This window comes from Anabrus simplex, chromosome 10, assembly GCF_040414725.1.
Source record: "Anabrus simplex isolate iqAnaSimp1 chromosome 10, ASM4041472v1, whole genome shotgun sequence".
In the NCBI taxonomy this organism is placed as follows: domain Eukaryota; kingdom Metazoa; phylum Arthropoda; class Insecta; order Orthoptera; family Tettigoniidae; genus Anabrus; species Anabrus simplex.
The window spans coordinates 30,599,171-30,707,811 of record NC_090274.1 but is presented as its reverse complement, the minus strand read 5'-3'; the positions used below and the strand labels follow the sequence as shown (position 1 = coordinate 30,707,811).

The 108,641-nt window shown below is 38.2% G+C and overlaps 2 protein-coding genes across 2 annotated transcripts; one reads left to right on the top strand and one right to left on the bottom strand.

Annotated features, from left to right (window-relative positions):
- Window positions 1-38,471: 38,471 nt before the first annotated feature.
- On the bottom strand, window positions 38,472-46,317 carry RpS27A (ribosomal protein S27A). The gene is made up of 2 exons (XM_067154427.2): window positions 46,188-46,317; window positions 38,472-38,998 (listed from the first exon to the last, which is right to left on the bottom strand). The coding sequence occupies exon 2, from the start codon at window positions 38,980-38,982 to the stop codon at window positions 38,515-38,517; it is 468 nt and encodes a 155-aa protein (XP_067010528.1). The 5' UTR covers window positions 38,983-38,998; window positions 46,188-46,317; the 3' UTR covers window positions 38,472-38,514.
- Window positions 46,318-47,051: 734 nt separating this feature from the next.
- On the top strand, window positions 47,052-104,677 carry LOC136881913 (copine-8). Its single transcript, XM_067154358.2, has 10 exons — window positions 47,052-47,263; window positions 60,109-60,208; window positions 63,396-63,537; window positions 71,652-71,777; window positions 72,175-72,329; window positions 74,671-74,962; window positions 77,646-77,778; window positions 96,300-96,530; window positions 100,306-100,484; window positions 102,434-104,677. The coding sequence occupies exons 2-10, from the start codon at window positions 60,141-60,143 to the stop codon at window positions 102,767-102,769; spliced, it is 1,662 nt and encodes a 553-aa protein (XP_067010459.1). The 5' UTR covers window positions 47,052-47,263; window positions 60,109-60,140; the 3' UTR covers window positions 102,770-104,677.
- The last annotated feature ends 3,964 nt before the right edge of the window (window positions 104,678-108,641 follow it).

The window sequence follows — 108,641 nt, the reverse complement described above, 5'->3', positions numbered from 1 at the left end:
ATACAAATTCACAGAAAACTTAAATATTCCAATTAAGTGGTTGAATATGAGTTATGACTATGTGGAAAAGTATTAAGTCAAGTAATTTTTAAGTACAAATTTTTTGTATAATGTTTTTCTAGCCTTTGTGGGATGTTGATGTTAATAATCCTTTTGAGTCCGTTTGTTTAATGTTGCTTTAATCCAATGACCATTTTCAATCAGACTAGTATGTTTTGAAATTTCTACTTGCCACTGCTTGCTATGTTTCGAGCCAGTTTATATAAAGCGGGTGATATAATGTAAATTTTATAGATTATTTTTCTGTGTATTTCTTGTATCTTGTTAAATGTTGCTGCGCTATTTTTAAATGTAAGTACATACTTTTGTATGCTTATATACTGTTAATCAATGTTTGGAGTTTTGATTACACTAAACTGTTCAAGCTGTTAAAAATTATATTGTTGTTATACTTGTCTTTCTAAATAGTAGCTGACTGTTCTGTGTAGCTTAAATTTAAACCAATTGAGAATTATTATCATCTTCATCATCATCATCATTTGACAAATGTACTGTTAAACTTAAGTTCTAGGTTAACAAATACAGGATAATCCAATGAAAAGTGGAATGTGTCCAATAGGTTGTTACTTGTCTGTGTGATCTGTTCGTTGAATGAAATATAACGGAGAGGATCCAGTTAGGAGCAGATCTCTTTCTACAACGTTGTAAGTGTCTTTAGATCATGCCGAGATGAGTAGCTCTGACCTTCTGAGGTGAAATCTTGACAGGTTTGGCTCAGCTCAGTCCAGTGGTATTTGGAAATGCTGAAATACAGGGAGAATAATTTAAGTGTTCAGACTTCTTCTCGCATGCCGCGGGAAGTCCCGAGCAAGCGCCATATGGCTTCTGTCAACACTGGCGAGATAAGAAGTGTTCACTGCCAGTGCGCAGCTGTTTAGCACTCTGTCCCTCAGTTCACTAGAAACTATTGGACTTTTAAGGTGTGTTGTGAGGTTATTATCACGATGGTTAAATACACTTTAGAGCAAAGAATATTTTTGGTCGAGTGTTATTTGCACAAGAAGAAGTAACCAGTTAAAAGGTGCCTTCGAAAATTCCGTAGGCAATTTCCCGATGCAACAGTACCATCAAAACGTTACGTGCATCAGCTTGTTTACAAGTGGTGTAGTACTGGTTCCATAAGCAATAAGAAAAAGAAGTGAAGGAGAACAGCTTTCACACGGGAGAGGTTAGAAGATACACATGCAAGACTCCAGGTCAGTCCACATAAGTCGCTTCGGAGAGTAGCTCAGGAAAGTGGTATTTCACCTTCTTCAGCACGTAATGCAACAAAATTGTTACATTTACAATCTTATCGGACTCATTCAGTCCATAACATACTGCCTACAGATTTCAATGCAAGAATACGATTTTGCAATTGGCTAATGAATAGTGTCCATGACGGTATTGTGGATCTGAACTTTCTTTTTATGAGCGACGAAGCCTGGCTTCATTTCAGTGGATATGTCAATTCACAGAACAGTAGAATCTGGGATACAGACAACCTGCACATTTTACAGCCGAGACCTCTGCACGATGTGAAGGTGGGTGTGTGGTGCACTATCAGTGCCCGACGAATTATTTGTCCGATATTTTTTCAGGACACGATTACTTCTGACCGTTATATTCACAACATTCTGGAACCATTTTTTGCTGAACTGACTGAAGAAGAGAAAAGGTGCGGCCGTTTCCAGCAGGATAGTGCAGTGGCCCATATGGCGCGTAGCTCTATGCAGTGGTTACGGGAAATGTTCGAAGATGATCAGATCATCAGTAAAGGCTATGGCCCCCTCGTTCGCCTGATTTAAGCACATGTGATTTTTATCTATGGGGAAATCTTAAAGGAAAAGTTTACAGGAATAATCCTTGAACTGCAGAAGAATTAAAAACTGAAATTAGAAACTTTGTGCATTCTATTGGTGTCCATGAACTACAAAGTGTGTTTCGAAATCTCATTACAAGATGTGAAGCTTGCATTGCAGCTGTAGGAGATCACTTCCAGCATCGTCTGTAAATACTGGTGAGTTCAGTTTAATTTCTTAGTTGATTTATTTATTTATTTGTTTATTTATTTATTACTGGTGAGTTCAGCTAATTTTCTAGTTGATTTATTTATTTGTTTATTCATTTACTTATTTGTCCAGAGCATCTATGTAGCTGGTGAGTTCAGTTTCATTTAGTTTCTATAGGTGTAATCATGCCGCTTCTTTGAGCCGACTATGCCTGCTTTTCATGGCGGGCACTGCGCTTGCTGTCTCTGCTTCCCAGCGCGCCTAATCCTCGGCACTCCGCTCTGAACTTTGAAAATTAATCACCCTGTACATTCACATTGGTAGATTTATCGGCACTTGAAAGAAATCCTGTGGGACAAAATTCTAGCACTTCAGCATCTCCAAAACCTGTAAGGAATTAGTGGTACAGAAAATCAATAACATTATCATATTTTTATTATTTACATCTTCTTCTTCTCCTTATTTTCACTTATTTGGATTCACTGGTACAGAATGAGCCAGGATTAAATCTGCCAAATTGGGCTCAGAAAACCCACTGTCTGGGTCAATCAGCCCAGCTAATTTTTAAATTTAGTAAAATCTGTTCATCATGGATCCTGTAAAAGAAGGAAACCTGTAAATATGGATGTAAAATATCAGAACAGAGCGATTTTATATGTAGAATACCTTGTACAAGCTGGAAACCTCCATAATTTGTTTTAAGGAACCGCCAGGTTTTTTTAGTACGACGGAGATTTACGTTTAAGCTGATGTTATGTACTGCGATTTTATTACGGTTTATAATAAACTAAAATCGCAAGAACATCTGGCTTCATGGCTGAATGGTTAGTGGGCTGGTCTTTGGTTCAGAGGGTCTTGGGTTCGATTCCAGGTTGGGTTGGGGATTTTAACCTTCATTGTTTAATAGCAGTGGCTCAGGGACTGGGTGTATGTGCCATCTTCAGCATCATTTTCATCGTAGGCAAGGCCTCATCCTCACAAACATGCAGGTCCCCTATATGGCATCAATTCCAAAGACCTGCTCCACATGCCATTATTATTGCAAAAATAAAGTACTGTAAAACACACATTTGTTTTTCTGGTATTCATTATTGATATCATTAAGTGCTTTACTCCTCAGTTCAGACCAAGATTACATCATTTTATTATAATTTAGTGTTGTGCTTTGTGATAATGTGTCTTTTGCCGCCTTCTGATCGATGGCAGTGTTGATGTGAAAATAATGCACCACACAGTTTATCATTTATTTGTTAACATAACAATATATATTAGCAACAAGCGGGAACTTCCGTTTGGTCAACGATGGAGTTTTAAATTAGAAATTGTTGCATCACTCAGTTTTACGGTGATTGAGCTAGGAGTTGCAGTTGTGGTGTGTTTTTATTTTATTATTATTTTTTAGTCTTCATTTTCATTTGTATAATTTTGTAGAAGTGTCTTTGAAACATTTCTGTAAAACAAATTTTATTGAAGGAGTAAATGAAAGCGATAGATGATAACAAGAAAAAAATAAGAGAAGGAGAAAGAAAACTGCCTGGACAGAAAGGTTTTAACCTGCGAGTGGTTGCTATATGAGATTATTTTGTATTGTGAGTTTACTTCTCAGTGATGCAAGGTGACTGTTTCCTCTTCTAGCTGAGTTGATAACTGTTGTGAGTAAGGCAATTGACATTTGAAGGGTAAGCATCCCCTCCTCTAGTCGGAACAAAGATTCGTACGAGTTCATGCGCCCTGTGTGAGAGGTTCCCTCATTGCGCAACCAGTAGCGTTGGTGCTATGTTGAAGTCGAGAGGGAAACTTTCTCCTGTTGTAGGCATTAGTATTTGACTTAAGTTGCACGCGAAACATTCTCCATTTGCAGTTACTCATAAATGAGTGTTCAAAAATTATGAGTCGAGGAAGAATGCTGGATAATAAGTGCTGTTACAAACTCCAGTTAACTCAAATGTTAGAGAGAAGACCTATTGTACTTTATTCTTGCATTTGTATTGCGACTGTCAGAAAGTTCTATATTAATAACAACGTTATTGGTTTTTACGTCCCAATAACTACTTTTTACGGTATTCGCAGATGCCGATGTGCCGGAATTTTGTCCTGCGGGAGTTCTTTTACATGCCAGTAAATCTGCAGCTGACATATCTGACCACACCTTCAAATACCACCAGACTGAGCCAGGATCGAACCTGCCAACTTCGGCTCAGAGAGCCAGCACCTTAACCGTCTGGGACATTCAGCCCAGGACTCTTGTGAACATTATGTACTGACATGTGACTGAACTAATGACTAGTTTCCATTAAGTAGTAATTTGTTTCTGTAATATACGGGGCTAATCATTTCATATTTTTAAAATCTAGAAATGTACAACGCAGACTTTGCGTCTCATTTCAGTAATTAATTTCACTCTTACTCCCCGCAAAATTGTGGAAGATATATTTATTTTAAATGAAGTTTAATGTGAGAGAAAGTCTCGCGTGCGACCACTCGTGTTACAATTCGGCTAGCGACCACTCGCGGGTTAAAGGAATTATCTTGTTTTGGGGTAGACAGTTTTTCTGGAATATTGTACACAACTTTGTCACAGTGGACACATTCCATGATCCATACATTTGTATCCCTTCTAATCATAGGACTGCAGAATCCAATGAATAATTTTCCTGTAACTTGTGTAGATTGCAGTTTATTTCCAAACTCCACTGTTCGTTGGATTATTCTGCATAAAAACTGATATATACTCATGCATTTTTTTCTAGATATAGGGCAAGTCTGTGTTAAAATGTAAATTATTTTATTACTATGTATTGTGTGTCTTCCATGTGAAAAGATCTTATTCTCAAGTTGAGAGGCTTTCATGTACTCTGTCTGATTATTGCAGAACTAATCTGCATGTTCCTTTTTATAATGAAAGGTTGCTAAAACGAGTCTTGCCTGTTGTTTTCTCACTCTGTTTTCCAGTGTATGTACTTAACTGTGAGTATGAAGACACCTGACCATTAATTTCTCTTGTAGTGGAGAAAACCTCCTTTTCAAAATACTTTTCACTTCTTTTATATTCTAAGAACTGTGTACTAGAAATGAACAAAAACCCCATCTGCTCCCATTGACTACGGGCTCACACAGCACACTCGCATGGAATGAAACTGGCAGACATGCAGTGTTTAGTTTTGTTTCCATAATGGATTACATCCAACTAACATAGGAGTAATCTGAGAGGGAGGGGTAGATGATGTTATGAAGATAGTCTGAGAGGAATGTATGTGAAGATTAGCGATATGGTTTATAAAGTTTAAAACACAAAATGGTAAATGTTTCTTTTACAAAGGAATAAGTAGCTTTTCAAACAGGAAGCAAGGGATATGGCCACATTTCTAAGTTAACAAATACATCAAAGCCTTCTCTTCAGTCTGATATTTCAATCCAATAAACTCAGGAACAAAGCTAAAATTACTGGAACGGAGCTTGATAGCTGCAGTCGCTTAAGTGCGGCCATTATCCGGTAATCGGGAGATAGTGGGTTCGAATCCCACTGTCGGCAGCCCTGAAGATGGTTTTCCGTGGTTTCCCATTTTCACACCAGGCAAATGCTGGGACTGTACCTTAATTAAGACCACGGCCGCTTCCTTCCCACTCCCAGCCCCTTCCTATCTGTGTCGGTGCGACGTAAAGCAACTAGCAAAATTACTGGAAAAACTCAGATATTGTTAGATGTAACTATCAGAGGAGCCTCATATTACAGGCCCAGAAAATGAATCATTTCTTCCAAAGTCACTTGTTTAAATGTAGTACCTCTTCTTGAGCAATTTCTAGTTAAGACTTGTTTGGATTTTTTCTCATTTTCGTCATACAGCATTGTTGCCACCACTTCCAGATTTTCTTTGACTGATAATGGATATATCAACTGTGAATTGAAGCGAGTTTCAACGTCCTGCAGAAGGGAATGTTCCAATTGCTGGACCGTTCCACTCCTCTTTATATATGTCGCAGTCTATGCAGCGATGGCACTCACCGTATGCATTACATCAGAATAGGCTTATACATCACAGCTCTGAAAGTTGTGATAAAAATTAGGAACAATTATTGCTGTTTACCGAGTGGACTGCCAGCCTGGTGGCCATGATCGTTACGGTGTGAAGTGTATGTGGCCTGAGACCATATTTAGCTGGTTCGAGTCATGTTGGTCGAAACAAATTTCACCATCAGAATGTTGGTCAGCAGGGGAGAAGCGGTGGTGTTATACAGTTTCTAACCACTAAATTGCATGCCAAAAGCCTGGATTCAATTCCAAACCTCTCTGCAGTGTTCGTATAGAGTGAGGCTGTTGATGGAGATGCATCCATCGGATGGAGACGTAAAGCTTTGAGCAGACCCCTTGGTGTTATTCGACAGGAGTAGACACTGGGTTTCACCCTCTCCCTATCTCATCATCATCATCATCTTCCCACATCCAGACATGCAGATCGCCCATGGGTGTCAAATAGGAAGACCTGCATCAGGCGAGCCAATCATGTCCTCGGACACTCCCGGCACAAAAAAAAAAAAAGCCATATGTTAAACAAATGAAAAAATGAAAATCTACAGCTAGTTTCCAGTCATACGACCAGGTCAGGAATGGAGTGAATGAAGTCCCCATCTGGCAACAAGGATAGGAATTGTGCCGGCTGCCGAAGCCTGTCACTTCCCTCTGGGGGCAATGATTAATGATTGACAGAGGAAATGAAATGATATGGACAGTGTTGTTGGAATGAAAGATGACAGGGGAAACCAGAGTACCCGGAGAAAAACCTGTCCCGCCTCCGCTTTGTCCAGCACAAATCTCACATTGAGTGACCGGGAATCGAATCACGGAACCCAGAGTGAGAGACCAGCGCGTTGCCGCCTGAGCCACGGAGGCTTCTATGATAGATAGATAGATAGATAAATGAACCGAGTGGACTGCTCAGATAAGTGTGACACTTGAGAATCATTGATAATCAGCTGGACGTGATGTAAAGTTTAGTATCTGTATTCCCATTAGGCAGCATTGTTAGGCAGATTGATATTATTTCTGATGGTTCTCAGAATGTCATCAAAATTTTCAGAATGAATTCTGAAGCATATGTAGAATCATTTTTCATCCCATGGATCCAGGTACTTATTCCTTTTTGTACGAAATAAGAACATAAATAATAACCACTCAGACATATTTAATTTAAGAAACTCTGTTTGTTTATAAATATTTGTACATACTAATGACGTACTAAATCGATCGAGGAAAGAACATTTCGCAAATTTAGGGTGAGTAAAATGTTTCCTGGGGTTCACCTTCACCTTCATCTTCGTCAAGAGTTACTGTCAAAAATATAACATCTTCCTTCAAAGAAGGATCCATGACTGTTTACTATGGTTAGAGCCCTGCACGGATGTACAAAATATTATCCACATCCGCTCCTCATCCACAGTTCCTTCACCACATCTGCGAATGGTTATCCATGGATATTGCAACTATTTGACAATATTACACCCCAAGTATTGAAACGGATAGATCTGTTAACATAAATCAATAGGCCTGATACATGGCAACATCCTCTTACGGTGACAGGTTTATGAGGGATTTCCTCTTATGACAACTACTGACATATTGAGCAGTTCTCTTTTGGAACCTTCGTTCCTTCCTTCCACTAATTGCGAGCAGGAGCCAGTTAGGCTTAGGTCAGATTTACAGCTTTATGGACTCAAGGCTCTTTATATATCACCATTTTCCCATACCAATGTTAAAGGTCACCTCACCACAAGCAAAAATAACTCCATGAAATGTATGAAAGATTAACTTGTCAAGATTTGTAGAGTATGCCTGAGTGAAAATAAACAAACTTAATTATTTATAAATAATCAGCAGAATTATCCGCACTGCCATACAGTTTGCATCTTCCAAGACACTAACTTTGCGGATATCCATGGATAAATCCACAGATATCCGCATTCGTGCAGAGCTCTAACTATGGTGATATTGCTTTACAAAAAAAAAAAAATATGTATAGGATCCTCCTTTTCAGTGCAAAACTATGGTGATATTGTGCGTTCTACCAAGTGAGCTTAGTAAATCGAAGTACTGCAAATGATACACCGAGTGGGATAATAATGCCCCTGGGAAGACTGTGCCAATATGGGGGCTTCTATTTACCGCAGTGTAACTAGATATCAACCCGAACTGAATACTGCATCTGTGTGTTCTACCCGCCATCAGGGCTGATTACTTGCGAGGGGTTGCACTGTTCATCTCTAATGCATACACAGTGTGGTATTTTCTATCTTTGGACTTACATATTTATCTTAGTGTCAATAGTGCCTTAAAGATGAATAACACTAATATATACACTAGAGGGCATGACAATTTAAAAATGTGATTTTCATTCATATTTAAGGGAGTTTGTACACTAAAAAAATCTTTACTTTTTTTACGCTCATCTGTTACATCAGATCTTCCTTTTTCTGTACTAATTTTCATGCAGAAATTCCCAGTAGTTTTAGATTCTTGCATTTAGTGAAGAGTTAGGCCTGTATTCTCTAGTCAGAATAGTGGGTGTGGCATTTGAGTACAATGCTGCTCTATACCTTGCATGCCATTTGCAGTTTGAGTTGCATTATTTACTCTCTCGGTCAAAGGAAAAGGTTTCCACTTTAACAAAGAAAATAAATCGCAGAAGACAAGCGATAATTGTGGAATAATTTTTCCTTCAGATATTAGAGTTGTTGTCTTATGGATGTTGGACCTCTTTTGGAGAGTCTGCGACAAAGACAATCTTGATAAACTTAACCATAATAGGTATTTTATTTGATCCTGTATTGATTTGTCTAAATCTCTTAAAGAAACTATTTAAAATAGTTTATGTTGTGTCCACCTTGTCAATACACTTTTAAAGATTGAAAATTATTTATTTTATCATACATGTTTCAGGAACAGTATGCATTCCCTTCATCAGTGAAGTCAAATCAAGGAGTAAAAAAAGAAAAAAGGGTCATTTTTTAAAATTCCTTGATTTGATTTCACTGATGAAGGGAATGCATATTGTTCCTGAAACATGTATGATAAAATAAATAATTTTCGATCATTAAAAGTGTATTGACAAGGTGGACCCAACATAAATATTTTAAATAGTTTCTTTAATAGATAGAGATAATCTACTCGGCCCATGCCTATGTTTCTCTTCTAGTTGTAGAAGGCAAGATTTAGTGGTACTGAAATGTTCCCAGTGGTATTAATTTGTAAGGCCTAAGGAATCTTCTGTTGTCTTGCCTCGCCGTATCCTTATCCGTTATCCTCGCTCTTCAAAACTTTCCTTTTTTCAGCCATTAACAAAGGATTGGTAGTCTCATTGTCTTCTGCACGAAACAGCGATTGCCTTTTAATGATCATAATATGTTATGTAGATATTTGTTAATTTTAACTAAGAGCAGCATTGCAACATTTTGTATTGTGCCCTAAAAATGTACTGAATTTTTTCATCAATTTATAAATGTAGCTAAGTAATTCTTTATTTTGTCAGGAGTGTAAGTGTACCATCACATTTGTGGCTTGTGCTTCAGGTGGTGCAAAGTTTGTTGTGTGATATTTGCTAGAGGTTTTTATAACTTTCACTTATTGTTATGAATGTGATGTATAAATATATATTTTCTACAAGCTTTTCCAGCAGAATGTAGTGTTAAGTTTGTGGTAGTGTACAGTTACAAAATAATGGTTTTAATGCAAAGGAGTGACAAAGCCAATAGTTATTTTGTTAAACAGAGAGTAATGCAGGGGAGTTCATCTATGATGTAAAGTTTATATCCTGTTCATAGGAAACAGACAGAAAGCAGCGTGCATCTCTATCTATGCAGACTGCTGCTCTCCAACCATTTCCTAGGCAGTGATACCTCTTATTTACAGACATTAAAAAGATGTAACAACTTGTCTGCATCTGGGAAGTGCCCTTTGTTTGGAGGGAGTTGCCCAATCTTTGTGCCACTGAAAAACCATTCACATACAACACTGTCGACCTTCAGCTTTTGGAAATGTATTTTTCCTCTTGTCAGCACCGTTTCCATGCCACTGCCTTAATACATATACTGTATAGCCTTTCTGTTACAAAACTGTACTTATTTCATCTGAAAGAACATGAACACTGCATTTAGTTTCTTCCTAACATTTCTTAACTTCAGTATTTTCACAGATCCCCAAACCTGTATGTTAAGATGCTATAGCAAAGTCAAGTCATCTTCGTATAGGCCTTGAAGGCGCTTGGAGGGGTCGAATACAAAGGCTTCCACCTTATGTAATCTCGGCACTTGGTGTGGTAGAGTGGTTAGCTCTTTGCCTCCAAGAAAACCAGGTACTTATTTGATGGTGTAGGCTGAGAAAAACTCGGGGTCATGTGCACCTCCAGAAGTGGAAATCTCGTTTCGTAAATTTTTCAACTGCCTGACGTGGAGTTGGAACCCACATCTTTCCAGGTGAACTGAGCATGCCTTTACTGCCTTGGCCAGGCAGCCCTTAAGATGCCATGGCATTTGAGACAAAATAGCTGACAAGTGAAGAGAAATAGATCGTGGTAACTGTATTACTTCGGACCCATCAGGCAGGCAACATTTTATGACTTACTTCATTCACCCATTTCCAGCTAACAGAATCCTTACTGACTTCTCACCAACATAGTACAGTTCTGTACAGTCCTTAAAACTGATGTTTCCATTTCTGTAACACACAGTACAGTGTTTTAGGTCTCAAAATCTCAGTTCTGTCCATAGCCAAGAGATATGGGAAGCTTTGTCCGACTCGTTGGCTGAACGGTCAGCTTACTGGCCTGGTTCTTACTGGTTCTTACCTGTGTCCCATCTTACCAAGAGTAATTTAAGAGAATTAGAGAAGACCAAAGACCAAAAGAAGAAAGTTCTAAGCCTATCGAAATTTACTCCCTCATGATTGGTATATGAACTAGTAAGAAAAAGGTTCTTCACAGAGGATCTGTGAGAGGGAATGCTACTACATTCTACACCTACCTATGATAGTGTTCTATTAAGACCTTTTTTTCAAAGAAGGACATTTGGAGCATGTTCTATACCATGGATGCCATGATGACTCTAGATTGGAAGAAACCAAATTATGAGCTCCAACATGTCATGACACAATTTGCAGTGCACGGCTTTCTTCACAGAATATGTGACAATAGGAGACATCCTGATCTGCAGGAGGATTGTATGTGTTGGTTATGCAAGGATCATTGTGATCCTTCAGGAATGTGGAAAAATAGTGATGACTTTGACCAAATTTTGTAGCAATTAGCACACTACATATTGTACACTGAGTGAAAATTTATGTATCTATTTCATAGCCATCGGCTGCATTAAATTATATTATTAATTATCCCATTTATCACGGACTGTTATTGGACGGCATTTTTCATACACCCAATATATATTTCACTCTTGTTGTATTTCTTACCCATGCATTGATGATGGAAAGTTGTATCATGCTATGTTTATTACTGGTTCTGATCCTCAGTCCAGTGAATGCAGACATGGAGTTCTATCATTCTCTTTCAAAACTTTTCTCTCACAGTGTAACAGACACCTGTAAAGATACCTGAAGAAAACTCAGAAATATGATGCAAAAGAAATTAAAATTGTCCAAAAATGTCGTACTAAAGACTTTTTTAATTCATCATTGTAAAAAGGAAATTCTGATGAATAATAATTCCCTATTGGCCGCAGCAGACTGCTTGTCCCATAAAAGCAATTGAACAAACTCAATTAGCTTTTCCTGCAAAAGGCAAGAAATTGTATTTAACTGAATTCACATTTCACTGTAGAGAAGTATGTCAAAGTTTGTCCTATACAGATCCAGTGCTTGCATGTTAAGTCACTGAATGCTCAGAATTACTACCTGGTAACAGGCAGGTTGGAATCACTTAACAGTGAATGCTTGGGGTGGGTGTATGCGAGACAAACCAGCAGTGAACTTGCCTTATTCCTAAACATTCTTTTGTCCTTTCTATTTTAACAACTTACTGCTCGCAAAACCTGTTACCTTCATACTTCATTCAACTGAAAAAATATTTCTAAAGAAAGAAAATCCAAAATAACCATGCACATGCAAAAACAATTATAATACGAGAGGCATTCAATATATACTGCAACACATTTTATTTCTCAGCCAATTTCAGTTTTAAAAAATTGGAATTTTGTTTGGGACATCTTTGAATATTCCCGCTTCGTCTCGTACAATTTCATTAATTTTCGATTGGTGGCAGTGCTGTAACTAGCCTTCAAAACGGCATCTGTAACAGTTTCTTTTGGTGGAAAACCAGGGCATCACCAATATTCATAGGCACTTGCAGAATGTCTACAGAGACCTGGCAGTGGACAATAGCATGGTGAGCCTTCTCCAGGACTACGCAAGACCTCACACAAGTCTGTGCACCCGAAAGGAGTTCACAAAACGTCAGTGACTGTTCTTCTTCTGCCTCATACACCCTACAGCCCGAATCTTGCGCCTTCTGACTTCCATTAATGGTTATGAATTTCATGTTTTTGGTCCGTATTGAACTGAGAATAATATATAAGTAATAATAACAACGTAAACGTTTCCACCTTTTCAATACTAAAATATATTCACAAAATTATAAATTACACGGTACTAGTTTCGACCCATCTAGGGGTCATCATCAGCCGTATTGGAGCAAAGATCACTTTTGGTGAAATCCTAAGAAAATGTTATTTTAAAGAATAACAAGTGAAATGAGATGTTATTATGGTAATAGTTAATAATACAAGGAATATACATACTAAGAGGTTTTTAACAAAGAATAAAGTATAAATGGGGTGTTGTAAAAATTATAATCATGGAAATCAGTAAGTTCTTGTATTGAAATGACATATACAAAATTATATATGGCTTAGGAAGAGGGCTTAAGGTGGGGCTGAAGGGTGCGGGAGAAAGTGTAATTGTCTTGGAAAAGTACCTTTGATTAAATTTAGGATTGAGTTTAGGTTGGCTGCATTATTGTTTCTGAGGAAAGTGAGAAATAGATCGAAGAGTATGTTGGGTTTCTCTGAGATTTCATTGAGATTGTGACTGGCATTAAAGTATTGGTCTAGGTGTATGTAGTAATTTTCCATTATGTTGAGTAAAGGGCCCTTGTTTGCTAATACGAGGATGTCCATGTCTTGTTCAATATTGGTGAAATTATGGTTATAATCTTGCATGTGTTGGCCGATGGCTGAAAACCTGTTGTATTTTATTGCGTTAGTGTGCTCGTGGTATCTGATAATGAAGTTTCTCCCGGTTTTCCCGATGTAGGTTTTTTGACAGCAGTTTTTTAAAATCAGGAGTTTATAGGATCAAATGTACCACCTGTCAAAAAACCTACATCGGGCAAACCGGGAGAAACTTCATTATCAGATACCACGAGCACACTAACGCAATAAAATACAACAGGTTTTCAGCCATCGGCCAACATATGCAAGATTATAACTATAATTTCACCAATATTGAACAAGACATGGACATCCTCGTATTAGCAAACAAGGGCCCTTTACTCAACATAATGGAAAATTACTACATACACCTAGACCAATACTTTAATGCCAGTCACAATCTCAATGAAATCTCAGAGAAACCCAACATACTCTTCGATCTATTTCTCACTTTCCTCAGAAACAATAATGCAGCCAACCTAAACTCAATCCTAAATTTAATCAAAGGTACTTTTCCAAGACAATTACACTTTCTCCCGCACCCTTCAGCCCCACCTTAAGCCCTCTTCCTAAGCCATATATAATTTTATATATGTAATTTCAATACAAGAACTTACTGATTTCCATGATTATAATTTTTACAACACCCCATTTATAATTTATTCTTTGTTAAAAACCTCTTAGTATGTATATTCCTTGTATTATTAACTATTACCATAATAACATCTCATTTCACTTGTTATTCTTTAAAATAACATTTTCTTAGGATTTCACCAAAAGTGATCTTTGCTCCAATACGGCTGATGATGACCCCTAGATGGGTCGAAACTAGTACCGTGTAATTTATAATTTTGTGAATATATTTTAGTATTGAAAAGGTGGAAACGTTTACGTTGTTATTATTACTTATATATTATTCTGACTTCCATCTGTTTGGCCCAATGAAGGATGCACTCCTCATGAAGCACTACGTGGATGATGGAGAAGTTATCGATGCAGCACGACGTTGGCTCCAACATAGAGTGGTACCGTGCAAGCATACAGGCCCTCACATTAAGTTGGCATAAGGCCATAGCATTAAACGGAGATTATGTTGAAGGATTGGGGAATAACATGGCGCATTTGAATCCTCAATAAAACCAACCTGCTTTTAGAAAAAAAAAAGTTGCATTATATATTGAAGTCCCTTAGTATGACCCATAATAAGCATTTATACAATTCTTTTTATCAACTATGACTTAATGATAAAATATTGCAAAATATCCATTTACATGACCAATAAAAAAAGTTATCATGTTCATGGATGTGTTGTAGTACAGCCACTTATGGCTGCGAGCTCTGTACTTGGGAGACAGGTGGGTTCAAAACCCACCTTTGGTCATCCCTGAAATGGTTACCATGATTTCCCCTTTAAGCTCCTGGCAAATGCCAAGATGGTACCTTTCTCAAGGTCACAGCTGTTTCCTTCCCATTCCTAGCCCGTACAATTACACTTACACCCACAGACAATACTCTCACACAGCATGACATGAAGCTCATGGGGTGTACCAGGAAAAGCAGCTACAGAACTCGTGTGCCAAACATGTCTTTAGATACTCCTGGCACTAAAAGCCATACACTATATAAATAGTGTTCATGAAAGCTATAAATATATTTAATAAATAATTTAGGTTTGTAAAAGGAGACCAGGATAAAAACATATCATCATAGAAATCCAAACCGTAATAGTTATTGTCATAACGGTCAAGTAAAACAGCTAAGTTGCTTTTTAGTGTTGACCAGTTAAGGCTGACAACTGCACCATAGTGCTGTACAACAGTATTACTCTCTGTTTCCTTGTAGGGGCCGATGACCTAGATGTTAGGCCCCTTAAAACAACAATCATCATCATCATCAGTTTCCTTATATATTTTCTCTTTTGTTACTTCATAGATTAGATTCTGTTGAAGATGTTGTTTGTCACTACTTTTGCATTATCAGTGATAAATATTTAATGTAAGTTTGTGTGGTTTTTATATAGTATTTCTTGCTGTGTCTTTTATCATGAATAGGCTTGCCATAATTATAAAACCTAAAATCAAGAGGTGCGATACATGTAAAAGTGATCAGCATGTCTGAATATTCCAACAAGACAAAATGAAAATTAAAGGAATAGGAATTTATTGTTCATCATCATCTATTTCCCTCATCCGGCTCCCACCAGGTTGGGATGTTTATGGCACTTTTCCATCTTCCTGTATCCAACCATCATTGTTCATCCTTAACTGTGTTCCAACTTATTGTAGTTACCTTTATTTGATGGAGAAGTGTCTTCCATTATACTAAAGCTACAGTAAACTTTGATAATTTAAACATTGGTCTGAATGTATAAATTTGCAGATTGTTCACAAAATTCAGAATGTTTGGTAGCTATATTTAAAAATTAATCATACCTTGTCCCATAAAAAAAAAAAAAATTCTTTATGCAGTGCTTGAAGTGGGATGAAAAAGAAAGTGGCAGAATGTTTTGATATCTTTTCCAACTGGCACATAATTCACTCAAACTCTCCGTCTCTCTTTCCTTTTTGAGTAACCATTATATTGAATTCTAGTATCATCATCATCATCTTCCTTCCAAGTATTGGGCCATGTGACCCGTTACGGTCTTGCATTTTACTTTTTGCAAGACTTGAAAGCAGTCAAATGTCCTTCCGACGGGTTGCTAGCCTGAAGGAAGAGAATTCTAGTATTAACGTAATATTAATAATTTTCTTGTACAAAATCTGTTTGCAGATGCTGGACAATGATAATAATCTGAATGATAATCTCTTTTAACCATTCCTCCTCATAATATTATACTTCAAAACCAATAAATGGAGGTCCAACTAATGATATAATCGTCAGCAGATTCAGATTGGGTCTCAGCCCACAGGTGGCTGTATTCGGGAGATGGATAGTCCCCATCGTCGGCTGTCCTGAGAATGGTCTTCCGTTGTTTTCGATCCTCCTGCACTAAGGGAATGCCGGGACAGTTCCTAGTATAGGCCACTCACCTTCTCCGAACATCTCCTTCACTGTATCACATCTATCTGGCCTGAGAGACGGCATTACCGTCTAGGAGGCCCACCGTCCCCTTCAGGGATGGAATGAAAACAATTTAATAGTAGTAGTATGATATAAACATAAAACTATCTGCTGTTTTCAGAAGTAGAGGACTTCTAAGAAATGAAATAATTCTATCATTTGCTTTAAATAATCATTCATATGACAGTTTCACTACACTGAAGTCCGGCTCCATAGCTAAAGGGTTAGCGTACTGGCCTTTGGTCCAGAGGGTCCCGGGTTCAATTCCCATCTGGGGGCTGGTTCTACCATCTGCTGGTAAAGTGGCTGGTAGCTGCCCGGGAGGTAAACTACCTGGAGGTGTAAATCGGCTGGTACTTTGGCTTGCATCCAATCACCTCCGCGCAAGCACTAGGTAGCTACCCGGAGCTAGACACCGATATATGAAGTTGGCTAGACCGATTTTCAGAGATTTCTTGCTTTCGAGTGTGGTGCTATCTATCGTCAGATGTATGAAACTCATTTTGATTTTCTTATTTTCCTGTGCTTGCATCTGCTGATTATCACCAAAAAGCCTAATAAGGGGAGTCTTAAGAGTTATGGACAACGATTTATGTCAAGCTTTTGTGATTTTAATCTATGATCTTCAATATCAATACCTAATTGGGATTAAAATCTCGAGATTACATTTTTTTACGCCAGTTATAACCTGTCATGTAAGACAGCGTTTTTTAAAAGTATTCTCGTAGTAGATTGGTCAAGTCGCTCACTCCGTAATAGAAGGTACGCATGTTTTCATCGTATTTCTAATTTACATTTTAAAATGTATTTTCGTTCCCTGCCGTTGTTCTTAACTCTCTTTTACGCGCTTCCATATACGTATATACACACACATCTTCTTTACGGACTTATTGCCTTTGAGCATTCTATCTGCAGGCTTCTGTGAATTGATTAAGTATCTCCATGATGCTCTATTTGCAACTAGTTCTATGACCTCATTTAGTTCCACATGCTTCCATTTATTGATAATGCATTTCATTCTGATGTTTAACTTTATGAAGATAAAGTTGGAAGGTACTGTAAATGTAAAGAACTAATCGGGATAAATATCCATTCATAGGAAGAGGAATTCGGAAATGGAATAGTTTCGAATTTCTTCAAAATAATTTATAAGAAGATTCTGTAAACAATAGAGAATCTTCTACCTGGGCGACAGTCCTATGTGCTATTAATCATAACATCACTTTCTATAAGTAGCATACATGTAAAGCAGTTTCATAGTAGACATAATATTGTGATTAAATATTTCAACGAAATATATTATTAACAAAAGGACATATGAAAAGAAGCATACAGATTAACACAACGCTAATAATGGAAATTAAATAGATTCGTCATAATAAAAACTCGAACCTGCATACCTCGTATTATGAAGTGAGCGTGTTAGCCATTATGCTATGAGAACGCTTGAGCTACTGAAAAAGTAGAAAATTAAAGCCTATCTGAAATGATTTCCAAATAGATTTTGATTTTATATCCTTTTAAAGTTTCTTTACGAAAGCTTGATGTATAAAATGTGTTCCCTAATCTACCGATGCGAGAGGCTGGTGTGACCGTTGCAACTCAAGGGAAGCATTAATGCTCAAGATCCTGCAATACAATATCGACCACTGTTACAGTATCATGCTTTTTTCAGTATGCTAAGCTAATTTAAGTGTATGTCACCAGAAATACAGCTAATAATGTTCAACTCTCGAAATTTGCCCGGCAGGTAAAGTCTTGCAGGTTATAAACTTAATTTTCCTTGTCCGTATTGATGATCTACTTGTGATACAAGTCCTTTAGATTTGCCATTGCCACCTTTTCAATACAATAAAAATATAGTACAAACTTACATATTTATTATGATGTTTATATGGTACATGTTTCGCTCCTTTTCGTTAGCATCATCTATCATTAATCTAAGATTGTATAAGATCATAAAACAATTCTTTTGGTTCAAGATTGCTCCTCTAAAACTAATTGATAATCTTATAACATTATAAAAGTCACACAACAATAAAACTATGTCTTAAGCTAACACTTTTTGTCTAAAATCTTCTTCAGTCTAACATTTTATTGCCGAAACTCATCTGGTGAACATCTTTTAAAATTGTTTAAAAATAAGAATAAAATAAAAAAACTTTTGAGATCTGGCTAGTTGTGTTGGTTGCTGTTGCTTAACTTGTATAATTGTCATTAAAACTTCATAACAGTATTGAATATTTTCTGCAATTGATAATTGTCATTATGGTCGATAGACTTGTTCTCGTTGCTGGAGTAACCTTTATAAAATGTATTGGTATTAATTTATATTATCAATGGGGTAAAATTGTTCGTGAACAAACTTCTTGATGAAACACTTTCTGATGTGATATTGGCAAATCTAAAGGAATTGTGTCACAGGTAAAGTCTTATCGGACCCTCGAAGTGGCCGATAAATTATGCGCCGGGTAACTACGATTTATGCTGCCAATAGCACTACCTGGGGGGGGGGGTCGAACGGAAACATCCTTTTATACGGAGAGCAAGTTACGCGCTACTTTACCAGTAGGTGGTAGAACCGGCCCTGGGTCGGATATTTTAACCTTAAAATGGTTAATTCCCTTGACACGGGGACTGCGTGTTTGTGCTGTGCCCAACATCCCTGCAACTCTCATACCACACATAACAATATCCTCCACCACAATAACACACATTTACCTACACTTTGGCAGATGCCACCCACCCTCATCGGAGGGTCTGCCTTACAAGGACTGCACCCGGCTAGAAATAGCCAAACAAAATTATAATTATTATAGTACACTGAAAAACAGGAGATGATATGATCCACCTTGTCAGTACTATGCAAAAAACTGTTTAATACATATTATCTAGAAAACATCATTCTCTTCTTCAGCAAAATAATATTTACCAAAATCCAATGACTTGATTTGAATGAGAAATTTATTAGGTGTTATGATAATAATTGAACATCTATTTATTTTAATACTTTCGCTGAAGAAGAGAATGATATGTTCTCAAAACATGTACAATTAATATATATTAAATAGTGTTTGATTAGTATTGATAAGGTGGACTCTTTGTCTCCTGTTTTTTGAGTGTAGCAGGTTTATCACTGTAAGTAGTCAATACGGACCAGTATAGACCATTAATATGGCCAAGTTTATAGTATTGACAATGCGAATCATATTATCTCCTGTTCTGCAGTGTAGTGAGATTGTCACTGTAAGTTAACAATACAGACTAATATAAGTCGTTAATATGGTTAAGTTTGTAGATTCAGACACAAGCATGGTCGTGCATATATTGTATTTTGACGTTTTGAATCAGATTTGGCTTGAGCTGGAATTGTATGTACTTTACTTTTCTCCTGACTTCTAAGCATTTCATGGATATAAACAATAATTTCAGTACAAGTTCTTGAATAAACAAATTATGTCGAAGAGCTCTGGGATGGTATTGTTGCTGTCACAAAGTAGGGGGATGGTGTGACTGTTTTAAGAAAATCTGCAACTGGGTAACTATCCTCGGGAATGGTTTGAATCTATTCTGAGAAGTAACAGGATGCCATCCTGCCCCGCCTCAAGCTCTGCATTTATAACCATCTACTTTGTTTACTTACAGATTTTTTTAGTTCTTTGCCCTGTTTATCTTATATGGCATTTTGTTCTGATGGATATATTGCATTCACCACAGTGGTCAATTACTCAAGTCCTATATTTCCTAATTAGTAATATATTTAATCGTAGTCTATCTTAAATCTTCATGTACTAAAAGACTGCATAATACAGATTGATGCTGGTTTCGAATGTAGTACAATAAACGTTCACTATTTTGATCTTCAAGATAATTTGGCATAAACTAGTATGTGCCCGTGGCTTTGCCCACATTTATTAATTCAACCGTTAGGTGTTTCTAAACCATTCATTTAGAAGCAAAATAAAAATATAATTTATTAACTCACATTGTTTTGACATAAAATGATTGAAATACATTATTTTATTTTTATTACATTGTTACTTTCAATGCTTAACATAGCAGGTTGATGGATCAATCAATCAATCAATACTGATCTGCATTTAGGGCAGTCACCCAGGTGGCAGATTCCCTATCTGTTGCTCTCCTAGCCTTTTCCTAAATGATTTCAGAGAAATTGGAAATTTATTGAACATCTCCCTTGGTAAGTTATTCCAATCCCAAACTCCCCTTCCTATAAATGAATATTTGCCCCAGTTTGTCCTCTTGAATTCCAACTTTATCTTCATATTGTGATCTTTCCTACTTTTATAAACGCCATTCCTACTTATTCGTCTACTAATGTCATTCTTCTTTCTCTCAGTTCTTCCCAACCCAAACATTGCAACATTTTTGTAACGCTACTCTTTTGTCGGAAATCACCCAGAACAAATCAAGCTGCTTTTCTTTGGATTTTTTCCAGTTCTTGAATCAGGTAATCCTGGTGAGGGTCCCATACACTGGAACCATACTCTAGTTGGGGTCTTACCAGAGACTTATATGCACTCTCCTTTACATTCTTACTACAACCCCTAAACACCCTCATAACCATGTGCAGAGATCTGTACCCTTTATTTACAATCCCATTTATGTGATTACCCCAATGAAGATCTTTCCTTATATAAACACCTAGATACTTACAAGATACTAGATACCTAGATACTGACTGCCTTAGGAGAAACCAGCATGGCAAGGTTATTTCATTTAGTCTGCAAGATGTATGAGACAGGAGAAGTCCCATCCGATTTTCAGCAGAATGTTGTTATACCTATTCCCAAGAAAGCCGGTGCTGACAGGTGTGAAAACTACCGCACCATTAGTTTAGTATCTCATGCCTGCAAAATTTTAACACGTATTATTTACAGAAGAATGGAAAAACAAGTTGAAGCTGAGTTGGGAGAAGATCAATTTGGCTTCAGAAGAAATGTAGGAACACGTGAAGCTATCCTGACTTTACGTCTGATCTTAGAGGATCGAATCAAGAAGGACAAGCCCACGTACATGGCATTCGTAGATCTAGAAAAGGCATTCGATAATGTTGATTGGACCAAGCTATTTATGATTCTGAAGATGATAGGGATCAGATACCGAGAACGAATTATCTACAATCTGTATAAAAATCAGTCTGCAGTGATAAGAATCGAGGGCTTTGAAAAAGAAGCAGCAATCCAGAAAGGAGTGAGGCAAGGCTGCAGTTTGTCCCCTCTCCTTTTCAATGTTTACATAGAACAGGCAGTAAAGGAAATCAAAGAGAAATTTGGAAAGGGAATCACAGTCCAAGGAGAGGAAATCAAAACCTTGAGATTTGCCGATGATATTGTTATTTTATCTGAGACTGCAGAAGATCTCGAGAAGTTGCTGAATGGTATGGATGAAGTCTTGGGTAAGGAGTACAAGATGAAAATAAATAAGTCCAAAACAAAAGTAATGGAGTGCAGTCGAACGAAGGCAGGTGATGCAGGAAATATTAGATTAGGAAATGAAGTCTTAAAGGAAGTAGATGAATATTGTTACTTGGGTAGTAAAATAACTAACGATGGCAGAAGTAAGGAGGACATAAAATGCAGACTAGCACAAGCAAGGAAGAGCTTTCTTAAGAAAAGAAATTTGCTCACTTCAAACATTGATATCGGAATTAGAAAGATGTTTTTGAAGACTTTCGTGTGGAGCGTGGCATTGTATGGAAGTGAAACATGGACGATAACTGGCTCAGAAAGAAAGAGAATAGAAGCTTTTGAAATGTTGTGTTACAGAAGAATGCTGAAGGTGAGATGGATAGATCGAATCACGAATGAAGATATACTGAATCGAATTGGTGAGAGGAGATCGATTTGTCAATCTTATGTTAATTTTAAGGACACTTCCTCTAAAGCATTACTTTGTCAATTTTATACATTTTTCATCTAAACAGTGTTATGTGGCTGAAGATGTTGATAATATACGAAACATGTACCACTTTTGACCATTAAAAATTGCCTTAAGCAATCATTGTATCGACTAGGTGGAAAATAAATACTTAATTGTGAATCTTTGGCTAAATTTGACGAGAAGAAGAGATAGAATGATAGGACACACCTTAAGACACCCAGGACTTGTTCAGTTGGTTTTTGAAGGAAGTGTAGGGGGTAAGAACGGTAGGGGTAGACCAAGATATGAATATGACAAGCAGATTAGAGCAGATGTAGGATGCAATAGTTACGTAGAAATGAAAAGGTTAGCACAGGATAGGGTGGCATGGAGAGCTGCATCAAACCAGTCTATGGACTGATGACTCAAACAACAACTTACAATGATCCCCAAAAGGAACTTTCACCCCATCAACGCAGTAATTAAAACTGAGAGGACTTTTCCTATTTGTGAAACTCACAACCTGACTTTTAACCCCGTTTATCAACATACCATTGCCTGCTGTCCATCTCACAACATTTTCGAGGTCACGTTGCAGTTGCTCACAATCTTGTAACTTATTTATCACTCTATAGAGAACATCATCATCCGCAAAAAGCCTTACCTCCGATTCCACTCCTTTACTCATATCATTTATATATATAAGAAAACATAACGGTCCGATAATACTGCCTTGAGGAATTCCCCTCTTAATTATTACAGGGTCAGATAAAGCTTCACCTACTCTAATTCTCTGAAATCTATTTTCTAGAAATATAGCAACCCATTCAGTCACTCTTTTGTCTAGTCCAATAGGGAACATGCATGATCCGGTGTTTTAATTAAAAATATGCTAATCTGATTCAAAATTTCATGCAGAATTCAAAAATGTGATCAGAATATACAAATAATAACTCCAAACATGATAAAAATCTACGAAAATGTCACGTCACGCAAGTACGCGATCTCATTGGTCTGACGTCATCGTACAGGTTGACTGAATTAGCAGACGAAATAACACATAGTGTGCTGTGAGAAGCAGGATACACTTCGCGTATTTCTACTTTACGTTAGTGTCTGGTATAGTTAAATTCGAGGTCTATACATTGGATAATAATCTGAGTGGTATATTTTAGACTTAAAATCAATCGTGCGCAGACAGTGAGGCAGAAAACTTATAAATGGTGCAATAGCACATCGCATACCGTACCAAACAAATTGTTTATAAATGTTCCAAAGACGCTAAAACTAGGGAGAAATGGATTTTGGCGAGCCGGAGAAATGCTGGTGATATATCGGAAAAGTCTACAGTTTATTTTTTTGAAGATTTTAACGTAAGATGAATTTGTTTGAATTTTCAAATCACTTTTCCATGTCAGATGTTCTAGTGGTAAAACTTTAAATTTTAATGTATGATGCTTTATTTAAATGCTTCAATTACATCTTGGAATATGAAAGTAATAAACAGTGCATTAAATAATGCTGATTATTAAAGTATTCTCCAAACCTAACCTATGTTTTGGGTGATCCATGTCAAGATAATAAATCAAAGGGGTTATGAACCATTTTGACAGCTCTAATTCTATCTTGGCATGGGACAGTTATGTATGTCTTTATTGAAGAGCTTAATTGGTAAAGAAATTTAGGCTATATCTAAATACTCTATAATGTAACAAAGGATAGGCGTGTACATCATGAAAGGAAACAACGTGAATTTAACAAATGTATAACTCTACACAAAACCAATGCTTGTCTGTTGGGGTCTCATAAGTTAACAATGCTCAATTATAATAATTATCATAATATTAATGAAATAAATAACATAATTGCACACAGGTGAAAATAGTGATGTAGGTGTTTAAAATATTATCCAACTTAGCCTAAGATTTAGGTTATACAAGCCAAGTCAATAAACTGAAGGGTAAAAATACCGCGCGAGTTGGCCGTGCGGTTAGAAGCGCGCAGCTGTGAGCTCGCATCCGGGAGATAGTGAGTTTTGAACCCCACTGCCGGCAGCCCTGAAGATGGTTTTCCGTGGTTTCCCATTTTCACACCAGGCAAATACTGAGGCTGTACCTAGGGCCACGGCCGCTTTGTTCCCATTCCTAGGCCTTTCCTGTCCCATCGTCGCCATAAGACCCATATGTGACGGTGTGACGTAAAGCAAAAAAAAAGTCACAGCACCCAAAGACATTCCTGTATTGAGCGACTAAAATGTCACCAGGACACTTTTCTTTCCTGATATGCTCAGCTTGTTAAAAGCCAAATGTAATTAATGTTATAGGCTTCACGCCCCGCTAACTACTTCTACAATTTTCGGAGACGCCGATGTGCAGGAATTTAGTCCTGCAGGAGTTCTTTTACGTGCCAGTAAATCTACCGACACGAGGCTGACGTACTTGAGCACCTTCAACTACCACCGGACTGAACCAGGATCGAACCTGCCAAGTTGGGGTCAGAAGGCCAGCACCTCAACAGTCTGAACCACTCAGCCCGACTTGTGAAAAGTAGATGAAGTCATATTTATCTTTATCATGTTTAACTTTTTCCCTCCACAAAGATATTTAATTCTCTTTCATGGGCCCCGGAAGTGGGTAGGCCAGTTGTCCCAACCATAAATATATATTTTTTTGGGAATGATAGATTATAGCTCTATAGTACTATGATCTTTCTTTCTTTCTTTCTTTCTTTCCTTCTTTCTTTCTTTCTTAATCAGTTTATCCTTCAGGGTTGGTTTTCTCTCGGACTCAGCGATGGATTTCACCTCTACCACCTCAAGGGCAGTGTCCTGGAACGTGAGACTTTGAGTATGGTGATGCAACTGGTGAGGAGGGCCATTACCTCACCCAGGCGGCCTCACCTGTTATGCTCAACAGGGGCCTTGTTGGAGGATGGGGGGATCGGAAGGGATAGACAAGGAAGAGGGAAGGAAACGGCCGTGGCCTTAGGTGCCTGGAGGAGAAGTAGGAAAATACGAAAAACCACTTCGAGGATGGCTGAGGTGGGATTCGAAACCCTTCTACTCAGTTGACCTCCCGAGGTTGTGTAGACCCCGTTCCAGCTCTCGTACTATTTGTTTTCAACTTTCATGGCAGAGCCGGGAATCGAAACCGGGCCTCCGGGAGTGGCACACATTAACCACTACACCACAGAAGCGGACTAGTACTATAATGCTACCTATATGTTTATGTTAGTGCTGAAATCCGATTTCTTACTTTACTAATGCTGAAAGCCCGAAAATGTAATGTTATTCTTTAATAGGGGAATCAGTCTAGAAGGAAATGTTGAAAGTGATGTGATATCTATCCAGGTTCGTTGTTATCCTAATACTATGGGTTACAGTACATTGCACGTATATAAAAGACGCCACTTACAAACTTGCTTGTTATTCGCGAATTTCTGCGGCCACAAAAGTCACATTTTTCAAGAATGATGACATCTACACATGGTAGATTATCTGACTGTGCTGTTTTGAACCTTTCTTCTGTCATTTCGAAGTTATTCGCGATCATGAATAATAAACAATCGGCTTTTAGCAACGGCTGATGCACAACGGCTGGTAGAGCTCCATGCGGTACTGGATCGTGACGTCACAGCGCGCCGCTTACGTCAGAGGCCGTTTCACTCGCCTTGCGGAAAGGCACTATTACATATTTTTTTAATGGTAGAAAACAAGGCAACATACCACAATGCAACACGTTTACGTACTATTTCATTGGTGTACTTTTCAAAAAAAATATTTTTGAAAATGATGCATGTTCCCAATTGCACTAATTTTTGCCAGTAGTCTCCCATGATCCACCCTATCAAATGCTTTAGACAGGTCAGTCGCGATACAGTCCATTTGACCTCCAGAATCCAAGATATCTGATGTTGCAGATAATATTGACACAATATAAAAGATAAAGTTATATAATAAAAAACTATTTTATCTTATAGAGCTTCCGGATAAACTATATAAAGTGTCCTTCCATTTGGAGTCGAGTTGTTTAGTGTGTTTGCCTTTCCAACTCTTGAACAACCCATGTACAGTCGACCACAAGAGAAGCACAGTTTTCGAAGATGGATTCCTACGACTTTAAACGATAGTCCTTGTGCCTTGTCGCTGCACATAGCGAAACTCAAACAAACAAGGAACTGCAGACATCTAAACTGAAATGGTATAACTGAAAGAATGAATACTAATTCGCTCGCAGCATGTCCAGTCATGAGAGTGGCTTCAATAATATTTGGCATCAGTTTCTTGACTGAGAGTTGTGTTCTGTTGTGGAGGGAATCAGGATTTATATTCCTGAGAAGGATAATCAGTGCCACAACCATCCCTTCATCGAGGGTACTCCAGAATCCACATACAACTAAAATTGAAAAGCTGGAGATTGAGGAATTGCTTATACCACACTTTGCAGTCATTAGTAAAAGAAACACTATTTTAGACAAATTAAAAAAACTGGGTGCAAAATACAGTGTTAATTAATCTTCTCTTTTTCTTCTACCACTGCCTTTCCCACACCTTTGAATTGCGAGTGCAAAATGTGTTGCACATATGGATTTGGCCCTTTTTACGGCTGGATGCCCTTCCTGATGCCAACCCCATCTGGAGGGATGTAATCGCTAATGTGTGTTTCTCTGGTGGTTGGTAGTATAGTATGTATTCTGAATATGAAGAGGAAAGTGGGATAAACAGAAACACCCAGTTCCTGAGCCAGAAAAATTATTCAGACAGGATTCAAATCCCCGACCTGGCCTGGAATCAAACCCGAGACCCTCTGAACCGAAGACCTCAATGCTGAAAATTCAGCCAAGGAGTCGGATTGTTGATTAATAATGTTGCAAAACCGATACATTAAAAGAACCTTCAGTAAAAATAATGTTGTTAACTTATATCTCTGAAATAAAATGCCTTTAATTCCTGAAAATGGAGAAAATATCTAAATAAACGTAATATCCAAACTTGATTTGTAAATAATTCTTAGTTATACGTAAAATCTGCTCTTCTCCTTGATGTACGTATAACTCAGATTCAACTATATAAATATGTCCTCTAAAACAGTACTATGGTGATATGCCATTTTAAGGTTTGACTTTTGGACCACTCAGCACTTAAATATTCATATTCTTGTCTCAATAGAAAAATTTATTTTTGCATTACAGATTTATAGCTTTAAAGGGTGGATTATATAAAATTATTTCTATAATTCAAGTTGAAATAGTGAGGGTTTACTGTACATTGTAACATTAACCTATTGGTAAAGGACCAGTTTGCATGTGCAGTTCAGGTTCCATTACAGTACAATATATGCCTTATATATTTACATTGTATGTATTTTTGTGTGCAAATAAAAGAATATGTTTGTTTTATAAATATTTGTTTACCTTTACTGTCCGCAAGCAGAGAGACGATCCTGTGAGGACAGTAGGTCTGAGTGGAGACGGAATTACCTTATATAGTCGTGGAATGAAAAACATCTGGAAACAAGGATGTCTGATTGTGTCATCAAATACAGTATTTCAGAGTTGAAGTAAACAGTCTGTTGAACCGTGTCGTCAAACTATGTTCGTTATGTACAGGTTGTAGACATTTCAATTAGCATTCTTTTGTCCAGATGACTGATGTAACCCTACTTTATCCAAGTTGATCAGTCTTACCAGGCAGCTAATGTTCAGTATACAGCACCAATCACTCACCAATAGCAACCTTTACATAAAATGACACGGACACAAAGTGTAATTGTAGATACAGTATTTAGCAAACGTTGTTGCATGGAGTATTAAAAAGAACAACTGGTAGTTCCTGTGGCGCTGCCCACATTTAAGTCAGACTTAATTAGATTTGTGTGCTGTTTGTAACAATAGTGAACAGTCCAATATCATCTTACCCCTGATCACACTTCTTATCAAATTTCATCTCTCCCCTCAGCCTCTACGTCAGTTAGCATGCCCAAGGTCATACCCAGGAAATATTACACTTCTTTTTTTCAGAACCTATACTTCTGACAGATTAGGCAGTGTATTTTTTAAAATCTTATTTACATCGCACTGACATTCACTCTCTTTTGGCGACGATGGGATAGGAAATGGTTTGGAGTGGGAACGAAGCAACTGTGACCTTAATTGAGATACCGTCTAAAGATGGGATAATCGAATACTTTTAATAATATTGAATAATCTCCATCCAATTATTTAGTTAATTGAATGAGTTTCAAATATCATTCAGTTCTATCGCACAGAATATTCGGATGCGTCATAAATCAATTTTTCAGTTTAAGGGTGTCGGATGGATAATTGATTGAAATAAGCAAATAGCAGAACTCTTATGAAAAATAGAAGTACACCTTTTTCCAGGCATATCTCCAAATGTTGAAACTAAATGAGTAAATTAACTGTCTTAACATCACTTTTAATTCGATTATTTCAAAAGCATTCATTATTCAGTTGCCTCATTCATTCAAATGCAGTTCCGAATTAATAACTGAATGGAAAAATTCACTATTTGATTGCCTCATTCATTTGAATAAATAATCGAAAAATAATCAGATGGAAAAAATATTCACTATTCGATTGTCTCATTCATTTGAATGAATAATTGACAAATAATCGAATGGGAAATATTACTGAATAATCGAATAAGTGATTATTTTGTATTTGATAATCCCATCACTAATACAGCCCCAGTATTTACCTCGTGTGAAAATGGGAACTATGGAAAACCAAATTCAGGGCTGTTGGCAGTGGGGATGAAACCCACTATCTTTCGAATGCAAGCTGATAGCTGCGTGACCCGAACCACACAGCCACTTGCTTGATAGTGTATTTTTCTTTTAAGGGTCATAGACATAGGGAATCTGCCACCTGACTGACAGTGCTAAATGCATATCAATGGTGACTGATTGATGGTCCATATTTTCTTTCCCTGTCCCTGCCTTCTGCCACAAATTTCCTCTTGCAGAGTGAAAAAGGTGAATGTTTATTCGACTTTAACATCTCGGACACATTCTGAGCCATGACCCTCCTTGTCCTCGGCAACTAGGACTATACAAGCCACCCCTTAAAGGAGAAATCCTCACTGGGTCTATGCGTAAGTAGGGTAGCATCCTGCTTCACAGAATTTACCAAGCTCAGAACATTTTAAGCGAGCCTTGAACCAGTGTGAGTAATGACTTCATTTGACAGGCAAAGGAGTTCTTGGAAACAACTTTGTGAACAAATTGAATTTAATGGGGAGCTGTCAATATTAATGGGGCTTATGGAAGAAAAAATGTAGTACTGCACTTCCTGTTAGGCATGTTAATGAGCGAATGTTGTGGAGTTGGAGGAATTAGGACGAAAATTATTTCAGTCTATTCACCACATGACGGTGCAGATGGTGATGAAGTTGACACATTTTATGAAGCAATGAGAGGCATTGTTGTCAGATTTAACAGCAAGAATAGGATAGTGCTAATGAATTATTTCAATGCAAGAGTTGGAAATAGTACTGAACGATTCAAAAAGATGATGGGTAAATGTGGGGCAGTTTACTGGACGTCTGTGCTAGTATGGAATTAGCCGTTATAAATATATTCTTCAAGTATTTTATTCACCACTACACATGAGAGGGTAGGGGCACAAGATACATAATAGACTGTATTGTAACCAAAGGCCTTTGCTGGCAGGACCTAGTGTTTACAGTGCACTATGTCTTCTGGTATGGGCTAGAGCAATTTTGTTACTTTCATTGATCTGTCTCTGTCTTATCCTTGTCTTTGACTATATGAAAGTGACTGAGGTATGAGCGATGCTAGTAATGCCATTCCATGTGCAGCCTGTCCCTGCTGTTTGGTGTGAAAACGTTGCTCATAGGGTCGGTTGGTGCATGCATTTCAGTGGGCTTGGCAGACTGATATGTAATAGCAACTTCTGGCTCGGTGAGGAAAGCAACGGGAAACTACCTCACTCCTCATTTCCCTAGTACGCCTCTTCAGCAATGCCTAGGCCATCTATGACAGCTGATGGCAGAGCTGTTGAGGATCCAACCAGCCTTAGGGCTGAAGTCTGAACATACATACACATACATTGTAACCAACTTTGAATTTAGGAAATCTGTTAGGAGAGTTTTCAGTGAACTAAGTATCTCTAGGCCTACTAGGATAGAGAAAATGAAATACGTCTGCAGACGAATAAGTGTAGATAGTCTCCAGGATGAAGAAATTAGACAGAAGTACATGGAAATGGTAAGTGAAAAGTTCCAAACAATAGAATGTAAGCAGGTTCAGGATATAGAAATAGAATTGGTGGTATACAGGGATGCTGTATTAGAAACAGGAACGGAATGCCCTGGAACAAGGTGCAATAATGAAAGCAATCTTTTACTGGTTGGGAACTATGGCTGAGTTAGTTTAATTTTGTCATGCAACACAGTGTATCAACAGAGATTTGTAACATATTACGACATGGAATGCCGTGATATTTGACTGCCCTTCAAAAATTAACTACCTCAGCCAGAAAACTTGGGATCATGATTACAAGGAACAAATTTCATCATCAGTTCTGTATTGATCTGACAATTATTATTATTATTATTATTATTGATTTAAGCCCACTAAGGAGCGCTGATGACTAGTTCTTCCTCGTTCCCAATATCTCTTGAGTCCTGTGATTTCTCCTTTCTCTCCTGTGAAAGGGGCTTCTGACTTCTAGGGACTCTAGGTGGTGGGGTCCAAGACTGTACCATAGCATAAAATTTGGAACGATCTTCTATATCAATATCTGAAATCCCAGCCGAATCCAAGTCCTTTTGTACTTCATTAAGCCACAAGCTTCCAGTCTTGTAGCTTTTAACCAAAGAGAAGATCTTCTCGGTAAGCCTGTTGCTGTCCATTCCTTGTAGGTGTCCGCAGAAGCCCCCTACGTCGCATGCTGGTATTTGCTGATTCTGTCGATACAGCTCAGAGCTCGATTTAAGTCTGTAGGTTCCATCTGGGAGCAATCTCGATCCATGAATTTTACTGAGGATACGTCTTTCGACTTTCTCTAGATCATCCATGATGCCTTTTTTGTTCATCAGGAGGGTCTCTGAGGCTTACAAAAACTGTGGCGTTTAGTGTTCACCCCTAGTAAATTTCTTTACTAGTTCGCATACGATGATAAACAACGACGCAGATGTCACTAGCTCAGGGAGTATCCAATCTCCCGTCACCAATGGTGGCGCATTCAGGCCTTCGGATTCTGGGGAGCCTGACCTCATCGGGCGGGGAAAGTCGGAGTTCTCCATTATCACCAACCTGTTGAGACTTGACAATTTTTATTATTAAATCTTTCTTTAACAGTAATCAAATGTATTGAATAGATGCACCAATTAAAATAATTTCTTTTAAAGAAAGATTTAATGTTAAAATTGGGAAAATGATTTAAGACACTCTACAACTGATCCATTGAGGCAGTTACACAAGTACTGACATGGGCTGTTGAGGATATGGATTAATACAGGGCAAAATGAGGTAGAGAGGGAGTCATTCATATGAAAGACATATTAGTATTTTAAAAATCCATTAAATTCCTTCCCTACAAAAACACTGCATTAACTCTCGAGTGTAAGGATGGTAATGTTCAGTGGTGTGGCGTAAAGTCTTTAGATTTGAAGCTCCCACGGTCTGTTGAATTATCTGGTTCTTCTTCCAGGTTGAACCGTGTTGCTTTCAGTATCTTACATACAATTTGCAGTGTTCTTCATCAAGGTGACTCAAATACCCCTTCTCAGTGCAAGGTAATCACCAAGCAGCTAAAATCAACTGCCAAAGTGGTTGTTGTACCTTGCCTTTAAACAGCCTCCTCTTCCTCCAGCTTGATGTAAGCCCACATGGGGTCTCTTGAAACATCTGGAATGTGTGCATCTCGCTTGGCAGGAAGCTGGGAGTTACCACTGCTGTTACATAACCTGAAGGTTCGTCTTGTATGCTCATTCTTCGACTGTATATTGTAATCTGTGCACAACAGGCATCCAAGAGTTGCTTCCTCTAAATTCATATTGTTTGGATGTTTCTTAATTTCAGTAGCTTCTCCAATTTTCATTTAGAGATTCCAGGGAATAGATGCTGAAATCCTTGTTTTGTCAAATGAAATTTTGTGCCTTGTTCGACAAGAATGCTTGGCTACAGCTGAAATTTCTGTGCCTTGATTCTTGGTGATGGATATGTTCTTTATGCAGGTAGAAATCAGGTGCTTTGTTTTGTCTACATAGCAGATAATGCAGCTTCGTAGAATCCAGGGGCTTTAAATTTTTGTTACGTATTTGACTCTTGGCAGATAACAGGTTAACTTCTGGTGTGTTCAGTAAATGGTCTATGTCATATTTGTTTTGTATCTTAGCAATCCTATTTGCTTTCCCAACTTCTGTAAGAGGTACCTTAAATTTGTATATGAACATCAGTATACTATGTAGTAAAAGACTTATACCTTTCATACTTTAAATCCTAAAAAGAAATACGATGTTTCAAAATTCTTGGGGAAATGAAACTGCACAGGATATTAAAAGGACAAGCTTGAAACAGCAGTCATCTATAAAATGTAGCAAATCAATTCTGCTAAAATGCAATGTGTAGTTCTTGCAAGCTGCACAAAAATCTTTAAATATAATGCTCAGTTTGATGTAGTTATGCATTAAAACTTGAGTGCCATTTTGAGAAAATAAAGATTTTAACTCTATCATGTAGAGGAAAGATTAAACTACTTGTAAAAAATTCCCCCCCAGTGCGTTACAAGATGGCATTAGGTGTCGGTTAACTGAAAACCTAAATGACATAGAAGGAAACAGTTCAAATGTAAACTGAATCAGTAGACTATGCGTTGTTCTAGTTACTTCATTAGACAAAGCACCACATTCCTTGCATTGCGTCATGGATGACGGCGAGGGAGTCGCATGTTTTTGATAGTGTAAATTATTGACTTGGTGAAAACATTACTTTGCCACGAATTGCAATGAACATTTTTTTTTTTTACAAATGTCAGCTATGGCTGTAAAACTGCAGTGTACAAGAGAGAATGGTAAAAAAAGTCACTGTTATGTTTGGCCTGGAAGGTGCGACAGGTCACGAGGCACAGGAAGTCGGCTCATGCTTGATTAAACACCCGCTGGAAGACGCATCAACTATTTCTGACCTAATATGTTCACATTCTTATGGTGGTCAGAACAGCAATACTGAAATGGTTTTGATGAAGGCAATATTGGAACAACACCAAAGTCTTGAGAAGATAACTGCGATTTTTAGTACCTGGTCAGTTTCCTCCCCCGCAAAAGTGACTGCAGATATTGAACATACCCTTAAATTTCAGGTTTTATACACTGCATAGGATGTGAATATAATGAGAAACTGCAGATGGAAAACCCTATTGTCCACAGGTGGACAACATAGTTCTTCACTTCAGTAGAACTTGTACTCCATCTCTTGAAATTACAGCCATTAGCTATGTATGTCAAACCTAAATTTGATGATAAATCTTGGGAAGTAAATCTATAAAAGTCAAGACAGGGACAGCCACTGGAAACTAAGAGTTCCCTTTCATCAGGCATTAATACATTTGTGGCCGAACAGAGAAATTATCTCTGAAGACAGAAAGGAGATTCCGACATCATGGATGACATAAATTGATTCAATGGGGACCCTGGTTTCAAGTTTGAATGAACTGAGCATAATCTTATTACCTGTCCAGTGTTTTGTGCAAATTTATGAGAGTGAAGATTGTTTTTTAATATTCTGATCCAACATTTTGTTCTACTGAGATAAGTAATTAAAAATTCAATATTTTCTTTTGGAATGGAATTGTTCTTTTTTTTACATATATTTTTACCTCAAGGTAATCTTAAACACATGTACAAACCTTCGTATCATTTACTTAGCTTAAGAGACTGTCATTCTGCTTGGCAACTAATGTGTCCAAACGAGGACAAAACTCACACATAGCCTTGAAAATATCTTGTCAGTACTGTACTCGCACAACATAACATGAAAGAAAATCCCTAAAGAAATGATTGATATCGCATTGTGTAGACTGCAATGGCTCATTCCTTACCATTTGTATTTATAAGGCTCAGATAAGATGAAATTCCTTGAATCAGTAAGGGATTATACAAAGTCTCTCTCCATCCAAGGCTTGAATAATGTGACAAACTTGTGGTAGTTCAAGGACTTAGCGCACCTGCCAGGATAGGAGATTAGGGTTTAAATCCTGACTGCGGTCACAATATTTTCCAAGTCTTACTCAGCAGATTCTCAACAGTAACAGGTTATTGGTGTTGGCATTGTGTTTTTTTTCCCCTGCGGATGAAAAATACTTCAAAATGCACCATATTTTTTTAAAAAAGAGCTATGTAACGCGAGTATAAAAATGTTGAAATTTAGAGAGAATGTACAATATATTATTCTGCAACACCAGGAATACCAAATTTAGCAAAATTATCTTTGCTTGAATTTACATATAAACCAAAAGTTAAATGTGAATATCTCAAAACAAACTTCTGGTGCTTGGTCTAATGATGCATAATGGCATCCTATTAGTCCTTACTCACAACACAATATTTTTAAAGAGAATATCTTGGGGTAAAACAATGATGCCTTAACTATTCTCTTTGCAGAGCACTACGTATTTGTAAGGTATCTGCAACCTGTTTGACAACTTTCTGTTCCGCTAGAGAAGTCCCTCTCCCCCCACCCATGCTTTTCTTTTTTACAAGTTGTTTTACATTGCACCGACACAGATAGGTCTTACGGCGATGATGGTATAGGAAAGGGCTAGGAGTGGGAACTGGGCGTGGCCTTAATTAAGGTACAGCCCCAGCCTTTGCTGGTGTAAAAATGGGAAACCACAGAAAACCATCTTCAGAGCTGCCAACGGTGGGGTTTGAACTCACTATCTCCTGAATACTGGCTGCAGCTATCGAGCTCGGTCCCACGCTTTCTGCAAGGATATGGAGTGCAACCGTTGTATTCTAAAATAGGTACAGTTTGTCATCTTGAGCGGACATGTTAACTAACAAAGAGTGTAGCTTCTTAGTGGAATTACAAGTTTTGAGAATGGAACAAACACAGTGAAACTGTTAAAGCAAAGTTTCAGAACACATTTCCAAATACTCCTTTGCCAAATTGAGATATTATGCACAATCTGATTTTTTTTTTAAATAATTAAGCAACTGGAGCTGTATTTGATGCACCATGACCTTGTATATTAACAGAAGATAAAATCTACAAGATTTTAGATAAACTGTTGCAGAAAAAAGACCAAGACACACTGGAAAGCATCGAAGGGGGGAAGAGGTTCAGAGACTGGAATTGGTGGAGGAGCCTTTTTTGTCGACCCATTGCTTAAGATAGAACGATATAGGATATGATAATGTTGCAGAGTCCTTTTAAATCAATTCAAAAATTGTCTCAGGAGACCAATCAATAGGTACAGCTCATAAAGCTGCAAAAAAAGGTTTAGTTTTATAACTCGTAAAAAAGTTGGCATTTTAAACAGTTTAATCACAAAAATTTTGCATCATATTGATCATTTAAATATCTCACTTACATGAAACCTGTGAGGCTCATTGCTTTACGAGAGGTGGCATACAACCCCCTTAACATGAGCCTTTTGTACAGACTGCCCGCTGTGGACAGAATAGCTGAAGGCACTGTAATTTAGAGAACATAATGGTTCCCCAATGATAATTTTCCAATACACACCAAACAATTCTGAATAAGCCATTATAAAAATCATTTCATTATGTATTTAAATGTTGCAGCAGAGGTGATGTACTTACAAGTTTTATATGTAGTTTTGACCACAAATTAATCCAACTTAAGTTTAAACTTTAAGTCATCCTCAGTCTTCTGCAGAGTGAAGGTTGTTGCATCACACTGCTCTAGTAGAACTTTAAACTGGGCTAATTTTCAGCCATTATAAAGCCCTCACTTCAGCTCACATGGTATAGCACTGAGAATGATCTGAATTTCAAAATAACACACAGGTATAGTCTTGATAGAACTTTTTATGTCCCAATTATTTTTGCACTTATTGGAGATACCAAGGTGCTGGAAATTATGTCCCATGAAAGCTTTTACAGGTCAATAAATCTACAGATACAAGGTTGCTATAGCTGAGTTAGGATCAAACCTGCCACCTTGGATTTTGATGATGATGCTTGTGGTTTAAAGAGGCCTAACATCTAGGTCACCCGCCCTTAATGGTACGAAATGATAAGACCATTTAAAAATCCACAATATTCCACTGATCAGATTCTAAAACGTGAGGACGAAGAATGAATGGATGGATATAAGGTTAAAAGTCAGTGGATCCGACCCGCAATGCCCCACATTCCCAGAAACTAGCGTTAAACAATTGTATTACTGACCAAGGGACTGCGTCTAAAGCACAATACTGAACCAATGATGCTAGTAATCAAAATGGGTCCAAAATCCAGGCCATAGGCCCCTCAAAATGGTACTTATCACAAGGAAAATAGAAGCATGCTATTGCGGTACTAATCAAAAGTAGCGCACTCGTGGTATTCCACACATGATGGTACTACTCACGGATAATGAAATTCGCACATGTACACAGACTTATGGGGTTTCGCACACTGCGGCGCTATTTACAGGCAATGCAAACCTATGGCGTTCCTCACATAAGTGGACTAACCACAGGGACCCGCACTATCCCGTGGTGTTCCTCACATAGTGGGTACCAAGCATAGGCAAGGCAGAACCATGGTGTTGCGCATATAGGGGTACGAATCACAGGTACAGCCGCCAACGTCCTCTGTTGCTACTGATCACAAATCTATTGGGTACCTAACATAGTGGTACTATGCGCAAGTAAAAGCGACCTGTGGTGGTACTAATCACAAGTAGTTTCATGGTTTTAATTTGATCATCTCTTGGTCGCCTCTTACGACAGGCAGGGGATACCGTGGGTGAATTCTTCGTCTGCGTCTCCCACCCACAGGCGATTGTGTGTTTGGTCCGCAAGAGGTATTTTATTTCCCTCAAGTCCACCGGCAAGCTGGTTAGGACCCCCTATCTGCCACCTGGAAGTATCACCTCTCCCCCTGCTACACCAGCGTAGTAGGTTCGTGGCTTGGATTTTGAAAACCAGCAGCATTTGTTCTTGGTATTATGCTACAAGGCTCTCGATTTTTTGACTTGCTGCATGGTACCCAATGTTCCCCGGAAGACTAAGCAAATTAGCACAAGAGCTTCCTCATACAAACTAAAGGTTTAAGTACATAATAGTTGCTTTTTTTTTTTTTTTTTTTTTTACTATATCAAAATACTTGGAATTTCTTTTAAACAGTTCACATACACGAGGACGGTACTTACCATCAACACATTCTGCCTTTCGACAAAATTATCTCGGACCTCCACAATTAGCAGCGATCTTAATTTTGAAATAACACACAGCTTATAATGTACAGATCATCATTCACCTTCCAAGAAATCTATTCTCTCATAACAAACCTCTCCTTCCCCATACCAAAATGCAGTTCATGCTTTGTTCAATGCATTTACTCATCTCTTCCTAACAAAGACTCTAGTACCACCATTCTCGCTCATACCAGTGACTGACCATCTTACAATCATTTACAGTTGATAACCAACACTTTTTTTCCATATTAGAATCACTTGCATTCCTTCACTTCAATCTTGTATTGAATCACTAAATTACTATAGGGGAGAATATCTCTAACATGAAACGGTAATGGCCACCCTTTTTAATTTCATATTCTCTATCAATCATTTAATTTTGTTTGAGGAAATTATTTTCCTACATACCAGACACATTATGAGAAACATACTATCTGTATCTCATGAGAAGTCGTGGCAGCTTGTAGGTACGGCAAGTGTAACAGATACTACACTAAGCTACAAACATTAGTCATTATAAACAGCGCGAACTCTTTGAAAGAGATGCGCGTTCGTTATTAAACCATTCATTATGCACTACTTACAGGAAATGTGTAACTGAAGAACAATTGTGCTACCACTCTGAAACCACAATAGCACCTTAGTTAACAAGAATCATCGCAGACATAACCAATGTTTATTGACAGGCCTTGAGAGTTGAGATTAATGCATGTGCAGCAGCCATGCTTACCCTCCGCACCCTTTACCCCGCGACTTCTCATCAGACAACCATAGTATTTAAGGGGATGACACGGTAAAATGTGGATGTAATAAACTTAGAAGAAGGGTAAGAAACAAACAAATGAACACACGCGAGTCTTCTTTAGGCTTTAATTATAACAGAAAATCTTAGCATACATTTATGCATCAGGCTTACTAAATACAAGAGTGTAACCACATTTGCCACAGTAATGCCTATTCTCCATGGCAGCCATAAAAACTCCGGCTCCACAGTGTTCAGAAGTACATTCCCGACGCAAACGGTGGATCTTTCCATTTTCATCAACCTTATAATATTTCAGCACAGCCAACTTGACCTTCTTCTTCTTGTGCTTGATCTTCTTAGGGGTGGAGTAGTTCTTCTTCTTCCTTTTCTTTGCACCACCCCTCAGTCGCAACACCAAATGGAGAGTAGACTCCTTCTGAATGTTGTAGTCGGAGAGAGTACGTCCATCTTCCAACTGTTTACCAGCGAAGATTAGACGTTGCTGGTCAGGAGGAATCCCTTCCTTGTCTTGAATTTTAGCTTTGACATTCTCGATAGTATCAGAAGCCTCTACCTCTAGGGTAATGGTTTTACCCGTCAGGGTCTTCACAAATATCTGCATTGTGGCAGCTAATTACCTAAAAAAGAAAGAATAATTATCAAATCATGGTAAACGCCTCAAAACAAATATACAAAATATACAGACAACCACAAAGAGGGTAACTACAAATTCAAACACTGTCCTAATGATTTTGAAGAAAATAAAATATATTTGACAATCTTACAAACAATTCCACCATACTTAAGAATAATCATGTTCTGATGTTAACCGACTTAATTTCAGCACAAAATTCTGAGTATTTAAAAAGGAAGTATGTAGCTCTAGCTAAGAGTTTAAAACTTTTCATGAAAAGTAATGAATGGTGGACAAGAATTTGTCCTTCCAAGAACCAGACTAATTTGTACGTTAATTTTCCATAGCAATGTAAAAGAGCTATAGTTGTTGACGTTTTTTTAATGCTTATAGTGGTCAAAATTGTAGCATCCTGATAGCAGATTTCTAATGGTATGCAAAAACATGTTAAAATTTGGAAGATTCCCAAGCATGCTCACAATGCTCTGTGTATCATGTTCTGCCACAGCTGTCATTTATATCCTGCTCCCTAGCATGTATTATCAGAGATAATAATGAACACTGCCTTCATCACAGCTGATTACAGTTTGTAGTTTTTTATGTTATGTACTGCCTTTTGTAATTGAAGGTAACCTCTGTAAAAGCTATGTTGAAACAAATAAACAAGGCAGTGGTTCCAATGAGCTTACAGGCTTGTCACGCAGGCATTATGCATGTTACACCTAAAAATATATTTGTTTGGATAGGTTAGGTCGGGTTAGTGACAAGACCGTTGGACTGGAGACAGGAAAAGGCCCACGACGTGGCCAACAGGCCTCCAGCATCACCCAGAGTCCAGCTAAAATGTGACAAAAATTACAAAGCGACAAAAGGTAGGGTTATCTGGGGCACGCTTTAAAGATCAGTACCATATTTGATTAAACACCACTCATTTTGACTGAATGTGGTCACTGTGTGACCACACATCAGGTGGGCTCTATCAGAGACAATATGAACATTGCCTTAATCACAGCCGATTACCGCTGGCCAACAGGAACAAAGAAAATGGTGATTGGCAATCTGTAGTTTGAGGCTGTTTCGGTTTTAATTCTTAAGACTTTTTGGGATGGGTGGTTGATCCCTGGCAAGCATAAAATTGTAAAACTTTCTCTTTGATTCAAACATCCAAACCACGTATAGAAGTCCTACCAAGCTCGCATTAAGCATGGGCCACAGCTGCTACATTACACGAAAATAATGAATCAGCAAAGTTTGAAAGTAACACAACAGGCTGTGTGCCAAGTGAAATTGCAAGAATCCAGGACGTTAATATATTAAGTACACAAAGGAAATTAACAAAAAAAAAGTTAGCCACGATTAATTAAGCGATCGTGGAGTTTGTGGCAGAGCTCTGCAAATTAAAGCGTGGGGAAGTAAATTAATTTGTGTGCCAGAAACGTGCGTGCATGTTCAAGGGCTCAGCCAAGAAGGGTTCATTTTTTGATGGGAACCTTTCCCATGTAAATATTCTATAGCCTACTAGCTACTGGGAAACAGGCCCCAGTCGAATTTCAACTAATTAAATGCTTTCTATTTCAGGAATTTTCTAATTTTATTTATTCTGAATTAGTCTTGATAACATCTGCCTCAGTGGTGTAGCATGTTGGATTCCTAACCTCTCTTTTGCACACCCGCTATATTAAAGTCTACCCAAGGAGATTTTTTCCGTTCACTGTGTATTTCAGTATGAAACGTTGGTGGTGCTTTCATTGATATTCTGCAGATGAAAAAAACGTAGAAAAATGACAGAAGTAGCGTAGAAGAGAGATTGATCCTTTATGCTTCCAACAAACACCCCTCTAGAAGTATTCTTATTTATATAGGTGAATTAGAGACTGTGGAAATCTAAGAAATGCAACCATTTTCTGTGTTACTATCGGCTAGCTTGGACCAGCTGTGATGAAGTGAAGTTTCCTTTTGTCTCCAATAAACTATGCATCATTGTGCATTTGAATTAGTCATGACGTGAAAGGATGATTTTACCTTTTGTCACTTTTTAGCTGGACTCCAAGGGAAGCTAGAGGCCTGCCAACCCTAAACTCTCAGGGTTTATGCCCCCAGACCATCAATCTTTATCTCCTCTTAATTCTCAGACATTGACAATCTTTCTTAATTACTTGTAATGTTGTCCAAACTGCATAATGTTGTATTTCTAATCTATTTTTTGTGAATGGTCAACAGAAGTTTTACTAAAACTTTTAGAGTAATGCTTCACACTCAACCTTGCAAATTAAAGTTTATGCAATAGTAAATTCACAGAAGTATTAAATGAAAAGACTTTCACAATATACCACAGTTGAAATATTAAACTCAACTGCCTTGCTTTTGCGGACGATTTAGCATTACTTGCAAATACAATAGAAGAGGCTAAATTTCAAATTGAACAACTAGAAATTATAGCTAAAAAAATGGGATTACAAATTTCATTTGAAAAAACAGAAATGATGCCAACTTTTAAAGTTGATTTACCAGTTATTCAGCTGAACAGTAATAAAGAGATTAAAATTGTTCAGAAATTCAAATATCTTGGGGAAATAATAACATGGAACACAAATGAAAAAGAAGCAATAGAACACAGAACAACTAAATTTAAACAAGCACAAAGACTTACCTGGCCAACCTATAAAAAAAAATCTCTTTCGATAAACGCTAAGCTGAAACACTATAATTCCATAGTTAAACCAGAGGCAACCTATGCTAGTGAAACTTTATTCAAATTAAATGTAAAATCTACAACAGACAAATTACAGAAAACTGAGAGAAGAATTCTTAGAACAATTATTAATAAAAAACACCAAGTTGATGGACAGTGGAGATTGTTGCCTAACAACATTGTCTATCGTGAATGTGAATCAATAATATCTACAATGCGTAAAAGAAGAATTTCCTTTTTCTGTCACATATCAAGATTAGCAGACACCAGGATATTGAAACAACTATTCGATTACTTTTTGAAGAATAAAATCAATAATAATTGGTTCAAAGAAGTTCAGGACGATTTGGAAGAATTGGGTATAACTCGGCAACAAATCAAAGACAGAAAAGAGAAGAGGATTTTGAAGAACAAAAGCATAAGTCTCAAACTAAAAGTAGTTGAACGGAAACAATATACTATATCGGACACACAAAGGGCTTCCAGGTCGGAGAGGATGAAAAAGTTCTGGGAGAAGAAGAAGAAGAAATTAACTCAAATGTATTGATTTCAGTGCTCCAATGTGGGCGTAAAATATGTAAATAAATAAATAATACCACAGTTGCAATAAAAAACTGTACTGAAAACTTATTTCTAAACTGGAACACACCAACTCTTCAGAGATACAGATGAAATACACCAGGGAAGAGGGAAGGTAACACTAACTGGGCACGTGGGCTGCATTTCTAAAGACTAGAAAATGCTAAGATAATAGTTTAAGAAAACTGAACACAGTATGATTAAATTAGTGCAGACCAACCTTCATTTACAGACTCTGTTTTCAAACCGAAATAAGAGGTTTGTTCCAACAAGAACGGGGACAGTTTGCAAACTGGCAGACGCATGCGCAGTACGGAAAGAGCGTTCCAACAAACTTCAAACTCAAACGCGGACTCGGTTGTTCCAACAGACTATGGACCGTTCATGAACCAGTTTGCGGACTGGCAAAGCAGTTCGTGCTCCAGAGCAAGTACTGTTCGTCAGTGACATGCGCAGTACATCAAAATAAGTGTGAGCTGTGCATTGTGGTCCTAGCGGTCACTTGGCGAAGCGTGAACAGCTGGTCGGTATCTTCTGGCGCGAGCAGACGACACGTTACATGTAAAATTAAATAGAAGTTCGGCGTTGTTATACAATTACACAGTAAAAGTTAAAAAGTTATACAGTTAAAAAGTCATATTTGACTACACACTAATAGTAAGAGACACGAGATAAAAACGAGAACGATGCATGACCATTTTGAAGGCGGTTCCTTGAGCCACTAGCTCACTGGGACATTCTATAACCAATAAATAAATAAATAAAATAAATAAATTCTGATGATGATCTTATGAACACGGACTCCAGTGAAGATGATCTAGGGACATATTACAATATCCCAAAAGCGAAAAATGAAGATTATTTAGGCAAGGTTTTTTTTTTTTTTTTTACTTGTTTGCAATTATGTTTAAATGATATTTATTTTCACTACATGCACGAGTAACTCATAATTTAGTAACCAAAATTCTCTTTCTCTCTCTCTCGCTCTCCGCCTATAGAAGAAACAGTACCTCGCTATGACAATGAAACATTCAAGGAGCATTTTCGCGTCAGTAGGGAGATAATGGAAAATATTGCAGAACAGTATGAAGGAAGTGACCAGTACAAACATCAGTCTGGCCAATATGGAAAACTTTCTGCACTGAGTCAGGTTTGTCTTTAGCTGCTGCAATAATAAATAATAATAATAATACCGGGCGAGTTGGCCGTGCGGTTAGGGGCGCGCAGCTATGAGCTCGCATCCGGGAGATAGTGGGTTCGAATCCCACTGTCGGCAGCCCCGAAGATGGTTTTCCGTGGTTTCCCATTTTCACACCAGGCAAATGCTGGGGCTGTACCTTAATTAAGGCCACGGCCACTTCCAATTCCTACGCCTTTCCTGTCCCATCGTCGCCATAAGACCTATCTGTGTCAGTGCGACGTAAATAATAATAATAATAATAATAATAATAATGTCCGCCTCTGTGGTGTACTGGTTAGTGTGATTAGCTGCCACCCCCGGAGGCCCGGGTTCGATTCCTGGCTCTACCACGAAATTTGAAAAGTGGTACGAGGGCTGGAACGGGGTCCACTCAGCCTCGGGAGGTCAACTGAGTAGAGGTGGGTTCGATTATCACCTCAGCCATCCTGGAAGTGGTTTTCCGTGGTTTCCCACTTCTCCTCCAGGCAAATGCCGGGATGGTCCCTAACTTAAGGCCACGTGCACTTCCTTCCCTCTTCCTTGTCTATCCCTTCCAATCTTTCCATCCCCCCGCAAGTCCCCTGTTCAGCATAGCAGGTGAGGCCGCCTGGGCGAGATAATGGTCTCCTCCCCAGTTGTATCCCACGACCCAAAGTCTGAAGCTCCAGGACACTGCCCTTGAGGCGGTAGAGGTGGGATCCCTCGCCGAGTCCGAGGGAAAAACCAACCCTGGAGGTTAAGCATCAGACTTCATGTTTCCGGGGTGTTACAGATCGGTTTGACATTACTTTGAGCTCTCTACATAGAACTGTCAAACGATTGACTGTCTTCATTAGCAACATATCTCCAAAAGTGATCACTTGGCCTACAGAAGATAAGTAAATAATGAGCAACATTTCAGGGAAAAGTGGATTTCCAGGTGTCATTGGTGCTATAGGTGGCTGTCATATTATTGAAACTGATAAGCCTGTAAATGATCCTGACTCTTACATAAATAGAAAAGGACACTATTCCATACAGTTATATTTTATTTATCAACATAATGTCTTCATAATAAACCACTGTTATTATTAATGAATTAATGAATGCAAGCTGTTTGTGACCACAGGCGAAAAATTTTGGATGTGTTTCCGAATATTTTTTAAAAATGCTATTTGTTCGGGGCGTCGACCCATGTGGATCTTCCCCTAATGGCACCATAGTGTATGAACCTGCGTGTAATTGGAATGGCGGCAGTGTGGAATGTTCTGTGTGAGGAAAGGAAGATTAAGGACGTCATTACAATTAAAAAACCCTGACCCGGCCGGGAATCGAACTCGGGGCCGCCGGGTGACAGGCGGACGCGTTGCCCCCTACACCCTGGGGCCGGACTAGCAGAGCATTTAGAATTTCATCTCTTGGCAATAATTTAGAAGGAAAAAATGTGATCAGTATTTGCTTTTAGGTGACATGGTTATCCTCTGAATAGAACCGTCTACGTCATCGGTTTTTATGCTGCCAGTACTCGTGGTAAAATTATAAATTCACGTAATTCCGGAATAAAGTAAAGCAAAGTATTTTAGAAACAGGTCCATTAGTCTATTATTTTATTAGTTGAGTCATTTTATTGCCAATTACCTTCCACTGAGTTGACCTAACAAGTTTTTTTAAACAGAGATGAACAAGAACAGCCGTTTGTTTATCCTCAAACAGGAATCTCCTGCGTAATTGTGAACGCATGCGCATTGTAGTTTTTCTTGACGGTACACGAACCGTTCCAACAGACTGCTGTTTAGGGACGGTTCCCAACGAGTACATAGCTCGCGCATGCGCTTACATCAGTTCATGAATCGATACCAAACCGTACGCAAACTGCTTGTTGGAACAAACCTAAGATGTATGCTACACAGGTCCCCTGTTAGTGGTATCAACTACATAAAATTAGAAGTGATAACTTATACATAAAATGTCATAATAAATCCTGAAAATGAAAACGTACAACCTGTTTTCCAGTCATTGACGGGGTCAGGGATGGAATGAACGAAGTATAGGAATTGTGCCAGCTGCTGAGGCCAGTCACACTCCTCTGGGGCAATGATTAATGACTGACAGATCTGACAGTGTTGCTGGAATGAAAAACCTGTCCCGCCTCCACTTAGTCCAGCACAAATCTCACATGGGAGTGACTGGGATTTGAACCACGGAACTCAGCGGTGAGAAGTCAACGCGCTGCCGCCTGAGCCACGGAGGCTTTCATAACAAATCCCAATAGTTCAAATACTAATTTTATGACGGGCTGCAGTCATTTTGGAACACCTTTGTATAAGCTTTTCCAGAACAGACTCCATTGCGTTATAAAGTTAAAAAGGACTGATATTGTTGAATTGAAATAATAAAAAGACCACACTAATTATTTGAGAAAGCCAAGTACTATGTCTACAGCAATGTCTTGGGACTATATAATTTTACACGCGTGTCCGTATGTGAAATTAATCGGGATGGAGGAACAATGTGGCATATACGTAATGACAACCTCACATGTTCAATAACTACAATACATGGTAATATACATCACATCTTACATACGGTCCTCGCAATTTAAAGTTTTAAGGATGCATGCGTGTCCAATGTTGCGTCCGTGCCTCGTGGTTTCACGTGCAAAGACACTATATGAATCAGGAACACAATTCACAAGAGTTAAATTGTCAAATGAGCATTTGTGAGTGCTAGAGAGAAACGGTTAAGTGAGTGAACTGAAATTACCTTCTCCGCTGGGTTAAAAATGTAGATAAACCAAAAAGAAACAGATTTAGCTAAGAGCAGCCATTACGAAACCCGAACACATTTGATCAAAGGAAGCCATAGAGAACAAGAGCGAAACAGGAAATCGGGAAATGTCAAGGAAATTCTATTACAGTGAACATAGCCAACATTAGAAACTCATAATACTCCACAACGGTATATTTCGTATAACATTCCTCTTCGAATTATAGTTCACAGATGCAGATTTTATCAAAGTATGTTATTTTTGAACGATTCTCCCAGGCTATCCTTTTGTTTCCATATACACTTTTTGTTCTTTTGGCGTATTTTACCTTTTTTTTTTTACCATCACGCAATTTCCATATGTTACTGTTATCGGCCTTGAAAGAGGGAATTCGGGTTGATCCGCAAATCATTTCTTGTAAAGCCTTTGTATACCATGTTTTTCCTTTCGTCACAACCTGTTTCTGTTATTACCTGGCAAGAAAAATAATTATATGATGCGATATTTCAAATACACTGTATAGTTGGTTATTCCTGTCCCTTCTCGAAGTCCTATTATCAGAGTTGTTGGTTGAACACAAGATCAACAGTTGGCAGATTTGGTTTAATTCAATGTCAACATTTTGTAGTTAGTAGGCGTAGTCCTCATACACCCGTATCTAAATGTTTTGTTATTGTGAGTACTTCTGGTTGTCATGGTTGTCATGGTTGTATGTGTTGTCTCTGACGCAAGCAAGGACATAATGATGACGTGATGGTTACGTACTTTAAATATTAGTATTTCGAATTCGAAGTAGTCTTGGCATCTTCGAACAGTATATTGCGACACTACTGCAACTAGGCTATGCTCGTTTGCCGGGAAATGCGATTTTTCTATTTGTTTATTGAACTTCGTTGAAGATTTTAATGAAGTCTTAGATTGTCTTTAGTGGCTCGCCGTCTGTTCATAATATCTATTATTATATCAATGATTACACTTCATGGCATATTATCTTTTAAATGCACGTTCTTCGTGATGTATGATGACATTTTAAGAAACTACTGGCTGTACTGTTTCAGTTCATCGAGATAAGGTCAGTTTTTATTAGACTTTTGGATCAACACTCACTTTTGAAACCCATGAAACGTCATTTTTTGTTACTGAAACGAATATTGATTATTTACGTCCTTACACGAGGGAATTAACTATAACATGGAAACTTGTAATAGTTCTTTGAATGATCGTATTATTCATGTACTGTAACTGAGTTGTGGATTCACAAGCAGCCTTATATGCTTTGCTAATCTGCTAGCAGGATTCCATCACTAAAGTTTGGGGTCAGCACTACATATAGATGTCGGCAGGATGTCGGTATTAGTTTGGGTCGATAACCTAGATGTTAGCCCCTTTAAACAACAACAAGAACAAACAGCTCAATATTAGTTTTGCGAGATCGAAAAACATCTTTATTTTCCTACACCGTTTGATCATCTTCTAAGTTCCAAGATTCCCCTGATGTTTGCAGTCACTGGCAAATGCCATGCGGCCTCTTGCCAGATGGAAAAGTCTTCCAGCCCTGGGGATTCCTGTCCATTCTGTAATGTTCCCAAGCGAGTGCTCCACAGAGGGATGATAATATTAAATGCAGCTAAATGGCCAGGAGGGTTTACAGTTTTATTTGGCATTATGCAAGTTATTTCCTTTTAATTTTTAATATGACTAATTCTGAGCAGAATTTAGTTAGTGATATTGTCCTATTTTTTTTTACAGTTTCCAATGTGGTATTGGTCACAGGGTTTATCACATAGTGTGCACTTGCAGTCTTCACGTGGGTTGTGGAAAGTGAAAAACGCATACCTTATGATTAGAGATAGGAATTATAGGCACGAATAGGTTAGAATGCAAACATATTTGAACAAGGTGCAAGTGAAATCTAGCCGCTCTACAGATATGTCGGGGAGTTGCATAAATTTTAGGGGTTCTAATAGTTCAGATCGATAATATTTATGCAAATCTCACCGCAAAACCGTCATGCGGGTAACATACACTTGCGCCTTGTTCAAATACATTTGCATTCTTACCTATTCGTGCCTATAATTCCTATCTCTACTTATAACTCAATGTACATTGTGCAAAATCCTGTAGTATTATTATTATTATAATTATTATTATTATCATCATGTCCGACTCGCTGGCTGAATGGTCAGCGTACTGGTCTTCGGTTCAGAGGGTCCCGGGTTCGATTCCCGGGGGGATCGGGGATTTTAACCTTCATTGGTTAATTCCAATGGCCCGGAGGCTGGGTGTTTGTGCTGTCCCCAACATCCCTGCAGCTCACACACCATACATAACACTATCCTCCACCACCATAACACGCAGTTACCTACACATGGCAGATACTGCCCACCCTGGGTGTCTGCCTTATAAGGGCTGCACTCGGCTAGAAATAAAACCAAACCAAACCCCATGGCACTACAGCCCTTGAAGGGCCTTGGCCTACCAAGTGACCGCTGCTCAGCCCGAAGGTCTGCAGATTACGAGGTGTCGTGTGGTCAGCACGACGAATCCTCTCGGCCGTTATTCTTGGCTTTCTAGACCGGGACCGCTATCTCACCGTCAGATAGCTCCTCAGTTCTAATCACGTAGGCTGAGTGGACCTCGAACCAGCCCTCAGGTCCAGGTAAAAATCACTGACCTGGCCGGGAATCGAAGCTGGGGCCTCCGGGTAAGAGGCAGGCACGCTGCCCCTATACCACGGGTCGGCTAGAAATAACCACATGAAATTCATTAATTATCATAATGGTGAAACCCATGTTTTGTGAAATGCGCTGTTAAATTTCTTAGTTCATATTTTGATTGCTGTCATTCATTTGTCATTATAGTGCCTGTTAAATAAAATTCACCCCAGAGAGTGTGTTTCTTTTTGCATAGTATTTGAAGAGTATGCATGCATGTTAGGCTGAAGCATGTGCGTTCTAATATCCTCACTGAAGATGATCTCTCTCATCATCTCATAAACCAGGCCGCGATGGTGATGTTATCCCTACCCCTAATACTTATTTCATGAGGGATAATGTAACAGTAATCATAATAATAAGTTGTGCGTCTACTGTAGTCATTGAAGTAAGAAAAAGGAATATACCAACAGATATGCGATGAGTACATGCAATGATCTACAGAAGGCAGAAGAATTTAGTCAGCAGTAGGTAAAGATAGTTGCATATAAGGATAATCTCCAGATAGACGTGGTAATTAATACTAGGGAATTTCTGAAATTTTCATATGATAACAAAGATATTTACAAAAAGATACAAAAGTAGAAAAGCAGCTAGAATTGATAATATTGCTGGGTTTCTAAAAAAGGATATGGGTCGGGGTATTTACCGTACCTGAAGTATTTATTTGATTACTGTTTGCTATTGTACAAAGGAAAGGGTGATGGACCTAAAGTGGATAATTACAGGCCAGTCAGCTTTACATGAGTTCCTTGCAAGATTTGGGAAGCATTCTTTCTGATTTTATTAGACATGTTTGCATAATCACTAACTGGTTTGATGGAAGGCAGTTCAGGTTTTAGAAAGGTTATTCCATTGATGCTCAACTTGTAGGATTCCAACAAGATATAACAGATAATTTAGATTCTGGAGGTCTAATGGAGTGTGTTGCTATTACCTTATCCAAGGGTCTTTGACAGGGTGACCGCTGTGTTTTCTTATATATGTAAGTAAAGAACTGAAATGATAGATACGGCTTTTTGCAGATGATGTTATACTGCATAAAGTAATAAATAAGGTACAGGATTGCGAGCAACTCTAATGTTTGAATTACTATCTGGGTGTTAAGATAAGGAAAGATCTTCATTGGGTTAGTCACATAAACTGAATTGTAAATAAAGATTACAGATCTCTTCATATGGTTACAAGAGTATTAAGGGGTTGTGGTAAGGATGTAATAGACCTTGCAAATGAGTTTTTTCAAGAAGATCAGAGTCTGGTAGCAAATTTAAAGATGGGAAATGCGCAAAAGATGACTAAGATAAGGCAGAGAAAGCTTACAAAAGGAGATAAGTGTTTCAGGCACATGTTAGAACAAGATTACCTAAGGAAGACAACTCAAGGGTGCAAGAAAAATGGGCATACATTAAAACAGTCATCGTCGAAGAAGAAAGATCTCTTTTATTTTTGCGTCGCACAGACACAGATAGGTCTTATGGCGACGATGGAAGAGGAAAGGGCTAGGAGTGGGAAGGAAGCGGCCGTGGCCTTAATTAAGATACAGCCCCAGCATTTGCCTGGTGTGAAAATGGGAAACCATGGAAAACCATTATCAGGGCTGCCAACAGTGGGGTTCGAACCCACTATCTCCAGGATGCAAGTTCACAGCTGCACGACCCTAACAGCATGGCCAACTCACCTGGTAGAAGAAAGATAAAGAAATGCCATGGTGGAATGACATGGTCATTGCAGTCCAGTGAAAGCAACTAGCAAGGAAATAATGGCTGAGAAGCAGAACAGCAGAGCTCCAAGTGCCTCAAGATGAGAAAAATAAATGCTGGCAAAAATTCACTGATTCTCTGCAAAAAGATGCAACAGGAAACACAATAATCTTATTCCAGTGGGTAAAAGACTAGAAAAACCCAAGTGAAAATGCTAACAGTATTAAAAATGAACAGGAGGAAGTGATGACACATCAAGAGGATATGTTGCAGAGATGGGAAAGACACTGGCACTTCAAAAATACAAATTACCCCTGTACAAAAGGGAGAAGTCCAAGGATCAAGGAATGGACAAAAGTGGTCATTATACCAATCTTCAAGAAAAAAGATGGGAAGCAGTGTGAAAACTACAAGGAGTTAACACTGATTCCTCATACAGCTAAGATTCTGGAGAAAAAAGAAAAAAAAAATCTGGGATAAATGAATAAGAGACAGAGTAGAGGAAAAACTTGCAGAATGCTAGTGATTTATGGATTCAGAAGGGGCAGGTGCACATTTGACCCAATATTTGAATTCCATTGAATGATGGAAAAGTGTAGGGAATATGGAAAGGACATGGTAATGACGTGTCCCAAGCCATTTGGTATAGAAAACATTAACCAAGGCACAGAATGGGAATGAAACAATGCAAATAGTAATAGCATTATATCCAAAATGTGAAAGCTGTGTCAAAACCAAACTAGGTTAAACGGAATGGTTCAGAGTTGAGACAGGCTTATGACAGGGAAGTGTATTGTCCCCCTTTTTCTTATTTATCATCATGGATAGAATTCTACATAATATCAAAGAGAAGATTACGGCACAGAGAGAGTAAAAAAAAAATTTATGCTATTTGCTGACCGCATTGCACTTCAGGGAGATAATGAGGAGTAGGCTGATTTATGAAATGAGAAGATAAGAAATTTTGGAATGATGATTAGTGCTGTGAAAAGCAAGACTTTGATCATGACGAGAGGTAACAAAATCACCAGGATGAAAAATGAAATGGCGTATGGCTTTTAGTGCCGGGAGTGTCTGAGGACAAATTTGGCTCACCAGGTGCAGGTCTTTTGAATTGACGCGTGTAGGTGACCTGCGCGTCATGATAAGGATGAAATGATGATGAAGACGACACATACACCGAACTCTCGTGCCAGCGGAATTAACCAATCGTGGTTAAATTTCCCGACCCTACCAGGAATCGAACCTGGGACCCCTGTGACCAAAGGCCAGCACGCTAACCATTTCGCCATGGAGCTGGACATCACCAGGATAAGAATAGGAGATAAAATCCTTGAAGTATGATAGTGAAATATTTTTAATATTAGGCCAACATAATTTTATACGATGGAAATTTGGATGGAGAAATTAATTTAAGAATAGAGCAATCTGCAAGTTTCTTCCAGTGTGTGAGACATTGTATTGAACAAGGATGTGCCAATGAAATGCAAGAAGGTTATATCCTTCCTATTTTAGACCTGTATTGACCAAGGTAAGATCCAAGCAGCTGATGATGTTTTTGAGGAGCATACAGAGAAAGACAAGATGAGATAGAATTCAAAGTTTGTAAACTTCAAGGAGAGACTGACATAACAAAGCTGAAATGGTTTGGACACATGATGAGAATGTCAGGGGAGAAAATTCCAAAGAGAACATTCATGGATACAGTAACTGCGAAGAGGCCTCGGGAACAGGCTAGAATGAGATGGAGGAGCTCTGTAATGAACTGTATTGTAACTAGAGGAATCGATAGCAATATAGTTATAGAAAAGGAGTTTTGGAAATATTGAACAAGGTTGAGGGCTTTGGTGTAGTACTCCATCTGGAGAGAATCTGGAAAAGGGAAAAGTAGACACCAGGCAAGTTGGCCATGTGTTAGGGGTGCTCGGCTATGAGCTTGCATCTGGGATATAGGGTTCCAACCCCACTGTCGGCAGTCCTAAAGATGGTTTTCCGTGGTTTCCCATTTTTACACCAGGTAAATGCTGGGGCTATACGTTAAGGCCACCACCGCTTCCTTCCCACTCCTCGCCCTTTCCTGTCCCATAAGACTTATCTGTCTCGGTGCAATATAAAGCAGCTTGTATTAAAAAAAAATAAAAAAAGACATTATTTCACCAGTAAGCTTGTGTGGAGTATTTAAATAAGTAGGAAATATCATAAAAATTGGTATTCAAAAGAACAAATTAGGGCAAATACTAGTTTATAGGAAGAGGAATTAGGACTGGAATAATTTATCAAGGGGATTGATTCATTGATTTGATTGATTGATTGATTGATTGATTGATTGATTGATTGATTGATCGATCGATCAATCAATCAAGAAATAGGAATTATTGGTTGAGATTAAAAATGGGGACATGAGGTGAAATTCTAAGAATATCATTGCAGCACCAAATGAAACATCAAAAGTGTAATGGATGGCTTGACACTGAGGTAATATTGGGACAGAGATTTATCAACAGATGTCAGGAGGTTGTGTATGAAGTTGGTTCAAAGAGCAAGACATAGAAAAACAAACAGTAAGGAAATGTAACATCAAGGAAACACCCACTAGCAGAGTTCTATAGAGTAAGTAAAAATATGACATTAGGGACTGAAATTTTAAATGAAAGGAAAATGAGGAAGGTAGGAATAATTTCTTGGTTAAAGAATAAAGCTATACGAATATAGAATACAAGGTGTAACAGTAATGTACAGCCAAACTTTCAGGACACATTTCTCAGATGTAGAAGAAGAAGAAAATGCATTACATGGAGATGGGTCTCGAAAGGCTTTATTTACATGTTAGAACTCGTATTTTATAACTCTTAATAATGGAAAACACAGCAACAGAATATTCCAGCATGCCACACGAAACTCTTCCGTACATGAAGTGTCCAGAATACCCTCCATTAGCATTGATGCATGAAATATCATTAATGTTTTGTACAATAAAATCTTGTTGATCCGGATAATCTGGATCAAATTTATAGACATTAAATAATAAATTTTAACTATGATAGCAAGAAAATAACTATAGTATGCTAAATATTTGCTTTGTAGTCTGATTCAGTGTACAGGGAAATACAGCGATCTCCCCAGAAATTTTCATCAGCCTGGTGGCAGGAATGAGTAGCCATGCGGGGAATACTACGTAAAAAAATGAATATGATATAAAGTCTCAATTTATCCCCCTCAGGGTATTAACAATAATATCAGACAGGTAAACATTGACTGCAAAATTGAACTATTTTTGTTATCACAAACAAGTCATAAGAGTATTTTGAACTTCTAGTGTTATACTGTTTGTTCATAATCATGCAACTCCAGGGCTTATCACTCGGTTACTGTAGAGTGCCATACGGATTTGTGACGTAATGCGGCATCTAGTGCTTGTATGCGATTCCATGCGAATTCATAAGGGCCCCATACCCGCGCAGACTTAGTCGGAGGTAAGTCTGCGCAAACCAGTCTCTTCAGACATGTCTCTGTGTGTATGGCCAATAAGTCTGCAGGCAAGTCTCTGACATTCTAGCGCTGCTTGAATTCAGCCGGAGACTTTGCGACGAAAGCGCTATCTCAGAGTTGCGGCAATAAATGTAAACTTGGTAACCTACAAATATGAAAACTGAAATTTTTTTTGCGCGTCTTCTTTGTGCAGAACGCTACATTATGTCCAAATAACAACTCGTCTTCTATACTGACTATCTAATTAATGTCAATCGGTATATATTTTTCAACCATCCGAAGCGCATAATCTTAAACAGAAAACAGCTGAGCACGTCGTATTCAACTTCCTCAGTAAATAATCATTTAGTCTGAGTGTATGTGGGCAACTGGATACTTCCGACTTACTTCCCGGAGGCAAGTCTGTGCAGGTAAGTATTCCAGAAGTTTGCGCGTGTATGGGGCCCTATACACCTTTTGCGCAGGCCGCTATTTGAAAGTCAAGCCAAACATAGATGTAATTAATGCAATTTTGCTGACAATAATGAAGATTTATTAAATAAACAGTTTTTTTTTTTTTTTTGCTAGATGCTTTACGTCGCACCGACACAGATAGGTCTTATGGCGATGGTGGGACAGGGAAGGGCTAGGAGTGGGAAGGAAGCGGCCATGGCCTTAATTAAGGTACAGCCCCAGCATTTGTCTGGTATGAAAATGGGAAACCACGGAAAGCCATCTTCAGGGCTGCCAACAGTGGGGTTTACGTTTTAATTTGGAACACCCAATGACTCAAGTATATATTAATATTATATAACTAGCATATATCTAGGTTATGTCAGCTGGGTAGTCTGTAAAACTAGCAGGGCGGTGCACCCAATAAAAAGGTCCTAGGGAGTACACAGGAAATAGATTGTACAATAAATTGTGGTAACATTGTACTCTTTGTTGAGTTAGATTTACTAGTGTGTCACAGAGCGCTGACATATGACAGTGGCTACGGCACTACGACGGAAGAAGAAATTGTAACGGCATGCACATCTATTAAAATTATAAAATCCGTTTATTATCAACCACCTACTCAATACAATACACTCATTGAATTATAAAATAATCATGAGGTGTCTTAAATAATGGAACATGTTTCGTTCGGCATAGCGAACATCATTAGCCGTTAATGTACAAAGATTAGGTCAGGGCCCTGAGCTTAATGATCAAAATTGTTAAAAGAATTACAATGTCGTAATAAAAAGTAATATGATAACATTAGACTTAAATTGTAACAATATGTACAGATCAACAGCGAGAATTTGTGGTGAAATACATTGAACGATGGCAGTCTGTGAAGTTTAAAAACATGTAATGTACATCTATAGCAGACAGTGAGAAAGAAGATGATGTAGACAACGAGGGACCAATCACACCGCAACAGCTTACGACACATGCAGGTGCTGTGCACCAGCTGCCAAACATCGTGGCATACTTGGCTTACTCCAGCTGAACTATTAATGATAAAGCATTTGCATGACCGTGTGACCGTGCTTTATTCAAATGCGACACGTGTTTGAAATGGAAAACAGCGGACCAATTCTTTGTGAAGAAATGATGTGCTTTTATGTGATTTAAGATTTTTATATTATTTAACGTCTTGTAAACAATGCTATGAATATAATTTTGTTACAGAACATATCTTGTTTATTGTTATAAATGTAGGTCTGCTTATTTAAGGATTCCGTTTTCCTTATTACCCATATAACCCAGATGATCCTTTGGTCCAAGTCAGTCCGGATAAACGAGGTTTTACTGTATTACGAAGAAATGATTCGCTGCATGTTATGGATAATGATTACAGTAATCTGTGATTGGGAGAGGAGAGTATATATTCATTCTTTCATTCATTCATTCATTCATTCATTCATTCATTCTTCATCCACTGCTTGCAGGGAAGTAGAATATGTGCATCTAGTGATGGGCAGTCTGAGATGAGGTCTCAAGAATTCTCGGGACTTCTCGAGACTAGCGCAGGTACTATTTTTCGAGAGATCTCGAGAGCGTTGTCCCCGCATTGTGCGGCGAGCAGCATGTCGTAGGATTACAGGTAGTCGGAGCTGAATGTTGTTTGTGCCGAATATGCGAATAGCCAGCCACGGGCCTTCTCCATTTCATAAGTACGTGTCAACAAGCGTCTAGGGCATTCAGTTCTACCGAGGTTATTTTGATGCAGTATAACGTAATTATAAAGGATATGCATTCTGGCACTGTATTCACTGGTAGGTACACGAATGAGTGATTTACATACAGAAACTGACGGCTACTGTAGGTACACGTACCTGGATACTAGAGGCATGCATTATTCGAACCCAAGACGATGCAAGATGCACCTTTCTGCATATGCAACCACCATTATGCCTGAGTGGAATTTGTAATCTAAAATGCTTCAGTTTGCTCCAGTTCTTTCGACAGGTAGATGTAGCCTACATCGTTATCAGACCCCACATTCAATAACATATGACCACTGCTTGTGTTTACCGATATTTTGGTGGCGAAGGAAATAATTCCCTACAATGTTCTAGATTGTTCGCGTCATAATTAGATACTTCGATATATGACGGTGCAATGTGAAATTGTCTCTAGTTTTACGCGACAACGTGAAGACGATGTCCGAAACGCAACGTAAGCATGGATGTCGGTTATTTTGAAGAGATGTCACATAGCACAGCCCGCTGTGTTGCTTATTCAAAAGAAGTAAAATACATCGGCAGAAATACTTCTGGGATGATCTGGCACTTAAAAACGCATAATATCAATGAAGAGGAATCGTCACAGAACAACTCCGGCCTGGTCTGAATCGCAAGAATCTACCCTGCTGACAACGATTGTGAGGCATCGAGATAGATTTACATCCTAATAACAGTTATTAACAAATTATAGGGGTTATTCAGCTAAGAAGTCCACCTGAAATAACTCGTGAACAGTTGAAGTTACTGGCATTGTGTCGTCACTTCCGTTAGTGGTGTTAAGGAGCTCATAGTTCAACATGCAGTGCTTATCTAGGATTTTGACAAAATTTATTGTCACACACGTTTCCATATGAGAACTGCTGGTGATAACGATCAAGCTTACACTCGTAGTTCCTGGAACGTCGCACAGCTCGCAGCACACGAGAATTGGTCTCGAGAGCGTTGCCCATCACCCCTGCTGAAAGAATTGGAGCAAAGTCGGGCATTTTGGATTACACGATTATGCATTGTTATTCAGCTAAGATGCCCACCCCAAATAAGTCGTGAACAGTTTAAGATACTGACATTCCGTTTTCACTTTCGTTAATGGTATCAAGGGGTTCATAGTTGAACATGCAGTACTTTTCCAGGCTTTTGACAAAATGTATTGGCTTACACGTTTTCATATGAGAACGTTATTTCACGCAATAACTGCCAATGATATGCTATCAAGTTTACAGTCGTAGTTACTTGTACGTCGCACAGCTTGCACTACAGGAGGATCGGTCTCGAGATTCTCGCGAGAGTCTCGAGATCTGCAACGATCGTTGCCCATCACTATGTGCATCATATCCCCCACCTGTCAGAAGAGGCAACTGAACAGGGAATCTCTACGGACTCTCATCTTTGGAGTGTGGGTTGGCTACTGTGGACTTCTAGCGGAGTTTGGCATTGCTTCCACTTATTTGTGCCATTGTCCTCAGTTAAATCTTTCTTGTCTGGCCTAACTAACTTTTGAAAGCTTCAGTATTCTCCGGTTGACGAATTAAGAAATGATAAGGTCATGTTCTCCCATTTCCGAGGCCAAAGCTTAATTTTTACCTCATTCAGTACACTGAAGCTATGTCAGATGTTGAGCAACATTAATTAGAAGAATATGAGTAAAATTTTTACATGGAAAAGATTTTTTCTAAGAAAGTGGTGGACAGTATAATAGAAAAACAGAGTGTATTGATTTTTGTATGTTTTTTAAACATTCTAGAAAGGACATGGGTTCATCAATTTTAAATTATTGGACAGTAATAATTCTTTATTTTAATTGGATAAAAATAATTTTTGAGGTGCTATGGCTGAAGAAGTCTTAAATAAGAGATGAAACGTGTACCAAGTAATGCATGAAATGTTTTAGGATTGAGTGTGTTTTCACTTGTAAAGTGAAGTGTATTGATTGGGTGGATCATCAAACCAAATATTAGTTCTTAATCAAACTCCTTCAGTATGGACCTATATAATGAAGTTTGTAAATTGCAACATTGAAGGTTTTCGGTGATGCAAGAAGGGGAAATGGATAGGATAAGGAAGGTAGCATCTGTTTTCTTAATTAAGGTACAGCACCAGTATTTGCCTGGTGTAAAAATGGGAAACCACACAAAAAAAAAAAAAAAAAAAAAAAAACACTTCAGGACTTGTGGTGGTATCCATGTATGGGCTTCGAACCCACCATCTCCCTAATGAATGCAAGTTCACAGCTATGCAACTCTAACTGCACAGCCAACTTGCTCGGATTGTAGGCTTAAAGCGCGCTTCCTGCCTTAGTGTTAAGAGTTATTCCCAGCTATGATTGGCTCATTCGTTACATAAAACTAATATATAAGTAGTAATAATAATAATAATAATAATAATAATAATAATAATAATCTTAACAGGCTGGTGGACCACTCTGGATGTATTACTTACCCAGCCATTAACAAAGATTGTTTTACTTTTCAGAATACAGTTCAGTCTTGAAAATTTGTTTCCCCACTGTCGGCAGCCCTGAAAATGGTTTTCCGTGGTTTCCCATTTTCACACCAGGCAAATACTGGGGCTGTACCTTAATTAAGGCCACGGCCGCTTCGTTCCCACTCCTAGCCCTTTCCTGTCCCATCGTCGCCGTAAGACCTATCTGTGTCGGTGCGACGTAAAACAACTAGCAAAAAAGATTAAAATTTGTTTTTTCTTATTGTCTTTAATATTGGCTTAACGATATTGAAACAGGTGAGGTGGTACCTCAGACAAGAAGGTTGGGGAACAATGCCGTAGAACAATAAATCTTCATAGTCTATCAGAGTGCTGTGTAATTTTTGATACACTTTTCATTCTTAAATTATTTCACTTATTAATTTACAGCTCATAACTCCTAGGAAAAAGTAAGATACATGTTCAGGACAGGCCCACTAATTGACACAGAACTATGTAAATCAATGGTAGTGTCAGCATCTGGATCCCAAGGTAGCAGATTCAAACCCAGCAGAGATAATTGTATTTTTGAAGGGCAGAAAAAACCCCATTCAACTCTCCCTGCCGTATGATGTTGGCATGTAAAAGATCTCTAGCAACACATTTGGTGTTTACTTGACAAAATTCATTAAAACTCAGTCATAGATGCCAGAAAGAATCTGGTTTACTCTAAGCCTAGAGTAAAACGGAACGTTGAAATTGACAAGCAGACAGCCAGATGGCATCAAATTAAAATGTCTCCACATGGTAGCTGTAAGCGATTTCTTCTCTTCTAAAATTGTACAAATACTCTACAATTTCTCTTTTATTGTGATCCTTTTGTTTTCTTTATGGACGGGAATATAGAATACTTCCACAGTATCACCTGCATGCCATAAGAGGCACATAGAAAATTAACCCCACGAGCTCTGAGAATAGGTGTGTGTATTGGTGTTGTGAGTCCACTAGCTGAGTCTGGTATTGGCTCCACTTACTTGTACCAGCGTTCTTACTTTCAACTTGCTATCCGACCTACCCTAGTGAACACTTTTTTTCTTTTGACCTTGACAATATTAACTTTATGGGGCCTAATGAGGCTTTCATCTTCACACTTTGATGGCCCTTCCCTGTCTGTTGTTGGTACCTCCATTTGCCAAAGGGTTGGATCTGTTCCTTTTTTTCTTTTTGATTATAGTTTAATAGGGATGGCTTCTTAATGTACTTTCCCTTAAAACAGTGAACAGCCACCACTACCACCACATCCCCCCCTCCCACCATGTTTGTAATGTAGAAAATGGTTGTATCGTTAATTAAGTATTGTATCTGCTTGTCATGTTTCAGGTTTTGTAGCCAGTGGTGTTACATAGATTAGAATGGCCCGATTTGTACCAGGTTCTGCCTCACAGCCATCGTCAGAAGTGGAACTAACTATATCATGCAGGTAATTTCATGCTTAGACAGCCTTTACAAGGTGGATTATGGCTGTGCATAAACTGTGCCACATATTGAATTAAAAAAAAAAGAAAATCATTCATCACAGAGCAAAAGATAAAACTACATTGTGCACTTCTCACTTGTGCTGCCAACAGACTAATTAACATAGATATTGTAATAAAATTGAAATATAGTGGACACAAAAAGGACAAGGGCAATCTCCATACACTGACATCTTCAATGGATTGGCTTTCTCCTTACCAGTCCCAGTTCTTCTACTCCTGTTTATTCTCGGTCACCGTTGAGCTCGTTCCTGCATTCCAGCTTCATCTGGACAGCAGGCATCAACACTCACTGAGGGGTCATCTTGGTAGTTGAAAATTGTGACTGGCTAGTCACGTATTATTGTATTAAACACATGGCCTGTGAAAACCAAGCAGAGTGGCCATGTGTGTAAGCGCATTATGGCTGTGGAGCAAAGTTTTACATTGGGGAGAGTGGGTTCTAGCTTCACCATCAGCTGTCCTGAGAACTGTTTCCTGTGGTTTCCAGTTTTCACTTACAGGCAAATGCTGGGACATTTCCTGTTAATAAGCCACAGCCAGTTCCTTCCAGCTCCTTAGAGTTTCATTCACCATCATTCATTTCATCTTCCTTAGCTCCTCAACTGAGGTTGGTGTCAGAAAGGACATCTGGCTGTAAAGGCATGCTATATAATTTCATCTCACCTCATCATCATCATCATCATCATCATCATCATCATCATCATCATTTGCTGTTTCCAGCTTCCCGGGTCGGGTTGTGAATCAAGGACCTCCATCGCTGCCTCTCTCTCCACCACTTTTCTCCTTTTTTAAGTACATCTTTTGGTTTTCCTCCCCTCTTCTCTATGCACTCCCACACTGAATCTGTCCACCTGTTTCGGGGTCTTCCTTGTGGTCTCTTTCCTGTTAACTTCTCTGAAAAAGCTTTTTTTTGGCACTCTCTTTTCTCCCATTCTCGTCATATGCTGATACCACATTAGCTTTGTTGTTTCTATCCTGTCTTGAAGTTTCAAGATTCCTGTCCTTTTCCTTCTCTCTTCATTTCTAATTCTATCCTTTCTGGTCCTGCCCTCGATACCTCTTAGTAATTTCATCTCCACTGCCTGTATTCTACTCTTCTCTCGTTTTGTTGTAGTCCACGATCCAGCTCATCTTGCCTCATCCCTGACCCCATGTCAGGAAACTGGAATAAGGCCTGTGAAAAAAAACTGCACATTCGAGTTGAAGGATTGTTGAGATTATTTAACACTAAGCATAAGTATGAAATAAAAGTGTCTGACAGAAGACATAATTCATTTTTTTGAAATGCTCCTGATGTAAGAAAAATATACTTTATTAATGTAAACATTATTAACCCCTTGGCTTACCTTACCGTCGAATCGATGGGGTGCGCTATCATGGACTCAACTTAGGTAGTCGCTGAATCGACGGGGCAATGCAGTGCCCTGTGTTATCGACAAAACAGTGAAGTAATTTATTATTAATTCAACAGATGGCATTAAAATGCTTCTTTATATTTCAAGGAAGTCTCTTATCGCTGTATTTACATCATCTTTCAGTGAATAACCACTGTATTTGTCATGATTGTTCAGTTAGTAAAGATGAGCGCCCGCAAAGTTATAACGAGCGGGAGGTTGTGGATATTTTACTAGATAGTGATTGTGATGAAGATTATGATTTATCTGAAAGTTCTTCTAGTGAATGTAGTGATGTAGACACCTTATCTGTGCTTAGGGAAGTTAATGATAAGAGTGATGAAGCAGACGTAAATATTGCAGCCACAAATGTCCCCGCGCACAGTAACAAAAAACCAGAAAGTGGAAATCTATGTGTCCATTACAAGATATTCCTACAAAAGTGCAATTTATGGCATTTCTTGGGGTAAGTCCTATTTTTCAAAACATTGAACTTACGGCTAAAAAAATTCTAGATCAATTTCTTGGTGGTGACTTTTGGAAAAGCATGTGTGATGAGACAAACAGATATGCGTTACTAGGCGAGTTTATTTCCTACAGTATATTTTTTTGCTGTAATGTAGCAAATTTCAATGAAATAGTTATTTGTATTGCGTTGGCCTTTGGAGATTAAGGCGGCTGCTGCCCGGCTCATGACCTGAAGGTGACGGGATAACAGCAACTGCATTTTGGTTCTTTTTTTGGTGCTACTACTCGTAGCAGTCCCTGATTGTCTTTACAACGCATGGTTAACGCCATTCCAAGATTCCTTGTATTTCTAAACTATTGTCGGTGCCAAGGGTCGAACCCAGGTTGCCTTAACAAGATGGTAGAATTCTAGACAGGAACTGCAGTGCGGTTCTGTTTAATTCTGAGTATTTATGACCCATTTTAACATTATTTGAGCAAATAGTTGCAGAGATATTAATATTTAAATACACCCATGTATGAACCTCATTTGCATCAGAATTTAAATGGTAAATTGAAGGTTCAGAGCACATGTTTATATAGTAAGCAAAGGTGTTAAAAGTTTTATTGCAGCCAATGGCCATATACATAAAGTGATTAGTAACACAATGAACTATACAGATGTACAGATACATGTGCACATGTTTAGTCTGTGCTCAGTTCAGTCAGAGAAAACTTCAATTTCTTGCATCTAAGAACATGGTATCTGTCGCACTGCCGATGACACCACATACATATACATTGTAAATCCAGTACATGATACTTCTTGATTTGGCAAACCTTGTGATGAAATCCATGTACGGCACAATGAGTTATTGAGTGTCTCAGTTTGTATCTACTATTTGTCCACTCTGTCGTTGTTAAAGCATCAGTGCTGTGTTCTTATTCATAATGAAGCCATGCATTAGGGAAGGTAGAATCTTTGGTTTTGTGGATTATTAACTTTAAAAAGAGAATAGAAAAAGAGGCTCATCTTATTTATGAAGAAGCTTAGTGAAGTAGAGCTATCATTAGCAACGATCCACCTGTGGCAACAGGTTGGACTTACTAGATGTTTGACAGTTGTTATTAGCAACCACAGAAATATAAAATTTCCATTGTAGCCATGTTGTGTCAGACTTCTGTTGGTTTACAGTTACTTCCAAGAAGTAATTTCTTTCTGTCATATGAATGTTGAATTCACAAGTTTTATGATTGATGAGCCTTAAATACTGTACTTATATTGCAGGAATCTCTTGGATACAGATGTGTTCTCAAAGTCGGATCCAATGTGCGTGACATACCTGAAGACTTACGAGATTCCCGACTGGCTGGAGATCAGTCGGACGGAGATGATCAGCAACACACTCAATCCGGACTTTGTCAAGAAGGTACATGTTATTCTTGTTCTGATATTTTCTCTCATGTGATAGGGAAAAAGGTTATGTTGGCACATAATTGTATTTCATCTTGCAAAACTGACATTCTGCCTTCTAGAGAAAATACGGGTACCTCTTTTTTCTTAATGCACATTGAATCAAGGATGAATGTGACGAGTTTCTGTCTTCCTGTGTGAGTGTTTTTTTTAATTGACCCTGTTCTTATATACACAAACTGGCAAAAAAAGTGGCTCACTTACATTTTTTAATGTTATATTTATGTAAAACCTTGTTTTTTAATTGATTATTCAACACATTCCAATTATGGAAAAGTAAGGGAAGCTTGTCTCTGTTGGTACAGTCATGTAATGAGAAGGCAGGTCTACTCGATTGTAAAAACAGCTCTACAATTAGACCTGGGTGGGATACGACCATGTGGAAGATCATTAAAGCAGTGGATCAGTAACATCCAGGCCAACATGAATGATGGCTTAAAAACGGAAGAGGTCGGCAACAGACTGAAATGGAGGAGATATAGCAAAAACCTATACGACAGGCTAAATACTAAGAAAGAGAGAGTGAGACCTCATTACACTGACTACTATCTGTGTCTTACGAGAAGTCGCGGCAGCTTGTAGGTACGGCACGAGTAACGGATACTACGCTAAGCTACAAATGTTATACAAAATTAAATAGAAGGAAGGATCCACCTTTCAGTACTCCGTTGTTAAGTTGAGCCATATAGAAGTTACAACCTGTGACCGGTTTCAACACATATGAAGTGTCATCATCAGACAATTAGCAAAGCAGTGCAAAAATTAAGTCATAAAAATCTAAAAACAACTAACACAATGATCACAGGCAAAAAATTAACACTATTTCATGCCAAAGCAATACCAGTTGATGTTCATAACACAAAGATCACAGTCAAAAGAGTAAAACCACCACCATTATTTCGTGCCGAAACAAATCCAGTTGAAGTTCATAAGTAGGTCTAGTACAACCCTGTTGCATTTACAAGTATGAAGATGTTGTATTTGAGATCAATAACGAGTTAAAGGACTAGTTCTAATATGAAAACTTGAAGAATAACTCGTTATGAAATTAAACTTGTGATGTGCCTATCGGCACGAAATAGTGGTGTTCTTTTTACTCTTTTGACTGTGATCTTTGTGTTATGAACATCAACTGGAATTGCTTCGGCACGAAATAGTGTTAACTTTTTTGCCTGTGATCATTCTTAGTTAGTTTTTAGATCTTTATGACTTAATTTTTGCACTGCTTTGCTAATTGGCTGATGATGACACTTCATATGTGTTGAAACCGGTCACAGGTTGCAACTTCTATATGGTTCAACTTAACAACGGAGTATTGAAAGGTGGATCCTTCCTTCTATTTAATTTTGTATATTTCTCTATTCAATACAGAACAATCTTAAAATTTTTTAAACTTTAAACTACAAATGTTAGTCGTGATAAACATTGCAAGCTCTTTGGAAGAGACGTGTGTTCATTATTAAACTGTTCATTATGGAGTACTTACAGTAAATGTGTAACTAAAGCACAATTGCACTACCACTTTGAAACTTCACAGCAGCATCTTAGTAACAAGAATCACGGCAGATGGAACAGATGTTTATTGGCAGGCCTTGAGAGTTGAGATTAACGCATGCTTACCCTCGGCACCCTTTACCCCGCATGCACGTGACTTCTAGTCCACATTTCTCATCATCAGAGTTTTTTTTTTTTTTTTTTTTGGGGTAACATTTCATGAATTTTTTAAAAGTTGCTTCCCCTCCACCGAATTGTACTGTTTCACTGAATAGAATTAAAGGGATGCTGATTTATCTTAATTCACAATCTTGCAACTGAATGTTGTCTTGCTGTCACCAATCACTTTAACCCAATGGACTCTCATTTAAACACCCCTGTGTGTCACATGGACTCAGATTTAAATCCCAGTGGAGGAGCTGTTTATGCAGCACAACAGAAAATAGTTTATAAAAAGAGAACTATACAAGATATTAACCTGAAATTTTGTCAGTAGGTGAATGAATACATGTACTCACCTAAAATGATGTTTTTGTGTGATAGATTTCAAAGCAATCAGGGAGATATAGTGGAATTTCTCACTTCTTGCACCGCCACATTGTTTCACTTTTTTTCCTTCTGCTTTGAGCTCGCAAAACATTGCTTAGAGGGATTGTTCCTTTTTGCAGTAGTAGGGATGTGCATGGGAAAATGAGCCCAGTTTCTAGCTTGTAGCCTAAGAGGGGTTGCACAAGGTGAGGGTCGCCCCCTGACCCTGTAATCAGGCAGCTGCATGGTCGCAAGTAACTGTCGCTATAGCCACATGGAAGACTGTGCAGTAGTTTCCTGTGCTCCAGCTGTGAGAAAGTACAGTACACTATAAAGGAATTGGAAAGAAAAATGTCTTGACTGTTCGCCTCATGATGGGAAAAAGGGCAGTGGCCTGGTCTTGTAAATCTACTCCCTTAATCCCATCTTGGTACTCAAGGGCCAGTTTTTTTTTTACTTCTTCCCGTGGCCCTTGTCCACGCTTTCTCTTGAGTTTTCCCGTTGATGAAATATTGTCTGTTGTGTTTTTTGAAGAAAGGAAAAGAACATCTTTGTTATCCTTCCACTTGAGGCATAAAATGTTGTTGGAGACCACATTTGATATTCACCTCTTTGTAGTACTTTAGATGAAATATCAGGTGGCATGTTTCTTGTGTTGGCCCTTACAGTTCCTACAGTATTTGTTTTTCATTAACCCTTTTACAAAGGTCTGGAGACATGTACCAGTTGTCAAGGTACCTTTGTTGAACAAATGTTCACACATGCTAATAACAACATTAGTGCTCGCAGATAAGGAAGGGTCAATCATATCATTCCCGGTATATATACGATAGGTGTTGCAGTAGCCTGTATTTGCATTGCAAATTTTATATATCTTTATGCCAAATCTAGCTCTCTTACTGCGAATACATTGCACGTACAGCAGCCTACCATGAAATTTCAGGAGGAATTCGTCTAAGGCAATGTTTTCCAACAGTTCAAACAGCGAAGAAAATGTGTCCATGAAGTTCATAATTATAGGCCTAATTTTCCTCAGTTTGTCACTAGCATCGCCTAAAACGCAATCATTGGAGTGTAGGAAATGAAAAATGAGAAATTCTTCACTGCTAAAAAGATAGGAGTTTCAGTACACCTGTCTTTAGTCCAGTATAACTGGATATGCGGTTTCCAAACCTGGGATATCAGGATACTGTACACATATATTTCGTCCTCCGTTGTGTTAAACCATTTTTCGTCATCTTTTCGCCTTTTCCTGTTCTCATCTGTAAGTTGCTTCTGAGCATAATTATTTGTTTCTGTAGCAGTTACAGAATATAATGCGTCCATATAGTCTAAAACGACTCTGGAGCTGTGGCCGCATATTTATGAAATAAAAAGCAGAAACACCACTGTGTGCTGTAAAGGGGTGAATGACAGGATTATTATCTCCACTCACCCAAACCCAGTCATCCTGTTCGGCACGTTTTGGTCATGGTAGCCTGGTGCGAAGATTTTGCTGATCATCACTCTCTGAGTCACTAGTGATACATACATTTCCTGACTCATTTACACTATTTACACTCAACACTTCCTCACACAAATTGTCGTCTTCTAATTCCTGAAGATCTTCACTTACACTATTGTCGGAATCACTGTCTAAAACACTGGGAAACTTTGACCTACTCTCCACTCATCCTTCTAGTATATGAAAATCTTAACGCAAGAGCAATCTGTTACAAACTGGGTGGACTGCAGATGATGTCTGAGAATTGGCAGTGCGTGGGCCCAGCTCATCATCCGAGTTGTAGGCCATGTGCTTGCAAGTGTGCATGCCTCGTCATCAGTGTGTATTGGGTTAACCATGCTAGTTAATGCGTGTTTCCAGCCCTGGCAATGATGTCTGAGTCCATGTGCAGTGGCATGCTACCCACAAGTTCTTGTTTCCTGGGGAATGCGCATCCACTCCTCTGATAGTGCTGATCTCATTTCATTTATGGTATCAAAATTTCAAAGTCAGGCATTTTGTTCAAGCGTATCCCATAGGTGCTCAATGGGATTGAGGTCTGGGATCCATGCTAACCAATTTAGGGTTTTTATCCTGATGTTACAAAAGAATTCAGACACAATGAATTACATGGGAGTGGGCATTGTGCATCAGTCTGAAGTTTTTGCTAGCAAATGGAGCAAAGGGGGATTTCATACTTTAAAACCATCTCAGTGTATTCATGTGCATTCGTAGCACCTCTGTCAATGATGGCAAATTCTATTCACAGCTCCAAGCTGATACCATCTCAAACCATGATGGGACCACCTCCAAAAGGCATTCTCTCAGAGATATTGTAGGTTGAGTTATCATTCCCTAGTCCTTCTGTATACTCTCCCTCTCTACCGTCCAGTGACTGGAGACAAAATCACACCTCTTGTATCATGTGACCACTCGTCCACACACCAGTTCCGGTAATGACACGCAAATTATAATCACACTGCTCAATACTAGGCAGTAAGCTGCACACCATCGGACCCCCTGTATGGGGACGCAGACGAAGATTACATCCACAGCATCGCCTGTCTGTCGTAAGAGGCGACTAAAAGGGGCAATCAAGGGATGATTGTATTAGAACCATGAAACTACTTGTAATTAGTATCATCACACGGGGAACACCGTGGGTCGCTTTTACTTGCGAGTAGTACCACTATAGTAGGTACACAACAGGTTTGTGATTAGTAGCAGCAGAGAGTGGCTTCACTGTGGGTTTACAGTACCTGTGCGACGTACGATACTTGTGAGCAGTACCATAATGTGTGGAACACCGTAAGTCTACGCTACTTTTGATTAGTACTGCAAAATGACATATACCATGGTTCTACTTTACTAGCGATAAGTAGCATTATGAGGGGCCGTTGACCTGGATTTTGGACCCCTTTAGACATCAAGCATCATAATTTCAAGAATGTGCCTTAGAAGCAGTCCCTTGGTCAGCAATAGTATTATTTTAAGATGGTTTCTGGAAATGTAAGGCATTGCGGGTCGGATCACCTGATTGTCTTAAAATCATATTCATCCATGCATTCATCATCATCACGTTTTATATTCTGGTCATTGGATGATTTTGGACTTGGCATTACATTTTGTCTCATTTTATTCCATTAGGAGCTGATGACCTAGATATTAGGCCCCTGATTGGCTGGTCTTCTTGACCTCAAATTGGCATCCTCTTACAGCCCCAATTTTGCAGCAACGTTTCTTACTGTCTCAAGGTAGTTGTGGTAGCGATGATCTTATAAGACCTGAGGTATCAGGAACCTGCCATCACTGCAGTTCATAGATTGCATGAAAAGTGCAGCCTTGGCACTTTTTTTAATATTTTTTTTAAACTATCAAAATATAGTGATAGGTTTAACTATATGAACATACATAGTGATGAACATATTTTAAAAATCATTATTATAAAAGTTTAGGTGCAATTTTTGCAGTTTCAGAATGAAAAAATGTAGAATTTGTAACAATATTAATGTTAGATTTTGTCTTAAGTTTCTTTCTAATTATAAATATGATTCTAATGTGTATTTAATAATAAGTAACTATTAAAATACAAGGAGTTTCTGAAAATTTTTCACGAACCTACTACGCTGGCGTAGCAGGGGGGGGGGAGAGTTATACTCCGACATGGCGCGTCCCAGGTGGCGGGGGTCCTAACCGGCTTGCCGGTGGACTTGAGCAAAATAAAATAGCTCTCGCAGACCAAACACACATGCCCCAGCGGGTGGGGGACGCAGACGAAGAATACACCCACGGTATCCCCTGCCTGTCGTAAGAGGCGACTAAGGGATGATCGAATTAGAACCATGAGACTACTTGTAATTAGTACCACGATGCGGGGAATACTGTGGGTCGTCTTTACTTGCAAGTAGTACCACTATGTTAGGTACACAATAGGTTTGTGATTAATAGCGACAGAGTGTGAATCAGGGTGGGATTTACAGTACCTGTGATATTAGTAACACTATATGAGCGACACCATGGGTGAGTGACACCATGGGTCTGCCTTGCCTGTGATTAGTACCCATTATGTGAGGAACACCACGGGATAGTACGAGTCCCTGTGATTAGTACACATACGTAAGGAACACCATAGGTTTGCGTTGCCTGTAATGGCGTCGCAATGTAAGAAACGCCATAGGTCTGTGTTATATGTGCGCATTACATCACTGGTGAGTAGTACCATAAGGTGTGGAATATTGTGAGCCTACGCTACTTTTGATTAGTACCGCAACATGGCAGATACCATGGTTCTACTTTTCTAGTGATAAGTACCATTATGAGGGTTGGATGACCTGGATTCTGGACCCGTTTAGACTACAAGCATCGTCGATTCAGTATTGTGCTTTAGGAGCAGTCCCTTGGTCAGTAATACTATTGTTTAACACTAGTTCCTGGTAATGTGGTGGGGCATTGCTGGTCAGATCCACTGATTGTTTCAAATTCATATCCATCCATTCGTTCTTCATCACGTTTTGAATTCTGGTCAGTGGATGATTTTGAACTTTTAAATTGTTATTACATTTCGTCTCATTTCGTACCATTAGGGGCCGATGACTAGATGCTAGGCCCCTTTAAACAAGCATCATCACCATCTGAACATTTTTTTACGAAGTCGTTAAATTTTTTCATAAGCTCTAATGCTTAATTTACTTGTTTAAACAAACAATTTTACTTTACTTTGTCCTTATATACTATTATCTCCTTTAATCTGATAAGCATTTTGGCAATTTTGCTCAGTTATAATGTTTTCTGTTAACTGTGTAACACCAGTTACAATTCCTGTAATGCTCGTTACGTTCAGAATAGTAAAATAACAAGTAAAACAGTGATTGTCCTTTTTTTAAATTATATATTTAGTTTTTCTTGAGTTTCTTTGGTCTGCAATAAAATTTGCAAGTTTCTATTAGCTGTCATCTCACAGAGTTTGACTTTAACAATCTACCTCAGCAGGTGGGTTGCATTCATGTAACACCCCTTACAGTGTGTTTTTTCTACTGTTTAAAATACTGGGAAAAGTTTTATTTCAGGAAATAATAGCCCATAGTACACACAAAAGTAAGAGCTATCTTTTGCAGTTGATGAGATTTTGATCAATTGTTATTTCATTTTCCAAATTTGTCTTTTTAACTGTTCAATTGTAACACCCGTTACAATGGAATGCCTGAGTTGTAGACCTCGGATGGCCTGATCCGTATCATCTGTGATGGGTACAGAGTTCATGGAATCATCTCAGCACACTGGACCAATCCTACGATTTCAATAGATGTTAACTGATATTTTTCTTTATTGGTGTGGCATGGTGGAGTTGTAGATTTGAACCTTCTCTTCATGCACTTCTGTGGGTTCGTGTTCACTCTTTTCCATTCTGATGTTCGGATCAATAATGAAACCCATTAGTTTAACCCTCCTGAATAGTGATGATGATGATGATGATGATGATGATAGCTTTACGTTCCACTAACTACTGTTTCGGTTTTTGGAGACACTGAGGTGCTGGAATTTTGTCCCATAGGAGTTCTTTTCTCTGCCAGTAAATCTACCAACATGAGGCTGACGTATTTGAGCACCTTCAAATACCACCGGACTGAGCCAGAATTAAATCTGTGAAGTTGGGGTCAGAAGGCCAGTGCCTCAACTGTCTGAGCCACTCAGCCCAGCAGTAGCGATCATGTAAATACATGTACAGAAGATGACCTGTTCTCAAGTAAGCTGGGAGCCTCCACTTCCTCCTGAAAATTTCGATCGTGCAGAGCTGATGCTGTAATTAATCTTATTCTGCAGTGATGTGTGTTTCTTAGTTCTACTCTCATTTAGTAAATAATACTTTCACAGCTTAAATGAACTCTGCAGCCTTTTGTACAGATTGAAATGCTTACTTTTGGCTGGGAGGATTTAAGTCGGTGGTATAGCATTGAAATTCTGGCTTAGGAGTAAAGTTTTATTCATTTGGGTGATACGATCCACTCCATTCTTACGGAAGTGGTTGCTAATATTGTTATTGTTAATTTAGACATATTTTTGTACAGGTCCAGTTGAGTTACAAGTTTGAAGAGCAGCAGCTTCTGAAATTTGCTGTGTACGATGTTGACACTGCCAGTCCTTCCCTCCAGGAGCAGGACTTCCTCGGGTTCTGTGAATGCACCTTGGGACAGGTAAACCAACACGCTGATTCTGGTTTAGATAATAGAAACAGTCTGGATGTAGGAAACTCGGACTTTAAGAACCATAAGAAATCTTTAAAGCTGGGGTGTATGATACTATTGTGAGTATGGAAAAGAACAAACAAGTGAGGTTTTTTTAAATTTAAGAATTGAAAGTTCTTTATTGTTTGATCCATTATTTGAAAAGATTGAGTCAGTTTCCTTTCTGATAATTGTTTCTCTTTCATATCCCAAAATCCTTCTTTTTTCACCTCTTTTCTAGCCATGTTCAAAATAAATATCATTTGAAGTTTTTTTGAAAATTTTGAAAGTGTAACAGTTCTGTGAATCTTAAACTTGAATGTTTGTAAATAGTATCGTGGGCTTTATGTTGAATGATATGTTGCAGATAGTGTCCGCTGGCAAACTGACCATGCCTCTGCAAGGGATGACATACAACAAAGGAGAACTGATAGTAAGCGTGGAAGAGTTGGCGGCCTGTAGGGATGAGGTGACACTGCAGTTTTGTGGTCGAGGGTTGGACAGAAAGGACTGGTTTGGACAGTAAGACAGTGTATTCTTTTTTCTCCTCATAATTTAGTTATACAGCACAGATGGTTTCATGTAAGATTACAAAGTGGTTATTTGTATCGGAAAGTCTTCCTGTAAGAGGCCTGTTTAAACAATAATCTAACTGTGGAAATACCTTGCAAAATCAAAATCTTAGCAGTTTCTAGTAAGTGGCATTGTGTAGCAGACATTTCAAGCGATGCTGGGAAAGCGAGTTGTCATTTTACTGTGAACCTCGGCATACAGTTACATACCAACATAATTGGTCCGTTATTGGACATTATAAATTTTTCAGCGAACTCATTTCTGTTTCCCAATTATATTGGGATTATAAATTTACTCGTTCGGGACAAATATTTCAGGTTCCGTTTGGGAATTGATTTATGTAACATGCAGTTACGTCTCGAGCCATTAATCAAATGATTTTAAACAATTTTAAACTAGAAGCTGTGAACATGTTGCCACTTGTGGCCAATGTAAAGGCTCATGGAGGCTACTCGTATGTATTGGAACGCTGCTTCCAGTCGCGGACAGCTGGTCTACTACTCAACGTGCCTCTATGGTGCAATCAAAGAGATTTTGATCTGTTAGCAGAGTTTGAGATACAGTGCATTGTTAGACTTGAGTGAGGCTGGATGATTGTATCGATGAATTGTCCATCACCTAAACAGTTCTGACCAGATTGTTAGGGTGTTTTTGGACCAGTGGATGAGTGAAAGCTCACACACATGCAGCAACTGGGTTCAGAGCATCAGGAGGGGAGATATTCTGATGCTCTGACAATCCTGAGCATGTCTAATTCTTATGGTGTCTGTCTTCCAGGCATTTCCTGATCCTTGGCTGAAGGAAATTCAATCTCACGGCACCCATTATATGTCCTACCATCAAAACCCACCTACAATCATCTCCATTTACAGTGGGATCGTGTGCAACAAACCTAGACTGGTGAAAAAAAAAATGAAAATGGATTGCCTTTAATGACAAATCTAGGTTCTCTTTGTGCACTGATGATGGCCATGTTCATGTCTGGAGGCCTTGTGGTGAGTGCCTCAATCCTGACTTTACACCGCCCACTGTTTGTGTGCTGGTCTGGTGGGGGGGTTGTTGGCACCGTGTATAACAGCCGGTCACCCCTAGTAACGAGCAATTCAAGGGACATTGACAGACTTTAATATGTTGAGGACATCCTATGGCTGGATGTATTGTTCATGGCATGGCTTCCAAGAGGTAATTTCCTGCAGGGTACTGCTTGGCTGTACACAGCAAGCAGGAATTTCTGTGCAACATTACCACTTCTGTGGCCTACCAGGTTGCCAGATGTATCATCCTTTGAAGATGCCTGAAGCCACCTGCGACGCTAACTTCAGCAGCCTAGGAGTTGACTCAATCTAGAGGACCAGTTGCAGCGTATATGGACAGATATGTTGCAGGATGCCATACAAAATTAAGGGTTATGAACTTCATATTGTTGGTCCGTATTGAACTGAGATAACATATAAATAATGCACAGCAGAGATTTCCACCTATTCATTACTAAGTTGTATTTACAGTATTTACATTACATGGAACTAGTTTCAACCCTACTTGGGGTCATCATCAGCCATATTAAAACATACACAAAACAAATGCGAGATCCTAAAACATGTTTTCTAGCAGTAAGAGTCTTATGAAAAGTATAATTTTACAATATGAAGTGTGGTTGAAATGTTGCAAACGAAAATGGAATATTATGTGTGATGTAGGTGATTGTTGTTGATTGAGAATCGGGTACGTAGAATTACAGTAGAGTTCTTCAAATATTTATTTTTTGATATTTTAATTAATCCTCGCTTGATTAATATCAAATAATATGTACAATCCAAATGTATGCCAGATCATTATGACTATGTCTCGTTCTACAAATAACCAACTTGAACTTTTTTAGACAAACACTAGTATTCATTCCTTGTACATATAATACTATGACAAGTTCATTATTGAATTTTAGTTGCATTTTAAGCATCGCTTTCTCTATAGACTAGATTTTTATGACTGTTTTATCTTGTATTAAAGCATGTATTATACTTTAATGAGGAACCAGTTCAGGGCCCTGACTTAGCTTTAGATTAAGTATGGCTGAAGATGCTTACAAAGCCTAAGCGAAACATGTCCCATTTTAACATATATGTAATATTTGTGTCTTAAACTTAAAGATTGTAAAGTATCGGAATGGTGGTCTTTTAATAAATTTGTTTGAAACTTTTACATTCTGTACTCCAATACGGCTATCATAATGAGACTCATAACATGTAATAGAATGATGTTTACCGAGTTGTAGTTTTTGCTTCTGTCGCAGATCAGATCCCTTCCTGGAGTTCTACAAAGTGGGTGAAGATGGTGATTACAAACTCGTACACCGTACAGAGGTAATAAAATGGACTTTGAACCCTACGTGGAAGCCATTTACTCTACCAATCCGAACTCTGTGCAATGGAGACATGCACCGATCTATCAAAGTCATGTGCCATGACTGGAACAGAAGTGGTAACCATAGCCTCATCGGAGAGTTTTATGTTACACTGCAGGAACTGAGTGTTGGGCCCGGAGATGACACTGTCTACCTCCTGGTACACCCCAGCAAGAAACAGGTCAGTACTCTAATAAATAACTTTGTTTGTCCAAACAGGGAACTCTCTGTAAGATCCGGTAGAAACCTATCCTAAATTTAGCCTGCAGCTCAAGCAGGTGGATAGGGCATAAGATGAGATCAAAACGGAACCTGAGACCTTTGGGTAGTGAGCAATGCAGTTCCCCTTCCACATGTGGCTGGTTTCCTTGCTTCCTAATAATAATAATAACTATCCTCAATTTCCCTTTATTTATTCCAACCAGGTCATGATGTTAATGGCACCTTTTCATCTTCTTCCATCCAACAACCATTACTACTCAACTGTGTTCCAGCTTGCCTGCTGGCCATAATGGTTGAAGCATCAAGTCTTTAATGGTCTGATGTCATAGTTAGCTGGTTTTAATCCCATTGGTGGAAAAAATTTCACTGTCAGAATGTTGACTGGCAGTGTTGAAGAGGTAGAAGTATACAATTTATTATCCCTAGATTGTGTGCTAAAAGACTGGAACCAATTCCGAACCTCTCCGCAGTGTTTGTATGGAGGGGGGGGCATATGATGATGGTGATGGTGATTCGTCCATCAGAAACGTTAAGCGTTGAGCAGATCTCCTGCTATTATTAGACGGGTATAGGCTATGTTTCAACACCCGGTTTCACCCTCTCCTTACATCATCATCTCCTCATACCCAGATGTGCAGGTCGCCCTAGGGTGTCAAATCAGGCGAGACACTAAGTGAGCCAAATATGTCCTCAGACAGTCCCGACACTAAAAGCCATTTAATAAATAAATAAATAAATAAATAAATAAATAAATAAATAAATAAATAAATAAATAAATTGTGTTCCATTCCAGGTTCCTTCTTATTATGCTGTTCTTGTTTGAGTCCTACCCTTTCCTTCCTTCCTTCCTTCCTTCCTTCCTTCCTTCCCCATGTGTGTTTGGAGGCAGTAGAATTCATCCACGGTATCCCCTGCCTGTCGTAAGTGGCAACTAAATGGGGCCTCAGGGGCTGTTAACTTGGGAGTGTGGGTTGGTGACCCCGGGGCCCTTAGCTGATTCCTAGCATTGCTTTTGCTTAGTTGTGCCAGAGTTGTCATTTTCATCTATCCTATCTGATCTCCCTTGGTCAACTCTTGTTCTTTACCAACCCAGACAGAATAGGTTGCAAGGCCTAAGGAGTCTTTTTCATTTTCACATCCTTCATGGCCATTGTCTTTCTTTGGTCAATACCTTCATTTTTTGAAGCGTCGGATCCATTCAATATTTTCTGATTAGTGTTAATTGAGATGGTTGACCAGTTGTACTTCCTCTTAAAACAACAACAACAACAGCAACAACAACAACAACAACCCCTACCACCACCACCACCACTTCTTGCCCCCTTTATCCACTTCCGTATTTTCCCTCTTCCATCCTTGTAACATGCCCAAACCATCTTATTTTATTTCTCTCCGTTCTGTCTGAAAGATTTTCCAATCTGATTCTTTTCATGAAATCTGATTTTTTACTCTGCTCTTCGTCTTTCGTACCGGTATCGTAGTTCTTAAAATTTTATATCACTAGCCTGGGTTTTACTGTCCTGTCTTTTTGTCAGTGTCTAGATCTGTCTCATATGTCAGTATGAGGTACTAATACATCTTATATTTCACCTCTTTACACTTCCTTCTTCGAGATAAACTTCCTCACACTCTGGTGAAGTGCATTTCTCAGTCCTGCATCCTGCATCAGATCACTTCCCAAGTACTTGAAGTTTTCTACAATTACAAGGTCTTGTCTCTCTAATTTTACAGTACCTTTTGATCATCTGAGTTGTCTTGTCCACACTTATTTTCATTCCATTAATACCAATTTACTCACGTCTGCATCTCATCGCTGGATACCGTGGTTCAAATCCCGGTCACTCCATGGGAGATTTGTGCTGGTCAAAGCTGAGGCGGGAAAGGTTTTTCTCCAGGTATTCCAGTTTTCCCTGTCTTCTTTCATTCCAGCAACACTCTCCATTCTCATTTCATAGCATCTATCAGTCATTAATAAATCATTTTGGGACTGGCGACCCCATCGTACTAACAGCCTATATCTGATTCATTCATTACATCCCTGATCCAGTTAATGACTGGAAAACAGGTTGTAGGTTTTCACCTTGTCCTTTCTCTGCATTTGTTCTCCATACCGCTCCACTCCTTTCCTATTGCTTATGCATATTACTGATAGCATTTTTACACTGGCAATATCTAAAGAGTTTTCATCCAAAACAGCAAGTCGTAGACTTGAAGTGACTGGCACAAGTGGCGTGTCTCAACAGAAGAAAACCAAACATTTGATTTCAGACCCACAATAAATTGAAACAATCCAAGTTGACAGCAAGGCCCTGCCGCAAATGACAAAATTTGGTTTAAAAAATCAATGATCTTATTACCTTATTTTTAGAGACTTCCTAACTAACACTGATGAACATAAACAAAACAGTGATACAGGTTAATATGTAATGTGTTTGTGTATAAAATCTCTGTTCAACATTTCTAATCATTGAACACAATTATTTATCTTTTGTTACTAAGTTAGTCGAAGGCAGCTCATGATTTCATCATTTCTCGTTTTTCCTATTTTCCCATTCCTTTCTTTCCTCATTTCGCCCCTGGTCATCCTAAAATATGTGGAGGTTTACCTTGATTATAATGTGCATTCTTCCATGTTGTTTCAGCGGAAGGGCTCAGCTTACAAACACTCAGGGCAAATAAGACTGCTACGTTATGAATATAAGAAAGTCTACTCTTTCCTGGACTATATTATGGGTGGAACACAGCTTAACTGCACTATAGCTATAGATTTTACAGGTATGTGGGGTAGATTTTTATCCTCTGTACACATTTTAACAGGTCATGTACTGAATTTTCTTATTTTATGGCAGTGTATGAAGTTGTATAAATTGCCCTTGTCCTTTGAGTTTTCAGGTTTCTTTCTCTCCTCTTTCGAATGCTCCCTTTTCCCACACTGACTCCTTTCTTTCTATACACAACTTGATTTGACACTTCTTTCACTTGTTTGTTCCTGTACAGTTTTTTGTGAGTGTGGCTCAATAGTGCATCAAATTTTGGGACATTGTGCTCTCTCAAATGATTCGCCGTAGTGTGGGTGAAGCGTTGGGAAGTTCCAAAACAAGCTAGAACTAAAAAGCGGAAGTAGATTTGAATTATATTGGTAGAGTACTTATTAGTTTATTTATTGAATATCCTAATAGTTTGAACCCTATTTTGCATTAGTATATTAGGGTTATAGTTTTGATCAATTCTTTATTGGTCCTTGACACAAAATTAGGAAATTAAATGATTGAATATGCGGTGAATGAAAGGAACTGTTTGTGGCAGCAGGATTTTCTAAGCAGATGGTATAATGGCTGTGAGATTTCCACATGACAATTGTTTAGGTTAATACTTGAAATTGAATCTTGTCCTTTGAAACATGGCATCGGTAGAACTCTTGCCTTAATGCATCGCTTTTTGTGTGGGGGTGGGGACTTATAACTTGGATCTTGAAGGGATTGAATGCTCCGTGAAGCTCCTGCTCCACTAGGGGCCTTAGCTGAACTTCAGAGGGATGCAATGACTTTTGGGCTTCATATCATAATGTAAAGTAATTCTAATTTCTTGTACCACTTTCCAGGTCTTTCCTATTTCAGTGTGGGTTTTTTTTTGTTTTTTTTAAATGAAGTTTTAATGCCAGTTTTTTTTTTCTAACTTGTGATGTTCATTGGACTAGATAAAGTAACCTTGTAAACTCCTCTGTTATTTGTAAATTTTTTTGATACCATGAATGAAAGAAATTGTTTATTCCACAAAAAGTTTTCAGGGCCTGTTGTACAATATAAAGACACAATAAACTGACTCATCATAGCGTGGTTAATGAAAGCCACGTCACGTATGCGGGTGGTGTGTGTATGTTTAGTCCTCAGCCCGAAGGCTAGTTGGATCCTCAACCGCTCCACCATCAGCTCTCATAGATGGCCTAGGCATCACTGAAGAGGCATACTAGGGAAATGAGGGGTGAGGTAGTGTTTCTAAATTCCCCACAATTTAAGTTGTTTTCAGTCTTCTCACATTTTATTCTTTCTTTCTTACTTTTCTTTTCTTTGAAAATAAAAATCCACAGCCTGTTTCCAGTCCTTCGACTGGGTCAGGAATGAATGAATGAATGAATGTATGAAGCCCCCATCTAGTGGCAAGGATGGGAATTGTGCCGGCTGCCAGCCTGTCGCACTCCTCTGGGGCAGTGATTAATGACTGATGGATGAAATGAAATGATATTGGAGAGTGTTGCTGGAATGAAAGATGACAAGGTAAACCAGAGTACCCAGAGAAAAATCTGTCCCGCCCTCTGCTTAGTCCAGCACAAATCTCACATGGGGTGACCAGGATTTGAACCACGGAACCCAGTGGTGAGAAGCCCACCGGGGTGCCGCCTGAGCCTCAGAGCCTCACTATTCTTTTTTTTTTAATGTAATTTTTCTTTGTTTTAATCTCCTCACTTCAAGTGTATTGTTCACTTGACCTTCCTGATGTCATGTACCCATGGTTTTAGAAATTCTGGAGTTTGTGGAAGTAGTACGAACCATTAAATGTGAACACGCATTTCAGTATCTTTGAGTTTGTTGGTGATTCCCTTTAAAAATCACTTATGTAAGCAATGTTGATACAACAATGTGAATGTAATGTTAATTTCTCTTCCACAGGTGTAGTGCGATGTTTGGTGATGAGCACCAGGGTAAAGTATTCTACTGAATTGTATTGCTGTGATGTTTAGAGCAGTAGACTGAGATTAGCTGTAGATTTGCAAATGTGTTAGTGAAGGGAAAAGGAGGCTTATCACTAATGTGCATTTCCTGTTGAATTTTGTAGAAGTTACTTTCACCGATACCACTGCACAAGTTTTATGACCATAGTCCTCAAGACCTGTGTCATCGTGTTGGTTTGACGAGGGTTCCATTCTGTGGGCCAGGAATAATGTAGTTTCTGTTCATTTTACTCCAGGTGTCCGCATCTCTTCATCGATCATTGTGTTTTAGTCCATCGTCTTGTGCTGTCTTCAACCAAGTCCATCCATCGTAATCTCAGTCTTAGATTGAAATAATAACATTAAGTTATTTATTAGACCACCTAATCAATACAAAATCGTCTTGGATGATTTACATAAATTTGTTAGCTAATAGTGGGACATGTTTCGCCTTCCCTGAAGGCATCATCAGCCATAGTCTTAACCTTAAATTAAAAATAAGCGTCTAAATAACATGTAGTGATGAAATGAATTTTAAAAATCTTGAAGAGATTTGAAGTAGAATAACATTAAAAATAACAATGATGGTTTGAAAATACAATGTGATGAGATACAATAGTGGAAGTATTAACAAAATTAACATTAGAAGGCTGCTAAAATAAGTACAATGGATAAAACAACAGATTGTTATACAACAAGTAGTAAGATTGCATAAAAGTAAAGTTGATAGTCATGGCGGTTATAATTAGACGATGGCGAAAAATCTTATATAATCAAAGTAAAGAGGAGAGAATAAAAGTCAAAGTTAGTCGAGAGATCCAAAGTTCATCATGATCTTGAAGATAAAAGACGAAAGTCAGATGCATATGGTGAAGTTGTAGAACACGTTGAGGATATGAAGTAGGTGAATAGAAGTTGAAGAACAGTTTCAAATAGGATCACTATGGACCATCTCAAAATTTGAAGTGATGTTCAAATGTTGTAAATTGTGAGTTTGTAGATATTCTAGTTGAAAAAGCATATAAAAGTGGAATCTGTAAATGGAAGCAAGAAACGTAGAGTTAATTGTGTGAAAAGATATTTGAAAAATATTGAAGTAGAATCGTATGCACTTACCATTTGACGGTGACAAAGATAGCTTGTAATATTATGAGTTAGAAGAATTTGCAACCGTAGACTTCTTGCTACGTGTGTTATAACTGAAGTTTTGTGCTGGAGGGGGATCTGTTTGCGTTGACGTAACTATTGGAGGGGGGCTGCTATTGGTGGGAGGGAAGGAAGAGAGTGTATTACTGCGCGTGTTGTAACGGTGTAAGGCTATTGGAGGGAGCGATGTTCTGGTGGGTGTGGCTATGGGTTTATTGGTTGTATTTGAATTAGAGGTACTACATGTAATGTCAATGCCAACCAGGCAATAGTAAAACCTAACAAGTACTTGAACCTAAAAATTAAAATAGGCAAGATTTCTAGAGATATCAAGTTTCTTAAAGATTGCTTGAAATTAGAGTTGGTACCTAAATTTCTCAAATCTTTACAAAGAAAAAGTCATCCCTATTCAAAATCTAATGCCACTCAAAAGAAAGTAAACAACATATGGTTGAAAAATGAAATTAAACTATTATACAAGAAGAAATCTTTACTAAATTTACAATTATATAGGACTCATTTGACCATCTCTCAGAAATTACCCCCACTTGAATGGAGCTCATTTTTAAGGTACACTGACATCAAACTATCTTACGTATTAGACAAGAAACAGAAAACCCTAAACCATAAATTACTTTGTCTTCAAGAAAACAAATGTAAAACTCCTGACCAAAATACAAACAACAAAGTGTCCCCTTCCCATTTGACTAACATTCCCACTACAATCAACCTATCTAATGCAACCTTCTCTAACCAAGAATTAAATCTATTAAATAAAGGCATCAAACATAATTGGCCTAATCACAAAAAGGCAGAAGACATCATCACTACCATCGCTGAAACCGAAACTAATATCGATAAACAAATCCCAATTGATAAACAGAATGACGTACGATATGAAGTAAAAAAGAAACTCCCAACTTTGATTAATGAGACAACATCTAATAATAACTACAATGTCTCGAAACAAATTCTAAACCTGAAATCCAAAATCCATAACAACAACGTAGTAATTACAAAAGCAGATAAGGGCAACACCATAGTAATAATGAACAAACAAGATTACATCAATAAAACTGAAACCTTTTTTTCAGACAATACCTATACCCTAATTAACAAAGATCCAAGAAACAAAATACAGCGTAACTTAAAGAACCTTCTTAAAAATTCTAACTTCATTTTAAATGATCAAGATTATCAGAAATTAACTGTAATGAACCCAAAATTACCTACAGTCAGATCACTGCCCAAAATTCATAAAAATAATGTCCCCATTCGGCCTATAATTAATAGTATCAATAGTCCTACCTATAAAACCTCTCAATTCCTACATAAATTCCTAAAAAAACACTTCAAATTTCACAACTCCAACCCCATAAAGAACTCGATCGAACTTTGTAATTCCCTAAATAATTTAAGTCTACAACCAAACCACGTTTTATGTTCTTTTGACATCACCAACATGTATACTAATATCCCTATCAACAATACTATTAACATCATAAAAAACAATCTGTTGAAACATAGCACATTGAGTAAAATCGAAATTGATGAATGGTTAAAATTACTTAATTTCGTTTTAGACAACAACTATTTTACCTTCAATAAGAAAATTTACAAACAAGAAGGTCTAGCGATGGGAGACCCGTTGTCTGGAATACTAGCCGATATATACTTAGATAATCTCGAACATAGTAAGATTATTAATAACATCAACGGACTCTGTCTTTGGCATCGCTATGTTGATGATACCATAGCTATCATTGATAAACAAATCAACAACAGCAATAACATACTATCATTCCTCAACAACTTAGATAATAATATTAAATTCACTAAAGAAGATGAGTTCAATAACTCTTTGAACTTCTTAGATATCAAAATCACACGAGCATTGAACAAATTCGACTTCCAAATATACAGAAAACCCACCTTTTCTCCAACAACCATAAAAAATGATTCTTTACATCCCAACTCACATAAAAAAGCCACTTATCACAGTTTAATATATAGAGCATTAAAGATCCCTATGTCCTCTACTAATTTAAAGAAAGAATTACTATTCATCAAGGAAATAGCTAAATTCAATGGATTTAACACGAGTATGATTGATAAAATCATCAATAAAACCAAACTGAAACTAGCTACCAATTTAACCCCATTAAAACCCGTCAAACCAAAATACGCTAAATTCACGTTCACTAACCATAGCATTTACCCGATAACCAATTCATTAATGAAGCACGAAATAAAAATAGCCTACACAACAAAAAACACTAATCGTAATTTATTCTTCAATCACAACTCTATCAACATCACAGACAATAGTTACTCTGGATCAGGAATATACAGATTGAAATGCTCTACATGTAATTTTTCTTATGTTGGCCAAACTGGCCGCAGCTTCTCTACCAGATATGCCGAGCATTACAATGCCCAAAGACACAACAAATTCTCCGCAATGGCCAACCATATGAGGGACACCGGGCATAAATTCACCACAATAGAACAAGACCTCCATATCCTAAAAAGAGTCGATAAAAGCAAACTCATGACAGAATATGAAAACTTATTTATTTTCCTCGACCAACACTTTAATAAAGATAAAAATCTAAATGACACTATTGATAAAAAAAGCCCCTTGTATGAACAGATTCTTATTTTATTACGAGAATCAACTTCCCTCACCAACAAATTCTTAAAAATCTTCAACCTCACATCAATTAGAGTTCCCACCTCCCCTACAGCTAATATACCCCCCTCCCTTCCCCCCGCCGCTAGTACCTCTAATTCAAATACAACCAATAAACCCATAGCCACACCCACCAGAACATCGCTCCCTCCAATAGCCTTACACCGTTACAACACGCGCAGTAATACACTCTCTTCCTTCCCTCCCACCAATAGCAGCCCCCCTCCAATAGTTACGTCAACGCAAACAGATCCCCCTCCAGCACAAAACTTCAGTTATAACACACGTAGCAAGAAGTCTACGGTTGCAAATTCTTCTAACTCATAATATTACAAGCTATCTTTGTCACCGTCAAATGGTAAGTGCATACGATTCTACTTCAATATTTTTCAAATATCTTTTCACACAATTAACTCTACGTTTCTTGCTTCCATTTACAGATTCCACTTTTATATGCTTTTTCAACTAGAATATCTACAAACTCACAATTTACAACATTTGAACATCACTTCAAATTTTGAGATGGTCCATAGTGATCCTATTTGAAACTGTTCTTCAACTTCTATTCACCTACTTCATATCCTCAACGTGTTCTACAACTTCACCATATGCATCTGACTTTCGTCTTTTATCTTCAAGATCATGATGAACTTTGGATCTCTCGACTAACTTTGACTTTTATTCTCTCCTCTTTACTTTGATTATATAAGATTTTTCGCCATCGTCTAATTATAACCGCCATGACTATCAACTTTACTTTTATGCAATCTTACTACTTGTTGTATAACAATCTGTTGTTTTATCCATTGTACTTATTTTAGCAGCCTTCTAATGTTAATTTTGTTAATACTTCCACTATTGTATCTCATCACATTGTATTTTCAAACCATCATTGTTATTTTTAATGTTATTCTACTTCAAATCTCTTCAAGATTTTTAAAATTCATTTCATCACTACATGTTATTTAGACGCTTATTTTTAATTTAAGGTTAAGACTATGGCTGATGATGCCTTCAGGGAAGGCGAAACATGTCCCACTATTAGCTAACAAATTTATGTAAATCATCCAAGACGATTTTGTATTGATTAGGTGGTCTAATAAATAACTTAATGTTATTATTTCAATCTAATATCATCAATACGGACCAAAAATGATATTTATTACATGTAATCTCAGTCTTACTCAGACTTTATGTTGTAATTCTGTACCTTATTTAAGGTATCAAGGTAGCTGCAGTTTGATTTCTGGTCAATGCATCTACCTCAGTGGTGATAGAGCCCCAGACACACAATATGGAAATTGGTGGGTTTTATTCTTACATTGTCTGTTTTGGACACTTTCAGTTGTTGAGGCTTTGAGATAATCCTTTAACTGTTAAGACTGACTTTGTTAAATGGGAGTGAAATCTGAGTGGACTCCTGGATATTTGATTAAAACACTGGAGGTGGCAGACATGAAAGTAGCAAAAGTCTGATGCAAACAGCTGAGAACAATGGCAAGAGGCTGATCGGAATGAGGAGATAAAGGCTATCAAGTGAACTATCAATGAGATCATATTAAAACCTACCTTGAAATTCTGATAAAATCGTTTGTGCTCATTTACCAAATATTGGCTGCAAGATTTTGTGGGAAGGTTCTGAAATCTACACTGGAATCCTGAGAAATGTTGTAATAGTTACATATGGGCGGCCCTTGCTGCAGTAAGCGTACGTCAGCCCATTTGCTTGAGTACCTGGAACTGGTCAGGGATGTCCAATTACTGCTAACTCACTGCTTTGATATGGCATATTCAAGGTTTGACTTTTGAACCTTCCAATTAAATCTCTCGGCTAATTTTTAATAAGTGATCTTCCTATAGGACTTGAATGATTTTAACAAAATTTAAAGATATGTTTTGATATGATGCCATTGATAATTCCATTGTAAGTTACAAGTGAACCCGATGAATGAAGCTGTGCGTACAAATTGGCTTCGGTGGTTGGGTTAGGTGAGGAAATGGAGGACAGGTTACCTGTGAGAATAATGGATTCGGCACAGAAGAGTAGGAGAAGCATTAGAGTGAGACGTAGTGTATGATATCAAGGTAAAAGGTGAAGAGAGGATTGTGTGAGGTGAATAGCAGCAGTAGAGACAGAACACGCCTCCAGTAACTAGTCAGTCACTGTTGCTCTGTTATTGTTGATCAGTTTTAGGGGCTTAAGACATTGTAGACCATCATTAGAGTTCGTGGTTTATAGCATTTAAAAATCAGAGATTTAGCATTTTGATTTTCAAATTTAGCGTTTTGTAGCATCTAATCTTCTGAAATTTAGCGTTTTGTAGCAAATTGGTTAAAAATAGACATAATTTGCTAAACTGCACACACAACAGTTGGGAGTAAAATCATACTGCTTAATCACACATTGCTCGTCATGCAGTTTTGAATTCACTATGGAAAATAAGACAAACATAAACATAAGACTGCAAGAAGTATTAACGAACACACAGGAATATGCTTATTTTCAAATTTACAAACACAATTTCAAAGTGAAAAATACTATTCTGAACGTATTTATTTATCACAGTACAACACACCTACAAGGCAGAGTAATTTCAATGATGATTTAAGTACAACATGCCAATTGTTTAAAAGGTGTCCTCCTTCATTTGAGACCGCCTATCAGTTACAATTATGTTTTACTTGCTAAGAAAACTCTACATCAACACTGTTCGTAGAAGCCCAAATGCACAGAAGTGTTGCCAAGGCAAAGGAAGGCCTGCAAAATATTTTTTTCTTCAAGTTTTTGATTGCAGAGTCGGCACATCAATATAGGCCATCTGTATCCTTGCATAAAAATGTCCCGATTTGTGACTTTCGGCATGCTGTTTGATCGTCACTTCGCTTCTACCCATGGCTAACAGACAATAAAATAAATCGCTACCGTACTTTTAAACAGAACTACTACTCAACACCAATGTCAAGAATAACCGACTAAGATCAAGGGTCAACACACAAAGAGAATGAACGTGGTGCTTGAAAGTGTATTTGCTGTTTGATTGACTGGTCTTTGCAGTGCTCTTTAGCCAGTGAAAGAAATTCCACACATTGAATGATTTAACCCTTTGGCCTGCCATTACTTGTGAAAGGAAATATTCCCTTACAAACTATTTATTTTTTCGTCACTTTAACATAAATTTGATTAATCACATAGGCTACATAAGAATACACAAAGCAAAGTGAGCTTTTAGCTCGTCTATAGTAACAGGAAACCAATGTTTTTGTTCGTAAGTATTACTGGTTTCAAGGGAAGCATATAAATTAGCAAGAAATGTAGAGGCATAGGCATTGGTTTCCTTAGTAATGTGATCCCAGAACTGTGGGGTTAGAAATTCATTCATTACGTCCATTTCTTTCGGATTATTACCCAACCTCCTGCTCACTATAGAGTGAATTTCAAAAACTGGTTTACATGTTACAGAAAGAGGCTTATTGTCAACAAGATCATAATTCCAAGTATCATTTTACTAGACTTCTCAACGGGCGAGTTGGCCGTGCGGTTAGGAGCGCGCAGCTGTGAGCTCGCATCCGGGAGATAGTGGGTTCGAACCCCACTGTCGGCAGCCCTGAAGATGATTTTCCGTGGTTTCCCATTTTCACACCACGCAAGTGCTGGGACTGTACCGTAATTAAGGCCACGGCCGCTTCCTTCCCATTCCTAGGCCTTTCCTGTCCCATCGTCGCCATAAGATCTATCTGTGTCGGTGCGACGTAAAGCAACTAGCAAAAAAAAGGAAAACTAGACTTCTCACTCGCTCTTGTTGCATTCTGGTTTTGTCACGTAGTTTCAATTGGCACTATCATCTCGGAACTGAAATCGGAATCGCTTTCATCACTGTCATTTGAAGAAGAAGAAGAAGAAGAAGAAGTATTTTCACTCTCCAGAGAATCTTTTTCCACTTTCAACATCACTATTTTCAAGCCAGTTACAAATAAACTCATCCATGCCGCGCTTGGATGCCGCCATGATTGTTTACAACAAGGATCATATAAGAGAAGTGTCACCCCCCTGGTTTACAACGAGCGGCAAAATGAGGTGCTTTTAATTTTCCGTATTTCAGCTCAGAGTTACTATTTACACAGAGAAAATAGCTTCAGGTATCATCTGACATCAATCGGTTAAGCTGCAAAACAAAGAGAATAAATCTCTCCGACCAGCTAAGTGCGATACTGAACTTATAGATTTTCCGTGCACCAAGATGGAAGTGTCCGTCAAAGCATGTTACCGCTTTACGATCGCAATGGACGCCGTAATAATTATTTCTCCTGAAATAAATAACAACATTTATATCTTATTTTTAAGAAAAAATGCATCGTTTTTACAAATATATATGTTTATTTCGTATAAAACTGAGAGTTTCGTATCTATTTCGCATAAATTGTATAATTTCGCATTTTGAACCAATTTCGCATTTTATTGCGAATTCGAAACCGTTAAAAACCACCCGTACAGGTCATATAAGATGAAGGCACATACACTGACAAAGTTTCGGCATATTTCGCATTTATCGCAAATGCTAAAAATCACAAACTCTAACCATCATATTTTGTTTTCTTCCGACTCAACAATATTAGAGCATCCAGGCCTAGGGAGTTGTCTCCTCCACCACTTTGATTACTTTTCCCCCCATTCTTTTATTCCTCCCCATGGGTGGGGGGCATAAGAATACATTCCTGCCTGTTTTAGGAAGGAACTGAAAGGATACCTCAGTGGATCTCAACTTGAGCATGGGTTGGCAACCACAGGACCCCTAGCTGAGTCTGACATTGCTTCCACTTACTTGTACCCAGCTCGTTACTTTCATCATCTTTCCTATCCGACTTCATTTGGTCGACTCTCACCATCTCGTGACCAAAGCCTAGGGAGTCTTTCATTTTCACACTTTTATGTGGCCCTTTCCTTTCCTTTCTTTTGCCAATATCTTCATTCTTTGAATGATTGCGCCTCTTCCATTTTTCCTTCGGTTAACATTAAGAGAGAATGGTGGACCAGTTGTACTTTCTCTTAAAACAATAGTCACTACTGCCACCTCGTACTTTGAGTGATTGTTCTTTCACAGGTTTTTTTTCTCATTTCGATAGTCATTTTCATTATCGTCTGGATTAAAAGTCGCAGATTATTACACGATTCTGCACCTTATGAGGATAATCATGCTACAACACACTGTATCTCTGTGACAACTTAAACAATGTCAATTTGAGCAATTAAAATTTGAAATTGTGAATATCTTCATCAAAGAAGTTATCAGGATATAGAATGTTGAAAATTAAATTTAAAGGAAGTTATATTTGGAACGTGTGAAATATATGCCAAGTTTCAAAAAGATATGCCCTGTTGTTTTCTTGTGATATGTGGACAACGATACATACATACATACATACATACATACATACATACATACATACATACTATCCGGTCAACTTTTAATGACACTTCGTTTTATGGGGGTGAGGGACAAGGAGGGAACTCAAATGTTTCAGTAGAACTGCCAACTGAATGGAACCGAAATCTGAAATGAATAGACAATATAATCAATATGGATTTTCCAAACTTTTATCCTAAGCCCACGACTGCATCACATCATGTCTCGAGATTTTTTTCATCCATAATAATATCAATAATAAAATAATTAGCCCGACGTGGCTTTTCTTACCAGGGTTGCATGGAGATTTATTAGGATGAGTGGCAAAAAATGTTTTAATCCTCTTAATCGTGGAAAAGTATTTTCCCGTGTGTGCGGCAGCTCAATAGATTTACTGAGGGTGAAAAGCAATGGTTCTTTTTCTCTATTATAGCAACCTGCTTTTATATTTATATGATGTTTCAGAGTAGGAGTTCTTAGGCGTTCCTGTGATGTAATTGGATTTTCCTCCATTCTAATAGGTTTCAAAAGTTCAGTTTTCAGTCATATTCTTTACTTTACTGTATAAATAACAATAGTATTTGAAGTTTTGTGATTACACCACCAGATATCTTATTGATGTATAATAGATTCGCTTTTGGTGTCATAGGATGTTAATCCTTATCTCGAAGATAACAGGTCTACCAATTCAGCACTAGGGAGCCGAAGTGTCACTAAAAGTTGTACAGATAGTACATACATACGTCGTTCAGAAATGCAGCCAATCTCTGGGGTCTTCGCACAACATGGAAAGGTTTATTTAATTAGACAAAATGATTATTTACATAATGAACAGACAAAAATGTAAATTTTAGTTATAGATATTAATTTAAGAGTGTGAAGTTATGGAGATTGTTCCATCATTGGCCTTCCTTTTTCCTTCTCTTTGGTTGGTTGGAGAAGTTTTTTCCAAGGCATATGTTCCAGTAGTATGCTTTCACCCTGGTACTGTATTGTCAGTTTGTGTGATATACTGTATGTGTAGATATATAATGGGAATATCGTGCTAAATTGTGGATAATTCTAGTTATTCCCCAATATGATTGTGTATAATTTGTGTCTCCTCGTGGCATATCCTGTTCATGTGCTGTGTATATACGTTCATTTATGTCATATCTGGAGATGTGAATTTTGTTTCTATTCCTAGCAAGTAATGAAATAGTACTTTATAGCATTAATCATTTAAGGAAATAGTATTTACTAGTTGTTTTACTATTTTATTAGGTCTGTTTGAATGGGGTAAATTAAAATTTTAGACTTATATAAATGGACATACATAACCTAACCAATATTATAATGTTAACATTGATGCTTTCACATCCCGTACTTGTAGATATGATATGCGCTTTTGGGCTTATACAGTGTCGAGAAAATAAGGTGAAACTCTTTACGTTGCGCGAAGAATTTTGCTCCGCGTCTTCAGAAGAAAGTCCACTGTACACGAGGAAGTCTTCTACAGTAATGAGAGTTTGAATTTAGGTTCATCTTGTTTTCTTGACATGGCGTAAGTCCAAAAGCCCATATCATGTCTTCTTCTTCTTCTTCTTTTATGACCACATAGGATCACTTTAGTCAGTCCGTCGTTCAGGTCTCTTTGAAGGGATTGTTCGGGCTTTGCGGTCCTCCCAGTACTTCTTCAGACGCTCCGATCTTCGTGCCCTTTCCTCAGTTGAAAATGTGCGTGTTGTTGGTTTGTTTTGTGTAAGGGTAAAGCGGAGGTTTGTATTCTTGAGTTTTGTATTCAATTTCATCTTATTTTTGGTGTCTTCTGTTGTAAGGCCTATTTCCTTCAGATCCTCCCTTACTTCTCTGATCCATTTACATCCTGTTGTGGTATTTTTTGAGACGAGATTGTGTTGTACTAGTTGTTTCAGAAGTCTTGAGTCCTGCATCCTCATGATATGTCTAAAGAATCCCAGTCTCCTCTTACGCATAGTATCATGTCTATAATAATATAATGTTCTCTTGAATAACTAGATCTGTAAATTTCAATAAAAATGAAAATGGAAATATTTAATAGTTGTAGCAGAGATGATGTGATTTTTACTGATGATTACTACACTCATTGTATAGGTTTACCATAAATAACTCTACCGGGTGAGTTGGCCATATGGTTAGGGGCGCGTGGCTGTGAGCTTGCATCTGGGAGATAGTGGGTTCGAATCCTACTGTCGGCAGCCCTGAAGATGGTTTTCTGTGGTTTCCCATTTTCACACCAGGCAAATACTGGGGCTGTACCTTAATTAAGACCACGGCTGCTTCCTTCCAACTCCTAGGCCTTTCCTATCCCATCGTCGCCATAAGACGGATCTGTGTCGGTGCAACGTAAAGCCACTAGCATAAATAACTCTAATTCAGGGGCGTAAGTTTCAACTTCATTCAAATTCATCTGCGTCCTACATTACAGTAAATTGTACCTTAGTTGGTATTACTGGGTATATGGAATCTTTAATGATGATAAGCACCAAAAACTTACCATGTTTTCAGTTATATTTGTAGGCTGAGAATGACTTTGACAAAAGTCTAAACTTAAGTTCCTGAATTGGAGTACAGTGGAACCTCGATACCTCGAATCACCTCGGGAGCTAAATTTTATTTCGAGCTATCAAAATTTCGAGATATAGAGAATATCATTTTTGAGCATGTATAGCACATAATCGAATAATATGTATCTACGGGTTTATACTGAATACATTATTTTTAACAGTACTTAAAAATATACAAACTAACTCTGTTTTACGGCATCACTAATTATAACCCTTATTATAGTAACTTTTTAGAGGACAGGATTCAGTACATATAGTAGTGAAACGAGAAACATGCCTCCGTTAACACCTGTGGAAAAAAATCAGTTAGTCTCTTCTGTTTGTTACGGTTAACCTTTTATTCCTTCAGGTTGAAACTTCTCATCAATACCACAGAGCCGAGATTTGTAAATGGACCTTGTCATCCGGGACTTCGGGGGTTGCTTTTGTACGTGACCGTAATTAATTCACACCTGAGAAACAGTGAGGCTTCGCCTATTTTCTGATCACTAGAAGTTTTAGTTTTTCGGTTGCCGTGATATTAGCTCCCAGCATTACTGTAACCCTTTCTTTACTTGTTAACTGTTCCTCCCAAACCACAAATGCTGTATTACACAGTTAATATTGCACAAAATTCGAGTTAGAGTATTTTTTGCTTCAAGGGAGGAAATGCTTGCTTCGAGAATTCGAGAAATTTGTGTAACTAAATTTCGAGTAGTAGAGAAATAAGTACACGTGAAGAATAGGACAAACGGCCGGGAAATTTAAGGTACTTCATGATACTGACAATTCTAGTAATGGAGGTTCGAGATATTGAGGTTCAACTGTAATTTGTGGTAAAAACTACATCTCAAACTTATCATAAGAAGACAGAAACAAAAGACATGACATTGGAAAAAAAAAAAGTGACAGCCATTAAAGCTGGAGTTTTGTTAATAATTTTGAGTCAAAGAATAACATTGCAACAAGTTTCAACAGTTTCTTCCTTCATTGCTTTCTGTTGTAACACAAAATGAATGTTGGTTTTTAATTTTATTGACAACTTGCATTTATTATAATTGAAAATGAAAAAGAAATAATTGAAAACTATGGGTGCCTCCCTACACCCCTCCCAGGAAATGGCCACCATGTGCAGACGAAAGCAATGAACTGTGTTGTGCATTTGCAGTGTATCATTTACCAGCTGGGAGCTAATTTCATGATAAAGAACAAAATTTTAAAAACGGAATATTTTTAAAAATTGTTTGTTTTTACTGAAACGGTTTGCCGTAACATCCACTTGTATGTTCAACCTTGTCCCAGTTCTGTACGAGGTCGGCTATGAAATGAGATGAATTTTCTTAACAAGTTCTTATAACTGGATGCCCTTCCTGACTTCAATCTCATCAGAGGAGTTAATGAGATGAAATGAATGACGTCTTATATGATGATAGGAAGGGAGAGGGTGAAACCCAGTGCCGACACATAGCTTACTCCTGTCGAATAACACCCAAGGGATCTGTTGAAAGCTTAATGTCTCCGTCCAACAGATGAATCGCCATCAACAGCGTCATGCGCTCTCATTCCGTATGAGCACTGCGGAGAGGTTGGGAATTGAATCCAGGCTTTTGGCATGCAATCTAGAAATTAGAAATTTTATACCACCACCTCTCCTACCCTGACGGCCAACATTCTGATGGTGCAAATTTTTCCACCAACAGGATTCAAACTGGCTAACTATGGTGTAAGACTGTATTAGATTGATGCCTCAGCGGTCATTGCTACCCAGGCAGGATCACTTGTAATACAGTATCCACTTATAGCATTAATTTGCAACTGGCCTTTAAAGGATTGTATCGAGAGGGAATACAAAGAAAAGTGTAAAAAAGCACAAAAATCGTGCTTTTTATTTGCATTGTGTTTATTACAGTTGTGATATTTTCATGCCTTTCATCATATCATATATTGTGGAAGTGTATTAACATTGTATCTGAATGACTGGTATGAAGTTTCAATCTGAAACCTTACCGCAGTTACACTATTGTCCTCTGGATCTCATAATTGCAAGTTCAATCTTGGCAGAGGTAGGGTAGTCCAGTTTTTGGAGGATGGAGTAGAGACCAATTGGCACTCTGTGACTTATGATTTCAGGATGTAATATATCTCTGGTGACAAGTTTGATGTTTATTAAAAAAATTAATTAAAACTCAGCAGTCGGTTTCCCAACAGAATTTTTGTTTCTGTCACTTGGTAGAACACAATGGAGTGTTAGCATTCACATGCAGGCAACCTAGAATATAATTTTCTATCATTTTAACTTCCCCTTGTCCACCTTCTGCCAGGTTGGCATGTAGATGGTACTTCTCCACCATTGCTTCTCCTTCCACCACTCCTCTTCAGTAATTGTATTCCAGTCCTCTTTTTGTTATACTGTTCTTGACACAGTCCATCCATCTTGCCCTATGTTAGCCTTCAATACTTATTTTGGTAGCTTTCCCTCCTCCATCCTCATATGTCCAGACTGTGTATGTTGGGTATTCAGCCTGAAGGCTGGTTTGATCCTCCACACCTATGCCAACAGGTGTCATAGATGGCCTAGGCATCACTGAAGAGGCGTACTAGGGAAATGAGGAGTGAGATAGTTTCCCGTTGCTTTCCTCACCGAGCCAGAAGTTGCCTACACATCAGTCTGCCAAGCCCACTGAAATGCACGCACCAACCAACCCTATGAGTGATTTTCATACCATTCATAACAGGGACTGGCTGCATAAGGAATGGTATTACTAGCATCTCTCATACGTCAGTCACTTTCACACTGTCAAAGGCAAGGATGAGACTGAGACAAGTCAATGAAAGTAACAAATTTATTCAAGCCCATACCAGAAGACATAGTGCACTGTAAACACTACATCTCGCCAGCAAAGGCATATGTCCAGACTATCTCAATTTATTCTTCTCCATCCTGTCATTCAGTTTGTCTACCCCTATTTCTTTTCTGACCTCAACATTTCCTGCTCTGTCTCTCCTTGTCTTTCTTACCATACTCCTCAGGAACATCTCTCTGGCCTGAATTTTTCTCTCATCTTTTGCTGTCAATGTCAAATCTCTGATGGTATCAGATTAAAATACCTCTAAATCCATAGGTTATTATTCCATTATCCATAATACTTTATTCTTGCTCATAGAATAGTTATTTAAGCACTCACAGCCTATATTCAAGGGTATTTGTTATTTATAGTGTGAGAAACATTTACTGCCATGCTAAAGAAACCCCTGAAATGACGTCTTTTGTTTGCTTTCCATTACTTATATTTATCTGCTTGGATCATTATCTCCCCTCCTGTGTTTGTCCTGTGATTCTAGTCTTTTACCCTCTCTATTCATCTCTGTCCTTTTGGCTCTTCCCTTTTCCCTTGTGTATCTGGTTTCTTCTTATCGTACACTTCTCACTTTAAGACTAACGATCTGTCAAGATGGCCCCTCAATGAATATTGATACCCACTCTCCTGATGAAGCCGGTAAGCAGAAAGGAGTTCTTCGGGGACTGAGAAGAAATAGACATAGAAAAATTGGGGTTGATGAGGAGAGAGTCAATCTGTTTTGAAGACAGTAGTGGATGAAGATATGGAGATTGCCCTTGTCCTTTTTGCGTTTTCATCTTTGTCCTTGTCTCCGTCATTATCTAGCCAGGCTGAGAGGCTCAGGCTGTTGAGGCGCTGGCGTTCTGACCCCAACTTGGCAGCTTCGATCCTGGCTCAGTCCAGTGGTATTTGTAGGTGCTCAAACATGACAGCCTCATGTCTGTAGATTTCCTGGCACGTTAAAGAACCCCTGCGGAACTAAATTCTGACACCTCGGAGCCTCTGAAAAACTGTAAAAGTGGTTAGTGGGACATAAAGCCAATATTATTATTATTATTATTATTATTATTATTATTATTATTATTATTATTATTATTATTATTATTATTATTATTATTATTATTTGGTCATCGGCTTAGATGGGCAGGCCATATCCATCGTATAAGTGACAGCAGATTCCCTCGCCAAGTCCTCAGCACTGGCAAGAGGACTCGTGGTGCTCCTCTGAAGCAGTATGAAGACCAACTTAAGCAGACAATGAGAAGCGCAGATATAAATCCAAATACTTGGCAAACTCTCGCATCGTCTCACCCTCGCTGGCATGCTACCATCTTGGCTGCAGTTGCTCAGTTTGAGCTGGAACATCGAAGACAGAAAGTGGAAACTCGCCAGAGAAAGAAGTTATGTCAAACACTGCCACGTCCCCCCCTTTCCATCGGATGCAACATGTGTGGTCGCATGTTTTATGCAAGAATTGGTCTGATAAGCCATCAGCGCCACCTTCATTGTGCGGACTAAGGATTACGGAACTGCAGGCAAGAAACAAAAATTCGGATATGAGTATCGGCCGCCGCCGACAGAACAAAGGAAGGCAGCATCTCTCCATATAAAAAAATATTGGGCTGATAGGAAATCAGGAAATCCTTTGTATAATTGACTAGAGTGGTCCAATGTAGGTCATACAATGTAAAAATAAAATAAATTATTATTACATTACTTACCTTATTGACCTGTTGTTATGTATATCCTATCATTTGTTCTCTTTGTGTTTCTGTCTTTCTTCATAGACCTTGATTTGTCACTTGCTTGTTCATATCCGTTACTTGTACAGGTTTCCTATTGTTAACTACAATTAAATTCATCAGATAATGTTTACCGTGTAACTTGTTTTCTCACCTTTGGTAGAGTTAAGTTGATGTCATGATAGAAAATGTTCTGTTGCAGCATCTAATGGTGATCCTCAGGCTCCAAATTCACTTCACTACATCCATTCTCACATTCCCAATCAGTATGAACAAGCCTTGACTGCCGTTGGGGAAATCATTCAGGACTACGACAGTGATAAACTGTTTCCTGTACTTGGATTTGGAGCCAGACTACCTCCAGATGGTAGGGTGTCCCATGAGTTCTTCGTCAACATGCATCCAGACAACCCCTACTGTAACGGAATAGCAGGTACGTCTTACGCTTCTTTCCTACCATTTGTGCACACTGAGATGTATCTTCCAGTTTTTATTTTCTTTAATATAAGAAAGGTGATAAAAGACAACATATGCACTCTTTGTTGTTTGTAGCATCATTTTCAAGTAAGATGGAAGCAAATATGCTGGGCTGAGTCCCTGTCCTATTGACTGTGTGTTACAAGAAGCTGTGTATGACAACTATGTCAGCTTTGAAACTCTTACTGCCATAATTTAAACCCTGGTACTGCTGCAGGATTTTCCTCCAAATACTTGAAGCTACTTTTCTTAAGTATACGGACTTGCATTGAACTTCTCTTGAACTATAATTGAATAATGAATTTTGTTCTGGCACCAGACCTTGTGGAGCCCGCATGAAGCACTACAAGGACCAGCTTAAGCACGCTGTGAAGATTACAGGTCTCAATCCACAAACCTCACAAACCTGGGACACGCTTGCTCAAGACCGTACAATTTGGCACCTGACCATCCCTGCTGCTGTCAATCTGTTTGAAGGGGAATGACGCAGACGTGAAGAGGCCAGGCGGGAAACACGAGAACACCATGCAGCACAACCACGCCCTTGTCCAACAATTCTGTGCAATCTATGTGGACGCTTATTCCATGCTAGAATTGGTCTGTTCAACCATCAAAAGTACATTCACAGACAGAATTGAATTATTGGAGGAAGTTAATTACTCGGAAACGAGTTAAAGCTGTCACCGCCGACGATACATGTATGATACACCATTTTAAAGCTAAAGGATGAGTCTGCTAGTGTACAGAAATAATTGTTCAAAAAGGAATAATAGGTAAAACAGAAGGAAATGTTACATTTATTAACGTTTAGAAAAAGTAATAAAATCCTGGTCTGGAAGTTCAATTAATATTTGAACTAGGGGACCTGCGCTGCTCTGCAGCATTCATCATAAGTAAATCAGATAACATATCTTGATACGAAATTGCTCCATTCACTGCAAAAAAGACATTGTTTTAGGATTTGTATTACCTGTTAATTTTGCATGAAGTGAATTTTTGTAGATTTCTTTATTGTGGTGTTGATATTTTATTTTATAGTTACTGTGTGTTTAATTTAAAGTTTTAGATTCGTTCGTTTTGCATGGTAATTTGTCCTTAAGGGGAGTAGTTGAACCTTGCAAATAAATAAAAATAAGTGATAACTGTACGTACAGTAAAGTCCATTATAGCGAGAATTCATAACAGCGAAAATTTTACTCGCTATAACGGATTGTCGTTATATCAGATTTTTTTATAAAAGTCGGAAAAACCCCCCATGCACATTAAAATCGGTATGAAATGGCAATCACTTTGTTAAAAACTTGCGTTTCCGCAGATGATATCCACACTACGGCTTACCTGGGTTTTTTTTTTTTTTTTGTCGTAATCCGATACTACGTGAAAGTGTATGTTTAATTTCGTTCTGAAAAAAATATAGTACCGTATTTCTCCGAATCCAAGATGAACCCCACTCTTACCTTCAAGAAATTTAAATCAGGCTCAAAAAGAACTTTCTAAAATCATATGAATTCCTTGTTGTACAGTAGGCCTACGTATTTTTAGACTATTTTTAGACGCCAAACATTTGATTTCGTCATGCCGTATTTCTCTCTCTCTTTTTTTTTTTTTTTTTTTTTTTTGCAGCTGCACAATTATTCTTTATTTCCGCGGGTTTAAGGACCATTAACTTAACATTGGCATCATAATACCGAAGAGAACCCGTTGAAAATTTGCCGGCAATACCTATTCCGAATTCTCCGAATCCAAGATGAACCCCACTTTTTCCTTCAAAAAATATGCATGTAGAGAAATAACCTCCTCGCGAAAAATGTACATGTAAATAGCATTCCCGAAATTTAACTGGACGCGAGAAGATATGAAATATCCTCTGAAATCAGTGATGTACTCTGCCATATCTTGAGGTGTATCACATTCTTACTTTTTTCCGTATGTAACATTAAAATTAAGATATCATTTACTTCAGTCCTTATTTTTAACGAGTTAACAACTGCTATCGGCCACGTTATTTATGCAATTATTACGAAAACGTGTTATCCTCTTTCATTTCGAATTTTCTTTACAGAACAGCAGTCGACGGGTATTACTAATCAACTCCAACATCGCCTTTGAATGTCAATGAGAGAGCTTGCAAATGCACAAAGTGAGAAAACTATACCGTACCGAAGATGATCGATCGCATTTTGTTGCAAACGTTTCAGTTTTCTTATTCAAATAGCGTCACGTATCCTAACTTAACTGTACTATACGTATGATGAAAACACACTTCAAGCGCCAGTAGAGAAATTATAACCTTCTCGCTATAAATTTTCATAATAGCCTTTCCGTAATTTAACCAGGCGCAACAGAATATAAACTAACCTTTGAAATCAATTAAGCACTTTTGCCATGTCTCGAGGTGTATCCCATTCTTATTTAATTGCAGTATTTAACCTCAAAATTAAGTGGTTGTTTAGTCAGCCTTAATTTTTAACGAGTTAACAACCGTTATCAGACACGTTATTTATGTGTTTATTATGAAAATAAGTTCTCTTTCGTTTCTAATTTTCTTTACAGAACAGCTGTCGACGGGTATTGCTAATCAACTTCGACATCACCTTTGAATAGATTCACAATTAAGTATTTATTATTTTCCACCTAGTCGATACAATGGTTGCTTAAGGCAATTTAATGGTTAAACCAGTCAACCAAGTGAACCCGAAAACTGGGAGTTCAACACTAAGTGGTGTACCACTTTTAACCATTAAATTGCCTTAAGCAATCATTGTATCGACTTGGTGGAAAATAATAAATACTTAATTGTGAATCTATTGAAGTGCGATACGGACCATGAAACTGATTTTATGTAATCACCTTTGAATGTCAACGAGAGAACTTGCTAGTGTACGTAGTGAGGAAACGATGCCGAAAGTAATCGATCGCATTCAATATCATCTCTGGGGTGCATAAATATCGGTAACGGAAAAAATCGCGCACGCTTAATCGCTCGTAATAACGGATGCGTCAGTGATATGATTCTCGCTGTAACCGAAGGGCGATGCACAGTTTAATATAGGAATTTTGAAGGGACAGAAAAAAGTCGTCGCTATAACGGAGTTCTCGTTATATGCCGTACTCGCTGTAGCGTACTTCTACTTTATTTACACGTCGCTTTATAGATATGATGTACACGATTCCAAACATCATAAGGACTGTCACCAGTCAACCAAGTGAACCCGAAAACTGGGAGTTCAACACTAATCTTTGTCATTTTGGACATTTTTTTTGTTCACTCCTTCTGAACCCCATGATATTGGATTTAAACGGCATCCAGAGTGTCACAATCATGTCAGTAACCCCCAAAAGTTTGGATTCGTCACTGATATTGATCGTTTTTTTTATTATTTTGACATGTCACTCCCTCCCAACCCCAATTCATATTAGTGCTAGGGATGTCTTGGGAGCCAGATTTTCTCAAGGAGTGTCAAGAAATCATTTTAAAACCTTTCCTGCTCTTCAGAGGCAGCAGATTTGTTCTCAAGTAGTAAAGGCAAGTTGTTCTAGAATTATTGGACAGGTTTGCAACAGTGTGTACGCACCCTGGAAGGAACTGGCTCTTGATCAAGGGATCTTGGTGTGGATAGGGAGACTAATCACAGTACTAATTTTATTCTGCATGTTTTCCCTTTTAAATGTCCTATTTTTTTTGTCTGCAAAAGGATGTGTTAACCACGTCCCTCTGTATTTGATTGCAGGAGTAGTGGAGGCATACAGGAACTGTATCCGCCAGATTCAGCTGTATGGCCCTACCAATTTCAGTCCCATCATCAATCATGTGGCAAAATTTGCCCAGGCGTATCAGGACGGATCCCAGTATTTCATCTTACTCATCATCACCGATGGTGTTATCACAGATATGGTGCAAACCAAACAGGTAAGTGCCTTTTCTGTAATCTTTAGTAAAAAAATATGTATATATGTTTTGTTAAGCCTGTATAACATGAATGGGATTGCTGTGTTGGGGGGGATTGAAATGTTGTGTTTCAAGGTGATTGATTATATGAAGAACTAAACACCATTTTGTGACTGGTAGTTGTTAACCCTTAAGAGTTGAAATCAATTCACCAGCTGAAATTCCATAGTTCTGTGCGAAGATTACCAAGCCAATTTCCCGAAATATGCAAGTTCTTAATTTCTTATCCCCCTGTGGGTGGGGGCGGTAGAATAACACCCACGGTATCTCCTGGCTGTTGTAAGAGGTGACTAAAAGGGGCCTCAGGGGCTCTGAACTTTGGAGCGTGGGTTGGCGACCACGGGGCCCTCAGCTGAGTCCTGGCATTCTTTCCACTTACTTGTGCCAGGCTCCTCACTTTCATTTATCCTATCCGACCTCCCTTGGTCAACTCTTATTCTTTTCCGACCCCGACGCTATTAGGTTTGCGAGGGCTAGGGAGTCTTTCATTTTCCCGCCCTTCGTGGCCCTTGTCTTCCTTTGGCCGATATCTTCATTTTTCGAAGTGTCGGACCCCTTCCATTTTTCTCTCTGATTAGTGTTATATAGAGGATGGTTGCCCAGTTGTACATCCTCTTAAAACAATAATCACCACCACCACCACTCTTAATTTCTTAGCTTTTAAATTTGGTCACGTAACATTCCATTCTCAATCAATCACAGTCAAACAGTAATCAATGATCTGCATTTAGGGCTATCGCGCAGGTGGCAGATTCCCTAACAATTGTTTATCTTGCCTTTTCTTAAACGTTTTCAAAGAACTTTGAAACTTACTGAACATTTGCCTTGCTAGCATATACCAATCCCTTACTTCTTATTTTATAAATGAATATTTGCTGCAGTTTTCCCCCTTGAATTCCAACTTTATCTTCGTATTACTAATCTTTCCTATTTTGTGAAAGCTCCGCTGAAGCTTATTTGTCTATTAATGTCATTCCATGCTATTTCTCTACTGACAGCTCAGAACATACCACTTAATAATACCAATGTAGTTGGTCCGTTATTGGACATTATAAATTTTCCAGCTTAGTCAAGCAACTCATCTCCTTGCTCCCAGATCTTTTGAGCCCAAAGTTTGCAACGTTCTTGTAACACTACTTGTTTGTTGGAAATCACCCAGAACAAATTGTGCTTCCTTCCTTTGGATCTTCCCCAGTTCTTGTATTAATTTGTCTTGGTGTGGGTCCCATGCACTAGAACCATACTCTAATTGGGGTCTTACCATAGACTTGTATGCCCTCTCCTTTACATCCTTACTACAACCCCTTAACGCCCCTCATAACCATGCAAGGAGATCTGTAACTCTTCACTATATTTTATATAATCAACGTTGGCACTCAAGATATTAATAGTTACGTTGACAGACTTCTTCAAACGAATAAAAGCGTCAAAAATCAGAGGATATTTAAGAACAATGTGCCTCCGTTTATTATGGTCCTGGTATGCTGCTTTTCCTCCTAGAGCATCCCATGTTACTGTATATCATGTATATCAGCTGAAATGTTCATCTGAAATAACTTGTAAACTGTTAAAGGTATCAAAAACAAGGGGCTCGTAATTAAACTTACAGTACTTTTCTACGATGTCGATATCTGCTGAAACATTAGTACTAACATTGTACTTTACACTGAAACTACACCATCAGAGTAACGGGTATTTCAAAATCATGTCTGATTATTTTCAGAATCTCGCAAGTACTTCTTCAGAATATGGAATTTTTTTAAATATGTTTTTTCTTTTTTTAGTTGATTTACTATAGTTCATTGATATGATGTAATTAAAGTATTTTGTGTTGTTTACAATTAGAGCAGCCATCCTCACCTATGTTATACTTCCATGATTAGATTGTATGTTTTGCTCTTTGCCTTCAGGCCATCATCCGTGCATCTTCACTGCCAATGTCAATTATCATAGTAGGGGTGGGCAATGCTGACTTCGAAGCCATGAACGAACTGGATGCAGATACAGTGCCTTTGTCACATAATGGTGTGCAGGCTGTCAGGGATATTGTTCAGTTTGTGCCATTCAGGAATTTTCAACGCCTCAATGATGTGAACCAAGCTAAAGCATACCTGGCAAAGGAAGTGTTAATGGAGATTCCTGATCAGATCGTGTGGTACATGAAGAATCAGAACATCACACCGAAACAGCCAGTAGTTAGCAACAACATTGGGGATGCTCCGCCTCCCCCGTATATTCCCACTTAAGTATTCTGTCTAAGTTTTATTTTGTACTTATGTCCTGTGAAGAACAATTACGGTTGAGCAGCTTCGTCGCACTTCGTAACATGAAGTCATGCTGGTGCTAAATGATACAAATAGATGTACTTACTATTTTGTATGTGTATAACTTCGTTACTTCTCCATAAGCTGTACAATGTTCAGAATTGATCATGATCTGTAGCCTTTTTATCATCTTACATTTCTTGTAAATTTGACTTCTAAAGCAGCATTCTTATGAAGGATGTTCTACTTGGAGTGTAAATTTCTTTTAGGGAAGATTGTAATGATGATAGGACTTGGTAATGAAGTCAAAGTGGTGTAAAAGTATGAGGCTTTCTGCACTTAACTGATTGTAATGAAATATGGAAAGCTAGAAATGAGTTTACAACTTACACAAGGAAGCAAGAGGAACAGAAAGAAAAAACAAAGACAAATGTGAAAATACTGAAGGATGATATGAAACTGCATGTGGTCATCCTGATGTCTTTAGTGTTCCTCGCTCCTCGCTTACAAATCACAGGTCAGGTAACTGTAACTGACTTTAAACCGCAGAATCAGCAGCCCTGAAGATGGTTTTCCATTCCATTATTTCCTGATTTTTAAATTTTTTAAAATTAAATTTGTTTTGCATAACACCGACACACGGGTCTTACGGTTAGGAATGGTAGGGCTGTCGACTGTGGGGTTCAAACCCACTAACTCCCAAATACAAGCCCATAGTTACGTGACCCAAAGTGCTTAGCCAACTTGCTTAGTCATTTAACATTCCGTGCATCATCGATGTCAGCTAGTCAGGAATGCTAATTGTCTTAAAACCTTTGTAAATTTCACATCTTTTTGTCTTTTCCCTTTGTACGTTTACCTGGCTTTCTTCTTATCATATTCTACAGTGCTCACATTAAAAATGAAGGCCCATTAAGAAAGGCCCCCTCAATGAGTGTGGATGCTTGAAACTCAGATAAAGTTTGGAAGCAGAAATGAGGTCTTTGAGGGATGAGAATAACTGGATGTAGATGAACCGAGGTTGATAAGATGTGAAGAACATATAGCAGTTGAGGCTTTCACGGCCGGCATTACAAATTATGTCTGTATTTTCCGGGCTTGTAGACCGTGGTAGAAGAGCGCGTTATGGTCCGGACGTTTCGCCGAAGACTGCGTTCGACATTATCAAGGGTTCTTACTGACTTCAATAGTAGCAAAGTACGCAGTGGAATGGAGTGGTATTGCAGTTCCACCTCATTATATAGTACAGGCTATGATGCGCTGCTCACCTATTAGTCCGCCATGCTGGAGGGGTGATCGCTGATTGGCCAACAATTGAATCATTAAGGAGCCCGATGTAGGTCGACCTGCCTTGGTGAAGACAGGCAGTTGATCACTCGTTGCTTTTCCTGGTCTGCCACTGCCATCGTGACCTCCAGGTTTTAAAGTTTTCAGGACTGGAAACCAGGCTTTGTTGATCCGTTCAGATTCCTTCTTATGGTTGAAGCTGTTGGTGTGCTTCAGGATTTCAATGGCTTTCTTTATAGCTGGCCATAATAAGATACATTAGTTGACATTACTTGGATGTTGCTGTACTATCTAGCAGGGAGTGTTCAGCAATTGATGACCTTTCTGCTTGTCCCAGCCATCTGTGCCTGTAGTGCTTCTTCAGTCGTGTGGCGATGCTCCGTTTTTTAGTTGCTGTGTAGAGAGGACCACGGCCTACATACCCGGAAAATACCAATGTGATTTGTGAAGAACATAGTTTATGAAAATGTGGAAATTGTCCTTGTCCTCTTGGCTTTTTCTTCTTATTTTCTTTCTTTTTTCATTGTCGATTCTTCCTCTTTCCATTGCTCTCTCGTTCCAAACTGACCTGTTGTTGCATTTATCCTCAACTTTCTTATTGTCTCTGTGTATTTGACTTTTATCCTGTTCAGCTGACACATCTGTGTGTGTGTGTGTGTGTGTGTGTGTGTGTGTGTGTGTGTGTGTGTGTGTGTGTGTGTGTGTGTGTGAGAGATATCCCCCCCCCCCCCAAAGCAATTTATCATCACTTTAACGTGCACTGGTTTTGACAGTTTTTTAAATTAACAGTCCACTACAGTATTTGGTTGGTATATTCTACCCATATGTTTGTCGTTTCCATAAGAATGCTGCTTTTCTGTTTGAGGTAGTTTGCTTAATTCAACAGAACAGAGTATATTTCAAAGGGATGGTAGCTTATTTTCATATTAAAATTTGTAGATATTATAAATTATCATATATCTTATGTAATTTTTCTTATACATTTGATATTTTTAGTGCATATTTTGAGTGATCCTGATGTAAAATTACAAGTACAAATGGCATTCATCATGACTGGTAATGGTTGTAGTTAGAAATGATTGGTGTTGAATTAGTCACTGATGTCATGATTAATATGTATTGCAGTGGTATTTTAATTCTTATTTCAGCAGTATGGTCTTGAGTGTGTTTTTATTGATGTATTATGTGTGTTTCGTATGTTTCATTGTATCGTTCATGGAATAGGGTCAGAAGGACGCAGCAGGCTGACTAGAATATTTTGACAAATTTTCAAAAAGCTGAGCCCATAAAGGAATATTATAAAGTAGTTTGTTGAAATTTAATTAATATGTTTATTGTAATGTTATTACAACTTCTTTTATTCTGCCCTAGAGTTTTTACTCCCTAAATTATTAGTGGGTTTGTTAGGCTTATATATTTTTTTAAAAATGACTACTACATCACACAAAAATAGTATTATGTAATACTCAGTACTTGAAGAATCATTTTGTACAGTATACATTTAATAATCTTCAATTTCCATTTTCCAGCTCCAGCCAGATTAAGATGCTAATGGCACCTTTTCATCTTTCTCTCTTGATTTTAGGTCAACTTCCTCATATTTTGGTGATATTAACTTTCCTGATTTCCATGCCCATTCAGTGTTTGTTTCCCAAGTACTTGAAGCTTTGCACAATTTCAAGAGGTTGTCCCTCAATTTTTATTACAGTATTTTTCCTTTCTCCCATAATCAGCACTGTTGTCTTACTTTATCCATGCTTACTATCGTTCCATATAATTACCAACTCATTCACTCAACACATCCAGTTGACCCTTTTTTTCCTGTCCATTTGTTCCCCGCATCACATCATCATTTGCAAACAACATTGCCTTCAGCTCCCTGTCCTCATAATAATAATAATAATAATAATAATATTTATTATTATTATTATTATTATTATTATTATTATTATTATTATACAGTAATTATTATCACCATCATGATCACCGTCATCATCATCATCATCGTCATCATCATATGGAGCTCATCTTTTAAGATCAAGACCCTAACTTTGAGACTCGAGATGTACAGAGTAATATGCCATTTGTTTGCCAGGCTTATCTTGCGCATTATAATTAAATGCAAAAGTTAAGAAAATGACAATGAATGTCTGATAGTACTTGCTCCTCAAAGATGTGCCATGCAAGAAATTTGTGTGCTATTGTGTGGCTGCTTTGATTGTTCTTTGCTCAATGTATATTTTTGCCATATTTTAGTTATATTTATGCTATGTACATATTGAAATTAAATAGGTTTCTAGTTTCTCTGTAAATATTTAAAACGTGGTTTGGTATATATTAGTTTGTGCAAGGTCACTTAAGTTTCGAATTAACTTAGTTAATAGTCTACTGTATGTCCCCCTCCTTTTTAAAGTAAACCTTCAGTTACTGTTTCATTGTACGTAACAAGGAACATACAGTATGACTCAGTGTAAATAATTTGCAGCGCATTGTATTTATCTCTGTCTTAATACTGCACTTGTTTTTATGAGATCTTTAGTGTTGTAAGCCATGGTAGAGGTGTTTGTAGAGTAACTGCTGGCAGAGACTACAGTTATGACGTTACGGTACGTACACACTAGTGAGCTGTTGCTTGTAACATAATGGTTATTGTGACCATATTCTTTTAGTGGAAATTCTTTCTGAACTCTGCACAAACATACTTGAAGACTATCTATAACACAGCATGAGCCACTGCCTTTCTCTTTTTTTTTTGCCGAATGCAAAGGAAATTTGTGGTAGGTTCATGGATGCCACATATGTTAGTTTGTTAATGTGAATGTTTCCTCAGAGCCAGAAGTAACACTGCAAACTACAATGGACTGGGACATTGAGAAGTGCCAGAATTTAATTGCAAACTATAAGAACAAAGCGATATGGGATCCAAAATTGCTGTAAGATGACCTGAAAGAAGATGCTTGTGCTAAAATTGGTGCTGTTATGCATATGGTGTGTGTAGACTCCAAGCAGAAAATAGTAACAAGTATCCCTAGTTAATGTCATGGCCACACCACCTTGCAATAAATTTGCCTTTCTGAATTTAATGGTGAATTTCTGAATTCTAGATCCAAACAGATCCATTGGATTGAGGCAGATAAAATGTTTTTAATGAACACTAATTGTGTACAGTTTACATCCTTATAGTGCATGCTGCCAGATTCTCTGTGGATGTTTACTGTCATCAATTAAGTTTGCTGTTGTGCTTATCAGGAGGCACGACACCCTGGCGATTAATTCGGACGATATGAAATATGATTTGCTTTCACAGGGAGCTCACCATGAGCGTTGTCAACCCATTGGTTTGCAGTTGGTTGCATTACGAATGTTGACATAGACAAAGAAGTGGTTACGTTACATGCAGCAGTTCACTACTCTGTACCTGCCTTATAAGTCCATCAAGAGGAAAGAGCTTGGCAGAGCGAGCAGTGAAGTCATATTATTGCAGATATGTATAAGTCCAATGGTGTATAATTTAGTTTGTATGTGGTATAGAAGAGTCTTAAGTTACAGAAAAATCATTGCCTGTTTTCAGCTTTCCAAGAATAATGTGTTGCAGTACTGACAGTAAAGTACGTTTGTAGCAGTTTTGCAGCCTCATTTACATATGAGAAGCTTCTGCATTTTGCTGTGTTGCGTATTTCATCTAATGTAAGTACAGTAAAACTTTGTTTGTCTGGGCTGACTGGGACCAAAGGCAATCCAATCGATAATCCGGGTAATAAGCAAAACGAAATCCTTAAATTAGCAGATTTTCCATTTATGATTATAAAAAACTATGACTAACAAAATTATGTACATAGTATTGTTCATTAGACATTAAAAAATATAACGATTTTATTCACATAAAATTACATCATTTTTTAACAAAGAATTAGTCCATTGTTTTCTGTTTCAAACACGTGTGGCATATGAATGAGGCACGGTGATGCAAATGCAAATAGTTCAGCTGGAGTACGCTATGATGTTGGTCAGTTGGTGCGCAGCATCTGCATGTGTCGTTAATTGTTGCGGTGTGATTCCTCCCTCCTCATCCACGTCATCTTTCTCGCTGCCTGCTGTACATGTCCATGGCGCTGCAATTTCTTCTTTCGTCATAGTGCCATAGCCACTCGTACCACATCAGCGCCCTGTGACACTAGTAAATCTTTCGTAAACTCAACAAAAAAAAATTTACAATATAGTATTATCACAATTTATTGTACAATCTATGCAGGAACTGTACATTGAATCAAACTAAAAAGCCAATATTTGGTGTTCTTATCTTTATGTTCTTGCTATCATAATTAAAAATGATTAAGTTTTAAAAATTGTCTACACATCTGATCTGGATTATCCGGAGATCTGGATCAACAAGGGCCAGATAGACAAGGTTTTACTGTACATTAAATTTAATTACAATGCAAAATATTTTGGTGCATTGATTTACCATGGTTGTGCAGTTATGTTTTCTTTCAAATGTGTTGTCATTCTCTCTGTGAGAATTGAAATATATAGTCAGTTGATTATAAGTTATACTACCACCATACTA

Bases quoted from the DNA above. Each gene is read 5' to 3' on its own strand.
- RpS27A (XM_067154427.2), bottom strand. From the start codon at position 38,982: ATGCAGATATTTGTGAAGACCCTGACGGGTAAAACCATTACCCTAGAG.
- LOC136881913 (XM_067154358.2), top strand. From the start codon at position 60,141: ATGGCCCGATTTGTACCAGGTTCTGCCTCACAGCCATCGTCAGAAGTG. The intron at 63,538-71,651 runs GTACATGTTATT...ATTTTTGTACAG, and splicing joins ATCCGGACTTTGTCAAGAAG to GTCCAGTTGAGTTACAAGTT. The intron at 96,531-100,305 runs GTACGTCTTACG...ATTTGATTGCAG, and splicing joins CTACTGTAACGGAATAGCAG to GAGTAGTGGAGGCATACAGG.